Source organism: Stigmatopora argus, chromosome 24 (assembly GCF_051989625.1).
Source record: "Stigmatopora argus isolate UIUO_Sarg chromosome 24, RoL_Sarg_1.0, whole genome shotgun sequence".
Classification (NCBI taxonomy): Eukaryota; Metazoa; Chordata; class Actinopteri; order Syngnathiformes; family Syngnathidae; genus Stigmatopora; species Stigmatopora argus.
The window spans coordinates 2,590,240-2,708,745 of NC_135410.1; the positions used below are offsets into that span (position 1 = coordinate 2,590,240).

Sequence of the window (118,506 nt, forward strand, 5' to 3'; positions counted from 1 at the left end):
CAAATTCCGAGCAAGAAAAAATCCTAAAGCATTGTCCGACACGATGGTTGTCTCTGCAAAAAGTGGTTGAAAGAACATTGTCTCAGTACGAAGCACTCAAATGCTACTTCGCTAGCCATGCGGATGTTGAAAGGGCAGGTAAAGTGAAAAGCATCCATGATCGACTTCAAGACCCTGTTACTCTCCTCACACTCCACTTCCTCAGCTTCATCCTGCCTCAAATAAATCAATTCAATATTGTGTTCCAAACAGAGGCATGTATGATTGGAGATTTGCTACCAGAAATGGAAAGACTCTTAAAGAAACTCTTGGTTAAATTTGTGCAAATGGAACATGTCAAATCTGCTGATAGCCTGCTGGCAGTTGATTATACAAACAGATGCCTGCAGCATGAAGATAGCAGGCTTGCTGTTGGCTTGGGCACCAGGGCCCTCTTCCAAGACACCAATGAGGAGGATGAAATCAGGCAAAGCATCACACCAGCCATGCAAGCAACTTTTTTTTCCTCTGTTCGCTCCTTCTACGAGGCTGTTGTAACTAAAATGATACAAAAATTTCCATTTGAGAATACAGACACTCCTCAACTTACGAACGCAATTGGTTCCGAGCGATTGTTCATAAGTTGAATTTGTTTGTAAGTTGATTTAGTGCTATATTTTGTATTATAATTTATGTTTAAGGCCTATATAAGTATATTGAAGGTTTATATAAGTGCATTTGTATGTTTAAGGCTTGTATAAGTAACACGCATTGGTTTGTACTGAAAAAAAAAAATTAATAAAATGGAGAGAATATGTACAGTACTGTAGAGAGAGAGAGAGATTTATGTATTAGAAACTGGCCAAAAGAAGCGACCTAATGACGATTGCACAGTTTTCTTCTTTTTTTTCATCATAAATGATGCGGTAGCACTGTATGGCATCATTCAATTGATTTGCAAACTTTGTGCAACGTTCAATATTTGGGTCCTGCTGCTCGATCTTTCTGTTTATAAATGGTACTGACGGTCGAACGATTCAATGCCCGTGAAACGCTCACCACTCTCACGCGCATCAAGCTTCGTTATTATTGCCACTCGTTTCAAATGAAATGGCTTGCCTCTTCCTTGCAACTCCCTCAATAGAAGCCTTTAGCTTTTTACCAACCATATTCAATATTGGATGCATGGGATATTTAATGATACAAATGAAAAAGGTTCTTTGCACACTGGAGATACATTCACGCACTTCCGCATTGCAACGAAGAAGGTAGATGCTGGGTGAGCTGAGCTCTCACAGCGCCAGGCGTCGGTATTAGCGGCGGAAAGAAGTACTACTCCGAAAAAGACGCGAAATACAAAATTGGACTTGCGAACATTTTTGGACTTAAACGCAATTTGCAGACATGTTCGTATGTACCGTTGTTCGTAAGTTGAATGTTCGTAAGTAGGGGAGCGTCTGTACAATACTGAGTGACTTGGTGGTGTTGGACCCAAGAAAGAGAGAGATGTTGGATTACACAAGTATTGTTAAGCTTGCAAACAGGTTTACACCAGACTTTGATCAGGAACAATTAAAAGATGAATGGGAAGACTATCAACTAATACCTGATGATCTTCTCCCTCAGAAAAGTCAGGATGGACAACCAATTCGTCCAGAGACATTTTGGCCTCATGTGTTCAAAATGAAAACTGGTTTGGGGCTGGATCGCTTTCCACTGATGAGAAAGATGTATCTAATTTTACTCAGCCCTCCTCACAGTAATGCTGATAGCGAGCGGCTTTTCAGCCATGTGAGGAAAATTCATACAGAGTCCAGAAAGACAATGGGAACAGACACTCTTACTTCTTTATTACAGATGAAATTGAACTGTGACAACTGTTGCTCACAAGTGAGACCCTCATTAGAGCAGATAAAGTCTGCTAAATCATGCACATTGGCTTACAATAGGAAGCACTGAAGGCACAGTTTATTGCATTGTAAACTTTTTAAATTGAATAAAAGACTTTGTATGCAAATTACCTTTGTTATTTCTATTACACTGTCTGGTTACCGCGAGTAAACATGCGTCGTACGGTGTTTGTAAGATTTTTTGGGGGTTTGTAAGGGGAATCATAATCATTTATAAGGGCAGTTATCGGCAGAGGTTGACAGGTATGTGAATCAAATGACCAACTCATAAAAAAGCTCTCCAGAAGCTTCATACCGATCCCGATTATTTGATTCAGATGTGTTGGTGGAGGGAGACATGCAAAACAGACTGGATAGGGGCTCTCGAGGACCGGAGTTGGCCACCCGATTTTGAGGGTTTAAAAGCGCTACGAACACACGGAAGTCACCACTGTTCCGCCACGCTTCTGTTTTGAATGGAATTACCATAATGCTTGGACTAAGTTGGCAGACGATTTTGAGCGTCCGCTCATTTGACCACGAAACGCGAACGTCCGCTGGCTTGACCGAAGTCAAGTCTTTGGGTAGTACAATGTTTTAAAATTTCAGAAGTGGGACGATGCTTTGGTATCTCCCAGTTTTTTTAAACATACATCTACATGTACGTACCTTTTTTTAAATAAATGGACATTCGCTCTGAAGCCACCACGTTGCATTACGGCAATACACATAATTGAAACAAGGAAGGATATAAATGCGGGGCGGCTAGCTTGACTTCATTTTTGCATGTGGAGGGTGGCTTGGGCGAATAGTGGTCTAATATAGGTCTAATAGTGCAGCAGTATACACAAAATTATCAATACTGATTTTAGAGAATAAGTGTTCAGGTACCTGTCCCGTGATACCAGTGATGACAGCTATTTTCCTTTCCTTCTTGGTGTCTTCCGAGCTAATGCCTGCAGGTTCAGAACACTGAGACATTTTATTCCACGTGTAGATTATTCTCTCGAAACCGTCTGCCTTAAAGTGTTTGGATAGTTTATACGTGTTTCCCCAAATACTTCCCTAAGGCTCTGTTACTGAGAGTAACATTTCACGCTGTGGAGTCGAAATACTAGGAAGCAGGAAGAGACCAGAAAATGAACCAATAGGACAGGGGTAGGGAACCTATGGCTAGGGAGCCACATGTGGCTCTTTTGATGGTTGCATATGGCTCTGAGCTAAAATATGGAAACCGCTGGTGAGAGAGCCGAGTCCCGAATGCACCAATAGGAATGTCACATCGGCACGGTGGCATTGACTTTTTTTTTCCATTAGAGTCTTCTGCATCTATTCTCTCATTGATACCCATTGATATTCATTGATTAGCAACAGCGTAACAATGTTGCCAAAAGAATTCAAAGACTTTTGTACTTTAAAAGTAGTAAAATGACTAAAAAATAGCACATTTTCATGTATTTTGACTTTTAAATTGTGAGTATGGCTCTCAGGGAATAACATTTGAAAATAGTAATTGTTTATGGCTCTCTCTTTCAAAAAGGTTCCCAATCCCTGCAATAGGAGGACACGAGTAGAGAAGGTTTAGGAAAAAAATCAGGGCTTCTACAAACAGCGCTATTTCAGAAATAACTTGAAACTACACGAGGTTGAATATCAGTTTTTTTGTCGTTGTTTTTATTTATATTTTATTTTAGATTGAATTACTTCCACCTTGGGATTTTTAAAAATAGTTAAAAAAAATAGTGAAAAAAAACAACTGGGTCTATTTTGGCCCCTCGCCGCAAGTGTCACTGATTGACAGAGACTACTAATCCATTGCTGATTCTTCTCCTGGCCCTGCTAGTTGCCACAATACTCATCCTAGTGAAAGAGAACTGCTTCCTTTCCTGTCATGTTTTTATTCATTCATTCATTTTCTAAAGTACTTATCCCATACCTGTCAACCTGGGCCAATTCCTCCCCGTATTAATGATTGGAATTCCCCGTATATTTTATTTTAGATTGAATTACTTCCACCTTGGGATTTTTAAAAATAGTTAAAAAAAATAGTGGCGATTTCACTAATCTAGTGTTTCCCAACCACTGTGCTGCGGGAAATTGCAATGTCATACAATTTAATATTCAGAGAGAAAAATAAATATGAATATGACGAGACATCGCAGATTTTTTTCTGGAGAATTTTTTTTAAAAATTTATTTATTCATTCATTCATCTTCCATTCCACCCATCCTCGAAAGGGTTGCGGGGGTTGCTGGTGCCTAACCCAGCTAGACTGGTTGCCAGTCAGTCGTAGGGCACACACAGAGACAAACGACCATCTGCACTCCCAATCATACCGCCGCCTGCAGGAATCGAGCCCGCGTCTACCCGCAACAAAGTCAGGCGAGTGAACCTCTGCAGCACGATGCGGCTTATTTTCTTGCTCTTTAATTTTTTATTTTTTATATAATTTTTTAAAATTCATAAAAATTTGAAAATTAATGCTGAAACTCGCAAACGGAAGCAAATCCCCTGTCTTGTGCTTGCTATTAGGACTCAGCACTGAAGATTGTTTTTTTTTTTTAAAGTTCATAAAAATGTGAAAATCCACGCTGAAACTCGAAACCAGAAGGCACTCTTGCTATTAGGACTCAGCACTGAAGAATTAAAAAAAATAGAATTTTAATAGGGGTGACCCTACTTCGCGGATTTTCACTTTTCGCGGGGGGTCTGACCCCCCATTATCCGCGATAATCCAGGTATTACTGTATACAGTCTTGTTTAACTTAGAATTTGTTACAAAAGACAGGCTTTAATTTGTTACCATAAATCACACCTCATCAATTCGCCGGGCCAGGCTCTATTACCCGCGGGCCGGGTTGGGTCAGGCTGGATCTGGATCTGGCTGGACCTCTAATGCCCATGATTTATTTTATGACCAGTGCCCCCCTACTTTCTGTTGTGAACCCTGTAGAAGATGTTATTTTTTGTGTAGTCTCCAATGAACAGCTAGGCTGGCTTCTTCTATTTGCAAATTATTTTATTCTCTCAAGTGGACAGAAGAAGGTACAAACTTGACTCCAAGACAATAAAATGATACAAACTAAATCAAGTAAATTAGAAAATAAGGAATAATGTACAAATTAAAACAGACCGGGGTGGGTTCATCTCAGGAGTTTAAAAAAAATCTCTCCAGTCGGGCACCGAAGAAAAAAAGTAAAGTCTAAAAGAAAAGTTCCTCTCGTCCCTCACAAGACTCCATCCTTTATCCTGTTTCTTCCAATACACAACTTGGTTTTAGCAACTTAATGTTAACAAAAAGCTTGTCTGTGGCCAGCCTTCCCCAGACAAGGAGACTAGTTTGGGACCAAAGCTGTGATCCCCCTGCCTGTCTCGACAGTCAGGAACAAGGCCACCATTCCTTCCTTCGGCCATCTCTACCGAGATAATTGAATTAGCTATGTCCTGTCTCTAAACCAGGAGACAACTAAAAACCTACTTATTTAAAACAAGAATACATGTGATTATCTGTAATCCTTATAAAGCGTGATTTATTGATGGATGGGGGAATGGATGTGTTAAGATTCTCACACTACGTTTTTTCCAAACCGTGCATCGTAGAGAGTTGAATTTTTGTATGGTGGCAAGAAACGGCTGTCAGATCCTAATAGATGATTGAATTCCTTCACCTTCTCTAAGTGTGTAAACTCAAGCTTTGTTTTTGTTAAAGCTGAAAGCAGTTTTTATGTATGGATCGTTGTTTTTACATGATGTCCCTAAACGCACCGCGTGGCTGATTGGTCGGCGAGTTTCCAGGTGCGGGAAAACTGTCTTCTTTCCATGTTGACTATGCCTTGCGGTAGATATGTCCGTGGTCTCGTGTGGGCTTCATGTATAGCCTTGATTGGCCCTGATTTGTTTGCATTTCGAGGTATAGCTGTCTTTGGGCCTCCTGTGCTTTGTAAACAGGGCATGGATGCAGAGTTATGGGTGCAAGTTGATGGTCGTCGTTAACACAATTAACGATTGTAAATGTGCATTTAAAGTCTTGCTGCTGGTTGGTTTATTTGGGTAATTCGTGTTGGTGGTTATTGTTTCCAATGGCGTTGGGCTGACTGTGTGAGTGCTGCTGTCTTGGTTTTGGTAAGTAGTAAACTTCATTTTAACCTTAGCTCTCTCCAGAATATTCATGTTTTCCTCGTGCCCTGAGATTTGTTGGCCATCACTTTTCAGTATTCTCATGAAAGAGAATTCTATTTCTACATATTCCTCAAACTGATATTGTGTGCTACTTTGTTTTGGTATCCTACTGACGCTTTGGCTGGATTGAATTGAATTGCTGAATTGCTTCTCATATCATATTTGTACATTTTGCTTGATTGATTTGAAGTGCCGAACTTCTGGATCATACCTGTACATAATTGTATACAAATGTTCATTTCTCATCTAACCCATTTTTCAAAAGAGAATTTATTTTATAGCGCAACAACTGTCTTTTGGTTCTAAACAAGCAGGTGGGACCTCTGCTTATAAGAAATATTTCTCACCTCTCAACTATATAACAAGAAGCACCATCTATGGCTTTTCAGGATAATTGTGACTTGTTCAAATACAAATTATGCTGCTGTTACTGAATAAATTAGAATAGATTAGCCTTCATGGCTGCGCAGCGGATTAGTGGTTAGCGCGTCGGCTTCACAGTTCTTGGGTCCTGGGTTCAAATCCAGGTCGGTCCACCCATGTGGAGTTTGCAGGTTCTGCCTGGGCCTGAATTGGTTTTCTCCAGGTTAGAAAATCTAAATTGCCCCTAGGTATGAGTGTGAGCGTGAATGATTGTTTGTCTCCTCGTGGCCTGAGATTGTGTTAGAATTATTAGGTAATATTCTATATGTGTTGTAAGCATTTTTCAATAAGTAGTAAAGCTATAAATCAAGTCAAGGGATGGACTCTTTCCTGCGCAGTTCTCTTCTCAAGGGCAAGGGAAAAGAGACGGACACTTTTCCCAGCAGGACCAAATGAGACTGTTATGTCGGGGCTTCACCAGCAGATTTGAAAATACGGCTTTGTTGACATTCTAATACTGCTTTGTTGACATTATAATCCTGCTTGAATGCTTTGTTTTCCTTATAATGAAAATATTATGTACCATTGTTTTGGGGAGATGTCACACCATTTCATTTTGAGACTGTTGTTTTTCCAAACCAGAAGGTGTTATTGTACTGATTACATGAACATGTTTTTCGAATGTCGCGATTAAATACAATGATTCAGTTACTAGAATTTAGAATGCACTGGGGGCTAAGACGACGTCACAGCGCATTTTCCTTGCAAGTTGTAACCAGAAATGTTGAGAGATGTTTTTCCTTTTTTAATTAAATATTACTAATAATGATTTAAAAGGTTTGAATCATTATTCTAACAGATTGGTTGGCCATCAATTCAGGGTGTCCACTGCCTTGTGCCTGAAGTCAGTTGGGATAGGCTCCAGCACACCCTGCGACCCTAGTGAGGATACAGCGGTTCAGAAAACGGGGAAAAAAAGAATAACCTTCATTGTCAGATTATCATTAAGATATGTGATTGTGTTGCTCCCTTATGCATTTCACTGACCTAAAGCAGCTGCATCTTTGCTGCAACCAAACCTTTGGTCAATGCATAATCCATAACAGAGCTTTTGTTCAGTGTCACCAAGCATCCTCTAAAAATGGTGGGGGAGACATGTAAAATTAAAAGAGGCTTGATCTTATTTTAGATCAATGCCATTGCCAATTGCCAAGTGTGTTTGAAAATGAGTCATTCTAATTTCTGTAGGTAAGCCATTCCATAGTACTGAAGGACAACCAAAATACTGTGGACTTCTTGTTTTGCTTTTGGAGTCAACAAAGCACATGAAAAGGATATGTCACTCATGATGTCTCGCAAGGTACACTACTGGTTTGTGTGATATGTTGACAATATTTTTGGGTCATCCATGATGATGATCCTTTCAACACACAAAGAAAGCACATTCACAAAAAGCATAGAACACTACATAATGAAATGTTTTGCTGACATGCCAACAGGCATACATGTTTGTGTTGTTGTCATTAGTTCAAGGAATGTCCAACACTACATTTTAGAAAGCTTTATTTTGTGCTTTATTTCCACATAGTCTACATTTATTAAAATAATTACACAAAACAAGTATTTTAACATAAGTTAATTCAAAATTACAAAGCTTTTCAGTTCAAAATGGAACACCAAACAGATTTGATAAACATTCCATCCATAAGATAACAAGATGCACTGGTCATGAAAATAAGATATATATATATATATATATATATATATATATATATATATATATATATATATATATATATATATATATATATATATATATATATATATATATATATATATATATATATATGTCTGTCTGTCTGTCTGTCTGTCTGTCTGTCTGTCTGTCTGTCTGTCTGTCTGTCTGTCTGTCTGTCTGTCTGTCTGTCTGTCTGTCTGTCTGTCTGTCTGTCTGTCTGTCTGTCTGTCTGTCTGTCTGTCTGTCTGTCTGTCTGTCTGTCTGTCTGTCTGTCTGTCTGTCTGTCTGTCTGTCTGTCTGTCTGTCTGTCTGTCTGTCTGTCTGTCTGTCTGTCTGTCTGTCTGTCTGTCTGTCTGTCTGTCTGTCTGTCTGTCTGTCTGTCTGTCTGTCTGTCTGTCTGTCTGTCTGTCTGTCTGTCTGTCTGTCTGTCTGTCTGTCTGTCTGTCTGTCTGACAGACAGACAGACATACGTATATACATACATATTTCTCATTTTCATATATATATATATATAACCTCCTACAGATTGCGCGATCGAAACAAGACTGCAATGAATCTGCAACAAATGCGAGGCATAATCTGCCGAAATGCCGAGATGAGAGGAATCTTGCACTTCCAGTACAGACAGGTATTAAACAATTCAATATATGAACATTACAATAAACACCAGTCATAGGCTAAACATGAAATAAACATAGGTAGTATTGTGTTCTAAGGCACGGGTGGGCAAATATTCCACACAGGGCCGCAGTGGGTGCGGGTTTTATGTCGAACCCTTCCAGAGGACACATTTTCACAAATCTGGTGTCTACATGTGCAATCAGTGGATTGCAGCCAGGTACTTCTTGTTTCCGCAGAAACCTCATTGGTCAAACTTTCTGTGCTTGGTTGGTTGGAAAAAAAACCTGCACCCACAGTGGCACTTGAGGACCGGTTTGCCCACCCTTGTTCTAAGGCCTTCATGGAAGGTGAGCGTGCTACCTACTCCAGGCTCCTGAAGAAAAGTGTGATACTTTTGTGCTGAGTAACATGTACGTATATAGAGCTGATTAATCATTGGCATATTTAGTTTTTTTGTGCAAAATATATTCATTCATTCATTTTCTGAACCGCTTTACTCTCACTAGGGTTGCGGGGGGTGCTGGAACCTTTCCCAGCTGACTTCGGGCCAGAGGCGGGGGACACCCTGTATCGGTGGCCAGCCGATCGCAGGGCACGAAGAGACAGACAACCATTCACGCTCACACTCATACCTAGGGGGCAATTTAGAGTGTCCAATCAGCCTGCCATGCATGTTTTTTGAATGTGGGAGGAAACTGGAGTACCCGGAGAAAACCTACGCAGGCCCGGGTAGAACATGCATCCTCCAACCAGGTGGACCAACCTGGATTTGAAACCAGGACCCCAGAGCTCTGAGGCCGACGTGCTAACCACTCAAGTCGCCGGCCCGCCTTGCTAACCACTAAAGCCGCCAGGCAGCTTTGCAAAATTTATATTATATAGAAAACTGCAATAATGCATTCAACAATAACTATGTGTTATGTTTCCTCTTACAATACAAATGTTCCTAAGACTTGTCCATAAAGTGAAGGAAAGTGAATTCCACAAATATCAAAGATCAGAATTGTAGTACCATTCTATACGTTGTTTGCTTCACATTACTCAAAAACAAATCAAAAGTACCATGCATGCAAGAAACCGGAAGAATGAAAATCTTTTTGGCAGGGTACATTGTAGAGCATAAATTAACTCAGGCAGATTACATTCAAAGGTGGCAGGTGGGAGCAGGAACACATAAATTTGTGATGATAGATAGATGATTTTCACCTGTGCAAAACAACATAGGGTGTACATTTTTATAGTTTTAATTTGTTGGGCCAACACTAACTTGACTTACGTTGGCATGTCAAAAAAATTACACGTTCCAGTATCGCTTCAACTTCTGGCTACTAGAGGAAGATGAACTTGAGTCACGAACACAACACAGTGAACGGTGTAGGAAATGAAAGCATAAAGACAGCTTACCCATGAAACTGCACAATAATAACCCAATGATGAAACTGGAGCAACATTGTTGAAGGTCCCAGTTGTTTAAAAGATCTACTGATAATGAGCATTCTTCCCATTTTAGCAAAATAAGGACGAAAGAAAATTAGATGTGTTGGGCCTTTGTATGAAAGTTATAGAAACCTACAGTATATTCCTCATTTCATAATTTTATAGCTGACTGTTCATGGTGTCAATTTGATTTTAACTGCATAAAACATGATAATCTAAAAATAGCATTCTATTGACTTTTCTCATGAACAATTTATAGGTGTAAGTTAAAAAAAAGTGAGTGAGATGGGCCTGGGAGTCTTTTTGACTGGGATCATGAGTCATTCTACAAAAGTGGGAGATGATTTATCTTGTGACTCAACCCAGGATTGGGATAAAATGGGAGGTTGTCGCTAGATGTAAAATGCAACAGCAGTGAAAATCCACTCCCTATTCATGCTCTAACAGACACATTAGTAATTAATGTTTCAGACCATCTAAAACAGTTCACCACCAAAATGCCCTTTTTGATTTTGTCTCTTTCTTTATCTTTAAAATCATTAATTATATATGCATTAAATATGCTGGGGTTAGTCACCAAATACATGAGTGATGCTAAATATTCCTTCTTAGTGATTATATTCATCAAAAAAGTCAATTTTATTTGTACTTTATTATTACAATTGTCATTTCCCCTCGCCGTCAATAAATTCTATTACAGATCATCGATAAGAAAAGATAAACTATGCTAATGTGGGTATAGTAGGCAGGAAGACAACAATTCACAAGCCATAAAAATACAGCAGTATTGGTCCAGTGATGTCAAAAGGGATGTTGGAGGCTTTTTCTAAAAAAAAAAATAATAATAATAATAAAAGGAGCTGATATCTTGTTTGGTAAAAGGAAATGAGCTTAAAATAATTATGTCATTGCAAACAAAGAAATAGTTGCCAGCCATTGGTTTGGAGAGCAGAAAATTATCTCACCTGTCTAGCACTCTGGAGAGGGTGGCTGAGTAGAGTTAGACTTGTTTTTCTGCAAAAAAAGAGGATTCACTCACTCAGACTGTTGGAAAACACAATTGGGTTGAAAACTTTTTACTGTGACAACGAAATTTCCCGAATACGGGATGAATAAAGTTATCCAATCCAATCCAATCCAAAAGGTGCCTGAGCCATACAGTATGAGTATGTTTAAAATAGGATACATACGTACATTTGTACAGGGAAAACAGTTGACTAAACGAATCCATTAGAATCGGTTCACTAAAAAGATTTGTTCAAAAGAACCGTTCAAGAAAACAAAACAAAAATCCAGCGGGAAAAAAGTTTTGCCTCTTCCTCGCCTGAACAACTGGGTCTATTTTGGCCCCTCGCCGCAAGTGTCACTGATTGACAGAGACTACTAATCTATTGCTGATTCTTCTCCTGGCCCTGCTAGTTGCCACAATACTCATCCTAGTGAAAGAGAACTGCTTCCTTTCCTGTCATGTTTTTATTCATTCATTCATTTTCTAAAGTACTTATCCCATACCTGTCAACCTGGGCCAATTCCTCCCCGTATTAATGATTGGAATTCCCCGTATTAAGCAATAGAAAACCGTACAAATGCAACGCGGCACATATTTACTCACATCGGGTGCACGTAAAAGTGTTATTCGCGCCGCGTTGTCGTGACGCGACCGTGAATGTATTCGGACCCAAGCGCTATGACTCATAGCTGCTTAAACGAAACAGGAAATGATTTAATCATTTCCTGTTTCGTGTGAAAGGGGAATGCGTGTGCGCATATCATGCTTAAAGCATGATAATATTAGCAGTTGACGATGACGTTTTAGTCTGCTACCAGTGACCGAGACGATCCGGATTAGAGCCGAAATGCGTAAAACGAGATCCGTTTTACAAAAAACGTACTTAAAAAAATCCCGTACAAAAGTTGTTATACGGCGTACACAATTTGAAATGATCAAAAAACGTATAAAATACGGGAAAAACGTATAAGTTGAAGGAATATAAATAGTTAAGCTTAAAGATAGTTCATTAGATCTCCCTGCATTCCTGTGGTATGTTGAGTGTGTGCGGAGGTCACTGGACAGGATGTGGGGGTTGGAGTCAACTGTTTGGAGATGTGGGGGTTGGAATGGACTGTTTGCAGGAGCCAAGACAAGATAACAAAGAAGCAGTTGCTGGACAGGAAAAGTACAACTGGGCGGAACCGCGAGGAGCTTCAGCGTGAAATAAAGACCAATGGCCAGGAGGCCTTCGTTGTTGTGTCATTTGCATATTGTGGACTATAACTAAGTTCCTGGGCAACTCGGAGGAGAAGAACTACGACGACTGGTGGCAACAGAGACGCTGAAAAATGGACTGAGAGGAACCTGAACCACAGGCTTATGTCTTAGATTTGTGTGTTAGAAATAAATCCACCCGTGTGTGAAAATGTCGGCTTCCTGGTACCTTTCTATTGCAGAACGAGTGCGCAAATTGTTGGATGAGTGGCAGTCGGGTAAGGTTGCAAATTGGAGTCAGATTATTAACTTAACTTTAATATAATTATAGATTAAATTACCCCAACAATTCTGGTGATCCCCGACTGTGATGCAAGATTGAGTTAGCAGAGCCACAAGAATCTGGGATTCGGGTCTGGGACCCACGTTCACACCAGGTGACGACCTGATAAAGGAGCCACACGCGTCCGACCGTCTTTCCTCTTGGGTGCACAGTGAAACAAGGTAAGCAGATTCCTTTTCAAATTCTGCACATTGACAACGCTAAATTATAAGAGGAAGGAGGACCGGAACGTCTTAAAATGTAAGGGTGGACAGTAGGGTATAAAATCTGGGATTTACCTATGTAGAGTAGTCCATTAGTGGCTTAAAAGTGTAAGTGTGGATATTAGTAGGGTATAAAATCTGGGATTTACCTACTAAGAGTAGTTCCATTAGTAGGGTATAAAATCTGGGATTTACCTATGTAGAGTAGTCCATTAGTGGCTTAAAAAAATGATGGACAGTAGGGTATAAAATCTGGGATTTTACCTACTACAATAATGTGGAACTACTCGTGGTTCCGATACGGTTCGATATTAAGTTACATTTTAATGGAAAAATTAAAGCAATTTTAAAACAGGAGATGGACAGGAGAAAAAATTGCGCCATCTTGGGGAAAAAAGTAGTACACAATTTATAAAAAAGCAGTAGATACAAAGCAGTCCACAGGTCCAACAGGCTGCAGAACTGGAACAGTAGAGGGTGCTACCTCAGATCCCGTAATGCGGGTCCCCTGAGGACATACATTGCGCGGGGACAGGCCCAGACACATGTGGAGTAGCAAGGCCCAGGGGCTGTCAATGAATGATGCCGAGATGTTCCAGGTTGACAAACTCAGCCCTAGCAGCTTCTAGCCTATCCGAGTTGAGTCGTGGAGCCTTAGCATGGACGTGAGAACCCTCAGTCAGGAGGTTGGGTTTGACTCTATGCCTGGTTGTGGTGGCCGAGAAAGTGGGCTTCGTCAAACCGGGAAATTCTACACACAGCACTGAGCCACCTGGAACACCATTGGAATTACGTGAGGATGCTTTTCATTCACTATAGCTCAGCCTTCAACACTATAAAACCGGACATTCTGACTGACAAACTCTCCCACCTTGGACTATCCTCTTCCATCTGCTGCTGGATAAAGAACTTCTTAACCAACCGACCACAAACTGTTAGACTTGGTCCCCACCTCTCTTCCTCCATTACACTGAGCACTGGCTCCCCTCAAGGCTGTATACTAAGTCCTCTTCTGTACTCCCTGTACACATACGACTGTACACCAACCCACCAGTCTAACTCCATCATCAAATTTGCCGATGACACCACTGTGGTCAGACTCATCTCAGGAGGGGATGAGTCAGACTACAGAGATGAGGTCAACAATCTGTCTTCGTGGTGCTCGGTGAACAATCTCACACTAAACACCACGAAAACTAAAAAAATAATCCTGGACTTTTGCAAACACAGCACAGATCTGGCCCCACTCCTCATAAATGGAGTATGTTTAGACAGGGTCCAGTCCTTTAAATTCCTGGGGGTCCACGTCACAGATAAGCTCTCCTGGTGTACAAACACCACAGCAGTAGTGAATAAGGCCCAGCAACGACTCCATTTCCTCAGGGTACTCAGGAGGAACAACTTGGACACCAAGCTTCTGGTAACCTTCTATATTCAATTCAATTCAATTTTATTGGCGAAAGAAAAGCACAAGGCTAAGGGCCATGTAACGAAGATACAAGAAGTGTGTAAACAAAAACGCGGTGTTGTCACTGGTTCACGGCCAACACGAACCATAGAGAACTATAGAACCACTGGAGAGCATCCTGGCATACTGCATCACATTCTGGTATGCTGGAAGCACGGCAGCATACAAAAAGGCCATGCAGAAAGTGATTAACACTGCCCAGAAGATCGTCGGCTGCTCTCTGTCCTCACTGGAAGACATTGCCAGCCCTCGTTACCTCAGCAGAGCCAGGAACATCATCGGGGACCCATACCACCCTGGTCACAATCTGTTCCAGCTGCTGCCCTCCGGATGACGCTATAGCATACCTGTCAACCTCTGCCGATAACTGCCCTTATAAATGATTATTGATTCCTCTTACAAACCCCAAAAAACCTTACAAACACCATACGACTCGTACGGTGTTTGTAAGGTTTTTTGATTTTGGTTTTCAGAGGCGGGGGATACCCTGTATCGGTGGCCAGCCGATCACAGGGTGCAAGGAAACAGAAAATCATTCACACTCACTCATACCTAGGGGCAATTTAGAATATCCAATCAGCCTACCATCCATGTCTTTGGAATGTGGGAGGAAAGCGGAGTACCCGGAGAAAACCCACGCACGTCCGGTCAGAACATGCAAACGCCACACTGGTGACCCAACCTGGATTTGAACCCAGGACTCCTATTGTGAGGCCGGCGCGCTAGCCACTCATCCACCCCTTTACATATTTTAATTATATTTAGATATTAAACCATTGCAGTCTTCCTATGCCTGTCACTGTGATATTTAATCAATGCACTTCTTGATAATTGTACTTGTGTCCTTGTATTTTTGTATAGGCATGTAGTATGGTATGCATTAATAATAGGGGTGATCCTACTTCACGTTTTTTTTATTATCGCGGCCATGTCTGCGAAAAACGAGGGATTAGTGTACTGCTCAATGTAACCTCTCACTTCCCTTGGGAAAGACATACAAGTACAAGACAAGGCGATTCATGCCTCACGCCTCTCAGCATGCAACGCGCTAAGGCGTGTGCAATGCAAACCGTGAGTTTCAATGACCTTTGACGTAATGACTCGCTATTACTTGCCTCATTGCATTTAATGACACTAAACCATACAGCAGTGTCTCATCTATACATCGCATGACTTTATGTTTGTATAACTATAAATCTCCAACCAAATGATGACCCAAATCTAGTTCCTGCCATGTAATGCGTATGCATCATGATGTCAGATCAGGCTTACGATGCTAAGTCAACTAAACAGGCTGCAGTGTTGAAGAATTTCTGTCCAATCCAACAAGAGGAGACCTTTTCATCTGGTGTTTGACAAGTTTAATCAGTTGATTGCAGTCAGGTGCTGCTTGGTTTAGCAGAAACCTCTTTGGTAAACCTGTCTCTTCTGAATGAGTTGGAAACAAAACCAGCCCCCGAGGACTGGTTTGGAGACCCCAGAACTAAGTGATTCAAATTAACTCTTACCTTCAAGTGTAACTGAAAGTGCAAACTTTGGTCTGAGAGCCAGGGGTGTCTGAGAGACTCTGTAGCACTCATCCTCCAGTTTTTGCTCTTTACAAGTAAACGTGTGATGAAATCTTTGGCCTCTTCAGAAACATCAGTAAATTCCTCTTCCTCAAAGTTCCACTGACAGGCTAGAATATTGTTCAGTGTTTCATTGTCATCATCCCCAAGGAAAGGAGACAGGCCACTAAGTCTAAACAGAACAGGTGAGAAAGAAAGTGATGCATAATTAGGTAGTGCTATGTATATGTTCTCGCTGGCCTGTGGCCCTTTAGGGTTTGCTCGTGTGGATCAGGTGTCTTGTTTGTGTTGTCACTCAGATTGCGTGTGTGGTCACACTTGTGTTTTGCTTCCTTGTTTGCTTTTCAAAACAGATGTTCCTTTGTTCTGCAAGTTGCTGAAGACACCCTAAAGTTTTGCCTGGGGCTGATATCATGCAGTTGTTTTCGGGCCCCTGAAACATGCCCACTGATATTCAAATTAACGACCACTTTTGACTGCTGCAAAGAAGACAAGTGGGGGCCAGATATCAAAACGTGTGCCTCTCCCAATAAAGCCTTGGCTGACGTGTTTGAAACACCCTGAGTCTCAGTATGTTTCGGATGTCTTCGTCTGTCTTTCAAACCCTCCAGTACAGAACACGAGCATGCGATGTTGTAGGAACAAGGTCAAGAGACCACGCTAACAGTAGCCTGGTGGCGAGGAATTTCAAAAGAAAAGTCAAGTAGGCAAACTCACAGCATGTAAGTGATGACGCCAAGACTCCACATGTCTGTAGGGAATGAAACAAACTCATAATTGATGACTTCAGGGGCCAAAAATTCAGGCGTTCCAAAGTTGACCTTCAGCTTCTCTCGAGGTTTATATCTGTGGGATAAACATATTTAAACTTAGATAAAAAGTTGTGTGTATGTGTATTGGGGTGGGAAAGTGGGGATCAATTCACTCAAATAAGACTTTTACCTCCTGGCGAGACCAAAATCTATTATTTTTATCTTGTTTGTTGCCCTGCTGACACAAAGAATGTTCTCTGGCTGTAAAAGAATTAAACAGGAAATTAGAGACTTACTATATGGCGTCAAATATGAATATTATATCATGCATGAGCACATTCTTAGTATCTGATTGATGGTTAGACTTTATTTAAGCTCATCCATTTTTTTCAATGATGATGCAATAATTAAGAAATATTGCGCATGATATCACGTAGCATACTGATCACTCTCACCAAACCTTGTAAAGCCCTTTCATGATGTTATAACGGGCGGCTCGGTGGATGACTGGTTAGCGTGTCGGCCTCACAGTTCTGCGGCCCTGGGTTCAAATCCGTGTCGGTCCACCTGTGTGGAGTTTGCATCCCCGGTCCTGGATGGGTTTCCTCCGGGTACTCCGGTTTCCACCCACATTCCAAAGACATGCATGGCAGGCTGGTTGTACACTAAATTACCCTTAGGTATGAATGTGACCGTGAACGATTGTATCCTCGTGCCCTGGGTCGGCCACCGATTTAGGGTGTCCCCCCGCCTCTTGCCCAAAATGCCATGTTCTGTTGACATGTCTTTTCAGCAGCTGATTAAGCCAACGAGATGGGGCGAGATCAGCACACCTGCAGCTGATTGACACATCTGGTATTTAAGGACACCCGCCACAGCCGGCGGATTGTCGGAGTATTGCGTGCCTTGCCTTGCTTACCGCCCTGCTTGTCCAACACCTCGTTTTGACTTTTGTGTTTTCGTGCATTGAAAACTTTTTAGTCGCCGACTCCGTCGTGCTGTTTTGTTTGACCTTTTGATACTTGCGTTTTTGGTGTGCTCTTTTGTTTAATAAATTCTAGTTTTTGCGATTACCGACTCCTTAGTTCCTTCGTTGTTTTGAATCATCTTTAATCGGCTTGTCGATTCATAGCAGGAAAGTTAGCGAGGATAGGCTCCAGCACCCCCTGCAACCCCTGTGAGGATAAAGCGGTTCAAAAAATGAATGAATGAATGATGTTATTACATCCCCTTTTTCATTAATTCGTTCATTTTCTTAACCGCTTTATCTTCACTAGGGTCACGGGGTGTGCTGGAGCCTGTCCCAGCTGTCTTCGAGCCAAGAGCGGTGGACACCCTGAATCAGTGGACGGTCGATTGCAGGGCATGAGGAGATAGACAACCATTCACTCTCACACTCATACTTAGGGGCAATTTAGAGTGTCCAATCAGCCTACCATGCATTTTTTTTGGAATGTGGGAGGAAACTGGATTACCTGGAGAAAACCCACACAGGCCCGGGGAGAACATGCAAACTCCACACAGGTGGACCGACCTGGATTTGATCCCATGACCCTAGAGCTGTGAGGCCGCTTACCGCTGAACCCACTGGGCCGCGCTGTTATTATATCTCCTTCCTTCTTAAAGTGAGAAAAGACATGGCTTTATTGTGCAAAAATGTAAAATCTTTGCATTCATACACGCAAGATAGATTTGGCTACGTCTGAACGACAGGGACTCGGGTATCTTCCAGCCATATGTATTGTAAATTGCCACTACCGACTAGTATGAAAAGGATCCCAGTATTATGTTGCTTGCATGCATGCGACAATCAAGTATAGACAGACCATGCCCTTACACTTCTTGTGCATTAATATCTATATAGATAAATAGTTATATCGATCTTTTTTTCAGGCGTATAAAACCACAAATGTTTTTTTCATTTGTGCAAAAGAATAATTTGTTTTGTGAAAAATAAATTGTTTGGCTCCTTGAATCAACCCCTACTCAATTCGCCTCTTCCTCATTGAATTGTTCATTTCTTCTGCCGCCTCAAGAAATAATATTCATTCATTTCACTAATTAACATTCATTATTTGTATATGATTCACTGAGACACAGTAGTAATACTTAAATGAAAATGTGTGTCAGTGTTTGACAGAATTAATACAATAAGAGATATTTTTTAAATGAGGAATGAATCATTTCAAATTACCTTGAGGTCCAGGTGTAATATGTACATTCTGTGCATATATTGCAGTCCCTCACTAATTTGGCGAATAAACAGCACAGTGTCAAATTCGGTCAAGTTGCAGTTTTCATCAATGATGCGGTCAAACAGTTCACCCCCTTCAACACTATGGCAGATATGCAAAACAATCATACATACATACATTTTACCACGTGTGTAGAACAAGAAATTATTAATTTTACACATTCTTAAATGCTCTGCAACTTACTATTCCATGACAAGAATGATGTCATGACGGGACTCAAAGGCTGCATACAGTTGGATGAGGTTGCAGTGGTTGAGCTGGTTCATCACTTGGATCTCGTTCCTCACCACATCCTGGCAAACCAAAAACAAAGTACACACATCAACTAGTAAATATTGTAACAATGTTGGTATTTCACATTCAAGGTGTCTAAGGTATTTAGTAGTTGCAAAGAAAAGATATACCGTTTTTCTTTTCTTTCTTTCTTATTATTTAACAGTCCATGTGTTTAAATATACAATAACCCTTGTTAAAAGGATGCACTCTTAAAATCTCTCATAAAAATATTTGAAATGTATTTTCAATTGATTTTCATTATTATTGTTACTTATTGTTGCGTTAGCCACAATATACTGAACAGCCTGGATGGAAATGTGATCAGAGATCCTATCAGTGTTCCAGTAATGACAAAAAGCAAGCTGTTGCTTGTATGAAACTGTACTACTGTAACACATTCTTTTCATTTCTCAATGCCGTTGGAAGTACCCAGAACAGATCCATACACCAATTTCAAATGATTAACAAACATTGGTGATACTCCTAGCATATGTGTCATCTCATTTTCTGAACCGCTTAATCCTCATTAGGGTCGCAGAGGGGTGCAGGAGCCAATCCCAGCTGTCTCCAGGCCAGAGGCAGGGGACACCCTGAATCGGTGGTCAGCCGATCGCAGGGCACAAGGAGATGGACAACCATGCACACTCACACCCACCTCGGGGAAATTTAGAGTGTCCATTCAGCGTACCATGGATGTTTTTGGAATGTGGGAGGAAACCAGAGTACACGTAGGAAACCCACGCAGGGGAGAACAAGCAAACTCCACATAGGTGGATCGACCTGGATTTGAACCCAGGACCCCAGAGCTGTGAGGCCGACACGCTAACCACTTGCTCCCACCGGGCCGCCCGTAAAAATAAAATTATAAAACAGAATTTAAAACTACATTATCTGCAATAACTGCCCTAAAGTCTCAAAACATTACTAAATCTATTGGGAAATCTCTTATTTTACCACCTTTGTCATCCAATGTATGGTAAATGTGTTCAACATTACAGCGTCCCTAAAAGAATTGGACACAAAAAATGTTTTCTTGAGACTTCAATGAATGGTTAAAATATATTGTGTACTGTACCTTTTCTTTTTGACTTCTTGCCTTAATGATTTTTGCAGCCAATGTTAGGCCAGATGACTTCTCTATGCATTTGTGGACTTGGCCAAACCGTCCCCTGATGAAAGAAGACCATTTAATAGGGGCTCATTGGATGTTACCTGAATGACCAAGACACTTTCCTCCTAATTCCAAGACACATTTTGAAGTTGTAGTTTCAAGGGTGAATGTATTCCTCCAAGTATTAAAACAGACCTCAGTATAGTACACATTCAGCACATTTTTCATTCTTACTTTATAAATTACAGGCAGCTTGTTTAGAACCAAAAGACAATAATAACAATGTATACTATATATTATTGTATTTATTTTGGGAATTTGAGAAAGGTGGTTTTGTCTTAAATCTCCATTTTGAAAGGGAGAATTGAGCACTGGTCTGCAACATCACTGAATGACCAAGACTCCCTGAAGCACACAGGGACAATCAAAAACTATAGCTCATAAGGCATGCATCCATCAAGTCTTCCGTTTGAGCAATGGACTATAGAAGTCCAATTTATTTAATATGAAATAAAACTAAAATCATTATTAATTTTGAGACATGGCATATCTTACCCTCCTAGAACTTCATCTCTGTTGATGGAGTAGTAGGCAGTTATTTGATGAGGTTTGGGAGTCACTACGCGATGGTCAAAGGGTGCTGATGGAGGAGGACTGGAGTCTAAGGAAGAAAGAAATCATGCTGCTGATTGATAATCAAGCATGGGTTCATGACAATTCCATTCATCATATATATTTTTTTAACTGTTGTCAGTGATATAAAGTAAAATTACACTGTAGCTATTATCCCAAATGCCTTTTCACATTAGACCAAGCTAATAATAAAGGGTTATACAAGAACAAGTTAAGAATTCGCGGCTACTAATGTCGTTACATTTCGGAATATTCTTTGGTAAACACTACCACTCGTCATGAAGGGTGTTCTTTTTTCTTGCGCAAGGAAACCAAGGCTTTACTCATGTTCAGTAAAAGGCGACAATTATAGCACCCGTAAGAAGGACTGTACTACTTTGAGCTAGAATGTGGAGCGTTTAAGTTTGTTGGTGAACTACAGTTCCAACCAAACCACTTTCAGGTATAATTTTGGTCAAACAATGGTCAGATTGAAAAGCCCTAAAGCCCCAGTCCTAATGCGCTGAAAATTCTAAGAAAGCACATTCATCAAGGCATCCTCCATTATGTTAATGCCAATACATGTGTGTACTACTAAAATAGCACAATTTTCCTTTGCCAGTATGTGTAATAATGCTGTCCATTCATGGATTAATTGTTAGGTTTCTTTCTATTAGCTTTGATGGTTTACTGAATTGTCCTACTGGGATAAACTTTGCACTGGCTATTACAAAAATATATCTTGATCATATGCATTTTTGCTTTTGATACAAATGAGGAGATATTCCAAGTTCTGGTGCATCAACTGTTGCACACTATTTTGGCTACAATAACTTGCATGTTCAAAGAAATAGAAGTTGCGGGTAAAGATGTCACAATCTCATTAAATGATGTGATCTTCAGTTTTACTTTGTTTGATCCATAGTATGTTTGAACATGAAAACAAGAAAAGAGTTGACCTGCATTTGCTATAGTGTTGTAATGACACTTTATTTTATATTATGCTTCAAGAAATTTAGTGGATCACCACCTCCACAGCTGAGTGCTGGGCCTAAATTGACCATAAGACTTTAGTTTTGTAGTGATGCGTATTCTTGCATTGGAGTGCATAATTCACTTTCCATTAGCTAAAATCATAAGATGTTCATCAGATTTTTCTCCCTAATCAGATTTTGCTAACAAAGCTTTTTTAAAATTATTTTTATTTCAAATTGAGTGCTCTAGTTAGCTTCTTGACGAAGGTCGCTAAAAATTATGGGCCGAACAAAAATAATGTAAGCCTGCATGAGCGGAACCCCAAAGTAGTCATTGCTGATAGAAAGCAAAATCTGACAGAACCCCGCCATGGGGGAATGCAGGGGTGGTGTGATTAAATGTCTGCACCCTGGTCTAAAAAAGTCTTTCAGTCTGGCACGCCCTGGCGCCTTGTACCTCTTATTGCTCTGGTTTTGTTCCTTTTGCACGCTTGTTAAGGGTGTAAGGCAGGGGTGGGCAACCTAGGTATTCCACAAAGGGCCGCAGTCGGTGTGTGTTTTCATTCCAGCCCATAAAGAGGACACCTTTTCACCAATCTGGTGTTCTACAAGTACAATCAGTGGATTGCAGTCAGGTGCTTCTTGTTTTCTGCAGAAATCTCATTGGTCAAAGTGTCTGGGCTGGATTGGTTGGAACAAAAACCTGCACCCACAGCGGCCCTCGAAGACCGATTTGCCTACCCCTGGTGTCAGGTGTGGACAGGGGTATTGCATCATCTTACTGTGTGAGCATGAGCGATATGTAAAAGTGAATGTCTCAATTCTGTTGCTGTGAATATGACATTTAAACTTTTAAAATGAAAAGGTCCAAGCCCTCAGATGTTGCAAAAACTACAAAAAGGAGGTAGAGGAAAAAATCGAGCCTACGGTAGACCAGACATCAAAATAATGTTAGTTTTGTAGATAACTGTCAGGTCTGTAATACAACTTCAGGAACAGGCAGAGAAAGAGTGAGACCAATTTGAAGAAAATAGGTTTATTACCAGACTGCAGGATGGGGAGAGAGCTCAAACAGCGTGAACTGCTCACAGTCTGTTGTCCTTGCAACTCTCTCTCTGAATGAACAGTGGGTGAGTCTTTATATAGGAAAACAGGGTAAAGTTTCTATGACGGCGATGTAGGACAGAGTTTATGCTAACAAAAATTTGGGCTAATATAGTTAAACATTTGCAGGTTTTAGTTGTGCAAATAAGATGTTTTTATAGCTCACACAAACTGCCGCAGCCTATCTTACATTGTGCGATGAGAACAAACAATGGTAAAGCAATTTAGCCAACCTATCTTACACTGCGCGATGCGAACAAACAATTGCAAGCCGAGTTTGGCTACATGGCGCAATGTGAACAAACAATTGCAAACCGAGTTTGGCCACATGGCGCAATGCGAACAAACAATTGCAAACCGAGTTAGCCAACCTATCTTACATTGCGCGATGCGAACAAACAATTGCAAACCGAGTTAGCCAACCCAACCCACAATAACACGTAAACTGTTGACTCCCCCACTACTCATTCGTTTAATTCTGCTTAAGCAGAACAACCGGGTGGGGGTAAGCATGTTGATTTTGTAATTAAATAAGTACGCAATCAAATACCTTGAGATATATTTCATAACCACGTTAATTTATGAAAGAAAAGATTTGTGTTTTGGTGTGTATTTATGTAAATTTGCAAAAATATACAATATTTATAAAATTATATTGTCATTTTTGGCGGAGCTCCAACCTACACTTTGTAGGGCACTTGGTCACCCGGGAGCCCATCTTTAGGTGGCTCCAATACCCTCGCCATACATTGTGAATGGGCTTGTCAACAGCAGGCTGTGCATTTTTTGCACAATTGTGTAAAGACTAAATTTGTATCAAAGTTAAGTGTTATGATACTGTATCTATGAAGGAAAATGATATCAAGCCTCACCAATGAAGAATTCCTTTTCAGATAGGTGGTTGTTTGCCTCACCCCTATCTGTGTTCACAGCACCAGAGTCGGTATGCTGGCGTTTTTCCGGCTCCAACAAAACACCATCATCATTTTTATCTTTAGCATGTTCCACTCGACTCTTTTTAGGATCATCCTTCACTGGTTCCTCTTCTGTGACATGACGTTTGCTACAGGCGGGCACATCACTGACCTCATCAGAGCTACCATGACATGCCAAAATGCAATATTTATTTTGGTGAGAAAGATGTGATGATTGAGAAAACAAAACTTATATGAATACCTCTCAGTAGTCTTCTTGTTTTCAGAAGAAAAATTTACTTCCAAGTCATTTTTCTGCTCCTCTTTGTTTTCCTCATCACCTCTCTTCTCTGGGTTGAAATCTGAAGATTGTATCTCTATTTTTACCTCTTTCTCAGGATCAGAGTCTTCAAAGGCATCCTCGATCTGCTTGGCTGAACCATTCAGAATAGATGCAGATAAATCAAGAAGTTTCTCATTTTCTGTGTCCTCTGCTTTAATATTTTTTTGGTTTAGTTTCTCTATCTTCTCGGGCAGCAGAGAGTCTTAAGAAGGTGAAAACAAGATTTTGGTGTGTCATTTATAAAACTGGATAATAAATTTGAAGAATTGAATGTAACTGTTAATAACTTAAATATTCAGTCATTCATTTTCTGAGCCGCTTATCGTCAAAGGGTCGCGGGAGGAGCTGGAGCTTATCCCAGCCGACTTGGGCACCAGGTGTGGGACACTCTGAATCGGTGACTAGCCAGTTGCAGAGCACAATGAGACAGAAACATTTACGCTCATACTCATACCTAAAGGCACTTTTGAGTGTTCAACCAGTCTGCCATGCATGTTTAGTGTATATGGGAGGAAGTACCTGGAGAAAAGCCACACAAGCCCAAGGAGAACATGCAAACTCCACAGTGTGAAGACAGTCCAGGGATCAAAATAACCTGAATAGAATATCTAAAAAGTTAACCTACCTGAAGATTCCAGGGGCCGCTTCTTCTGAATGTTGAAACTCTTCAGGCTCTCTTTTCCTTTATCCTTATCATCCTTACCCTTTTGGAAAGCAAAACAACGATTATACATGAGAGACGTTTAAAACAAATGTTTTAGATCAAGTAGTTCAAATTTGTCAGATGAACAACACTAAAGTTTCCACTTTTAAGAAATGTCTGTCTCAAACAAACACAGCACACTTTATATGATGTCAATTAGTGTTTTTTCTTTAATCACTTTGTCCTAATCCATTACTGTTGAACGTTGCAGAGACTCATGTCGACGTTTAAGTTATCCAAGATGGCGGCGCGCATGGGTGCAGCGGCTCTTTGGTGTTTTGTTTTCTCAGTCTTATCGTTATTTACGAACATCTGCGAGGCAAACATTTTCTCCAGTCGCCAGGATTTAATTACTCTCGGTAGGAGATGCGATATATCCGTCACAACAGATTACCAACGAACCTACAATATCCCCGAGGACATCTCGACAGACATATAGAGATGAGGTCAATAAACTGTCTTTGAGGTGTTTGGTGAACAATCTCACACTAAACACGACGAAAACTAAAAAAATAATCCTGGACTTTCGCAAACGCAGCACAGATCTGGCCCTACTCCTCATAAATGGAGTATGCGTAGACAGGGTCCAGTCCTTCAAATTCCTGGGGGTCCACGTCACGGACAAGCTCTCCTGGTCTACCAACACCACGGCAGTGGTGAAGAGTGCCCAGAAACGACTCCATTTCCTGAGGGTACTCAGGAGGAACAACTTGGACACTAAGCGTCTGGTAACCTTCTATAGAGCCACTGTGGAGAGTATCCTGGCATATTTCATTACAGTGTGGTACGCTGGAAGCACGGCAGCAGACAGAAAAGACACGCAGAGAGTGATCAACACAGCCCAGAAGATCACCGGCTGCTCTCTGCCCTCACTGGATGAAATTGCCAGCCCTCGCTACCTCAGCAGAGCCGGGAACATTATCAGGGACCCATACCACCCTGGTCACAACCTGTTCCAGCTGCTGCCCTCTGGCAGATGCTACAGGTCTCACAAAGCATGGACAAATAGACTTAGGGACAGTTTTTATCCCACAGCCATAAGGACTCTAAACTTGCGTTAGCACGACACACAATCCCTTCTGTGCAATAACTTTGGGGTGTGCAATAACAATGTGCAATATCTTAGATTGTGCAATATTTTAGAATTAACCTTGCCAGGATGTGACTTTTTATATTTTTATATTACTTGTTTTTTTCACTGGGAAAACGCACTTTGTGGAGTAGCACCACCAATTTCGTTATACACAGCTGTGTATGATGACAATAAAGGCTTTTGATTTGATTTGATTTTGGTTTGATTTATCCAGACGTCGTTAGAACATGGTCTATATTGATAAAAATGTGAATTCGATGTGCCCTCAGTAAGTTGCCTTGGTCACATAGTATCATCAGATGGAAGAATAGAAATGTATCCTGCTAGCATGCGTGGTTCGGGATTAGAACCCACCAACAGGAAGAAGATGCATCAGTTCCTGGGGTTTTCTAACTTTTACCACAAGTTTGTCTTGTAATTTTAGCACTATTGCAGAAAAGGACTATGAGATGTGAAGTCCAATCTATTAAATTCAGTAAAGTGCCTCCTCAGCTAACAAGCCTGAGTTTAATCATTTACACCTGCAAGACAAGTGGGGAAACTACTTAACATTGCAAACTATGTGAGAATAAGGGTCAGGGACTATGCAAACTAAAAATAGTCTTTCAAGTGCATGCTGTTCAGAACACATGGTAAACTTTGAAAACAATATTGGCCACTTTATTTTAAGCCATTGGAAAGGCAACAATAACTCAAATAATCTCTTATTACAACCGAGGTGTGCAGAAGAGCATCTCTTAATCCACAGCGTGTCAAATCTTAAGGAAATTGACTACAGCAGCAGAAGACCATATCAGGTTACACTTATATCAAGTCAGACCAGTCTGACCATTATCTTCTGACCCCTGGTATCAAAAGGAAAATTTTACCCACAGAACTGTTGTTCGCAGCTTTTTTTCTTTTCTTTTTGCACCATTCTCTGTAAACCCTAGAGATGTTTGTGAGTGATAATTCAGGTATATCAGCAGTTTCTAAAATACTCAGACCAGTCCATCTGGCACTAACAGAAGTGCCAGATTTAAAATAGTTTAATTAATATTTCTTCCCCATTCTGTTGCTCAACTGGAACAGCAGCACACAGCCTTGATCATGTCTACATGCCTAACTGGTGTTCTCCAATTCTGGAATGACCAATTCAACGGTCAATGCACAATAGTCAGAGATTATGTGAAAAGGATCAAAACTCACCTTGCGTTTGGATTTACTCCCATGCTTTTTAAAATGCACCTTCTTAAACCTGGAGCTTTTCAACACCTCAACAATGAAGCTCATAGCCTGCTGGGTGCCCTCCACCAGTTTTTCCACTGCTTCCAACTTGCGGCCCTGAGTCTCCATCACCTCACAGACCCTCTCCACCACCCCCCAGAACTCCCTAGATGCAACTTCTGGGCCATTTTTATCTCCAGAGTCAATATCAGTGCAAACTTTCTTTCTAAAAAACGAACAATCTTGATCCATCTTTCTCACATTATGGGACAAACTATCCAATTGGGTCAGAACTGTGCGTTGCATGTTGAGCAAACACTCCATCTGAAAAAATAAGGAGTCCATGTGGCTTTTGATACAGTGTAGAGAAGCGTCATAAGAAGAAGTAACTTGGCACGCGTCTAATCCATTGAGGGATGTCTTTCTTCCATCAGATTTTGGACTGTGAAGAGGCCTGTGATCATACATTTTGGCTAAAGAATTGACCAAGCTGGAGTTCATGATTAGTTTACAGTTTACCTCTTATCAGCATGAAAACAAAATTCATTCAATAACAAAGTCCTGTCAGTCATTCAAGGAAAATATAATCATAAAAAAATAAAATAAAAGATGAAAAATTCATGAACAAATTTTAGCATAAAGTGGAAGATGAAAAATGAGCTCTCCCTAAACTCTACAGGTCTGAGCTACTTTTGAAAAACAGCAAATGGCTAGTCTCCGAGTCAGTCCCCTATGAACGAGTGGGTGGTCACTGATAATAGCCCAGGGTTTGAGTGCGCAGTCGGGGCTGATAGGCTCTGATGGGGAGTTGCTGGAGTGGATAGCTATCAGACATTTGAGATGCCTCAAACCAATTCCACAAAGGGCCAAGAGGGTGTAGGTTTTCCTCCCTACTGAAACAGCGCAGACAGTTAGGCCAATGAGGTCTGCTCACCTGAGTTACAGAACAGATTGGTGAAAAGGTGTCGGCTTGGTGGGTTGGAAAACATGGCATCCACTTGACCCTTTCTGGAATCATTTTGACACCTGTGCCTTAGTCTTTTGCTAGGTGTTAGAAAGTCTGGCATGCAGAATTGACACACAACTTGGGCTGTAGTAAAACAAATAAATACATTTGCAACCAACCAAAAACGTAATCGCAGTGTGGAAATCTATTTACTCCATGATCAAATCTTGTGAACAGAAACAAATGACAGAAATAGAAATAATTCGTAAACTAAATGCTTCCTATCTAGCATAGACATTCTCAACAAGTTATATGTGACTGATTATTGCCACAAATTTTGAATCACTGTTTTCTGTTTCAATGAAGAATGTTAACATAAAAAGTTGGACGACATGAAAGAAAGTTACAAACTTTAGCTATTCATTTTGCCTGTTATAAAATTTGATAATCTAATAGTGCAGTAGATATCTTGTTGTCTGTCTGTCTATGCTGTCTGTCAGGCTCTTTAACAAAAGAAATGGCTGAATGTTAAGACCAACCGTATGTATACATGTGCATCGATGTGTATGTATATATATATATATATATATATATATATATATATATATATATATATATATATATATTAGTGGTGTGCCGTCAGGCCCTTCAGGGCCTTCTCTGCTGGCCTAAGAAATATCTGAATCACAGACTGATGTTAATTATTTTATGTCCATGAATACTTATTAAATAATTCCAAATTGTCTGTTAGCTTCCTTTCATTGCTTTTCCCCCTGGTTGCACTGTTTTAATATTGAAGCATTTAACCAATCACATTTCAGCCATTATTTGTTGCCAGGGTCAGAAATCTGCCTCAAGGGCTTCACAATCAGTTCTGCAGGCTCTGCTGCATTAAACAAGCGTCCATAAGACTGTTGCTTTAACCAATCAGAATTCGATTTGGTGACACCAAGGCCTTCTCGCAGGCGAAGTGGCTAGTGATAGAGTGGACTAGCCAGAGCTACCAAACTGTATCTGGAGCGAGATGCACGAGTAAATATATTGTTGTGTTGATTTAATAGCAGTTTTGTCAACCCGCAATGGCTGAAGGAGGAGAAGAAATGGATTTGTTTGCAGATTTACTGTCAAAGCCATTTTCAAGACGGACTTTTCAAGAAAAAAAAGCTGGACATCATTAAGAAAGGTCAGACAACTCCAAAGCAAGCAAGCCTGTCACAACCGGGAACGAACATTTTCAGCACTAAATTGAATAAAACGTATGCCAAAAATACGACGACAGGACAGGCTCGACTTCGGATCAGAAATCTGCCTCAAAGCCTTCACAATCAGTTCTGCGGGCTCTGCTGCATTAAACAAGACTGTTGCTTTTAACCAATCAGATTTTGAGTTGGCAACCCCACAATACTTTTTCGCAGCCATTGGCATTTTGCTGGCTGGGATACGTCATTGCTTTCACCAACTATGATTGGCTAGTAGGTGGGCAAAAGCCATAGTGAGGCAGCCAGAGATTGCAAATTCCACCCACAATGGCCGACAGAGGCAAAAACAAATGGATTTGGTTGCAGATTTGCTCACAAAGCTATTTTCCAGACAGACTTTTTCAGAAAAAAATGGACATCATTAAGAAAGGGCGGTCAACTCCAAAGCTAGCAAGCCTGTTACAGCCGGGAAAATGGTGTGTGCGCCACTTTCAGTGCGCTAACTTAGCTGCACAAGCAAATATATTGTTGTGTTGATTTAAAGCCATTTTCAAGACGGACTATGCCGGAAATATGACAGGACAGGCTAGACTTTCATCATTAGCTTCGATAGCGATAGAAAAGAAGGAAGAAAGAAAGGAGGATGGATATTGTGTACAGTTAAAAAGGATTTAGGGTGAGTATAATATGGCTGTATTCCTAAATAATATTTCAATTGTGGGCCCGGTTCTGATATCTGAAAAGCTCCAGTGTTTGTATTTAATCACAAAATGCTGCTAGGAAGTGGATTTTACCCCAGTTTAATTTTTGGCGTTTCGCCATTGACGTCCATCGCTGTCTTTTCCCGGGAAGAATAACCCCCCTGGCCTGGTTGTAATGTCTCAAAAGCTCCAGTATTTGTATTCAATCAATAAATGCTGCTAGGAACTGGATTTTACCTCATTTTAGTGCATTTTTTTGCCGTTTCACGTATGGGCGTATATGGACGTATCGCCGTTCATCGCTGTCTTTTTACCGGGAAAATGATACTCCGGGCCCAGTTCTGATGTCTAAAAAGCTCCAGTATTTGTATTTAATCAATAAATGCTGTTTTCGGCTGGATTTTACCCCATTTTCGGGCAATGTTTGCCCGTACGCCATTGACGTTCATCGCTGTCTTTTCCCGGGAAAATCACCCCCCTGACGTGGTTTTAATGTCTGAAAAGCTCCAGTATTTGTATTTAATTATGAAATGCTGCTAGGAAGTGGATTTTACCCCATTTTTGTGCATTGATTTATTGATTGTTTTCTATGTGTCGCAGCTGTAGCTGCAGTCGAGGTTTTATAGCCATAAAATAGTTTTTGAGGGTTGGATTGATACGTTGAAGGCGCTACCAGAAAATGCACGGACCGCCACTGATATATATATATATATATATATATATATATATATATATATATATATATATATATACATACATATATATATATATATATATATATATATATATATATATATATATATAAATATATATATATATATATATATATATATATATATATATATATATGGCCTGTGGTCCGTACCATGTTCCCAGTTCAGTACAAGTTGTCAGCTGTTAGATTTAACACACTTGCTGTAGGTACCATGTTACTATTTGCCATGACAAATAAAAAGGACACTGCATGTGCTGACACAAGGGGTTCACATATTGCAGAAATACTACAAATGCTTCTTTACTTGGAGCAGACATTCTTCATCTACATTATGTTAGGTCAGAGAGAGACGCCTATACCTTTGATATTCACTAAGCATGGTGAGGAAAAATGGGTAAAATGCATCTTATAGACTTTGTTATATACTCAAAATGTATATTCTCACCAGCCCATATCCCTTTTTTGACTTTACTCACACTGATCATGTATCTTGTTTGTACTATCACTCAAGTCACGTATGTATTCACACAAGTGCTCTTTTGTCCTACACATTCCAGTCTTATCTTGGGACTCATAATTCGGGAAGGTAGGAGACATTTCAACTCTTGCCTGAAGGATCCTGCCATTATTCTCAAGGCCTGGGTGATAAGACAAGTTAATTTACAAGACAAACTAGCCGTAGGAGAAGAACTCCATATTTGGAAGTTCCTTCCAAACTGAAACACAACCACTGATATTCAAATTAACGCCCACTTTTGCCTACTGGAAAATGATTTACAAACAGTAGTTGGAAATCAAGAAGTTGTCGCTCTGTGACCCTGAGGTGTAGAGTTTGCACGTTCTCCCCGGGCCCGCGTGGGTTTCTTCCGGGTACTCCGGTTTCCTCCCACATTCCAAAAACATGCATGGTAGGCTGATTGGACACTCTAAAGGGCCCCTAGGTATGGGTGTGAGTGTGTATGGTTGTCCATACAAATCGTATTTTAATGTTTACATTTGTGGAGTTGGGGGGGGCTCATTTTTTTTCTTTTCGCGAACAAAGGTGTGAGATGGACATGGGTAATGGAAAGTAAGTCACACTTTGTCGTCATTCTGGCAACACTTCCTATTATTTAATCAGTGTAAAGCTATGTGGCGCCACTGACTGATGACAGTCTGCATCACCATAGTTCAATGGCTTTGATAACCATGCAACTTTTTCCACCACGGAAATGGGTGGACATGAAACAGATTCTTTAATGCTACTAAGTTTTGTACAAAGTTATTGTGTGTGTGTGTGTGTGTGTGTGTGTGTGTGTGGCAGGTTTGTGGGTATAATCAGACTCTGACTCTACTTGTGCATAAATTGCAGCCAGGTTCATCTATATATCAGTGGCGGGCCATCAGGGCCTTCAAGGCCTTCTCTGCTGGCCTAAGAAATATCTGAATCATATTAAATTTTGTCCATCAATACTTATTATTCCAAATGGTCTGTTAGCTTCCTTTCATTGCTTTTCCCCCTGGTTGCACTGCTTCCAGATGTGTGTTTTCATATTGAAGCATTTAACCAATCACATTTCAGCCATTATTTGTTGCCAGATCAGATCTGCCTCAAAGCCTTCACAATCAGTTCTTGCGGGCTCTGCTGCATTAAACTAGACTGTTGCTTTTAACCAATCAGATTTCGAGTTGGCAACCCCACAATGATTTTTCAAAGGCGTTAGCATTTTGCTGGCTGGGACATGTCATTGCTTTCACAAACTATGATTGGCTAGTAGGCGGGCCAAAGCAGTACCCGAGGCAGCCGAGATCGCAAACTCCACCCACTATGGCCGACAGAAGCAAAAAATAAATGGATTCTGTTTGCTCACAAAGCTATTTTCCAGACGGACTTTTCCAGAAAAAAATGGACATCATTAAGAAAGGGCGGTCAACTCCGAAGCTAGCAAGCCTGTTACAGCCGGGAAAATGGTGTGTGGGGCACTTTCAGCGCGCTAACTTAGCTCCACAACCAAATAGTATATTGTTGTGTTGATTTAATGCTATTTTCAAAACGGACTATTCCAGAAATATGACAGGACAGGCTCGACTTTCATCATTAGCTTCGATGGCGATAGGAAAGTAGGAAGAAAGAAAGGAGGATGGATATTGTGTAAAAAGGATTTTTGGTGAGTAAAATATGGCTAAATTCCTAAATAATATTTCAATTGTGGGCCAAGTTCTGATATCTGAAAAGCTCCAGTGTTTGTATTTAATCACAAAATGCTGCTAGGAAGTGGATTTTACCCCAGTTCAATTTTTGGCGTTTCTCCATTGACGTCCATCGCTGTCTTTTCCCGTGAAAAATCACCCCCTGGCCTGGTTGTAATGTCTCAAAAGCTCCAGTATTTGTATTCAATCAATAAATGATGCTAGGGAGTGGATTTTACCTAATTTTAGTGCATTTTTGTCATTTCACGTATGGACGTATCGACGTTCATCGCTGTCTTTTTACCGGGGAAATGATACTCCGGGCCCGGTTCTGATGTCTAAAAAGCTCCAGTATTTGTATTTAATCAATAAATGCTGTTTTTGGCTGGATTTTACCCCATTTTCGGGCAATGTTTGCCCGTACGCCATTGACGTTCATCACTGTCTTTTCCCGGGAAAATCCCCCCCTGGCCTGGTTTTAATGTCTGAAAAGCTCCAGTATTTGTATTTAATCATGAAATGCTGCTAGGAAGTGGATTTTACCCCATTTTTGTGCATTAATTTATTGATTATTTTTATGTGTCGCAGCTGTAGCTGCAGTAGAGGTTTTATAGCCATTAAATAGTTTTTGAGGGTTGAAGGCGCTACCAGAAAATGCACCGCCCGCCACTTATATATATATATATGATATATATATATATATATATATATATAATATATAATATTATATATATATATATATATATATATATATATATATATATATATATATAATATATAATATTATATATATATATATATATATATATATGTATATATGAAAAGCTCCAGTGTTTGTATTTAATCACTAAATGCTGCTAGGAAGTGGATTTTACCCCATTTTAGTGCAATTTTTGCCGTTTCGCCATTGACGTCCATCGCTGTCTTTTCCTGGGGAAATCCCCTCCCTGGCCCGGTTGTAATGTCTGAAAAGCTCCGGTATTTGTATTTAATCAATAAATGCTGCTAGGAAGTGGATTTTACCCAATTTTTGCCGTTTCGCGTATGGACGTATATGGACGTACATGGACGTGTCGCGTTCATCGCTGTCGTTTTCCCGGGGAAATGATACACTGGGCCTGGTTCTGATGTCTAAAAAGCTCCAGTATTTGTATTTAATAAATTAATGCTGTTTTCGGCTGGATTTTACCCCATTTTCAGGCAATATTTGCCCGTACGCCATTGACGTTCATCACTGTCTTTTCCCGGGAAAATCACCCCCCTGGCCTGGTTTTAATGTCTGAAAAGCTCCAGTATTTGTATTTAATCATTAAATGCTGCTAAGAAGTGGATTTTACCCCATTTTTGTGCATTGATTTATTGATTCTTTTTTGTGTGTCGCAGCTGTAGCTGCAGTCAAGGTTTTATAGCCATACAATAGTTTTTGAGGGTTGGCTTGATACGTTGAAGGCGCTACGAGAAAATGCACGGACCGCCACTGCTAAATACTGACCCAACAGTCACGTTTAGTTCTAACTGCCAGTACGCTCTCTTTAAGATTTTTTTAGTCACATTAGATCACATTTTATAGGTTTGAAATAATGTCAATGTGTTTTTTTTCCACAGGAAGGGAAAAGCAAAAACCCCTCAATTGTGCAACCAGCTTAAAAAAAAAGATAAAATCTGATGGTGAGCACATCTCAACTGCTGTGGAAAGCCATGATACTCGCAGAAATAGCAATTCCCCGAATTCTCCAAACAATCTACTATATGCGACTGTGACCCACAAGCACTTTGAGAGCAACACTCTCTCTCGTGAACCTACAGACATGACATTCTCCACCATTAAATTCACAGATGAATCAGCAGTGTACTGCAATGTTTAAATGCTAACGCACAAAACCAGTCTATCACAGTCACGTCTATTCATGTTGATATGTACCAGTGTGACATGCAAAGTTTGTAATGAAATAAAGTACTGTTTCTGATTTACTAAAGGAAATACATCCTCATTTTAGAATATGTATTTTAAATTAGGTGCTTAAAAGACCAGTGGGTAAGAGCACAGCCAAGAGGACGCAGATGCAAGAACAGAATCATTTGACAAATGAGTTTAATCTATATATCAAATCCTAAGAATGCCAGTACAGTCATACCTTGAGATACGAGCTTAATGCGTTCTGGGACAACAGTGGTGTGCCGTCAGGGCCTTCAAGGCCTTCTTTGCTGCCCTAAGAAATATCTGAACCACAGACTGATGTTAATTATATTTTGTCCATGAATACTTGTTAAATAATTCCAAATTGTCTGTTAGCTTCCTTTCATTGCTTTCCCCATGGTTGCACTGCTTCCAGATGTGTTTTTATATTGAAGCATTTAACCAATCACATTTCAGCCATTATTTGTTGCCAGGGTCAGAAATCTGCCTCAAGGCCTTCACAATCAGTTCTGCAGGCTCTGCTGCATTAAACAAGCGTCTGTAAGACTGTTGCTTTAACCAATCAGAATTCGATTTGGTGACACCAAGTCCTTCCAGCGGTACTCGGACGTTTGGTCGCCCGGACGTTTGGTCGCCGGACGTTTGGTCGCCGGACGTTTGACAACATGACAGAGAGTTTACTGTTGAAACCAGCTATCAAAATTATATTCATGAGAGAGAGAGTTTAATATCTAAATATCTGCTGTTGAAACTAGCTCTCAAAATTATATTCACCCGGGCGACCAAACGTACGGCGACCAAACGTCCGGGCGACCAAACGTCCGGACGACCAAACGTCCGGCGACCAAACGTCCGGCGACCAAAAGTCCGGTCACGCCTTACAGCAGGCGTAGAGATACGTCATTGCCTTCTCGCAGGCGTCGTTCTCGGCAGGATACGTCATCGCTTTCACCAACTATGATTGGCTAGTGATAGAGTAGGCGGGCCAAAGCCAGAGTGATCAGCCAGAGATCAAAACAATGGCCGACGGAGGAAAACAAATGGATTTGGTTGCAGATTCGCTGACAAAGCCATTTTCCAGACGGAATTTTCCAGAAAAAAACTGACATCATTAAGAAAGGGTGGTCAACTCCGAAGCTAGCAAGCCTGTTACAACCGGGAAAAGGGTTTGTCTGCCACTTTCAGTTCGCTAACTACGAGCGCTACCCCTGGCTCACGGGCTCCGAGGAACACTGCAAATTGTATTGCTGGGAGTGCTTGTTATTTGCCACCAATCGACATGGTGTTTGGACCAACACTGGATTTGCAAATTTGACTTGTTTAACTAAAGCAGCAACGAGACACCAAATCACTGCCGGACACTTAAAAGCAACGGTGCTCTCCAAAACTTTTGGGGAAACCCGAGTGGAGTTACAGTTCAGCGAGCAAGTGCGCACGGAAACGGAGCGCCACAACGAAAAGGTAAAGAAAAATAGGGAAATCTTAAAAAGTTTGATAGACTGTGTAAACTTTCATTTCGGGTACACGATGAAAGCGCTGCATCCCCAAACACAGGAAATCATGTGGAACTTCTTTCTCTCATTGCTGAGAGAAACACGGATATACATTACCACCTGTCCACTAATAAAGTGTTTGGTGGCACGTCGGGCAAAACACAAAAATATCTGATCACTGCAATTGCTGAAGTGATGGAGAAAGAGATCAGAAGGGAAATAAAAGTACTGTTTGTCTCTGTAATGGTGAATGAGTCTGTGTGGTGTCCTGATGGATATAAAGCACATCTGGATTATTTTGAATTTTGTTTTTTGCTTCACACATTTAATGGCATTTTTGAGCATTCAGACATGCTTTTTTTCAATACTAAAGAACAACAAACTGGATGTACAGTTTTGTCTTGCGAGAGTAAAGGAGTTTTGCGACACGGTTGAGCGTGAGAGGAGCCGATATGAGGAAATCTACGAGGCCACTGAACGAAATGCGGGTGCTCCAAGCGCGCGAAGAGGTCAAGCGCAAGATTCTTGTGCGCATTACCACCAACTCCACGACAGGATTCTGGACAATATTATTTGGCAGACGCGGACCAGATTTCAAGACCACGAAAGACTGATGTTTCTGTCCCTCCTCGACCCGCAGAAGTTTCGGGAATACCAGAAAACTTTCCCACATGCAGCCTTCTCCATCTAAACGCAGAGCCACGGTACACTTTTCGATCTGCCTCGGCTAAGAACAGAACTGATTGTAATGTATACCATGGATGATTTTACAGGAAAATCTCCCACTGATCTCCTTGACTTCCTTCAGCAGAAAAATCTGAGTGACAGCATGGGACGGCTGTACACATTAGTGGGTTTGACACTGACCATCCCCGTGTCCACTGCTTCTGTCGAACGGACATTTTCAGCCCGAAACAGAATCAAAACTTATGCCAGAAATACAACAGGACAGACTCAAAAGAACTTCTTGATGGACCTGAAACGCACCTGTAATCTGTACGACAGAGTAATTGAAATCTTCTTGAGGAAGGAAAGGAGGATGGATTTTGTGTATAAATAAAAAAAATTTTTGGCGAGTAAAATTTGTCTATTTTCCTAAAAAATATTTCATTTTTTTAGGTTATTATTGATTCTTTTTCATATCTGTCGCAGCTGTAGCTGCATTAAAGGTTTTATAGCAATAAAATACTTATTGAGGGTTGGATTGATTCACACACCACTACTGAAGGCCTAGGTGTGAAATGCACGGCCCGCCACTGATATATATATATATATATATATATATATATATATATATATATATATATATATATATATATATATATATATATATATATATATATACATATATATATATATATATATATACCTTTTCCACAATTATACCTATTTATATTGCGTTGTATTTTTTAAACCAGCAAGCAGCAGGGTTGCAGCATCAGCGTTTTATTTTAAAGGTTGCGAGTATAATTGATCGAAGCAGCACAAAACAGTCTTAAAATGCACATCACAGGCACAGTAATGTTTATGAAAATTTGATTGTTTTTTTTTACTTTAAGATATAATCTTTGTGGGAGATCAGCTGATACATTTTCTCACCTCTGTGCTGTTGGTTGTTGCAGACCTGCAGTCAGTCTAACTTGAAAACCAACTGTAAGTCTTCGGCCATCTTGGTGCAACAACACATTATGTTTAATACAGCACATCCTTATCTAAAGCCGTGTGCAGGGAAGCTTTGTCCCTGTTAATGCAGGTGACAAGGTCAGAGTTCATCCATTTCTTTTACCTTCGTGTCTGGCAGTAGAATCCTCCCCTTCTTTTTGATGGAAAATAATTTCAACAGCCGCCGCCATAGGAAAGTGGCCAACAGGCACACACTCCCTAGTATCCATAGATCTTGATCCCTTAGGAAGTTCTCCATTATAGGATGCTTCATTTTCCTGACCTTGTCCTCCTACATAGACTGTAAGACTCTCGATTGTCCGGCCTGAGCCTCAAGTGGCAGCCGACAAATGATTGACATGGGGATAGAAAGCAGGCCTCGATGAGGAACTACAGTTACTGGACTTTAACTGAGCATAAATTGCAATGGTCTTGCTCACAACAGACTTGAAAATGTACACAGGGTCTGCTTAAAGGTACCCACCCACCTATCTACCCATTCACCCTCAAGCCAGCTTCCTTGCTACCTCCCTCTACTGAGCCTAAAAGGAGAACGCGCTGTCTGTGAGACGGGAATGGGACAGGTGGTGTCAAGTTCAGGGTGTACGTGTGAATCAGATGCCTGCTATCTTTTAACTACAGACACAGCACTTTATACTTGCCTGCACGCCCCATAATATATTTACCAAGCAATACTTCTAAACTTTCTTTCCTAAGAAATTGAAAATTTAATGGACAATCTACATAGCACTGTCACCTGCCGCGTCAGCAAACTCCTGGAAAAACAAATTTCAATTATATATTGGATGTTTATAATGTACTGATCTGTTAGTTGAATATCTTTAGTCAAGAGAAGGCAATACTTTTTTTAGAGGTTTTAGGTTTGTCGAGTTTACACTCTTGTGGAGACTAACCTAAAGTCCTAGTCCTCCGTCAATCATGAAGCGATTGTCTTGAAACCTGGTCGGTAAGTAACATGGGCCATTATCTATCGATATACCAGTGTATATTTTTTGTATCAGGGCTGATTACTAATTATTTATAGAATTATTTGTTTGTTCTGATTAGCCAGTAGAGGGCAATGCTGTGTGCTACACTATCCAGAACGAACGTTACAATCTTAATATTCTCATGTTCTTTCCCTTTCTCTTTCCTTTCTACTTCCAGAGACCACACACGGATGGATGCCAACCAAATTACTGTCAAGGCACTGCATGAAGACACAAATGCAACAGCCTATCTACAAACATGAAAAAGACAAACAGCTGCATGAAAGTTTTCAAATTATTTGGCTGACTGTATGTTGATGTGGATTAAAACGTGATCAGACGAACCCAAACTGCCACAGGCATACGTAACACGAAGATTATGGGCAGTTTCATCATTAATTGTGTGATATAGTAGTTTGTAAATGGGTCTTATAATTAAAATCACGTTACTCACAACTGTTCAGCAGACACACCTTCAACTTTAAACCCCAGAAAAACAGTCTCCGTTGAAATTCAGGGTTCTCTTGACAGAATTGTCACCCACTATGACACAGCTAGTATAGGCCTATACAACGCCTCCAAGGTTCTTAGCCACCATTCAGCCTGTTTTTCCTACCCCTACATTTCATTTCATTGCAATGGCTGTTTTGCTGGACATTATTCCAATATAAATGAAAAAAAATAGCACAATGCACGAAGGCACAGAGGTTGATGTATAATCTGTAGGGGTTCTTAATTTTAGGTATAGCCTGAAATTACAGTGGATAAGGATGCTGCAATTGTGGAAAATCACCACTAATGGCATTTCGTTTTAAAAAACTCAAAGGTTTAGCAAAGCGACGTGAGCGAATCTGTCTTTTAGGGCATCACCAAAAGCCTAAGTGGGAGAAACCAAGATTTTTAATATACCGTATTTTCCCGACTATAAAGCGTGCATAAAAGTCATTTTTTTTCTCCAAAATAGACAGGGCGCCTTATAATGCAGAGCGCCCTGTGTGAGCGCCGAGCGGCGAGCGCTCCCGCTCGGCGCCGCCGCCGTGAGCGCTCCCGCTCGGCGCCACCGCCGCAAGCGCTCCCGCTCGGCGCCACCGCCGCGAGCGCCCCCGCTCGGCGCCGCCGCCAGGCTCCCGCTCGGCGGCACTCAGTGGCGCACGGCGGCGCTCGGCGGCGCCCGGCGGCGCTCGGCAGCGCCCGGCGGCGCTCGGCGGGAGCGCTCACGGCGGCGCCGCCGAGCGGGAGCGCTCGCGGCGGCGGCACCAAGCGGGAGCGCTCGCGGGGGCGGCGATCGTGGCCGAGCGCCGAGAGAGCTCCGGGGCCTGACTGAGCACTACCTGCAAAGACGCTCTTTATATAGAGAGAAGGCGGACGTTGGTGGGGCAGGGCTTGGGAGGGGGTGTGTGGGAGAAGACGCTAAAGCCACGTACCTACAAGGTTCCTATATATACTGCTAGGGTGGGCACAGTGATGCATGTGCTCAATTGTAAAATAAAATATGAATACTTCCACAAAGAGGCACGCGTACGAAGCACAGTTCAAGCTTCTAACCATCGATCATGCAGTGGATCATGGTAACAGAGCAGCGGTGAGGAAATTCAACATCAACGAATCCATGGTTGGTAAATGGAGAAAGCAGGAGAAGGAGCTTCGCAAAGTCAACAAGAGGAAGCTGAGTTTCCGTGGGAACAAGGCAAGGTGGCCCGACTTGGAAGATCATCTTGAGCGCTGGATTCTTGATCTAAGAACAGCTGGGAGAAACGTCTCCACAGTCACCATTCGACTGAAGGCAAAAGCGCTCGCGGAAGAATTGAAAATTGAACATTTCGAAGGAGGACCGTCGTGGTGCTTTTGTTTTATGAAACGGCACCATCTGGCGATCAGAGTGAGGACAACCGTGGCGCAGCAACTTCCGGCGGACTACATTGACAAGCTAGCCGTTTTCCGCACCTACTGCTCCAAGCTGATTGCCGACAAACTTATACAGCCAAACCACATAACCAACATGGACAAGGTGCCGCTGACTTTCGACATGCCGATGAACCACACTGTCGAGAGGAAGGGGACCAGCACGGTGGCGATACGAACAACGGGGCACGAGAAGTCGGCTTTTACTGTCGTTCTCGCTTGCCATGCTAATGGGCAGAAGCTACCACCAATGGTGATCTTCAAGCGAAAGACTCTGCCTAAAAAAAAGTTTCCAGCCGGCGTCATCGTGAAGGTGAATCCAAAGGGCTGGATGGATGAGGAGAAAATGAGAGACTGGCTACGTGACGTGTATGTCAAGCGACCAGATGGATTTTTTCACGGCTCGCCGTCTGTTTTGATTTGCGACTCCATGCGTGCTCATCTCGCAGCAACGGTTAAAAACCAGGTCATGAAAATGAACTCAGAGCTTGCCGTCATTCCCGGAGGCTTGACCAAAGAATTACAGCCGCTGGACATCAGCATCAACCGGGCTTTCAAATCAAAGTTACGAGCGGCGTGGGAGCAGTGGATGATCGCTGGCGAACACAGCTTCACGAAAAGTGGCAGGCAGCGCCGGGCTTCTTACGCTACGATTTGTCAATGGATCGTTGCCGCCTGGGCGAACGTGTCTGCTTGCACGGTTGTTCGAGCTTTTGCCAAAGCCGGCATAATTTCTAAGGAGCCACATGGAAATGACGGTGACTCTGAGAACAAAGAGAGGGGACCCGGCTTTTTGGAAGGCTCGTTTGGGCAATTGTTCAATTCGGACACAGAAGATGAGGAGTTTGAGGGATTTGAAGGTGATGATGACTTGAGTAAGTTGTAAAATGTACAAATAAAGCACTACCGAACTCAGTTTTGCTTCCGTTGCCTTTTTAAAGCGTGTTTTTAGCGTGTGGGTGTAGCGCGCAAGAACTATATTTCCCAGCAGTCACTGCGCACCGGAACCCGGAAATAAGATGCTTCCGGTAGTCAGCGCTATTGCGTTTCGATGTTCATCCATATATAATATATAATATATATGCGTCTAATGAAACGGTGCGTGCTTTGTGTGTCTAAAATACAGAAATAGCACTCGTTACTGACACTGCGGCGTAAAATACGATGCGCCGAATAGTCGTGAAAATACGGTAATCCACCAATTCAAGAACTAAATATTCCTCAGGTTTTACATGATTTGACCACTAATCTTCTAACATGTATTTAGAGATAATTTGTGAAAAAGCTTTGACCTAGGAAGCTGCCATAGCTGAGGGGCACAATTTTAGTGGATAAAGATTTTTAGGTTGCTAAACATAGCTCTAAGCCGCCTCGTGGTGTAATGGTTCACTCGCCACACTTTGCTGCGGGCAGCCGCGGGCTCAATTCCCACTGGTGGCGGAATGATTGGGGGCGTGGATGGTCGTTTGTCTCTCTGTGTGCCCTACGACTCACTGGCGACCAGTCTAGGGGGTGTAGTCCGCCTTTCATCCAAAGCCAGCTGGGTTAGGCTCTCCCGCAACCCTTTCGAGGCTGGGTGGTATGGAAGATGAATGAATGAATAAACATAGCTCTGGTATCAGAAATGTGCATAGTGTTAGTCTTCTTTTATTTGTTCTGAAAGATTTTTGGACAGAGCACAGACAAGACACAGATAAATTTCAGTGGTCACTTCTCAATGGTTTATTTGGCACCCACGTGTTATCTGACTCCAATTTTTAAATTCTCCCAGTGGGCGTTAACTTAAACGTTTGTTGAGGAAAAAGATTGTCAAGATATGACACCTTTCTTCCAACTAAAGGAACAAGATATTTAGACAGGTCAGAAAAAGCTTTTACAATATTTTGTTTCTCTTTGAACAACTTTTATGACTGCCAGAACACATGATTAATTGTTTATACTGCAAATACTAGAGTCCTGTAGTACTCACACAATACTGTGAAGAATCAGGACAAACACAATGATCAGATAGAAGCAATCACTTTGATCAGTAAGCATGAACAATCCTACATTCTGGTGGGAAATTATATTTCGAATATGACACAAACCTTTAAGTTAATTTTTATAGCAAATAATTCATAACAATAGTTCAGGTAAGACTATAGTAAAAAAAAAGTTCCTCCCATATCCCAAAACAAGTTTGGACTGATTATGCTTATGTATGTCAATAGCAGCTCTACTGGGCTGGACCAGTACGTATATAGTTCTCATCTCATTTTTTGCATCGCTTCATCCTCATTAGGGTCACTGGGGGTGCTGGAGCCTATCCCAGCTGGCTCCGGGCCAGAGGCACGGGACACCCTGAATTGGTGTCCAGCCGATCAAAGGGCACAAGGAGACAGACAAAATTGCACACTCACACCCAATTTAGAGTGTCCAATCCGCCTACCATTCATGTTTTTGGAATGTGGGAGGAAACCGGAGTACCCGGAGGAAACCCACATAGGCCCGGAGAACATGCAAACTCCACACAGGTGGACGTGACCTGGATTTGAACCCAGGATAAAAGACCTGTGAGGCAGACGTTTTGGGATTACATTTTTGGGGGAATATAAATAATACCAATTCAAACCTTTCTTTATTTTTTTGGGTTGCAAAAACATTCTGATTGAATATCGTGTTGTAACGCTTGTTGTAAAGCTTGTTTCAAATCAAATAACAAAGCAAAATTTTGTGTCACGCCTTTGGTGATGTTGTGGCGTAGAAGCATGGAGTGGACCCAAATGCAGGGAAGTATGCAATGGACGAGTTGAATGCGCAAACAAAACTTTAATAACTGAGGCAGGAGTCTTAGAAAATAACAACGACAAAATCAGTCCTGACGGAACAACATGAGGGAATTTGGAAACATGGAACGTGGAAACAATGGAGAGTAAATCAGACGATCCGACAAAGACAAAACAATCATGTGAGGTTTAAATAGACAGGACTGGAACTGAAAATGGGGTTTCACAATACAGTGGTACCTCGTCACACGACCGCTCGTCATACAAAATTCTCGTCTTACGACGGAAATTTCGATCGAATAATTCGCCCGTCATGCGATCAAAATTTCGTGATGCGACCAAGCTTTTTTGCATATCTTTCGTGTATAACAATATCTACGAGCACTGAACGATTAATTCAGACGAGTTTCTCCTCCTACGCATCTACCAGGAAACGCACAACGCGCATGCGCGGGCAAAAAGAGGGCTTTCTGGGTAATGAAGTATACTCGTGCACACAACGCCGATAGGCAATGGCACTCTTTCTCAGAATGAAACTTCATTACCCACAATCAATACGTGGGTAAGCTGAGCTGTTGCATTTCCTGTTATTTTTATTATCTAATACGAGGAGTATTATATTACTTCTCGTTCGCTGCTCCTAAGAACATCAGCGGCACTGGCTCGCAATTCCCTCTTTGTAATATTTCTGGTCGCAACTCTCGCATAGGCGCCGTTCAAAGCGGTTGCAACCAGAGCCATTTCAACGAGGGAGTTGCGAGCCGGTCTTTATGAGCAGCGGAGCGAGTTATTCTATTGTGAGGACATTTGTGTGAATCATTTTCGGAATATTTTGAAAAAACATGCATACATACTCATACATACCTATATATAAACGTATATATGCATACATACACATAGATGTACATGTATACATACGGTAGGTCTTAACACATTTTTTTGTTAAAGAGCCTGACAGCTGATGGGAGGAAGGATCTGCGGAGTGAGGGTTTAGGGAGCTATTGCAACTGGCTGCCGCTTTGAACGGCGCCTTTGGAATACAGTGGTACCTCGAGATACGAGCTTAATCCGTTCCGGGACTGAGCTCGTATGACAAGTTACTCGTAACTCGAGGTAAAGTTTCCCATTGAAATGAATGGGAAACAAATTAATTCGTTCCAACTCTCTGAAAAAAACACCAAAAACAGGATATTGGATTGAAAAAAAATGTTTTATTTCTTATAATTCGCCATATATTGACAAAGTAATAAATAACGAGTGGTTTAATAGAAATAAAGTGTTTAATCTAACTAAAATTGGGCGGATTTCGCCGAGGGGAAAGGGGCTTCGGTTTTTTTTTTCTTCCACACAACGCACTCGTAAACAGAACAAACACTCCACCCTCACGTTCGCTATCGATGGGCTGTTTGCTGTCGTACTATTCCCTTCAAAATATTCCGAAAATGATGCACACAAATGTCCTCACAATCGGCGATCGCACCGCTGCTCATGGGAGCTTCGGGGGCGCTGGCTAGCGGCTCCCTTTTAGCTTGTAGCATCTGTGTTCGCATCCCCTCGAACGGCGCCTATGATAGAGTTGCTACCGGGGATGCTTTTGCGAGCACGAGTATACTTCATTACCCAGAAAGCCCTCTTTTCACCGCGCATGCGCGTTGTGCGTTTCCTGGTCTGAATACCTCATCCGGTGCTCGTAAATATTGTTATACACGAAAGATATGCCAAAAAAAATGCCATGGCAACCTGGCTTGGTCGCATCACGAAACTTTGACCGCATCACGGGCGAATTATTCGATCGAAATTTCCCCCGTAAGACGAGCATTCCGTAAGACGAGCATTCCGTATGACGAACGGTCGTATGACGAGGTACCACTGTATTGGCATGAGAGTATGACTACTTTCATTCCCTCGAATTTCGTACATAATGTAGACCATACATTGCCGTAATAATCGAAAAACTGCGAAATAGGATCATAACTATTTATTCTATTATTTGTACATGTTGTCACACCCATACAATATAAAAAAATGTAGATGCTAAATGATATACAATTATATGCACATGTTAATACTGTAATGTTTATTTATTTATTTACTAATATTTATAAATAAAATGTATGTAGAATGAATGTATAAATACTGTGCTCAACTCGGACAATAGCTCTTCTCTGCTTAATCTCAATCTCTGAATTGAAGATGATGAAAATGATGATTTAGCATGCAGGTTATAGACAGCTGGGTGGCCGGGCAGCTGAGTGGTTAGTGCGCTGGTCTCACAGTGGGGGTCCTGGGTTCAAATCCAGGTCAGTCCCCCTTTGCATGTTGTTCCTGGGCCTGCATGGGTTTTCTCTGGGTTCTCCGGTTTCCTCCCACATGCCAAAAACCTGCATGGTAGGCTGATTGGACACTCTAAATTGCGTTCGGTACGAGTGTAAGCGTGCCCTGCGATCTGCTGGCCACCGATTCAGGGTGTCCCCTGCCTCTGGCTCGAAATCAGATGTGATAGGCTCCAGCACCCCCCGTGGACATAGTGAGGATAAGACAGTTCAGAAAATGAATGAATAAATTACAGTGGTACCTCAACATACGAGTGCCCCGACATATGAGTGCCCGACATACGAGCAATTTGAGATACGAGTAAAATTTTGAGCAAATATTTATCTTGAGATACGAGACAAATTTTGATATACGAGCAGACAGCGGACGCAAGAGGCTGCTCATAAGAACATCATGGGCACTGTCTCTGTTCCCGCAACTCCCTCATGTAATGTCTCTGTGGTCGCAACTCCCTCTTGCAATGTCTCTGCGAGCACTGGATGGAGCGTTGCATTTTTTCAGTGTTTTTTTCCCGTTAGTCAGTGCGAATGGCGTATATACTGCTTCTTGTTGGCAAATGATCTTGCGTTATCCTATTGTGAGGACATCTGTGTGCATCGTTTTGGGAATATTTTAAAGGGAATACAAAAGCAAACAATCAATAGGTTGCATGTGTAAGTCAGGGGGGAGGCGGGGCAAATAGAGCCAACCTGGCCGGGAAAGGTATCAAAATTTAAAACAAAATTAGAATTAAGTTTAGTGTAAAGTTAGATTAAACTTATTTTTGAGTGTGTCTGCATCGTTATCCAAGTCCATTTAAATTTGTTTGTATTATCTTACGAGCGCGTTGCCGTGCAGTCAGGGTGAAGGCGGGGCAAATAAAGCCAAGCTGGGAGAAGATGGGTATCAAAATTTAAAACAAAATTAGAATTAAGTTTGGTGTAAGGTTAGATTAAATTTATTTTTGAGTGTCTGCATCGTAATCCAAGTTCATCTAAATTTGTTTATGTTATATTACGAGCGCATTGCCATGCAAAAAGTCCCCCCCTCTCTCCCCCCTCTCTCCCCCCTCTCTCTGTCCGTCTCTCTCTCTCCCCCCTGCGAAATAATTTTAGTACTATTAAACACATTTTAGTAATATTAAACCACTAGTTATTTGTTACTTTGTTAATAGATGGCGAATTGGAACAAATAAAAATGTTTTTCCAATCCAATATCCTGTTTTGGGTGTTTTTTCAGAGGGTTGGAACGAATAAATTTGTTTTTAGTTCATTTCTATGGGAAACGTTCGTTTGAGGTACGAGAATATCGACATACGAGCTCAATCCCGGAACGCATTAAGCTCGTATCTCGAGGTACCACTGTATTGAGAGTTTTATTCCAAGTCAGGCTCCTAGCCGTCCTATAAACTCAGAGGGCTCTATTTTCAGATTAGGGTGAGGGCGTCTGCCATAAGGTCATTTTTGACATTTTTTTATATATATTTTTTATTTGGATACTTGTTCTATACTAAGTCGCCAATGTTAAAGCTGAGAAGTGGAGGACAATAGTACTGTTACTAATGTGCTCATAGTATGAAGTAGCTATGATATTTATTATTTTGCTTGTCTTCCTTCCTTTCAAGAGCGTTTCAAAACAGGTGATGCGTGTTCTCTGCAGAATGCACTGCAGGGAAAATAAACATTTATAATCATGAATGCTCATGATCTATTTGTAATCAACCTACGCATTTTGATAGTAGGCTAATATAGATAGCTAAATAGAGCATGTGTTGCCTGCATTATAAGGGTTTTAATTTTTTTGCGGCTCCAGAAATATTTGTTTTTTTCATCCAAGGTGGCTCTTTCAACATTTTGGGTTGCCGACCCCTGCTTTAATATATGATAAATAAAAATGTTTGTGTGATTTAACAAGTGAAGAATATGCAATTGGGCGGCCCGGCGGCTGACTGGTTAGCGTGTCGGCCTCACAATGGGGGAGCTGGGTTCAAATCCAGGTCGGTCCACCTGTTTGGAGTTTGCATGTTCTCTGGTCCTGTGTGGGTTTTGTTTGGGTACTCCGGTTTCCTCCCACATTCCAAAGACATGCATGATAGGCTGATTGGACACTCTAAATTGCCCCAAGGTGTGAGTGTGAGTGTGAATGGTTGTTTGTCTCCTTGTGCCCTGCGATTGGCTGGCCACCAATTCAGCGTGTCCCCCATCTCTGGCCCGAAGTCAGCTGGGATAGGCTTCAGCACCCCCCGTGACCCTAGTGAGGATAAAGCGGTTCAGAAAATGAGATGAGATGAGAAAATGCAATTGATTCCTCAAGTGGAATTTTGTAGTACTGCGAGGTTGTGATGTGCCAACAGGTGTTGGGTGCTGTCAGAGATTGCTGTGGCCTTGGATATCACCTGCTGATGTATAGTCCAGGTCACAGTTCCCTTGTTGTTACAAGACACTTCCCTTCCATGCAACTAAAAATAATTCAGAAAATTTGTTGGTTGCTTACCTCAAGTTCAATGTGTTTAAGTTCCCAGAAGCAGCGCATGGTCCCCACCTTCTCCAGGTGTCTATAGAAGGCCAGGCGACCAAAACGAAGGCTGTTGCTGCGGTTGCGGATAGCCTTAAGCCCTTCCATTTTCTCCACAATGGGGGACATGGGAATAGGTGGCGGTACTGCTGATTCGAGACTTTTTCCATTCTTCATTCCTGGCCCGGTACAAGGAAACCTTTTGTCTGACCTGCAATTACAACAAACCATCTAACAATCTAGATTTCAAAACATCGTGTCACATTCTGCTGCTTGTTTGTTATTTTTCACTGAGGTTTGTGACTTCCTTTTCTTTTTTAAATGTTTTTTGATCTTAATAAATACATATTGAGCCGCCTCGTGGTGTAGACTGTAGAGGATCACTCAACTGATTTCGGTGCGGGCAGGCGTGGGCTCGATTCCTGCCGGTGGTGGTATGATTGTGAGTGCATATGGCCGTTTGTCTCTCTGTGTGCCCTACGACTGACTGGTGACCAGTCTAGAATGTAGTCTGCCTTTCACCTGAAGTCAGCTGGGTTAGAGTCTAACAACCCCCACAACCCTGTCGAGAATGCACGGTATGGGAGATGAATGAATATTAACATGTCTCCTTGGTTTGAATCATCTGCTTCAGGGTCCAAACTTCTGACTCTGTGGACCGTAACTGTTAGGTTTATCCAATTGTAGGTTTATCCTTAGGTATTTCCAATTCAGCTGTCAATAAAAAAGGCATCTGTAGTCACATCATCATTTAATTCTTGCAAGAAGAGAATACATCCCGCCGCTCGGCCGATCAAGATTATTCTAACGAGTGGCATTATGTCCTGCCCATTTAAGGCCTCAAATCAAAACAATTACAAGGTTATCGACTCGATCCAATTGCGTAAGCAAGAAACAAAACAATTCTATAATCAAGCAAACCTAGCGTCAAACTAGCGTCACAAATTAAAACAATATGCTTGATAGCCATCCGCTGAACCAACAACAATTTAAGCGTCCTTCACAGATCTTCATTGCGAACTTGCATCTGGGGAAAGGGTTGAGGCGTATCTTCCAGTAATCAGTCCTCGGAGCAAGGACTCAGTGTATTGTTTTATGTCTTTGCGAACTTGTATCTCTCGCTGGACCCAGCTGTCCTGGAGAGCGACCTTGGCGTAAGCGTTTGTCTTCACATATTAATTCAACTCTAACATAAAAGCGATCAACACATATATATATATATATTGTTTAATATAGTTACCTATTTAGGATGAGGCTTTATATTCATTGCAAACACATTTATAATAATGATTACTCCAACATTCCCCCCTATATTATAAATTTGCACATGATCCCCTTAATAAAACTTCCTTTCAGCTTTATTCCATTAATTCCAAATGAACATATAGTAACATCCCAGAATAAACCCAACATTCCCCCCTTTTATTATATGTTCGTTATTTATTTTATGGCAAATCCAAGAAGAGAGGGATATCTCCGTTGGCTGTTTTAATTTTACCCGCTTAGGCCCTACTCGTTCGGCAGGTCTGAAAGCAGAAAAACAAAATCATTTCATTTCAAATCATTTTTCATCCTCGGAATTACCATGCTCTTGAAATTCACTGCTTCCCTCAGTACGTCTCATCAACAGAGGATATAATTCATGCAATTTAGAATTTGTAGGGGCAATCGCAGTGGTCATAAGTCGGCTTATCAAAGATCTTAAGCAGGGAATAATACAACACCCACATATGTCAAAATCGTAGCAAAAAGGGCTACGGAAAATGCGACAGATTGGGCCAAATCCAAAGGGCTTATGCCACCAGCTCCAGGCGGATTCTCTGACTCCAGAATGCTTCTTCATATTGCGGTTGAGGGTCTGCAGGCCACTAATGGCTTGGGTGAGGGACCCACCGGGTGACGTGTTGTTCGGTATGAAGGTGCAACATTGATCTCCAAACATTGCACACACGCCCCCTTGCTCCGCAAGCAGCATATCAACTGCTATGCGATCCTGGAACGCCATAAGACTGGTGGCTGCCAATTGTTCCTTTATCGCCACAAATCCCTGTTCAGTATAGTTTCCAAGTTTTTGGACATTGTAATGCAGGTAATGTATCCGATCAACATTTTTGTTTGGAGTAATTAAAAGAAAAATATACTCCCAACCTGCTGCGATCTGATTAGCCAACTTATACTCATCTGGTACGCCCCGTGGATGCCAATCGCATCAATGTATGTCGGATCACCCTCTCTCCATGCCGATCGACGCCGTCGCGAGGGGCCCGCCATAATACCGGATTTCTGTGCAGCCAATTGTATCTCCTCTACTGTAGATGGAAAAACAGACACTGGTAATAGCAGTGAGACCAAGGCACAAAGTCCTGCTGCATTTTGGCAGGCGTCGTATAATTTGTTTTGGCCGCACCACCACCATAGGTCAGAACGTGGTACCAGGGTGTAGTCGGTTTTAGGACGTGGGCACACCACGTCTCATTTATCGCCTCCAGCTTCAGACCATGCCCTGTAAGGTTTTAAGCAGGTAAAATGATTTAAAAGCGACATGTGTTGAAAAGTTAGGCTTGTCCTTTGCTGCTCTTGTAACTGGGTAGACATTATTCCATTTCTCACAATTGGGGCTTACATTTTTATTTGTCATTATCTCCATTACACAATCAGGAGTAATTTGCGCGGGCACTACTCGTAAGAGAGGGCGGGGCCCCATACATGTTATGCAGGTTTGATTTAAAGTAATAGCTGCATTTTCCATCAACAATAACCATTTTTTTTCTTACCGCCTCCCGTTTGGGAACTCCCTGTTGCGGAAATGAATTCTCTGGTCATCTCAGATTTTAATTTTACTATGGCGGATCCGGGTGTTTCCATCTCTGACGATTTTCTCACCGTCTCATAGACATGGTCATTGTTGTTGAGACACAATTGTAGAATTTTGTAAAAAGAGTCTTCTCCACCTGCCCATGGACTTAGGAAAAACGTCAGACAAGGATCCACAAGTTAATTTGTCAGTCTGAATAATGATTTGTAATGCCCCCACCGTATGGTTTCATTTTATCGAAGGCCTGATGGTTTTTTCGCACGGGTGTGTCATCCAAGCTTGCCAATCTAGACCAGTTTCTGCAACAAGGTTTCCCCAATCTGTTTAAATCCATATGTATCCTTTGAAATGGATATGTAGCTTTTGTAGCTTGACATGAGGGGGAATCGCCCGTGTTTTGGCCATATATCTGCATATAGATTGAATATATATAACCTCCCCCTTTTTTGAGGCATGAAATTTACCATGACTCAAAATGGTAGCCCTCCTAGATAAGTCTTTTGTTTTTGTTTAGTCCCCCAGGTTCCCAAAATTTCGCATTGCAGAAATCAAAAAAATTTCATTAGGCGAAATTCTTTTCTTTTTGTTTCTGTCCTACTCTGCCACCGCCGTCCTTGAAAGGCTTATCAGCGATTTCAGAAATATTCCACCTTGATATTAGAATATTGATATATCTTGGTGGCCAGCCAATTAAAACACAAAAGACAGACACTCATCCACGCTCGCACTCATAATCAAGGAATTTAGAGTGCTCCCCCAATCATCCATAATTTTGGTTTGTTGGAGTAAAACTGGAGTACCCAGAGAAAACCTACGAATTCTTGAGGACACCAGGAATACTCCACACTCCGGAAGGTCTGGATCCACTCCGCATTAGTAGATCCTCGAACCGCAAGATTGATGCCTGAAGAAACTAGATAATTAATGTATTAGATCCACATGCCACATATCTAAAAATAGAAATTTGTTCAATTGCCACCGCCCCTTACCCCAGTCAGTCAGCATGTAGACTGCCAAGCGAGTGGCTGTGATTAACTATCTATTCGCCAATAATGCAATAACGGAAAAGTTGTGACACATTGAAACACACACACCCCCTTTTAGTATTTTAACCGTTTGTAAAAACTTTATCTCAATGTTATGGATTAAGTTACACCCCCTTTCAATGTTATCGAATTTTGCCCATTCTAGTCAACCCATCTACTTAAAGCATTTCTCCAAGGTTGATATTTTATAATTTGGAGATGTTATTTTTAAAACAGACATTATTTCATCACTTGTTTCACACCATGAAAGGACCCACCTGAATTTGTTGTAGATATTCCCCTTTATCTAAGCTTGTTATTGCCAATCGTTATCACCGTAACATTCAGGTGTATTAACCCCATAATTGCAATGCAGTAAGTTTTGGCTAAATTCTTAATTTGTATGCCCCTAAAGCAATAGGCAGTAAAGTCCCAATAGTCATCAATATGACCTATACCAAAGCATATGCCCCCTTCAGGTCAAACAGGGAACGTCTTTTGTGCACTTAAAGACGCTCCATGCTTCTTCTAGGGAAACCATGCCTATCCTAAATCAATTATCTTATCTACCCCAGCCAGGTTCAATTTACCTAATAATTTGGACGAATGCCACGAAATTTCTCATGCCATTTCTGCATTGTTAAATTCATGTCTGATCTCTTTAACAACCAAATAACTCTTAGTACCTAAAACATAATTTGTAAATCACCCCATACTATGTTTACTTAAGATAAGAGCTATTTCTTATAGCTTTCTGTTACCACAAGGAAAATCTACAATAATTAAATTAGAGAAATCAACCTTTTACTAGGCATTTCCTGATTACAATTTTCAATGCTTAATAAAGGACCCTCAAATTGTCACCAATATGCCATAATATTGTAAAAAAAAAAATCCATTCATTTTTCTTTAACCAGCCAATCACCTATATTGAAGTATTTTGAACAATCCAACCATTCAAAAACTGTAATAATATCGTTTTATCCTCCAAAACTAGCTCTCTTCAATCAAGAGCCCTTTGAACTTCACAAAAAATAAAATAATAATAATCATAATAGCATTATTCCCAATTCCAAAGCTTTTACCAAATCATTTTTTTTAAACAGATTTGCTATCTTATTAAATCCCAAAAATAAATGCGAAGGTCATTGCGGAAACCCTGCTGCTTTTATTATGAAGTGTTTAACGGAAGCGCGCTCTTAGCCGCTAACTGTGACCTTCACGTATGCTGCGAAGCAGCTTATCTTTTGTTGACATTCCTAAGTGCTCTCTTTTTCTTTTTGAGCACAATGCTTCGCCTCCTGTGCACAATTATAACGCTTTTTAGAGAAGACTAAATTAATTACACTCCCGATATCCAACTATATCACAATATTTTGCCAAGACCCCATAATCACAATATGCTGCAAGCATAACTATATCATAGCAAAAACCCATTTCTGCCCTCAAGTTTGCTTCAGCACCCCAAGGCCAATTATTGTTCTCCACGGAAGGGGTGCCCCAAAAATTTTAGTCGCTTGTGCGGTCCGCGCGCATACTATACTGTATTATAATGTCTAACACCGTCAAATCAGCCGCACCAAAACAGAGCGCTTCCCCCGCAATCGACGCATTATTTGGCAAGTTTAGAGTATGACAAAAACGCAGTTTTGGCAACCCCGCTAAACATTTAATTGGCTGTTTTGTATTTCTGTTAACCAAAATATTCCCGCTAGCAGACGGGAATGAAACCAGGATAAGCCACAATAAGCCATTTCATTCCAGTACATTGACAGTACATTTAGATACTATTAAAAAGTATGTCTAGCACTTGGAAATAACCATTTAAATTGCTGTTTTACAACTTTCAGCATCATACAAAAAATTCCAATTGAATTCATTCACAAAGAATGTGATCTCTGGTTTAAAATTAGCTCCACCTCCTCATGTTCAAAATCCTCATTAAAATCATTTTGAGCAGGCCTGTCTTTGTTTTTAGAGACCTTTTTGTCCAGGCAATCACGCGATATATGCCCCAATTCTCCGCGCTATCTTTTATTTTTATTTTACACAACGGACCCGTTTTATCACTCTTCTTTCTGTGGAACAAGTCGCCTCGCTTGTATCTCCCTTCACATATTATATAGATTACTTCTATGCTTAGTGCGTATTTTATCCCGCAGGTTTTAATATTTCATGCATATTTAAGCTGGCCAGCAAACCCATATTTGTTTATCCATAAATTTAGGTGTTTAACCCTTGTAGCGCTTTGATTTTCAACAAATTTCAAAATCCCCATTCTTTGATATTTGAGCTGCCCATTTTGAAGGGAGCTCGCGTGCACTCAGTTATCAGTTAGCAAATTTCTTTTCCGCGGAAGGACACACGTAACACACGCAACACGTAACACACGCAACACAAATGTATACCCTAGCCTGATATACTGTCAGAGTTATATTTGTACCTTTCCGGACCGCGGCACAGGACACCCCGAACTGCCCCTAGTTTTATAGACTCATGCTCTGTCTCTTTACCTGGCAGCGACTAGTATACCCAGGGTTTTTACGCAGTCCCCTGGACGCGAGTCGCATTTAAAAAATGGACCTCACGTGCAATGCCCCTTCGCGCATTTGGAACCCGTCAACAAACGCAGACATTCACGTGGACTTACCAGATATGACCCCAGATGTCTCTTTCAGAGGGTTAGTCGTCGAAACCGTCGAGAACCCAGGCGCTCCTTCGAGTTATCCAGCCCGGAAAAGGGTATTTAAGCGCCGTGCCGGGTTTTCCAGATATCGAACGGAAGCGACCTGGATTCTGCTTCGGTATCTTGACCACAGGCTCGAAGGACCAAATGTTAGGTTTATCCAATTGTAGGTTTATCCTTAGGTATTTCCAATTCAGCTGTCAATAAAAAAGGCATCTGTAGTCACATCATCATTTAATTCTTGCAAGAAGAGAATACATCCCGCCGCTCGGCCGATCAAGATTATTCTAACGAGTGGCATTATGTCCTGCCCATTTAAGGCCTCAAATCAAAACAATTACAAGGTTATCGACTCGATCCAATTGCGTAAGCAAGAAACAAAACAATTCCATAATCAAGCAAACCTAGCGTCAAACTAGCGTCACAAATTAAAACAATATGCTTGATAGCCATCCGGTGAACCAACAACAATTTAAGCGTCCTTCACAGATCTTCATTGCGAACTTGCATCTGGGGAAAGGGTTGAGGCGTATCTTCCAGTAATCAGTCCTCGGAGCAAGGACTCAGTGTATTGTTTTATGTCTTTGCAAACTTGTATCTCTCGCTGGACCCAGCTGTCCTGGAGAGCGACCTTGGCGTAAGCGTTTGTCTTCACATATTAATTCAACTCTAACGTAAAAGCGATCAACACATATATATATATATTGTTTAATATAGTTACACATTTAGGATGAGGCTTTATATTCATTGCAAACACATTTATAATAATGATTACTCCAACAGTAACAAGTCTCCCATGAAGGACCATAGAAGTGATACTTTTAAGTGTTCTCTGAAAATGAATATGTTCCTGCAAGTTTCAAAATTACAAAATATTTGTTTATTTTAAAATTATTTTTTATGATTTAAGATGCTTTTTTTTATTTTTCATTCATTTTCTGAACTGCTTATCCTCACAAGAGGGCACAGGGATTGCTGTAGCCTATCCCACCTAACTTCGGGCAGTAGACGGGGGACACCTTGGACTGGTTGCAAACAAAGCGCAAGGCCGTTTTTGGTTACGATTTGGTTAAAAAAAGATAACACAAAAGTCTCTTTTTGTATCCATATGTAATAAATTGCTATTTTCCAAAGTAATGTAATTCATTCAGCCATTGTAGCTCTACAATTAATTAATTGCATAGTCCTTAATTAATCAGATCATTTTTTACCAAGAACTTTTTGCACAGCCTTCATTGATTGTTGTGCAGTGTGTGATGCCGTGTCATTCTCTTGAATCGAGGTTTCTTGAACGTTGTGGGGTTATCTCAAGAATAAATTGTACACAACTCAACCAGGAACTGTGGATGAGTTAATAGAAATAATTCAGGATTAAACTCATAGTATCCCAGTTGAGATATTGCAGTAATCCATCTACAAGATGTAATTTAAAACAGAGAAATCTCATCATTGTCTCTTAAATGGCATGTTTTGAAAGTAAAAATAATGGAATATAGTACACAAACAATTAATATTAAAATTATTTTGTCAAGTACAACAACTGATGAGTTACCATAGTCCATTTTGCAACTGTGTAAATTTGCATTCCTGTACTCAGTGCCACCATGTCAAAGGATTACTCTAAAATCCATATCTGAGTATTCCACACTATGCTTGCCAAATGCTTTGATCCATTCCACCAGTTGGGAGCGGCATCACATTATAAAAGGGATGACTGATGAGATTAAGAAATTCAGCCTGACGCCTGTTTGAGACAGCTGTTTATTTTGCTCTACCTTTTGAGCCCCCAGGGGGGTCATGTAAGATTACTGAGTATATTTTTAGCCCCAGAATGTACATGTCCTGGCTGCGCCATAGAATTAGACAGTCTGAAGTTCAACACAGTGCGTGACTGTCTGATGCAGCCAGGATTCTCCTCCATCCCCAGGGGATTTCTTGGGGTAGGATTTCAGCACTAAAACCACAAGGGTGACCTAGAGTGGACAGCTGGTATTGCTCCTAACAGCCACTCTTTAACTCCAATGATTTACAACCATAATTCTAAAAAAGTAAAGCCACAGTGTTAGTAAACACCAACATCCAACTTTGTTTGTAACATGTCCCCTCTATGAATACTGTAACGTAACTAATATCACAGCATTTGTTTTAATTTTATGGTTTTTATTAATGATGTTATCGTAAATTTGTCAAGTATTGCATTATTTCCTTCTTTTGCATTTGAAAAAGGTATTTTTATTTCTCAATACAAGAGTTATGTACTTTGGTGTTGTTGTTGCAGTGGCGGGCGGTGCATTTTCTGGTAGCGCCTTCAACGTATCAATCCAACCCTCAAAAACTATTTTATGGCTATAAAACCGCTACTGCAGCTACAGCTGCGACACAAAAGATAATCAATAAATTAATGCACAAAAATGGGGTAAAATCCACTTCCTAGCAGCATTTCATGATTAAATACAAATACTGGAGCTTTTTCAGACAGCGATGAACGTCAATGGCGTACGGGCAAACATTGCCCGAAAATGGGGTCAAATCCAGCCAAAAACAGCATTTATTGATTAAATACAAATACTGGAGCTTTTTAGACATCAGAACCGGGCCCGGAGTATCATTTCCCCGGTAAAAAGACAGCGATGAACGTCGATACGTCCATACGTGAAATGACAAAAAATGCACTAAAATGAGGTCAAATCCACTTCCTAGCATAATTTATTGATTGAATACAAATACTGAAGCTTTTGAGACATTACAACCAGGCCAGGGGGGTGATTTTTCCCGGGAAAAGACAGCGATGGACGTCAATGGTGAAACGCCAAAAATTAAACTGGGGTAAAATCCACTTCCTAGCAGCATTTTGTGATTAAATACAAACACTGGAGCTTTTCAGATATCAGAACTTGGCTCACAATTGAAATATTATTTAGGAATATGGCCATATTTTACTCACCAAAAATCCTTTTTACACAATATCCATCCTCCTTTCTTTCTTCCTTCTTTCCTATCGCCATCAAAGCTAATGATGAAAGTCGAGCCTGTCCTGTCATATTTCTGGCATAGTCCGTTTTGAAAATGGCTTTAAATCAAAACAACAATATACTATTTGCTTGTGGAGCTAAGTTAGCACACTGAAAGTGCCGCACACACCATATTCCCGGCTGTAACAGGCTTGCTAGCTTCGGAGTTGACCGCCCTTTCTTAATGATGTCCTTTTTCTTTTCTGGAAAAGTCCGTCTGGAAAATAGCTTTGTGAGAGAAATCTGCAACAGAATTCATTTGTTTTTGCCACTGTCGGCCATGTGGGTGGAGTTTGCGATCTCTGGCTGCTTTGGCCCGCCTACTAACCAATCATAGTTTGTGAAAGCAATGACATGTCCCAGCCAGCAAAATGCTAACGCCTATGAAAAATCATTGTGGGGTTGCCAACTCGAAATCTGATTGGTTAAAAGCAACAGTCTAGTTTAATGCAGCAGAGCCCGCAAGAACTGATTGTGAAGGCTTTGAGGCAGATCTGATCTGGCAACAAATAATGGCTGAAATGTGATTGGTTAAATGCTTCAATATGAAAACACACATCTGGAAGCAGTGCAACCAGGGGGAAAAGCAATGAAAGGAAGCTAACAGACCATTTGGAATAATAAGTATTGATGGACAAAATATAATATGATTCAGATATTTCTTAGGCCAGCAGAGAAGGCCTTGAAGGCCCTGACGGCCCGCCACTGTGTTGTTGTTAGGTCACCACAGGCACCTGACGATTACCCTCAGCAGCGCGAGAGCTGCCACTGGAACGCAGATTAGTTCATCCAGGGGGTAGCCGGAGGTGTGGGGCAGTGCGAATATATCCGGCTGGATGAAAAACGTAGGGCGCCACGTTCCTGGGTGGCAGCTCTGGGTGGTTTTGTTGGATTCGCAGGCCGCGACGGGCGGCCTCTCGGGAGACACCTCATGAAGGTTCCAACTGTTGTCTCCCTGTACTGTGGTTGAAATTACCAAACACGATATTAAATATTCGAATAGGAAGAAGGGCTTGAATGAAGAGGATAATAAGGATTCACTTTAAGGTGGCAGTTGCACATCTTAAGCTACAGATCAATACAGTAAAATTTAAATAGGAATGCTCTTAAAAAAATGAAACAAAATCTCAGTTTGTCACAGACATGGATGAGGTTAGGGTTAGCAACAAATTTATGAAAGGCATCATCTACTGTCAACAATATAATTGAAAATATTTTAAGATGATGGTAAAAATCAATGTAGAAACCAACATTTAAAATTGGTGACCTTCGATTCCTAAGGCATCAATGCATAAAAAATAAACATCCTTGTTTGCATGATATTCCCACATGGTCCATTTACTGTGATCCTTCATCACTTCACGGCTTCAACATTCGTGGATTCTGTACATCCCATTTTTTTTATCCAAAGCATAAAAAAGTTCATCAAAATGTCAAAATTCACACTGAAATTTGCAAGTGGAAGACAAGATAAAAAATGACGGAAGTCAGAGGCCCGCTTCTTCTTCGGTGGTGAATTGGGTGGCACACAGCGCTGAAGAAGAAGCCACATTTCCCCGTAGAAGATGAATGATATTAAAAGGCCGACATCGTGCCTTCTCCTGTTTTGTTGCGAGTGAATTTCCCATCGCGGACATCACTTGTTGAGAAACACTTTGCCGATCTTATGTTAGCTTTATTTTGTAGTTGAAAATGCCTCCTAAGTCTCTTGGCATCCAATGACCGCAGGAAAAAACAAAACATGATCACATTCATTCATTTTCTGAACCGCTTTATCCTCACTCACTAGGATCACTTGGGGTGCTGGAGTCTATCGCAACTGACTTTGGGCCAGGGGCGGTCGCCATGTCCACTGTGCGCCGAATCCCGCCCAATCACAATTCCAGCACCAAATGGGTGGAGCACGAAAGGTGTTATCATACCTCATCGCTGATATTCTCAAGCCAGCCAGATCTAGACCTCATTGCTGGATCATCTCTATCAGAACGAAGTGATGCCCATGAGCATCTTACTTTTGCTGCACTAGAAGTCAGCGACACCAACTGACCTTCGGGTCTTCCCCTCAGGGGTCGCCACAGCAAAACGCCTCAGAAATAGATTTGGCAGGGATGGAAAGAAAGGCGATTAGCAACACAGGCAGTGAGTAAAACATAAGTCATCTGAAAGCCAAGAGAAGGAAATACGATGAACCATATTGAGATGTGGGAAAAAAACGGTATGTTTGTTTTGTCAAAATGGGCGACCAGGTTACCTGTCATTTCCCCGCCCCTGATGTATTGCCTACCTCATGTGACCTAGGTGTTTCTGATTGTCTCACGTCAACCCATGTCTGTCAGTTCTTGTCGGATCGTTGCTGGTGTGTCGCTTGTGTTCACGTGTGCTCCCCCATGGGCAGTACTCCTTGTCTCCCCGCGTCTTCCCCATCAAGGTTTGGTTTTGTTCGCTTGGTTTCTAAGTCTTTGTTATTTTTAAAGTTTCTCTTAGTTCACCTTCACTCTCCATCTCTGCCTGTTTCCATGCTTTTGGGTTCAACCACGCTCCATACACCGCATATATAACAGAATGATCTGACCAGTTATCGACCATGCAGGTCATCCACCTACCGCCAGCTCTCCATCTCACCATGCTTTCCTCGCTAGGCTTTCCCTCGGGAAACATACGGCTCTATCTCCATCGCCCTCCGTCGATCCATGCTTCTATCTTGTCTCAGATTCAGACTTTTCTGAATGTGAGGACGATCCAGGTCTAATTGACCTGCTGGACTCGGACCCAGAATATGACTTCCTGGCCCCATATTGTTCATAAGAGTTTGACCGGGTAGGTGGTTGACCGGGTAGGCGGTTGACCGGGTAGGCGGTTGACCGGGTAGACGGTTGACCGGGTAGGCGGTGGCGACGCCAGTGACGCCGTGCCGGAAGAGGCCAGGACTGCGGCCTTGACAGCGGAGGCCAGAGCTGCGGCCATGTCGGCAGAGGCCCGGATGTGGCCGTGACGGCAGAGGCCAGGACTGCAGCCATGATGGTAGAGGGCATGACTGTGGCCATGACGGTCAGGACGGCAGTGATGGTGGAAGCCAGGCCTGCGGTCATGTCGGCCTAGACAGCAGTGACGGGGGAGGCCAGGACTGCGTCATGACAGCCAGGACATGAGAGAGGCAGACGTCGGAGAGGCGGAAGCCGGCAACATGGAGGACAGTGATGTATGCAAGGCAGCCTGTGAACTATCGTACTTCCAGGGCGAGACGGATGCCAGCGATGTGGAGGAGAGCGACGCAGGCACACAGGAGGCCTGTTCAGAGTGGGGCGACCTGCGATACTGCCGGCGCTCCTGCAGCGACCGTTAAGGAGACTGTTCAGAGTGAGGCGACCTGCGACATTGCCATCGCTCCTCCAGAAACCATTCAGAGGTGATCTGTGACATCACCGTCGCTCCTCCAGAAACAGTTCAGCGTGAGGTGACCTGCGGAATCACCGACGCTCCTGCAGAGTCTGTTCAGAGCAAGGCCACCTACGACATTGCCGTCGCTCCTCCAAAGATCGTTCAGGGTGAGTTCACCTTCAACATCACTGTCGCCCCTCTCCAGAACGTTCAGGGTGAGGTGCCCGCTTCCTCGTGGGCCGGCCCGGATTACCGCCGCTTTCTCATGGGCCAACCCGAATGAACGCTGAACCAGCCAGACAACCGTTTCCTTGTGGGCCATTCAGGACATCCACCAGATTGACTACGTTTTCGGGGAGCGTTTTGTTTTGTTTTTGTTTTATAGGACATCTGGAATCCGTCCCTTAGTAGGGATGTTACGTCGCACATTGGGTTGGTCTGGTTTTGATGTTTTTTTTGCTGTGTTACTTGGCCATGTGATTGCCCATTGCATTCATCTGCCGTTTCCCCGTCCCTAGTGTATCTCCTGCTTGCTACCTCTCATGAGACCCAAGTGTTTCTGATTGTCTCGTCAACCCATGTCAATCCATTTAAAACCTGTGTATTTGTCAGACCTTGTCGGATCGTCGCTGGTGTGTCGCTTGTGTTCACATGTGCTCTCCCATGTCCAGTGCTCCTCGTCTCCCCGCGTCTTCTCCATCAAGGTTTGGTTTTGTTCGCTTACCATATTTTCTCGTATATTAGCCGCCTCCGCGTATAAGCCGTACCCTTAAAATTGCCTTAAAATTGTTGAAAATTTCAATTTCTCTTGTATAAGATACCCCTTGATTCACAATTTTCACCTTCATACTTATGGTTTTAATAGGGAGTACAAATGTGTTATGTTAAAGGGAAAAATCTTAAGAAAAATCCTCGCACGTGGTATTTCTGAGATACTGTGTGAATCGAACGGATTGTCTGCTGGATTGCACATTCCGAAAAGGTGTTACCTACATGTAAAAAATTAAAAAAGGAAGTCCTGTGAGCAGTATAACCAGGAACTATGTCCGTAGCGGTCTAGTTTTCACTAAGTCTCTGGGTGCAATAATAGCATGAGATACACATTACGCCGGTATCAAGACCTTTGATCAGCCTTAACAACTATTGGGATGTGCTGACATGGTAAACACTACGAACACGTATCAAGGCTACTCACGTCTGGTCAGTCAGAGCACAGTTAACTACGGGACAATGGCGGGGCCCTGAGCGAGCAATGGCAGGGACAGGTTTTATGCAAGATACGTTTTTCTTGTATTTCATTTATAGACGTCTAAATAAATCTTGTTTAGCATTTATCTTGTTTATCTTTTCTCTATTTTGAAATAAAAGGGCCGTATCGGCCGCATTGTCTTGCAGTGTCGTGCATGTCAAGTCTATTTTGTACGCATATAAGTGTACCCCTTGATTCAGTCATCATTTTTTTTAGCGAAAAATACAGCATATATGCGAGAAAATACGGTAGTTTCTAAGTCATTATTTTTTAGAACCTTTCCCATATAGTATGAAACCAAATAATTTAGGACGTTTTTTCAGTGAAAATATGCTGAATATTTGCAACATCTCATCTCATCACTTTTGCTTATATAGTGTAAACAAAACAATGTCATGAACAAACTAAGCTAACAAAAAGAATTGATAAACGTCGAGTCGCTTTTGTTACTGACAAAAATGTTACTAGTTATTTCCTAATTGTTGTTCAATACTCTTTCTTTAATTTTAACAAGGATACAATCTTATGCAGAGGTGTACTTGGAATTTTAAAGAAAATGATATCTTTACAGTTATAGCATAGAGTTGGAGCCGCAAAACGTTCAATTCTTTCTGTCGCTGTCCCTGAAGGGGTGTGCCAATTTAGGTTTTCCATTGATATTTTTGTGTATTGTGTTCATCCGATGTTTGGTGTTAATGTGTATTTTTTTCATTTTCTTTCTATATATTTTATAATGCAAACCGTGTAGTACAATTTTGAGCTTAGAAATGACGTCAGGACATAAAAGAGTGGTCATCTGACCAACGGAGAGGGCTGTTGGGAAGGATGCACTTTGTTCAGACTGTAACAATTGAAAGATGATGCGTGCAACAATTTGGTTAAGGCTTAGCATCTCCTAATTCAAGCCAGAAAGCGCACACAGTAAGAAAATTGTAGTTGTTGTCTATTTGTTTATAAGAGATATTTGTTTTAATTATTTTGTTGTAAATAACAATATTGTAATGGAATATTTATGTTGTTTCAGTTTTTCACTGTGTTTTCGTTGTTTGATGCTTGGAGCAAATAAAAACATCATTCCCGTCATATATCAATCGTGTGTTTTAATTTTGACCTGTTTTTGATCGTAAAATTTTCACAGTGTTGCATGCAAACAGAATAGTTAAGCAAATGGCAGAGGGAAAATTAGACACAAATGTCCTAGAAGGAGTAATTACAGCTGTTACGACTCCCCCTGGTGGTAAGATGTACCAGGGAGTCGCAACTACCACTGCAGAAAAACCCGGCCAATGAGGAGACAGACACACAAGGCAATTAACATTAAATGACAATTTTTTAACACCAAAGTCAACAGAAAACCGGGACTACGAGACAGCATAGGGGAAGCAAAAGATACTAAAGTGGCACCCTTAAATGAAAAAGGTTTTAAAAAAAACACCCCCCCAGACAGGTGTTCAAATGAACACCCCAAAATACAGGAAATAAGGCCTAAGGGTGCCACTGTGAGAATTGATGGAATAAAAGTCGAGACACAGAAATAAACTACATGTACAAGTGCAAAACTATATGTATACCCCGGGGTGTCTAAACTTATCTAAAGTCCCCCTCTGCAGCCCTAAATAATTAACTTTATCAAAACATAAGTACCCAATATAACAATGAATACTCTACTATACTGATATGTAGATACTATGTTGATACTAATACTGAATGTACTCACAAATAAGGTGAAGCTAGGGCAAACAAAACTTACTTAACTTTAGACAATGGTGTCTTCTAAAGCAAGTAAGGACTCCACTGCCTTAGCACCTGCATGCCAGACAGTCGAGCCCAGAACTGCAAAATAGGAGGGTTTAACTAAGGCCAGGATGTGGACCGTGATTGGAGGAGGGATGAGTGGGAAGTCGTCACAGCTGTGTTGGCCTGGGCAGGGCTAAAATTAAAAGGTTAATTGACCACCAGAACGGCAGCACCATGAACAATGGCCAAGTGATCCTCTGCCACAGGTGTGGAGCCACAGTTCCAGGCAACTGCAGAACAAAACCAAATATAAAATAATATAACCTACAACATAATGTATACCCAGGCTGACAGCCGTAACAACAGCTCTGGAAAAAGAGGAGACAATGACAAATTTAGATGTTGTACGTGATGAAACAGAAAGATTGGAAATTTAAGAGCATAGCTGCAATTAATGCAGATCTTCAATCCTTCGGTGTATATGAGCCAAGATTAAGGCAAGAATATGAGAGCTTGTGCACCATGACCACACCATCTCCAGACATTAGAAGAGAATGGATAGCTGCTCTTCAGTGACAACAGAAGTACTAATACTTTTAAAAATCTGCTATGCAGAAAAGGATAAAGAGTTTTACCCTAAGACAGTGAAAGAATCACTCTTGAAATTGCTGGAAAGAAAGGCTGCCAGGGTGATAAATGGTTCGACGGTGTCAAGACTAGCAAGGTGAAGTCTGCAAGGTAGCCATCTGTCACAAAAGAAGGCAGAGGTGGCAGCACGATTGGCTTCGAAACGTGCTGAAATTGCTTGGGAAAAGGAAATATCCGAACAAAGGAAAAAGATTAAAAATTATGGAAGAGGGATATGGAGGCCATAGAGGCTAAATGCAAGGTATATGCTGAGGAGGAATCAAAGTTAAATACTAAAAAAGGAGAAAGATTGCCTCCACGTCAGTTTCCGACACAGCATGACAACGCTCCACCTGGACAGGTGCCCCAAGATGTGTCAAGCTCACTTAGTGTTGAAAGCAAAGTAGCCCTAACTTCCAATGAAACTTTGTTGGATGAAACCTTAAAACAGTCCCTGGTAATGACTAGACCACCAGCACCAGAGCCATTCCGTGTCTCAGTGAAGGAGTTTCCGCCCATCACACCTACCTCTGTGATATAGGGACTGGAGACGGATTTTCTTGAGACAAACCCAACGGAAAAGATAATACAACAGAAAGACTTGCAGGTTTTATGCATGAAAAATGACAAGATAAGGCACAATGAAGAAGAACATCTGAAGATGCCGCGACCATTTAGGGTACGTCTTCAATTGCCAAACAATAGGCAATTTGCCACCATGTTCCTGAAACAGTTAAAAGGAAATACAGACGCTCCCCTACTTACGAACATTCAACTTACGAACAACGGTACATACGAACATGTCTGCAAATTCATTCATTCATCATAGGCGCCGTTCAAAGCAGCTGCTAGTTGCAGTGGCTCCCTAAACCCTCACTCGTATTCTGTGTTTTTAGGGCTTTTTTAGAGCTTTTTTATCCTTTATTTTTACATTTTATTGTCTCTTAAGATTTTACTTGTTACTTTCCTTTATATATTATATTCCAAACTTTAATGTTTTAAAACTTTACTTTCAAGACTCTACTCCGAGACTCAAGTTGTGCGAGAGGCAGTCTTTGAGCTATTAGTTTAGTTTATCTTTTGGGAATTCTGGACATTATATTTTGACCCACTCAGCCATGCCTCCGCTGTCTTACACAAAGGATCAGCTGTTAGCGCTACGCAACACCTGGATTCCCCTGGACCTGGACCTGGACCTCCCCGCGGAGTTAAAGAGGAAGAGAAGAGGATGCAGAGCTGGACGAAAATGTCAGGAGAGAAAGCGACGCTTCAGACCCAGCATTCCATCTATTATTATGGGGAACGTAAGATCTCTCCCCAATAAGATGGAAGAGCTAACGGCGCTGACCAAACAACAACGACAATATCGGAATATCTGCATTATGTGCTTCACGGAGACCTGGCTGAATGAACTAATTCCGGACTCTCTCGTCTCCTTGGACGGTTTTCAGCTGGTGAGGGCGGACAGAGATGCTGAGGAGAGCGGTAGGAAGAAAGGGGGGGACTAGCTGTTTTTATTAATAGTAGATGGTGCAGCCCCGGGCACATTACTGTGAAGGAGCGACTCTGCACTCGAGATATCGAGCTAGTAGCTGTTAGCATCAGGCCGTTTTACATCCCCCGGGAGTTCTCGCACGTTATCATAATAACTGCGTATATACGTCCCTCGGCCGATGCGACAGTCGCCCGCGAGCTGCTTCACGCCACTGTGTCCCGGCTGCAAACGTCACACCCCCAGTCTCTCTTTCTTATCTCTGGTGACTTTAACCATGCTCCCTTGGCTTCTACTCTCCCCACCTTCACTCAGTTTGTGAAGTGCCACACCAGGGAACAAAAAACTCTGGACCTGCTGTATGCCAACACAAAGGAGGCATACAGCTCAGTCCCCCTGCCCCCACTGGGCCGCTCAGACCACAACCTGGTCCATCTGATCCCCACCTACATCCCTATGGTGAGGAAAATAAAACCTACCACGAGGATCATACAAAGATGGACCGAGGAGACCAGCATGGTACTGAGGGACTGTTTTGAGACCACTGACTGGGAGGTGCTGTGCAATTCACATTGTAATGACATTGACAGCTTGACCCACTGCATCACAGATTATATTAACTTCTGTGTTGAGAAAATTGTACCCTCCAAGAAGGTCCGTTGTTTCTCCAACAATAAGCCGTGGGTCACCAGGGATCTAAGGGCCCTCCTGAACAAGAAGAAGAGGGCTTTTAGGTCTGGGGAGAAAGAGAGCCTGAAAATGGTCCAGAAGGAGCTGAAGAGAGAGATAAGGAAGGGTAAGACCATCTACAGGAGGAAGCTGGAGAACCAACTCCAGAGAGGCAACACCAAAGAGGTCTGGAGGAGCTTGAGGACTATTTCGGGCCATGGAGGCAACAGCGAGAGAGACCCGGAGTCTGGCGGCAGGGAGTGGGCCAATGAACTGAATCAGTTCTTTAACAGATTCAGTCCTGCCCCCACTCCCCTGACCCCCCAGACCAGAAGCAACGCTCCCCCCTCGTTCTCCTCCTCTTCCTCCCCCTCTTCCACCGGTCTCTGCATTACTGTCGATCAGGTGATAAAACAGCTCAAGAAGATCGAGGCAAGGAAGGCTACCGGTCCAGACGGCCTCAGCTCCAGACTACTGAGAGAGTGTGCGGATCAGCTTGGTATAGTGATTCTGCATATTTTCAACCTCAGCCTCAGTCTGCAGAAGGTCCCCACCTTGTGGAAAACTTCCTGCATGGTCCCAGTTCCTAAGACTGCGTACCCCAGGGAGCCAAACCACTTCAGGCCGGTAGCATTAACCTCTCACCTGATCAAGACATTGGAGAGAATCATCCTAAATCACCTCAGCCCCCTGATGAATGCAGAGCTGGACCCTCTGCAGTTCGCCTATCGTCCAGGCATTGGTGTGGAAGATGCTACCACCTACCTGATGCACAGGTCTCTTTCACACCTGGAGAACGCGGGAAGCACGCTGAGAATGATGTTTTTTGACCTCTCCAGTGCCTTCAACACCATTCAGCCGGTTCTACTGAGAGGGAAACTGGAAGAGGCTGGAGTAAGGAACCACCTAGCCGCATGGATCATCGACTTCCTCACTGACAGACCACAATATGTGAGACTCCAGGACTGTACGTCTGATGTGGTAGCTTGCAGCACGGGGGCCCCACAAGGCACAGTGCTCTCTCCACTCCTCTTCTCCCTCTACACATCGGACTTTAAACATAATACAGACACCTGCCACCTCCAGAAGTTCTCTGACGACACCGCTATTGTTGGACGAGTGACGGACGGGAACGACCTGGAGTACAGGGGAGTCATCACAGCCTTTGTTGACTGGTGTAGGCAAAACCACCTCTACATCAACACCAGTAAGACAAAGGAAATGGTCATCGATTTTCGGAGGAATCCTCAACAGACCACTCAGGTGAACATCCAGGGTACAGACATTGAAATCGTGGAGAATTTTAAGTACCTGGGTGTTCACCTCAACAACAAACTAGACTGGTCCACAAACACAGATGCCCTGTACAAAAGGGGCCAGAGCCGCCTCTACCTACTGAGGAGTCTACGGTCCTTTGGAGTGTGCAGGACACTGCTGAGGACTTTCTACGACACTGTGGTGGCCTCTGCAGTGTTTTATGCAGTGCTTTGTTGGGGATGCGGGAGCACGGAGAGGGACAGGAACAGGCTGAATAAGCTGGTCAGGAGGGCCAGCTCTGTTCTGGGCTGTCCTTTGGACTCTGTGGAGGAAGTGGGAGAGCGGAGGATGCTGACCAGGATGATGTCCATCATGGACAGCACCTCCCACCCCCTGCATGAGTCTGTGGAGTCCCTCCGAAGCTCCTTTAGCAATAGACTGCGGCACCCTCATTGCAGGAAGGAGCGCTTCTGCAGATCCTTCCTCCCATCAGCTGTCAGGCTCTTTAACAAAAAAATGGCTGTGTGTTAAGACCTACCGTATGCATGCATGTACATTTATGTGTATGTATGTATGTATATATGTCCTAAGCAACACGCTTATTTAATTATATATTTATTCATGTATTTATTTCTTGACCTACTTATTACCTATCTATTACCTATCTATTTATGTCTAAAATGCCTTTCCTATTCCTGCATCCTCACCCTCTTGCCACTGGAACAACGAAATTTCCCGAATACGGGATGAATAAAGTTATCCAATCCAATCCAATCCAAAATTGCGTTTAAGTCCAAAAATGTTCGCAAGTCCAATTTTGTATTTCGCGTCTTTTTCGGAGTAGTACTTCTTTCCGCCGCTAATACCGACGCCTGGCGCTGTGAGAGCTCAGCTCACCCAGCATCTACCTTCTTCGTTGCAATGCGGAAGTGCGTGAATGTATCTCCAGTGTGCAAAGAACCTTTTTCATTTGTATCATTAAATATCTCATGCATCCAATATTGAATATGGTTGGTAAAAAGCTAAAGGCTTCTATTGAGGGAGTTGCAAGGAAGAGGCAAGCCATTTCATTTGAAACGAGTGGCAATAATAACGAAGCTTGATGCGCGTCAGAAAGTGGTGAGCGTTGCACATTCAGTACCATTTATAAACAGAAAGATCGAGCAGCAGGACCCAAATATTGAACGTTGCACAAAGTTTGCAAATCAATTGAATGATGCCATACAGTGCTACTGCATCATTTATGATGAAAAAAAGAAGAAAACTGTGCAATCGTCATTAGGTCGCTTCTTTTGGCCAGTTTCTAATACATAAATCTATCTCTCTCTCTACAGTACTGTACATATTCTCTCCATTTTATTAAATGTTTTTTTTTCAGTACAAACCAATGCGTGTTACTTATACAAGCCTTAAACATACAAATGCACTTATATAAACCTTCAATATACTTATATAGGCCTTAAACATAAATTATAATACAAAATATAGCACTAAATCAACTTACAAACAAATTCAACTTATGAACAATCGCTCGGAACCAATTGCGTTCGTAAGTTGAGGAGTGTCTGTATGAAGAGTAATCCTAAATACAAAGAGGATTACCTGAAGTTCATGGAACGTGTGTTTTAAGATGAGGATGCAGAAGCAAGCGCAGAACTGAGAGAAGGCAGCACATGGTACATTCCACACCTCGGTCTGTATCACCCCAAGAAGCTTGCAAAAATTACGGTTGTATTTGAATCCCCCGCCAGATTTGGAGGCACCTCCCTGAATGACCATCTGCTCACAGGCGAAGACGAAACAAGCACTCTTACTGGGGTTCTGTGTAAATTTTGTCAACACATGATTGCAATCAATTGCGATGTGAAAAAGATGTTTCATCATTTCCACGCGGCCCAGAGGATCGTGATTACATGCAATTCCTTTGGTGGAACAATAGAAATACAGAGGTCGTCTTTTCTCTTTGCAAATAAAGGATGTTGTTTTGAGAACTGACCGAGAAGCTTCACTATGTCTGTCCTGTTTGTGTCTGTCTATAATTTCACAAAATCCTTCAGAACAAAATTTCCATATTTATTCGTTTTATAACGCGCAAAATTTTGTACCAAAAAACTGAAGCAAAGTTCGGGAGCGCGTTATACACGAATCCCGGTGAAACACTGCCCTCATTCGGTGAAATAGTACCCTCAGTGGCCATTATGTGTAATGGGAGACGTAGAACCTGTCTTTGTCCGCTAGATAGCGACAATCTACCTTCTTTTACAAAAGCCAGCCCTCTCCAAATATCCTTGGGAAGTTTATAGGATAATTTTGGGTTGTAAAAAAAAAAGGTGCTACAGGGAAACGAGTCTGCCCAGAGAGTGCTATCCTTGTTCAAGAAAAATGGAATCAATTGTTTTGTGAATCTGATGATGAACAATCAGACTTTGACATTTTTTTAAATATTATAATGATGAATTCGGCTTTTAGGATTTACAATTGTAAATTCCATTCGAAAATTGTGTTCATATTGGTAGTAATTTGTTTTACCAGGTTTCCATACCATATGTTGTGAATAAATGTTTTGTCATGGCGACATGTGTTCAGCATTTGCCAGTTACCAGCAGTGTTCCCTCTAAGCTGCGCGCGTGCGCAATTGCGCACTACTCTCGTCTTCTCTGCGCAGCAGCAATCATATGGCGCGCAGTAAAAATATATATATATATATATATATATATATATATATATATATATATATATATATATATATATATATATATATATATATATATATATATATATATATATATATATATATATATATATATATATTTTTTATTATTATTTTTTTTTATTTTTATTTTTTTACCCCTTTCCCCACGATTTAAGCGGCGGCCAGTGGCAGTAGCTCTGTCCACTTATGTTTTTCGTGTTTAACAGCATGTTTTACATGAAAAATTAGAGGGAACATTGACATGCACCTGCTTGTGGCAGGTGTGATACTGGTGTGCCCATAGCGAGCAATGATGATGTCGTGACCGGATGATTCGCCTAAAGACGTTTCGCCGACGGACGTTTGACAGACGGACAGGTCGCCGAATGGACGTTCCGCCGAACGTTCATTCGGCGACCTGCCCGTCTGTCAAACGTCCGTCGGCGAAACGTCTTTAGGCGAATCATCCGAGTACCGATGTCGCTCACACTGGTACTCGGTGCGCTCAGGGAGGTTGACTTTCTGCTCAGACCAACGAAAAATTAGAGGGAACATTGGTTACCAGTACTGGTGCAATCCTTGGTGTGAGCTGAGAAAAACTAAAAGAAAAAAACATTTATACCAATTTTTAGTCACAAATTATGGGTGCGCGTTTTACATGAGTGCGCATTATATTCAAATAAATATGATAAGAACACCAAAATGAGTCATACAAAGAAGTTATGGGAGAAGGTAATTGAGGCAGGATAAGAGTATTTGTGAGCAGTAGTATGGGTTTATGCTGAGGAAAAGTACAATAGACGCAAGGTTTTTATTGAGGCTAGCTATGGAAAACTACAGGGAAGATCATAAGAAACTGCACTGTGTCTTGTAGATCTAGAGAAAGGCTGTCACAGAGTACCTAGAGAGGTACAGGACACAACCTAGAAGATACGTACATGTAATGTACATACATACGTACATGGGTGTAGTGAGGGAGGACATGAAAGTGGCTGGTATACGGGGGAAAGTGATGCACAGGACAGGTTGAAATGGAAAAAAGTTGATTCGGTGTGGCGCCCCCTACATTACAAGTCAAGTAAGATGGGTTGAGAACATCATTTTCTGATCCGCTTATCATCACATGGGCCACCGGGCCGCCAGCGAGAACATCATATTTAGTGGAGTTTCAATTGTTAATTAGGTGTTTATACAAACAAAGAACCAAAATTCGTTGTTTCATGACTCCTTTTGACAAACAACAGCTATAAAAACAAGCTCCAGTTTTAATTAGGGTATTTTGACCAAAACATTTCAACAATCTTTCCCCATACGTTAACTGTTACTAAAATAGCCAACAGTTCTTGAAAGCCCAAATGATTCAAGAAGTATGAGTGATCCCAGGTCAATTACCTCAAAGAGCGTTATTTTTGGTATACTGTGGCACATGAGGTCACATGGGTCACACTAATCCCAGAAAAGAATACCCAGTGAGTATTCTGTTTTGGAAGCGCTTCCAAAAGGTTTGTTGTCAGGCAGACAAGCATTTAAGTTCATGTGTGAGTGCATTTTCTCATAGCATGTTATTTTAACAAGCAATTACATAAGGCCATTGTATTGTTGAGGATCTATTTAATGCTTTTGTCTATCAGTGTGCGAATTCATTGAATGTTGTGTTGTGTTTAAATTTTTGTAATTCCCATCCATCTATAAAGCATCTGTGGGAGATTCCTTTCCATCCCCTCAATCATAACCCTCTGTAACTGATATGAAGAGCTGCAAGTGTACTGTGAAGACTCGGGGCAGTGATTTTATTTAGAGCAGGAGTGTCATTTTTATCACTTTGTCCTACAATATGACTGCGAAAACATAAATGGATGATTGCTTACTATTATTATCAATAAACAACAAATTGAAACGTACTGTGTTTTGAAGTTTAAAATTAACAATTATTTAATTTATTTTAATAATAATAATAATCGGACATAGGCCCTGTCGTCATTATCACAACACAAAAGCCTACTGTGTAACAAAAAAATGCATTGACTTTATTGTCCAGGAAGGCTCCCGCTTGGTTCATCCCATTCTATAAGAAGTTCGTTTAGCCCTGGGTGTATTAACTTCCTCTTGATTTAAGGATGGATTCTGTGTTATATGATAAACTAATATGTTATTGCTATCGCTGACAGCCATTAGCCCTGATTATTTCAGATGCTATTTTTGTTGTGACAGGCTGCTGCATAGGAATGAAGATTATTTGGTTACTAAGTATATTTTAAATCAAAAACTGTGTAAAATCTCTCAATGTCAATATTTCATAATCAGATAAATCTCCGTCCCTGTGTCACGTCTTTTGTAGAGTCCAACAGGTTTCTTCCAGGATGGTCCTGTACTTGGCTCCTTTCATCTTCCCATCAATGTTAACCATTTTTTCTGTCTCTACCGACGAAAAGCAAGGCTAAACCATGAGGCTGTCACCACCATGTTTGACAGTGGGGATGAGCTGTGTTGCTTTTCTGCCAAAGATATCCTTTTGCATTCTGACCAAAAAGTTCGATTTTGGTTTCATCTGACCAGAGCACCTTCTTCCACATGTTTGGTGTATCTGCCAGGTGGCTTGTGGCAAACTTTAAATGAGAGTTTTTGTGGATATCTTTGAGCAATTGATTTCTTGAGTTTGATTTATTTAATAAAGGACAGCACATTAATGACTGTATTCATAATCATGTTAATGAACATTCATTCATTAATTCATCTTCCATACCACCCATCCTCAAAAGGATTGCTGGGGTTGCTGGAGCCTAACCCAGCTGTTATTGGGCAAAAGGCAGATTACACTCTAGACTGGTCCCCAGTTACACATAGGAAACACAGAGAGACAAACGACCATCCACACTCCCAATCATACCACCACCAGCGGGAATCGAGCCCGTGCCTGCGGGGAGAGTGAACCTCTACACCACGAGGCGGCCCATTAATGAACCTATATGTGTAAATATAGAAGATTGTAGCCGAGCGCTAATTTCCACCTTTGGTGCAGGTTAAAAGCAAACGATGACGCATACATACACACATTCGAACACACGCACACACACATACACACACACGTAGCGCAGTTTTATACAGTATTGTGATAGCAGTTTTGTCCATCTAACAGCCAGGCTTTGGCGAAGATTTTCAGAGAAGGGAGTTCACATATGATAATTGGTATTGAGTTCCAGGTATGTGAGGCACAGACATATAAGGTACTTTGGCTGAATGTGCTCTTTTTGAAGGGAACTACACAGTCTTCCTGCCACTCTTGTATAAACGCCAGATTTGTGCATTGTACCACTGATTGTTGTCTCTCAGACTCTCCCAGCTTAGTTGTAGATCTCTGAAGTTCATCGAGAGTGATCTCTGATAGGTCTTCCCTTTGTTCGACATGAAAGTTTAGAGTGACGGCTGGTAGATTTGGAATGGTCTACCATTGATACTCCTTCCATTTCAATACAATTGCTTGCAGTTCTCCACAACAGTATTTTGGACCCGCTTGGTGTGTTCAATAATCTTCAAGATGCTCTCTGAGACTATTACAGGTGCATTTATAGGGAGATATGATTACACACAGGTCGATTCTATTCATCATCATCAGTTAACATTGGATCATTCAGAGATCCTAACTGAACTTCTGGAGTGAGTTTTATGTACTAAAAGTAAAGGGGCCAAATAATATTGCACACCCCACTTTTCAGTATTTTGTTAAAAAAGTTTAAAATATCCAATAAATTTTGTTCCACTTCACGATTCTGTCTCACTTGCTGTTGATTCTTGACAAAAAATATATCTTTTTTTTTAAAGCCTGAAATGTGGCAAAAGGTTGAAAAGTTGAATACTGTATTTGGATTTCCTTTTCATACACCATGAAAATGACTGTAAACATTCTTTTAAGGTTCCATAAATTCAAATTAAAATGAATAAATTGTTGGATTGGGCAAAAGTAAAAACTGTTGTTAACAACCCTGATAAAAATAATGAGTACATGAGATAAGTCTTTTTATCTCCTTGTTTTTCATTTTTTCAAATAAGCTCACCAAGTTTTTAGTGCATTGTGGGATCCAGAAAATGTGCATATCAGATACATTTTGGTATTGGTCCTTCGTAAATAGGAAAACCGATGGACTTATATAGGGGTAGGGGTGAGCCAGAAAACAGTGATGACAGTGAGCTAGAGCATTGTGACGACTCAGAACTCACTTGTTCTCATCTTGTGCCCTTATTTTCAACGCTAATTTTCAAACAGATTTCATGTACCGTATTTTCCGCCCTATAAAGCACAACTAAAAGACTTAAATTTTCTCCAAAGCCTTATAATCCACCTTGTATGCACCTTATATATGGATCAATATCGGTTAAATGTTGTATGAAATTTTGCTTTAGCACAGCTATTTGAACACAACTCCTAACCACTACTACTATTATTATTACTACAGCTACAGCCACTGGATGTATAACAAGCTCCCTACTAAAGTAATCACTCAAATTTCGCAGATAATGTGGAACAGGCATGGCCGTGAATGAAAAAAAATGCAAAGTAGGATCACCCCTATTATTACTGCCATACTACATGTATTCGTGCCTATACAAAAATACAAGTACTACACAAGTGCAATTATCAAGAAGTGTATTTATTAAATGTTAGAGTTATAAGCATATGAAAAGACTGTAATGTATTAATCTCTAAATAGAATTTTGAAATTAAAAAAATGTAAATACTTTAAGTACTGTACTCACAGTGAAAAAAAAGTTCCTATCCACTTGATTTTTTAAAAAAAAAGGTTATTGCGAGCTTTACTCCAAGTCCTCTTTGTAAGAGTCGAGACGCATTGGATGATTGATGGAATCTTTAGGAGGTGCCAAAAGGGCAGCAGGAGGAGCTTTTGCGAGAGGTTTTCGGCGCACAAGGAAGAGGGTGATGGGGAGTTGTGACTGATGTTTCTTTTTTTGTACAAATATGCGTTTGTACAAGGGCATGACACTCTCAAGACGATTGCCAAATTGAATGTTGTCATCGATCTCTTGGACCGTTTGTTGCAAACTACGTGCAATATTGAAGATCTCCTGCAGCTTAAGACCACGTTCTTCATCCTCATCCTTGTCGTTGTCCACTGCCTCTTTTTCCTCACTCCACGATGGCACCATTTCGACAAGGTCCTCATCAGTTGGAGGGGTTCAGCAGTGTGTTGACTTCCTCCCCTGTCATGTCTGAAAAACTAGGTTGGCTACCTACCGAGCCAGCTTCACTAGCTTTTCTATGGCGTGAATCTCTCTAGCTCTGGCTACTACTACTACTACTACTACTACTACTACTACTACAACTACTAATACTACTACTACTACTACTACTACTACTACTACTACAACTACTAATACTACTACTATTACTACTAATACTATTACTACTACTACTACTTCTACTACTACTACTACCACTACTACTAATACAATTACTACTAATACTATTACTACTACTACTACAGCTCCATCTAGTGGATCTATAACACAACCCACTCCTACCACTACTAGATCTCCATCTAGTGGATCTATAACACAACCCCTTACTACTACAGCTCCATCTAGTGGATGTATAACAAAACCACCTACTACTACTAGTACAGCTCCATCTAGTGAATCTATGACACGACCCCGTACTACTACTACAGATACATCTAGTGAATCTAGAAGACCCCCATTACTTCTACAGCTTCATCTAGTCGATGTATAACAAAAAACCCTACTACTAGAAATTTTATGATAGGCCATTCGTTGAAGTTGCGACTTATACTCGTGTCTCTTATAGTGTGGAAAATTTAGTATTTAAAAGAATAACATCAAAATTACCTTATAGTTCCTTTACATAACTACAATATTTTTAATTGACTAGTTGTGTAAAAGGGGCGGCCTGGCGGCTGGGTGGTGAACGTGTTGTCCTCACAATTCTAGGGTTGTGAGTTCGATCCCAGATGGTCCTCACTGTGTGGAGTTTGCACATTCTTCAAAGGGTTTTCTCTGGGTACTCCGGTTATACCCCAAAGACATACAGAGTAGACTAGTTGAACATTCTAAATTGCCCCTAGGTATGAGTGTGAGCGTGAATTTTTGTCCATCTGCTTGTGCCCTGCAATTGGCTGGGCACTGATTCAGGGTGTCCCCCGCCTGCGGCTCGTTGTTATTTAGGATAGGCTCCAGCACCCCCTCCCACCTTCATTGGGATAATCGGTTCAGACAAAGAATGAAATAATAAAAGTGTAAAAATAATGGATGGCAAATAATATTAGGAGTATGCAAGACAAGAAAAAAGCATGTCTAATCTCAGATGGGTTGCATTTGTGGCCCTTTTGAGAGGACAGTCTTCACTTGAGTGTTTAATCCCAGGGGCATCTCATGTCCTTGTTTTGAAGTTGCATGGAAACAGCTATCAAAGCCTATAAACCATGGGAACGTGGGTGAGGTGTTTGAGTATGTGTGTACAGAGAGAATAGAACAAAGGATCATCATTCAACTTGGTGGTGCCACTTAGTGAACAGCTACATACCACCAGAGGAAAAGTTCTAATGCAAAAAACCATTCAGTGCAATAAATTCCTCAGATACCTATTTAATTGGTATAAAATTAAACATGCTTCCTGGTTGATATCCTGATACCAAGTTATTGACCGAATGTCTTAACTTACCATTAGTTGCCTAATTAGAAGGCCAGTTATGAATCCAAATTCAGATCAGCATGTCATCTCTATTGCACTCAGCAATATTGAAGCCAAGCAGCCAAGCCATGGCTGTTTCCAATTTGTTGCTTAAGCCAAATTGTTGAATATAATCTTTATTTTTATCACTGTGTAACGTATGCATACTAGTACACACTAATTTCTGCCTCAAATGACATTTTCACTGGTCGCAGCCGGCCGGCTCAGTCTTTCACAAGGTCGCAACTTTGCAAGATGGTGTAACTGTAGAAGTTCCACTCAGTGTGGTTTTCCATGTCGTCAAGAACAAAGCCAAGATCTTATTTTAGTGCACAGAAGTTAAATTTATCTATCGAGTACGCCGCTTTTAGGTGGTATTAAATGATAAATTTTGTTTATGATTTGTATATTTAATTCTTTGTTTCAACCCAGCCAACATTTTATTTGTTCCCTGAACAATATTTATTCATAGATGCAGACCAAATATTGTAAACCAACTAAGCAAGAAAAATCTAGTAATCAGTTGAGGTAAGATTAAGAAAAAAAAAAAACAATTAAGAAAAAACTTGTGACAAATGGCTTGACATGTTACGCCTTGCAGTGCATGTAACTGATCCCTTGTCTGTAATGTTGTTAGAATTCAAAACATGGTAATTATTACAGATTAAGTTTGTGTTGAAATTCAGTATACAATCCATGAAATGTTATTGCATCTAGGACCGTGGTAAAATAAACCATAATTGTAATTCATCACATATGCTTAATAACGTGCCATAAATTAAAAAAAACTCACCCTTGATAGCTGGAAACATCGGCAATCACCAGAATCTTCTTCTCATTTCCTCCCATGTTTCTCATGGGTGTGATGGTGGCTCTCTTCCCAGATTTCTTGTCGAGTTTTTCAAAATATTGTAAGGGTTGTTGATATTCTTGCTTCCCAAATAGACTGTGTTGTGTTTTGTTGAGATTTTGTGCGAATGTGCTCATCTGTACATATGGGGTGTGTTTGCAGGGTCTTGTATCTGCGTCTGTCCGATCAGACAAGAAAGCACAATCCTAAAGTCATAGTTGTTTGTGATATTCTGCCGTGGGAGCCACAGATGTCCGGGGATAGGAACCCAGGGCGTGATTGGACAGGGCTAGCAGAGAATAGGGGGGTTGGGTTGTGTTTGTGTATGGTGGATGAGAGGACGAAGGACAGGTGAGGGGAGCGACGGGGGAGGGATTCGGGGATCACACACAGGCAGGGAGGAGAGGAAGTGTTCCAGGGAGTGTGGCTTATTGTAAAGTGAGGAATTCCATGGCGCCAGTGCAAGAGGAGGAATGATAGACTAAGAATGGTAATGTGATCTCTCACTATTTCGCGGCTTCAGCATTTGCAGCTTCAGCACATCGCATTTTTATACTAAGTATGTATAACAAAAAATTTCATAAAAATGTCAAAATTAAATTCTAACAAGCTCACAAGCCAAAGATACTTCCCTGTCTTCCGCTTGCCACTAAGAAAATGGCGGAAGATAGTGGACTGTCAACTCATCACCAAGAAGAAAAAAATGGTGGGCAGCTGGCGGTGGCCATCATTTTTATATTTTAATAGAGCTTTCTGAGTGGCTGTGAGCCTCTGTGAGGGGGGATTTTTTTATCATCATCTTCCTTGTGCGCTGAAAACCTCTCGCAGAAGAAAAATCACAATTAACTATTAAGGATTGTATTTATTGTCAAAGTTCATCTTTTTATTTAAAGTCACGAACCCTAGTGAGGATACATTGTGTCGATGGATGGATAGATATTAAAGATTTGCTTGTGAGCAATAAAGGATGGACATCATTTTTAGTCCTATCAGCTGCTCAGACAAGAAGAACGGGAATCTGAGTGTTTTCATATCAGTGGTAACAAACATACAGCCCACGGGCCGGAAGCGCTTCCCTAGTGGGGCTGATCTGGCCTGTGGGGCTGTTCTCCTGGATACCTAATATAAAAAACGCAATAAACTGAAGCCACAAAGTGGTGAAGGATGATTTTTTTAATTTTTTTTTTATCATAGCACCGTTCAAAGCGGCTGCTTGTTGCAATAGCTCCCTAAACCCTCCCTTTATTCTGTGTTTTTACAGCTTTTTTACAGCTTTTTTATCCTTTATTTTTACGTTTTATTGTCTCTTAAGATTTTACTTGTTACTTTACTTTATATATTATATTCCATGCTTTCATGTTTTAAAACTTTACTTTCAAGACTCTACTCCAAGACTCAAGTTGTGCAAGAGGCAGTCTTTGATCTATTAGTTTAGTTTACCTTTGCAAATTCTGGACATTACATTTTTGACCCACTCAGCCATGCCGCCGCTGTTTTACACAAAGGATCAGCTGTTAGCGCTACGCAATACCTGGATTCCCCTGGACCTGGACCTTGACCTCCCCGCGGAGTTAAAGAGGAAGAGAAGAGGATGCAGAGCTGGACGAAAATGTCAGGAGAGAAAGCGACGCTTCAGACCCAGCATTCCATCTATTATTATGGGGAACGTAAGATCTCTCCCCAATAAGATGGAAGAGCTAACGGCGCTTACCAAACTACAATGACAATATTGGAAAATCTGCATAATGTGCTTCATGGAGACATGGCTGTATGAACTAACACCAGAATCTCTCGTCTCCTTGGATGGCTTTCAGCTGGTGAGGGCGGACAGAGATGCTGAGGAGAGCTATAGGAAGAAAGGTGGGGGAATAGCTGTTTTTAATAATAGTAGATGGTGCAGCCCCGGGCATATTACTGTGAAGGATTACCTTTGCACTCGAGATATCGAGCTAGTAGCTGTTAGCATCGGGCCATTTTACATCCACCGGGAGTTCTCGCATGTTATCGTAATAACTGCGTATATAGCTCCTTCGGCTGATGCGGCAGTCGCACGCGAGCTGCTTCACGCTACTGGGTCACGGCTGCAGACGTCACACCCCCAGTCTCTCCTTCTTATATCTGGTGATTTTAACCATGCTCCCTTGGCTTCTACTCTCCCCACCTTCACTCAGTATGTGAAGTGCCACACCAGGGAACAAAAAACTCTGGACCTGCTGTATGCCAACACAAAGGAGGCATACAGCTCAGTCCCCCTGCCCCCACTGGGCCGCTCAGACCACAACCTGGTCCATCTGATCCCCACCTACATCCCTATGGTGAGGAAAATAAAACCTACCACGAGGATCATACAAAGATGGACCGAGGACACCAGCAAGGTACTGAGGGACTGTTTTGAGACCACTGACTGGGAGGTGCTGTGCAATTCAAATGGGAAAGACATTGACAGCTTGACCCACTGCATCACAGATTATATTAACTTCTGTGTTGAGAAAATTGTACCCTCCAAGAAGGTCCGTTGTTTCTCCTACAGTAAGCCGTGGGTCACCAGGGATCTAAGGGCCCTCCTGAAAAAGAAGAAGAGGGCTTTTAGGTCTGGGAAGAAAGAGAGTCTGAAAATGGTCCAGAAGGAGCTGAAGAGAGAGATAAGGAAGGGAAAGACCATCTACAGGAGGAAGCTAGAGAACCAAATCCAGAGAGACAACACCAAAGAGGTCTGGAGGAGCTTGAGGACCGTTTCGGGCCATGGAGGCAACAGTGAGAGAGACCCGGAGTCCGGAGACAGGGAGTGGGCCAATGAACTGAATCAGTTTTTTAACAGATTCAGTCCTGCCACCACTCCCCTGACCCCCTAAACCAGAAGCAACTCTCCCCCCTCGTTCTCCTCCTCCTCTTCCTCCCCCTCTTCCACCGGTCTCTGCATTACTGTCGCTCAGGTGATAAAACACTAAAGAAGATCCTGATGGCCTCAGCTCCAGACTACTGAGAGACTGTGCAGATCAGCTTGGCAAAGTGATTCTGCTCTGTTCTGGGCTGTCCTTTGGACTCTGTGGAAGTGGGAGAGCGGAGGATGCTGACCAGGATGATGTCCATCATGAACAGCACCTCCCACCCCCTGCATGAGTCTGTGGAGTCCCTCCAAAGCTCTTTTAGCAATAGACCGCGGCATCCTCATTGCAGGAAGGAGCGCTTCCGCAGATCCTTCCTCCCATCAGCTGTCAGGCTCTTTAACAAAAAATGGCTGAGTGTTAAGACCTACCGTATGCATGCATGTACATCTATGTGTATGTATGTATATATGTGCTTATATATATATGTATGTGTATGTACACGTATGTGTATATGTATGTATATATATATATATATATATATATATATATATATATATATTTCAGCAACAGACTTATTTATTTATATATTTATTCATGTATTTATTTATTAACTTACTTATTCCCTATCTATTTATGTCTAAAATGTTTTGCACCAAAATTCTGAGTCGCCAATTGTGATGGAAAAACAGATACTGGTAAGAGCAGTGAAACAAAAGCATAGTCCTCATAATTTATTTGCACCACACCACCGCCATTGGTCAAAATGTGGCGCAGCTTGTCTTGGAACATGGGTACAACATGTCTCAGGCCCCAGATTCAGACCCTGCCCTATAAGGTTCAAAACAGATCAAATTAGCAAAGGCAATATTAGTGGAAAAATTGGCTTGTCGTTTACTGCTTTCATAACCGGATAGACGCCGTTTCATTTTTTTTTCCAGACAGGACACAAGTTTTGTTTTGTCATCACCTCCATTATACAATCAGCTGTTGTTTGCGCAGGTATCACCATTAAGAGAGGTCGGGGCCCCATATAGGTTATACAGGTGGTTGCTGCGCTTTCCATTAACAGCAACCAATAATTGTCACCTTGGGAAATCCCTGTAACAAAAAAAATCATCTGTGGTCATTTTAGATTTAAATTTCGCAATAGTGCGGCCCAGCGCCTGAGTGGTTAGCGCGTCGGCCTTACAATGATGGACATTGGTTCAAATCCAGGTCGGCCCACCTGTGCTGCGTTTTCATGTTCTGCATGGGTTTTCTCTGGGTACTCCAGCTGGACACTAGATCAGCGGTCAGCAACCTTTTTCTGACCGCGGACCGGTAAAACTCTCTATTTTCTCGCGGACTGGCTAATGGGAAGGTCGACAACTTAACACAAAATTGTGCGGGGGTGGGGTCGGTTAACGAAAGAGGTCCACTGATAGGTTTATTAATAGATATACTTTAATAAAAGGAGAGACATCGGAGACAATCCAGCGATAACTTGCAAGTGAGAATCGGTCCTGGCTCGTCCTTGTCACGGAGCATTCTGAAGAAAGGCATCCTCTTCTGTCCATTTAGTCGCACATAATCAAAACACTTAAGGTTATCTTATTCAAACAATTGCATAAGCTAACCGAATAACACAATTAAGGTCAAAAACCAACTGCAACAACAATTGCCTATCAGGTCGGAAACCAAAAACAACTGCGTGAGAATTTGCACAAGTAAGCATAACAATTTCCATAAAAGGTGAAATGAGCGACACTATTTTAAAAACAATATGCGAGTATTTTCGGAAGTTGATTCGATTATCGCCATCTGCCGGAATCAAAGTCAAAGCAATTTAAGAGTCCTTCACAAATCTTCATTGCGAACTCAGATCAACAGTCCTCGGCCCGGGACTGGATGATCTGTCAGGTCAATAGTCCTCAAAACAATTAAATGTCCTCCGGGCCAGCTGCTGGGGAAAGTGTCCTTGGTAACCGATATACTGAGCTTTCGTCTACATATAATGATTGATATTCCACACATACATATAATGATTAATATTCCACACATACATATAATGATTAATATTCCACACATACATATAATGATTAATATTCCACACATACATATAATGATTAATATTCCACACATACATATAATGATTAATATTCCACACATACATATAATGATTAATATTCCACACATACATATAATGATTAATATTCCACACATACATATATTAATATGCACATATGTAATAATATCCCAGAATAACCCCAACATCCACGATGGCAAAAGAAAAAAACAAGTCCCAAGCATAATAGCAATTATTTATCTATAATCCTTATAAAGCGTGATTTATGGATGGGTGTGTGGGTGTGTGTGTGGGCACCTGGAAACTTGCTGGCGGAAATTCTGCCAAACATTATGTTTGTTAATGACGTGGAAAGGTGTTCTACCTTACAACTACATTGGGTCAGCGCGGCCAGCACCATTGTGTCTCGCCGAGTCTTCCCGTCACGACAGGGAAAAAAAGTGTTTTGGGGAGCATAGAATTGATAAAGCGTGATTTATGAATGGGTGGATATTTTATGTTAACATTCTCACACTACGTTTGTCCAAACCGTGCATCACAGAGAGTTGACATTTTTTATGGTGGCCAGAAACGGCTGTCGGATCCTAATAGATGAGTGATTTCTTTAACTTCCCTAAGTAGGTAAACTCAAGCTTTGAGCATTTGCAAGGATTATTGATTAGTATGCCTGACCAGAAATATGTTAACTTGCTGCTCTCATGTGGTAGTCTGAAGCATTAAACTCTGCAGATTTGAAAATTTTTCAAAAGAGATTTTTTTTTATAGCGCAACAACTGGCTTTTGGTTCTAAACAAGCAGGTGGGACTGGCTTCTCATCGTCCGGGGGGCGTCCGCGCCAGCCCGTGAAGAGACGAGGGAGTGGCCGGTCCGGCGGGCGTCCGCGGCAGCCGGTGACGAAGCTGGGAGTGGCCGGTCCGGGGGGCGGCCGCGCCGGCCTGAAACGAGGCGAGGAAGTGGTCGGTCTGGCGGGCATCCGCACCGGCCGGTGACAAGGCGTCGGGGTAGCCGATCCGGCGAGGCCGATCCGGCGAGGCCGATCCGGCGGAATTCTGTGCCGGCCTGAGAAGAGGTGTAGGAGAGGCCTATCCAGCGGGCGTCCACGTTGGCATTTGGAGAGGAGTGGGAGTAGCCGGTCAGGCGGGCCTCCCCGCTTTTAAGTGCTGGCCAAGCCCCATGCCCTTAACAGACACCAGAATCTTAGAACGGTCGTCGGGCACCTTACCCTGACTGCTCGGGGGGCCCCCAACCCCCTCGGCCGGGATGGCCGGAGAGTCGCTCTCGCCGCCGCCAACCCCCTCGGCCGGGATGGCCGTAGAGTCGCTCTCGCCGCCGCCGACTCCCTCGTCCAGGGGCGCCGGAGAGTCACTCTCGCAGCCGCCGACCCCCTCGTCCAGGGGCCCCGGCGCGTCGTTGCCGCTTCCGGGCGGGCAAGAGCTGGGCGGGCAAGAGCTCGGCAGGTGGGAATCGGGCACCCAGGAACTGGGCAGGCTGAAACCGGGCTGGCCGAAACCGGACAGGGAGAAACCGGACAGGGTGAAACTAGGCGGGCTGGAACTAGGCAGGCTGGAACTAGGCAGGCTGGAACTTGGCAGGCTGGAACTTGGCAGGCTGGAACTTGGCCGGCTGGAACTTGGCCGGCTGGAACTTGGCAGGCTGGAACTTGGTAGGCTGGAACTTGGCAGGCTGGAACTCTTGTTACAGACAAATTGTTGAAAATGTTTTTTCTTTTCTTTAATTTTAACAAAGATACAATCTTATGCAGAGTTGTACTTGGAATTATAAAACAAAATTAAACTATTTACAGTTGTGGGAAAGAGTTAGGGGGAAAAACTTTCATTCTTCCTGGTGAGGGGCTTCGCAACAGAAATTAAATGAGAAACCCTGTTCTAGAGTGAGGTGGGCAAAGAACAACTGTAACATTGCAGCCAGGAGACAATGATTCAAATTTAACCAAAAACAATGCTGTTATTGTTACTGACATGCCTCTCAAGGGCCAATTTTGTCAAAAGGCAATGTGGAAAGGGATTCTCTTTATAGTGATATGGCCTCCATTTTCAGCCATTCAGTGAAATTAATCACTTGATTATTGTGTGGTTATTGTGTGGTTATAAATGGACATGATAATATGAATAATCCAATAGAGTTTGTGATATGACAGCATGTTGCAATCACTTACCAATGCTCACATGAATACAGTTTAGGTCAAAGTAAACAATTGTGCCCTCAATTTAGTCGACTGTGGAAAGTTGCTGCTGCAGGACATACGTGATCACGGACATGCCTCTCAATGTCATGTCATTCTGTATACATCTGCGCAGCTGTGACCTTAAATAGGGATAATCCTGGAATTTGTCATAGTGATTGAGATTCCAGGTAAGATAAAGTGCTGCCCCTGAAAATCTGTGTCATGTTTATATTGCAAGCAATGCCCACAACAAAACCTCCAAACTATTAGTGTGACAGGGAGTTTGCACCTAAAAAAAGCCTCAGATAGGAGCCTCACAACACATGGGGCAGAGCTTGAAAGTTCTCCCAAACACAAATGCAAAGAAAATCATTGTTATTAGTGAAGATTTTCTAACTTATTTGAATTTCATACATTAATCAAGGTTGCCAGATGAAAAAAGCCTGTCTCCAGCCTAATCAACAGCCCAAATTACAACCTACTGCTCAAAATAAGATGTTTCCTTGATAAAACACTATGTATAACTTGTATTATAACAAGAAAAAAAGAGTCCATGGAAAATGAACGTATGTGATTATTTTAGGATTTAAAAAAAACTAATTAAAATTGACATAAAAGTACATTGATATCAATGTATTTCTGAAACCTCTTTCAGCACTGACGTGAACAGTAATTTTCTGAGCCGCTTATCCTCACAAGTGTGGAGTAGAGTGCTGGAGCCGATCCCAGCTTACTATGGGCACCAGGCGGGGGACATCCTGAGTCAGTTGCCAGCCAATCGCAGGGCACAAAGAGAGGGACAAAAATTCACGCTCACACTCATACCTAGAGGCAATTTAGAGTGTCCAACCAGCTCACCATGCGTCATTAATTCATTCATTTTCTGAACCGCTTTATCCTCACCAAGGTCGCGGGCGTTTCTGGAGCCTATCCCAGCCGACTTCGGGCCAGAGCAGGGGTACACCCTGAATGGCTGTCCAGCCAATCGCAGGGCACAAGGAGACGGACAACCATTCACTCTCACACTCAAACCTAGGGACAATTTAGAATGTCCAACCAGCCTACCATGCTTGTTTTTGGAATGTTGGAGGAAACCAGAGTACCCAGAGAAAATCAAAGCAGGCCCGGGGAGAATATGCAAACACCACACAGTACCTATACCTAGTGACAATTTTGAGTGTTCAATTCAACCCTCAACCCCAGGAATGTGAGGTCGACGTGCTAACTACTTGGCTAAAGTAAACATTTTTTTGGTTTTATGTTTGATCAACATATGGCCTTTATTATAACATTTTTTCAGTTTTTAGTGCAAACCTGCTTAAATGCAGAACTTTAAAAATGAAAAAAAACATCTTAAAGGATTACAGCACTGAATAATGGACTTTTTTAGTTTGAGCATTCCAGGTAAACCAACCACCACAGGGCAAAAAGACAGTAATAACTTATTAGAGTAAGGTTGAACACTTGTTTTTGTCTGCATTGTAAAATATGAGATCCACCATCCCCATCCACCTTCAGAGTTTATACCATGGCAACCTCAGCTCATTATGCCACAGTGTCTGATAGCTCAGTCAGGAGCCATGAATTGGAGTTGCCTTCCTCAAGCGGGCTCTGCAGTTTTGCCCCTGCCAACCTCCGTGTGACCCCTTTCAAACCACTGCGTATGGCTGAGTTTAAGTGGGTCCTACTTGCCATTACCTCTGCTAAATGTGCCGGTGAATGGCATGCGCTTTCAGTCAGCCCGTCTTGCATGTTGTGGCACCTGGGAAACTCTAGGGCACTCTCTGGCCTAACATCGCTTATGTGCCCAAAGTGTAGACTGGCTCGCATCTTAATCATCCTTTATGCCTTGCCCGGTATTGCCCCTCAACTGGTGAGGGCAGGGATAGATCGGAGCTGTTGTGCCTAGCCAGAGTCCTACGGTAGACTCATAGACTCGCCTGCAGGTTTTTGCAGGTCTTCCTTACTGTTCGTCTGCTGCTGGTCTTGCAGTAGAGGCTCTGCTCTCTAAGCAGCACCTCTCCCGCTAGATCGTGGACACATTCTTTCAGTTTTACCTGGTGGATGGGCGTCCCCCAACCTCAGGCGTGTGCGGTCGATTGGTCGCCGGTCTTTTGGTCACCGGTCTTTTGGTCGCGGTCTTTAGGTCGCCCGGAAGTTTGGTCGTCGTCTTTTGGGTCGCCGGTCTTTTTTGTCGCCGGTCTTTGGGTCGTCTTTTGGTCGCCTGATCGGCTACTGCAATCTACTGTCAATTTATTAAATAGCAGATGGTGTTTTTATTGAAGCAGTCCAATGAACCTTCATTCTCTCTGGGAGAACTTACAATGTTGAAATACTTTAGATTAGATGGTCATTTTTATCAAACAAATAAAAGTATTAGTATACTTTTAGTTAGACAGTATTTAGATCGTTTCAACAGTATTTAGACTCTAAATACTGTTGAAACGATTTAAATACTGTTGAAACGATCTAAATACTTTTGAAATGATCTAAATATCTAATATCAAAATATCAATAAGAGCACTCATTTAACACATCGGCTGCTGCCATTGACTGTCATAGGCGTCCAATGAACCTTCATTCTTTCTGGGAGAAATAAGAGCACTCATTTAACACATCAGCTGCTGCCATCGACTGTCATTTTAGCTCCAGTATTTGTGTTTCATCACTAAGTGCTGATTTTACCGCATTTTACTGCATTTTTGGCACTTTTGCGAATGGTCGCATATCGTCGCATTTGGTCGCGCCGACTTTTATCGCTGTCTTTCCCCCGGGAAAATCACCCCCAGAGCCCGGTAGTCATGTCTGATAAGCTCCGGTATTTGTATTTCATCAATAAGTGCGTATTTTACCTCGTTTTAGTGAAATGTAGGCCCTTTCGCAAATGGTCGTCGCATTTGGTCGCGCCGAGGTTTATAGCTGTCTTTCCTCCGGGAAAATCACCCCCAATTAATGTCTGAAAAGCTCCAGAATTTGTATTTAATCATTAAATGCTGTTTTAAAAACTATTATTCCGCTTTTGGAACACTTTTCTGGGCATTCTTAACCATTTTTCTACCTTAAGAGAGATTCTCCCTGTTGGAATAATGATTAATACCCTTAAATCATTATTAGTAATATTTAATTAAAATAGGAAAACATCTTTCAACATAACTGCTTACAACTTGCAAGGAAAATCGCTCCCAACGTGGCTTCGTTCGCAAGAGGATTCTAACGGGCGGCATACTCTTCGGTCCATTTAGCGGCACATAACCAAAACATTCAAAGGTAATCTGATTTAAACAATTGCATAAGCAAAAACAACTGTCTCAACTGTTTTGAACAATTGTATAAGCTTAACCGAATAACATCATGAAGGTTATAAAACAACTGTCACAACAATCTGTTTTTATCGGAACACCTGCGTAAGAATTTGCACAATAAGCAAAACAGCGGCATTAGAATTTGCACCAGTAAGCATAATAATTTCTTTATAAGGTAAACAGAGCAACAGTATATTTGAAGAATAATGCGAGTATTCTCGGAAGTTTGATTCGATTTATCGCCATCTGTAGGATTCCGAGACAAAGCAGTTTAAGAGTCCTTGTAGATCATCCGTCTGGCCTGGAACTTGTTGTCCTGTTCAGTCCATAGTTATGAAAACAATTGACTGGCCCTGAACAGGAAGACTGGGGGAAAGTGCACTCAGTCCAAACAGTATGGCACTATTTAAATTATAGCTTCATTACCTATTAATTCCAAATGAACATATAGTAACATCCCAGAATGAACCCAACACTCCCATTCATTCTCCCAGAGAGAATGAAAGTTCATTGGACGCCTATGTCAGTCAATGGCAGCAGCCGATGTGTTAAATGAGTGCTCTTATTGATGTGTTAAATGAGTGCTCTTATTGATGTTTTGATATTAGATATTTAGACCGTTTCAACAGTATTTAGATCGTTTCAACAGTATTTAGATCGTTTCAACAGTATTTAGATCGTTTCAAAAGTATTTAGATCGTTTCAACAGTATTTAGATCGTTTCAACAGTATTTAGAGTCTAAATCAGGGGTCGGGAATTTTTTTGAAAGAGAGAGCCATAAACAATTCCTATTTTCAAATGTTATTCCTTGAGAGCTATACTCAAGATTTAAAAGTCAAAATACATGAAAATGTGCCAATTTTTTAGTCATTTGACCACTTTTAAAGTACAAAAAGTCTTTGAATTATTTTGACAACATTGTTATGCTGTTGCTAATCAATGAATATCAATGAGAGAATAGATGCAGAAGACTAATAAAAAAACAAGTCAATGCCACTGCCGCCGTGACGTTCCTATTGGTGCGTTCGGGACTCTGCTCTCTCACCACCGGTTTCCATATTTTAGCTCAGAGCCATATGCAACCATCAAAAGAGCCACATGTGGCTCCCGAGCCATAGGTTCCCTACCCCTACCAAAAGACCGGCGACCAATCGACCGCGTACCACCTCAGGAGTTCATTGCCACTCTACCAGGAGTGTTGCTGTATCCTGGGCTTCCCTGAGGGGCATGTCCCTGGAGGACCTTTGTGTCGCTGCCTCCTGGATATTGGCTGGCACATTTTTCAGCTTCTACTCTCTTAATATCACCTCTCCTTACCCACTGGGCGTGGTCTTCGAGTTTGCGGAGGCTCTCCCTTGAGGTTTGTGTCTGGTAATCTTCGTGGCATCCCCTGGTATTGGTCATTCAGTGCTTACAGGACCATCTCAGGTGGGATGAAATAGAACGTTAGTTGCATATATTACTATGTAAGGTTCTATAAATCCTGGATCTGTAACTACGGTTGCAATGGAACTTCCAGGGATCAACGTGGGGTCGCAGGTGACTTTGTTGGTATTGGTACTTACACTGGGCATGCGTCAAGGGGTCAAACTCTTGCGTTCATCCAGGATTCATAGAACCATAGTTACATACGGAATTTTCGTTGTCTCCAGCTAAGAAGGGCACGTATAAATAAGACTGACTCGTTCATGCTCACATTCATAACCAATGTGCCGTTTTTTAGGACATTGTCACGTATTCAGATTTATACTTTTACTAGTCTATAACCCTGTTCACTTTACTCACACTGATCATGCATCTTGTTTTGTGTTATAACTCAAATTATGTAGTTATTCACAATAATACAGTTCTATTGCAAAGATTAGTTAGCCATGGTAAACAACTCCATATTTGGAAGTTACTTCTAAACTGAAACATGCCGACTAATATTCAAAGTAACGCCCACTTTTGCCTTCCAGAAATAACAGTATGTACTGGAGTCAGATGTCGAATCATGAGCTGCTTTCATTAAAGCCTTTGCTGATTCACCCTGAGACTCTTAGTTTTCTTTGTTTACTTCATTTATCTTCAAATCTCTCAGAACAGAAAACAAGCACATGGCGTTGTAAATACAAGGTCAAGAGCCAACGCCAATAAAATGGAAAGAACCACAGTACCCCCCTTAAAACCTTGCAAGAAGAGGCAAAACATCTTAGGTTCATATAGAAAGGCTGAGCCTGATATTGAACCTACAAACTCTAAATTGTAAGGTGGATGTGGTAGCTAGTTTTTCACCGTGCTGCCAAAACATTCTTGGTAGATTATACAGAATGCGTAACCTTAAAGCTTACAAAATCTCATCAAAAAAAATACTGTATTCATTGCATTTTTATTTACTTTTATTTTTGAGTTGTGTCTACTGAGGAGACGAAAACCTTCCAAGAAAAAGGATGGACTTGGACTTATTGTGCCTGATATAAAAGAGGAAGGGATGGTCTGCTGTGAAATGTTCCTCCCTCAGCATACAGAAAGCAATCATGCAAGCGGAGGCTCCAGCAGCCTCAGTGCCCTCCTCATTGACCTCTACAAAGGCCTTGTGTGCTACGGTTGACAGAGAAAGTCCTCCCACTCTGTTCATCCCAGAAAGGTCAGCCTTTGCTTCACAAAACACGTCTGTCATGCCAAGTTTAGCCAAAGGTTCGCTCAGCTCGTAATCCTCTTCCAGTTTAAACTTCGGCAGATGAACAATGACTTCGGAGTAGATATCCATGTTTTCTTTGTTGGTCCACTCTTCTAGTTTTGCATGTGTAAGCTCGTTCTCCAGCTATAAGACAATAATATTTAGTACTTTAGCTTGAGTACAGATTTTCACTCAGAGAAGATAAAATCAATATAAAGAAGAATTTTAGGAAGGCTGATTTTCTATCGCTCAATTTAATAAAATAATGACACAAGCAGACAGCAGTGAGGACAGCCAAAAACTTACTGCAGCCCTTTTCTAGTAGTAATAGAAGAAATGTATAAAACTTTTACCCTCATTCCAATGATTTGACCTGTGCTTAGAATACAACCAATTTGCAATTATTGTGGGTGAACCATGCTAAAAAAAAAATTTAAAATAAAAATCCCATATTCGTTGTGTATTTGTGCTAATCTTGTAGTAGGAAGACCAGCACCATAACTCAACAAATCCAGCATACTAAGTGCTAACCAGCAGGTGTTTATTAAATAATCAAATTGAAGTCATATATTGATTGGTTAAACACAAATGGGGGTGAGGGGGTTTATATGCCACCTTATCTTGGAGTGGGTGCCATAAGTTTCATGAGGCATCTCTGGTGTTAACCTCCTCAGACCCAAACTCTTGCAAGGGATGCATTTTTATTTTCTCTTTGATATTTAGGCTAATTGGGACCTGATGAGTGTAAAAGCAAGGAATTATCTTTTTACATGATGTAGTTTCTGAGAAAAATTATGTCCACATCATAAGTGGACGCCAGGCCCTTGTAGTCCAAAATGTAACATTGTAGTCTTGTGCACTGTTCCCTCTAAGCTGCGCGCGTGCGCAATTGCGCACTACTCTCGTCTTCTCTGCGCAGCAGCAATCATATGGCGCGCAGTAAAAAAAAAAAAAAAAATATATATATATATATATATATATATATATATATATATATATATATATATATATATATATTTTTTTATTATTATTTTTTATTTTTTATTTTTTTTTTTTACCCCTTTCCCCATGATGGCGCCGTTTAAGCGGCGGCCAGTGGCAGTAGCTCTGTCCACTTATGTTTTTCGTGTTTAACAGCATGTTTTACATGAAAAATTAGAGGGAACATTGACATGCACCTGCTTGTGGCAGGTGTGATACTGGTGTGCCCATAGCGAGCAATGATGATGTCGTGACCGGATGATTCGCCTAAAGACGTTTCGCCGACGGACGTTTGACAGACGGACAGGTCGCCGAATGGACGTTCCGCCGAACGTTCATTCGGCGACCTGCCCGTCTGTCAAACGTCCGTCGGCGAAACGTCTTTAGGCGAATCATCCGAGTACCGATGTCGCTCACACTGGTACTCGGTGCGCTCAGGGAGGTTGACTTTCTGCTCAGACCAACGAAAAATTAGAGGGAACATTGGTTACCAGTACTGGTGCAATCCTTGGTGTGAGCTGAGAAAAACTAAAAGAAAAAAACATTTATACCAATTTTTAGTCACAAATTATGGGTGCGCGTTTTACATGAGTGCGCATTATATTCAAATAAATATGATAAGAACACCAAAATGAGTCATACAAAGAAGTTATGGGAGAAGGTAATTGAGGCAGGATAAGAGTCCCTCTAAGCTGCGCGCGTGCGCAATTGCGCACTACTCTCGTCTTCTCTGCGCAGCAGCAATCCTATGGCGCGCAGTAAAAAAAAAACGGATTTTTTTTTTTTTTTTTTTTTTAATTTTTTTTTTTAATTTATTTTATTTTTTATTTTTACCCCTTTCTTCATGATGGCGCCGTTTAAGCGGCAGCCAGTGGCAGTAGCTCTGTTCGCCTAAAGACGTTTCGCCGACGGACGTTTGACAGACGGACAGGTCTCCGAATGAACGTTCGTTCAAACAGCGTTTAATGATTAAATACAAATACTAGTATTTGTATTTAATCATTAAACCCTGTTTTCAGCTGGATTTGACCGAATTTGAGAGCATTTTGAGCCGTTTGGCGAATGGACGTATATGGACATTTTTTTGCCTCCATCGCGATATCATCACGACATTTTACCGAGGAATTCACTTCCCTGGGCTCGGTTCTAATGTCCAAAGAGCTCCAGTATTTGTATTTAATCATTAAATGATGTTTTAGGATGGATTTGACCCGATTGCTGTCATTTTACGGCTCGGTTCTGCTACATCTGCCCGCCCAAGAGTGCTTATTCCCGGGCTGCCATTGATGGTAGACTAACATTGATTTTTACTATAATTTGGACAACACCGGCGGCGGGCCGGATTAAAAATCCTAACGGGCCGTATATGGCCCGCGGGCCGAGGTTGAAAAACTTGTACACACACGATCCGGGGGCGGGGCGAGCGCGCGAATCCCGTTTCGGCGAAACCTCCGTTCGGCCGAATGAACGTTCGGCGGAACGTCCATTCGGCGACCTGCCCGTCTGTCAAACGTCCGTCGGCGAAACGTCTTTAGGCGAATCATCCGAGTACCGATGATGTCGCTCACACTGGTACTCAGTGCGCTCAGGGAGGTTGACTTTCTGCTCAGACCAACGAAAAATTAGAGGGAACATTGGTCTTGTGACAACCAAAAATGTGGTCCGTCTCCTTGTGCCCTGCGATCGGCTGGCCACCGATCCCGCCTCTGGTCCGGAGACAGCTGGGATTGGCTCTAACACCCCCTGCAACCCTAATGAGGATAAAGCGGTTCAGAAAATGAGATGAGATGCTCCATCAGTGGGACTTGCTCCCACAGAGGGATGTTTTTCACTAAATGTTTGGCAATTTTTCCTTAGCCCTTTCCTTGTAGAAGTGTACAATTTTGTCTCTGGTGTCTTTGGGCAGCCTTTTGCTCTTGGTCATGTTACTAAATCCTACTGATTGTATGGGGTGGATATGTTTCTTTATGCAGCTGAGGTCCTCAAAGATGTGCATATGATTCAGCATAATACATGGGCTGGTGGTGGACTTTTAAAGGCAGACTAACAGGTCTTTGAGGGTCAGCTGATAGACAGATGTTCAAATACTTATTTGCATCTGTATCACACAAATAAATTGTTAAAATTCATACATTGTGATTTCTGGATTTTTCTTTTAGATTATCTCTCACAGTGGACATACATCTAAGATGAAAATTTCAGACCGCTGCATGATTTCATTGTGGGTGAGCTTGCAATATCGCAGGGGGTTGATTTTCTTATTGAACTGACTGTACAGGGCGGCCCGATGGATGAGTAGTTAGCATGTCAGCATCACAGTTCTGTGGTCGAGGGTTCGATCCCAGGTCAGCTTTATTGTGTGGAGTTTGCATGTTCTCGCAGAACTTGTGTGGGTTTTCCCCAGGTACTCTGGTTTCCTTCCACATTCCAAAAACAGGCATGGTAGGCTGGTTGAACACTCTGAATTGCTCCTAGGTATGGTTGTGAGCGTGAATGGTTATCCGTCTCCTTGTGCCCTGAAATTGGCTGGCCACCGATTTAAGGTGTCCCCTTCCTGGTGATCGTAGTAAGCTGGGATAGGCAATCCAGCCCCCCCGCTAACCTTTTGAGGATAAACGGTTCGGAAAATGAATGAATGAATATATGTACGTATATACGGTGATCCTTCCTCTTTTATTTTTAAATCAAGTGGAGATGTACTATTTTCACTGTGTATAATTCTTAAAGACCTGGATTTGGAACCAGGACTTTCAGGTCGACGTGCCAAGGACTTATCCGCCGGGCTGCCGGTCTGAAAAATTATTTTAATGAATTTGAAAAAAAATAACTGTTGAGATTTTCAAACTGAAAAGTATTGAGGGTGTTACTGTTACTCTATATACCTTCAGCAGTGGGTCAGTGCCATCAGTTGACTCCTCTGGAAGCAGGATGATCATGCTGAGCTCATCATCTATGTACGGCAGCTCAAGAACTTGCAGACCCAACTCAGGGATGTAGTTGTAAGGGAGTTTATTCATCAGGTACATCATGTTTACTGTCATTGTCACATCCTAATAAAAATCAAACAAACAAAAAACTTAAATTGAATTACATGTTACAGTGGGACAATTTTGAATTGCATGATCCCCAAATTCTCCTTAGTGGTTGTTTGTTCGTATGCAAGTGGCTATCAACCAGTCTAGTGTGTAAAATTAAGATGGGATTGGCTCGAGCTTACTAGGGAACCTAAAAGTTCTCCATCATATTAAATAAATCATAATTTCACTCTAAAATTAGTATATAACTACACTGTCACTAGCAGGTATACAATAGTTTATCCAATAAAGAGTTTAGGCCATTGTAAAATTACGCTCAATTTGAAGATATAATTCAAGCAATTGTTTTATGTAGCAGGGACTGTTTGTGGTTCTTGCACCATTGTTTGGAAACCACTCAACAAAAATGGGCACAAACAGGGGTTGTCATTGATAATAAAAGAACAGCATTCAAAACCAAGTCATTCCAGATAAATAAATTCTACTCTCTTGTGGTCAATGGCAGACAATTAATTAAATACTTTAATATTTGAAAATAAAACAACAACAACTTTAGAGTTTTATTCATCCATTTTTCACATTGCTTCTTGATCAGGATCTATCTGCTGGAGGGTGTTGGAGCTGACTACAGGTGACTACAGGTGAAAAGCTGACTGTACCCTTGACCAGTAGCCCCCAACAATTTCTCACCGCGGACCAGTACAGCTCATCCTACTTTCTCACGGACTGGTATATGTGGAGGGTGACTACTTAAGACAGAAGTGTGGAGAGGGGGATATATGTTCCATGGACGACATCCTCAATGGTAAAACAAGTCCAAAGCATAATCGCAATTATATATTACTATAACTAATTTTCTCATTTCAATTTAGGAGGGCGAGATTGAAAACGTTAATATTAGTTTCTCAGACAGACCGGCACCAGGTGGCTCATGGACCGGTGGTTGAGGGCCGCTGCCTTAGACTGGTTGCCAGTCAGTTGTAGGGGGACACATAGAAAAAGAAAAGTTGCACTCACAATCACACCGCCACTGAGAGGGAACGTTAGAGCGTTATTGAGGATCCATAAACAATTGTATATATTTTTTAAATAATCACTTAACTTCACTCACTCACTTCACTCCACTAACTTCAGTCCACTCTCTCCACTCCGTTCACTACACTCACTTCACTCCAGTAACTAAACTCAACTCATCTCACTCCACTCCACACATTCCACTCCACTCCACCCACTCCACTCCACACATTTCACTCCACACATTCCACTCCACTCCACCCACTCCACTCCACCCACTCCACCCACTCCACCCACTCCACCCACTCCACCCACTCCACCCACTCCACCCACTCCACCCACTCCACCCACTCCACCCACTCCACTCACTCCACTCCACTCAACTCCACTTACTCCACTCTAATCATTCCACGCCACTCACTCCACTCATACCACTCAGTCAACTCCATTGACTCCACTCCACTAACTGCACTCCACTCACTCCACTCCACTCTACTCACCCCACTCCACTCCACTCTCTCCACTCTATTCACTCCATTCCACTCCACTCACACTACTCAGTCAACTCCATTGACTTCACTCCAGTAACTCAACTCAACCCACTCCACTCTACTCCACTCCACTTCACTCCACTCCACTCCACTCCACTCCACTCCACTCCACTCACTCCACTCAATTCACTTATTTCACTCACTCCCCTCCACTCACTTCCACCACTGACTCCACTTCACTCACTCCAATCCACACACTCCATTCCATTCACTCCACTAGACTCACACCACTCCACTCACTCCAATCCATGCGCTCCACTCACTCCACTCCAGTCACTCCACTCACTCCACCGCATGAGGATGTTCGAACTTGTTGATTGAGGCTGGCTTTTCTATGAAGCCAGCCAGCAGCATCCCCACACATCCCATCCATGTGAAGCTTGGCATTTTCAGTTCAGCTCTTCCAAAAAACTTGTCGCTGCCTGTTGCAGCCTGGGCTGGTCGCAGGGCAGATTTTGCTCCCCGCCGGATCGCCGGCCAACACCACAGGCATGGGCCGCCCAATCGCCAGCTGACAGGCAGGGAAATTGAACTTCCACTTCGCTCCTCCGCACCGTCCAACCCTCAATTAGCTCTCCTAGGAGCTCTATTTCCAGATAAGTGCAATGACGTCACCCCACTGCCCGGACTTAAATGGAATCTAAACTTCCACGTTGCTCCGCCTCGACGTCACGCCATCCTCGCCAGCCAAAGTGCTCTATTTTCGGACAAGGCCGATGGTGTCCGCCATAATGTTGCTCGAGGCTCGCTTTCCTAAAAAAAATCCCCCTTCACTGATGCTCTCACCGTCCATTTCGCTGAGCAAGTTTTATTTTCAAATAAGAGCCACGGTGTAAGGTCGCACAGTGCTTGCATTTCTGATTATTTTTTAAATCCACAATCACAGGGGCTCTGGGACGCTCAGAAAGCTCTATTTTTGGATAAAAATGACGGCCACCGCCCGACCACCCGCTGCCCGCCATTTTTTTCCTCAGTCCTGAGTTGAGAGACAGTCCTCTGTCTTCTGCCATTTTTCTAGTGGCAAGTGGAAGACAGGGAAGTGGCTTCTGCTTGCGAATTTGTGTGGATTTTCAAATTTTTATGAACTCTTTTTTTTCTGAAAAAAATCTGCGGTGTAGGGTAGGCACGAAAGTTGAAGCCGCGAACTGAAGAAGGATCACAGTATCTGGAGAAACCTCATGCAAGCCCGGGGATAACATGTAAACCCCAGCACCCCTTGAAACCTCTGTGAGGATAACTGGTACAGAAGATTAATTAATGACTTAATATATATTGTAGTAGTCTTCGGCGATAAACCGATAGCGGTAATTATCGAAAAATATTTTTGTAAACACCAATAGTAAATACGTTAAAACAAAGTCAATAAATGTATGATGTAATTACACCACCCAAACACCTAAAAGAATTGGACCGCTAATGCGACGTGAATGCTATTTACCGACCAATGTTCAGGAAATGAAGATGTGAGGAACAACAAATCATTTAGCATGAATAAAATGATTGAATTCTAATTTACTGCACCACATCTTATGATCTCTCACAGCACTCTAATTGGGTCAAAGATCTCTAGTCCATTCATTCATTTTCTGAACTGCTCCTCACAAAAGTCACAGGGGTGTGTTGGAGCCTATTCCAGCTAACGGGGAACACCCCGAAATGGTGGCCACCAGGGCACAAGGAGACAAAGGACAACCTTTCACACTCATTTCTAATGGCAATTTAGAGTGTTCACCCAGCCCTCACTGTAATTTTGTAGGATGGGGTAGGGAACCAGAGTACCCGGAGATTTAGAGTATTCACCCAGCCCTCCCTGTAATTTTTTAGGATGGGGTAGGGAACCAGAGTACCCGGAAAAAAAACCACAAAAGCCCATATAACCTCCACAAAATGAGGACCAACCTGCGATCGAACCTACGATCCCAGAACTGTGAGGCCCACACACTAGCCAGTCGCCAACTGGACCACCCCCATTTCAATCAATGTAAGTTCGTTTTTACCTTGTTGACTTTAAACTGTGTTTTTTTGGTCTTTGCAGGATCAAAGCGATGCTTCCAATTGCCTTTGAAATAGATGGCATTGACCAGAGCCAATCTTGTAGTCGTGCTGACTGTTCCTGGCTTCAGAAGATCTTTGATCTTACCTAAACACACAACAATAAAGAAATACCGTATTTATTCGCGCATAACGCACACCCATTTATAACGTGCACCCATAATTTGTGACGAAAAATTGGTATTACATTTTTTTTCCACTTTTTGGAATTGCACCAGTACTTGTAACTGGCAAATGCTGAACACATGTCTCCATGACAAAACATTTATTCACAACATATGGTACGGAAACCTGGTAAAACAAACTAACAGTATGAACACAATTCTCAAATGGAATTTGCAATTTAAATCCTTAAAGTCTAATTCATCATTATAATATTTACATTTTTTCAAAGTCTGATTCATCATCATCAGATTCACCAAACAATTGATTCCATTCTTCTTGAGTTATTTTTTGTGTGAGCACTGGCCAATGTCGGCGGGGCGAGCCGCTAAGCCTATCCGTGGATAGCGCTCCCTGGGTGGACTCGAGTGAGCGGCTGCCTTGCTAACGTTTCTCTGGAGCAACTTTTTTTATTTTACCCTCCCGTATAAACCTGCTGAAGGCTATTTGGAGAGGGTTGGCTTTTGGTAGAACGGGCTCTCGCGCGCCATCTGTCGGACAAAGACAGGTTTTATGTCTCCCATTAGAATGGTTGCGTAGGGGACTTTTTCACCGCCGGAGGGCTTTTTTTCACCGGGATTTGGTCATAATTGCGAAGACCTCATGTAGAACGCGGACCTGAACTTTTCTACTTTTTAGGTATAACATTTTGCATATTTTACTCGAATTAACAGGGTAAGTGAATCGGCGGAGAAGTATTAATTTTTCACGTCTTACTCTCGGTCTGCTGCTCCACCCAATTGTTAATCTCAACTCGGCAAGTGTCTGGAGACCCAATGAAGTCAACATTCTTCAAATCTGCAGAATAGTACTTTTGCATGTCAGCAAGAAATTTCTGCAAACAAATAATAGACACAATAAATAACATAAATAAATAACAAATTTAAAGAATAACTTTTCAAGTTTGTTAACACCCACAACACATCTGAAAACTCACAGAAAGGAAATGGGAAGTCATTTCTCCATAAAGACGATTAGCCAATTTCAGGATGTATGAAGCAGAGGGTGAATTGATGTCTTCATTGAGGCTTTGGAAGTCTCCATGAACATAATCACCAGATGTGAATGACAGGGCCTAAGGAAAGAGTTTACACATTATGCTGGGTTTTGAATCGGTTTTTTTTTTTTTAAATCATTCATTTTCTGAACGCAGGGGATGCTGGAGCCTATCCCAGCTGACTTTGGGCCGGAGGCAGGGGACACCCTGAATCAGTGGTCAGCCGATCGCAGGACACGAGGAGACGGTCAGCCATTCACTCTCACACTCATACCTAGGAGCAATTTAGAGTGCCCAAAAAGCCTACCATGTATGTTTTTGGAATATGCAAGGAAACCGGAGTACCCAGAGAAAACCCACGCAGGCCCAGGGAGAACATGCAAACTCCACACAGGTGGATTGACCTGGATTTGAACCCAAGACCCCAGAGCTGTGAGACTGACGTGCTAACCACTCAAGCCGCAAGGCCGGTTGGTGTTTTGAATCAAGAAGAAAAATGATAATGTACTTGATTGCGTTGGCCTTGCTATTATTAGCAATGTGAGAAACTAAAGATAAGCCGCCTCGTGATGTAGAAGTTCACTCGCCTGACTTTGGTGCAGGCAAGCGTGGGCTTGATTCCTGCTGGTGGTAGTATGATTGTGTGCGCAAATGGTCGTTTGTCTCTCCATGTGCCCTACGGCTGATTGGCGACCAGTCTAGGGTGTTGTTACAACCATGGGCATTGGGCCTCGAAGCAGGCAAACAAACACAAGCTTGATGTGGCGTCTTTCTGTTTATTTTAAGTGTTTGAGAGAAGGTACTAGGGGAGCATGGGTTTACCACCCGTTCAACTTCAAAGGGACCGATGAAGCTGGGGGGAAAGCTTCCGGGATTTGGACCTTAGGGGGATGTCTCGGGCGGATAACCAGACCTTCTGGCCAACGACATAGGTTGGTGCCGGGGTGTGGCGTCGATTTGCCTGTCTCTGAGTGCGCGTGGAAGAGTGTTGTAGTGCAGCGTGGGCTTGGTCCCAGACACGTGTACATTTGGCAAGGTGTGCCTGGACGGACGGCCCAGCAATCTCAGCCTCCAGAGAACAAGGAAGGTTGGTATCCAAGTGAACATTGGAACGGGAACAGATTGGAAGAGGCATTAGGGTGCAAATTCTGGGCATATTCAATCCAAGCAGCTGGTCGCTCCAGGTGGTTGGGCATGGGTGGTGCATCCGCAGATTAGTACACTCACATTGTCCGTTTGTTTGTGTGTGATATCTAGAGAAGAGGCTCACAGTAATGTCCAGCACTGAGCAGAAAGCGGACCAGACATGGTAGGGGAATTCGGGAACCCGGTCTGACAATGTAGGTATACAAGGTAGGTATTCCGTGCAGACGGAACACATACTGCACAAGTATGTTCTCAGCCTCATGGGCTGAAGGCAGCTTGTGGAGTGTGGCAAAATGTGCGGCCTTGGACAATCGGTCAACTAAGTTAGAATGACTGTGCTGCCCCTGGGACGTAGGGAGGTCTGTGACAAAGTCAACAGCAATGTGGGACCACGGACGGTAGGAATCGTCAGTGGAGGGAGTAGACTAGAATTGTTTTTGGTGGAGGACTTGCTGCGGGGACACACATGGCAGGCAGATAAAAAATTAGTGTGAATCCTCCCTCATTGTCGGCCACCAGAAGTGTTGGCCCAAAACCGCCAGTGTGCGGGTGACTCGTAGGTGGCAGGTCAGGCGTGAGGTGTGGGCCCACTCCAGTACCCTGGAACGAACTGAGGTTGGGAAATAAAGGTACTTTTGTGTACCTTGTCTGGGGTCAGGCCACACAGGTCATCTTGGCCACCCAGGAACTCGGCCTCCAGGTCAGTCCTCATAGTTGCCACTAAACAGGAGGGGGTAGGATGGTCATGGGCTTCTCAGAGTCCGTGGGTTTGAAAATGCGGGATAGTGCATTGAGTTTCCTGTTTCTAGAACCCAGGACATAAGACACGGTAAAATTTAATCTACAGAAAAACATGGCCCACCTGGCTTGACAAGGGTTCAGCCTCTGGACTGACTTGATATATCCTAAATTCAATTCATGGTCCCCAATGTCGTAATTGCGTTCTGCCGGAGTCAACCTAGAGGGAAAAAAGGCACAGGGGTGCACCTTCCCATCCCTGGTTTGCGCTTAGAGAGGACAGCGCCGAAGCCTACCTCTGAGGCGTCAACCTCCACAATAAACTATAGTTTAGGGTCTGGGTGAGCGAGGGTAAGCAGAAGTAAAACGGGACTCGAGGTCACCGAAAGAGGCTTCTGCTGCTTCTGACCAATGTATCGGGGACTTTGTGGATGTGAGTGTTGTGAGAGGGCGGCAATACGGCTATAGTCCCTGATAAACTGCCTATAGAAGTTAGCAAACCCCAAAAAGTGCTGTAACTCTTTCCTTCCCCCAGGCCTGGGCCACTGAGCCACAGCCACCACCTTCGTAGGGCCCATCAGCAGCTCCCTGTCGGCTACAACGGACCGAAGAAAGGTGGTCTGCGGAACATGAAACTCGCACTTCTCGACTTCCGTGTAAAGGTGGTTCTCCGGGAGGCGGTGCAACACCTGTCGCACATGCTGCTTGTTCTCCGTAAGAGTGCGTGAAAGAATTAAAATGTCCTTGAGCTATACGAACACACACTGGTCCAACATATCTCAAAGGACATCATTTATGAGGGCCTGGAACACCACTGGTGCATTGCAAAGATCAAAAAGCATCACCAGTTACTCAAAATGGCCCAGAGGGGTGGTGAAGCTTTCTTCCATTCATCTTCCTCCCAAATGCAAACAAGATGGTAGGCACTACGAGTTCCAACTTGGTAAAAATGCGGGCACTATGAAGCGTAGAAAAAGCCGAGTCAATGGGAGGCAAGGGATACCTGTTCTTGATGGTGATTACATTAAGGCCCCAGTATTTGACGCAGGGGCATAGCGAGCCATCCTTCTTTCCGACGAAGAAGAACCCTGCCCCAACTGTGAAGGAGGATGACCGAATGAGGCCTGTGGCTAGGGCGTCAGAGATTTAACCCTCACGGGCCTCCCACTCAGGCGTCAGAGATTTAACCCTCAAGGGCCTCCCGCTCAGGCTTGGAGGTATTGTAGAGACACCCCTTGAGGAGAGTGGCCCCTGGCAAGAGGTCAATGGCACCATCTTGGGGGCGATGTGGAGGGAGGTCCTTTGCATGATCCTTGTTAAAATCCAATGCAATGTGTCCATGTGGTCTTGCCTTGGGGGGATCTTTTGGGCACATGGGCTGACTGGAGACACCTGTTGTGGCAGGCTGGACTCCAGGCTGTTGTCTTGGGACCTGACCAGTCAATGACTGGACTGTGTTCCCTTGGCCAAGGAAGACCCAGAACAATGGTAGCCTCCAGGTAGTACAAAACATAAAAACATGCACCTCTTTGTTGTTGCCGGATAAACTGAGGGAAACTGGGTTCTTCCGCAGCTCCACTCTGCCTGTTCAGTGTGGTTGTCCTCAAAAGGTCTACCCAATGAGCGAGTCCCGATGCCTAGTTGGGAAACCACGGAGCAGTCGATAAAGCGCTCATCCCCTCCGCAGTCTACCAGTGTGGTGGCCTCATTCTTGTCCCTCCCAGGAGAAAGAGGCCGGCAGCAGAAGACGGTGGGAGAATTTTCCAGTGGCGAGGCTCACCAACACCTCCCTCCCTCTCTATTGGTGAGACCTTGCTTTTACTGGAAGAACTGGGCACGTTCGTACAAGATGATCCTTCTCCCCGCAGTAAAAGCATGAAGCCGAGCGGAAACGATGGGGACATTCCTCCTCCAAGACCCTGGTGCGACCAAGTTGAATTGGCTCTGATGTCACCACAAGAGGCGGGGTTACCGCAGTCAGAAGAGACGTCAAAATTGGTCGCTGAAGCTCGCGTGTGGGGCACACTTGCGAGCTTTCTCGTCGCTGTCTTTGGCATTCTCGGAGTCGGGAGACGATTCTTATGGTCAAATTGACGAGCGCATCGAGGGAGGGAGGCGGGCTCATCATGCCAAGCAAACTCGTCCTGCAGGGACTCACTTAGGCACCCAAGAAATACTTCCTGGATGGCAATGTTGTTGAACCCACTGCCTCCATGCCGCGTACTGGGTGGTCGAACACCTTCCGCATCTCCTCTGTGAAGGAGGCATACGAGGAGCAAATATTCGAGCCTCTCTCCCATTCGGCGCTAGCCCACGACAGGGCTTCACGACTAAGACAGCCGATGAGATAGGCAATCTTGGCTCGGTCCATGCTATATGTGAGGCTCTGTTGCTCAAACACCAGGCTTCATTGAACAAGGAAGTGGAAATGGAGTAACCGCGAGAAGTTACTCAACAACAAACTGATTAAGACGATCCAGCGACATGATAAAGCTCTAGGTGGCATAAATAGGTCCTTGACGGTTGGTGAGTCCCACCTGGCATTGCTTGACCTATCTGGTGCTGGACCTGTGATTGGTTGGCAGGCGCAACCACCCACCTGTCTGGCTCTGGTCCTTACAGGTGTAGTCTGCCTTTCACCCGAAGTCGGCTGGGTTAGGCTCCAGCAACCTCCTCAAACCTTTTGAGAATAAGCGGTATGGAAGATAAATGAATGAATGAATCTCACCTCATTTTCTGAACCGCTTTATCCTCATTAGGGTCGCGGGGGTGCTGGAGCCTATCTCAGCTGACTCCGGGCCAGAGGCGGGGGACACCCTGACTCGGTGGCCAGCCAATCGCAGGGCACAAGGAGACGGACAACCATGCACACTCACACCCATACCTAGGGGCAATTTAGAGTGTCCAATCAGCCTACCATGCATGTTTTTGGAATGTGGGAGGAAACCGTAGTACCTGGAGGAAACCCACGCAGGTCCGAGGAGAACATGCAAACTCCACACAGGTGGACATGACCTGGATTTGAACCCAGGACCCCAAAGCTGTGAGACCGACACACTAACCACTCGCCCCACCGGGCCGCCTGAATGAATGAATGAAAAAACTAAAGATAAAAAAATTGATTTTATGAGAATAAATGTATTGAGAATTATTTTTCAAATAAATTAACACACACCATTTGGACAGAACTGCTTAAAAATATTTGACATTAAAAAAAAATACATCGGGATTATTTTGTTAGTATTTCTATTTACGGTATATACATAATATTTTCAGGGACATGACATTTTTCAAAATTGAAAAAGAAATGCAGTTTTACTTGTGCCATTTGTGTGGCAGTATCTCCTCTGGCTCCTAGGTAGACCATAGCTAAGGCTGAGCTGATGCTCAAAGGGGACACGAAGATATTTCCACTTGGGTTTGAGTGGCTCAGGGTGTGTAGTAGCTCCAGTGCAAAAGTTGTATTTGAGATGCTGAGGGCGGCCATTCTTGGGAGGGATGTATTTTTCTGCAATGGACAATAATATTTCAAACCTGCATGTGATCCCATTTAAACACGTTTGTATGTACATAATATAGCTTGTTGACATTCATACATTCATTCATCTTGTGAACCGTTTTATCCTCATTAGGGTTGTGGGTGGTGCTGGAGCCAATCCCAGCTGACTCCTGGCCAGAGGCAGCGGACATCCTGAATCTGTGGCCAGCTAATTGCAGGGCACAAGGAGACGGACAACCATTCACTCTCACATTCATACCTAGGGGCAATTTAGAGTGTCCATTCAGCCTACCATGCATGTTTTTGGAATGTGGGAGGAAACCGGAGTACCCGGAGAAAACCCACGCAGTCCTGAGGAGAACATGCAAACTCCACACAGGTGGATTGACCTGGATTTGAACCGAGGACCCCAGAGCTGTGAGGCCGACACGCTAACCACTCAAGCCGCCGGGCTGCCTACTTTAGACAGTTTTTATTTTCATGAGGTTAACTGTGAAATAATCTTGAAAAGTAATCAAATAATGTTTCAATCTATGACATCACCTTCAATCCATGTCATGCCCATGTCATAGATACCTTTCATCCACATCACAACCATCGGTTTCAAAACCATGCATCTTTGTAATAGGGTATGTCCTTTGTTTATATGTTTATATGTAGCCTTTAACATCATCAGTATCACCACCATCATCGGTGTCACTGTCGCGCTGCATCTTTGTAACAGGGAATTTGTATGTCCCTTGTCATAGAGAATTTGTATGTCATGAAATCTTGCCCTAAGTAAAATATCGGCTGTGGAAGTAGAGTCGTCGGACCCAACACCTCCGTACTCTCCTTCTGCGGAAGCTTCAAAATCTCGCTCATCTGTCTCGGTGTGCTTTACTTGTGTTTAATCTTGTGAATGTTCATAGTGGATCGGACATTAACAGCATATAGTATTTAATCAGTCAAAGATTGACTGACCCCAATAATCTCTTTTACATGTACTGTTGGCAATCACATATACAATCAAGTAAATAAGGAAATCAGATTCAATATTACTAATAAATTCTACACTGCTCTGATTTTTTAGTACAGATAATCTATCATGTTACCTGTTTGTTGACCTGTGCGAAACCACGGCAGCTTTTTTCATATGAATAATGCACAAAAAATTTGCAATCAAATCTCGAACAATTGCCAAAGGCGATCCAATGTCTCCAGAGGTGAGCTTGTGCATTAAATTCACGCTGTTGCCGTGCCTCATTTATTGCATTGGAAACGTAAGCGTGTGGGTGGAACGCGTGACTGGGTGATAAGTCAGTGAGCAACAATACAAGCATTATACTAAAAAGGAACAAAGTCAACAGTGAGGTGAAATAACAAGCTGTTCATTACACGAGAAACAGTATGGTTTTGTCGGCCCATCAGCACCTCTATCTAAAACACACACAGGAACGGTTATCCGTGAATGATTAAAAATACCCTCATCAAATTTCTTAGGTCATATTTTAGTTGTATTTTGATTAAATAGTTCTTCCCTACATTTAGACAGATGTGGCAAATGTTCTTGCAGTCTGTAAATTTAGAGAATTAAAAGAGAGGATGGGTTTAAAAAAAAACAGGCTGAAATTTACCTAAAGGGAATGACAACACCTACATCATATAATGTGTATACAGCAGAAACAACATGTTTTATAAATTACAAAAAGCAATCAAATCTCAATTAGTTAGGCACAAAATTTAGTGATAGAACCAGATGGAAATACAATAATTATCAGCATTGTATTTTTAATACAATAATTAATTACTAGAATAAAATAAATATATGCTTAATTTAACCTTAGGGTCCTGAGCATTTTTGGCTGTTTTTAAAATTTTGTTTCTATATATGTTTAACATGATCTGTTATGTTGCATGTGGTGTTTTTTCCTCAGTCTGTCTAGACCACAAATGGATGATTTGCTCTTTCAAGGTAGTCCGCCATTCCTCCAAGGTGAAGCATATCACGGTCCCCATTGCCGTGGTTGCGTTCAGCCGGGGTCTGCATTGAGAGAGGACGGCCCCAACGCCCACCTCCGCCGACCCCTTCCGAAGCGTCAACCACAATAAACTGTAGTTTAGGGTCCGGGTGGGTGAGAATGGGAGCAGAGGTAAAACGCGATCCTGTGGGCACACGAGCTAACTGGAGACACCTGGTGTGGCAGGCTGGACTTCAGGCTGTCACCTTGGGACCTGACCAGTCAATGACTGGATCGTGTTCCCTTAGCCAAGGAAGACCCAGAACTATGGGAGCCTCCAGGCAGTACAAAACATAAAAATATGCCACCTCTTGGTGGTTGCCGGATAAACGGCATGGAATGGAATTGGATACTACCGTATTTTCACGACTATTCGGCGCATCGTATTTTTGGGCGCAGTCAGTAACGAGTGCTATTTCTGTATTTTAGACACACAAAGCACGCACCGTTTTTTTAGACGCATATATATTATATATTATATATGGATGAACATCGAAACGCAATAGCGCTGGCTACCGGAAGTAGCCTATTTTTGGGTTCCGGTGCGCAGTGACTGCTGGGAAATATAGTTCTTGCACGGTACACCCACACGCTAAAAACACGTTTTTAAAAAGGCAACGGAAGCAAAACTGAGTTCGGTTGTACTTTATTTAGACATTTTACAACTTACTCACTTCGTCCTCAGCTCCACTCTGCCTCAGTGCCGCCCGTTCCGTGCGGTTGTACTTAAAGCAGGGGTCGGCAATAAATAATTGGTAGGAAATTATTGTAGTATATTGCCAAAAATATTATTTTTTATCATATTTTCAATTGGGCTTTCACGATGTAAATATATTTATGCTGAAAAAATATTAATTATTGGTCGCCGAACCCAAATTATTTCCAAGAATTTTCCTCGGCCATTTTCCGTAGCGTGCGAGAAATTCGCAAATGCATGCGTGCAAAAACACGCCTGCACGCATATTGCTCGCATTTCTCCATGCATTCAAGGTCAAATGCTATGTGCGCTGTGCATAGTGCACGAACGTCCGCACACTCCAGTATTGCATGTGCATGCGTAATCCGCATTATCACTTTAAGGCTAATTATTGGTCAGGACACTTAGAGCTAGTTGATTGGCTCATGCATTTCCCCCCGTTGAGCGCACGGTTTGAGCTGCGCACCACTAAGTACGAACATTATTCCGTACTCAACATTGACTCAACAAGAAGAACGAAGCGCTGGTGAGATCGCAAGTTCGTCGTGTCTCCTATCGTATCATCCTTTGGAAGGTTCCCCATAGTTTTCAATTTTTCATATAAATCTACAACTGCGAACCCCAAAAATGCAATTTTCTTCTTGATTTTAGATGGGAAATTTGGGGTTGTTGCAAATAAATAATTTCTCTTTTTATTAATAGAAACATACATTTTATTAATATTTCATAAGAATTGTATGCTTTTTTTTTTTTTACAGGTTTAGTGAGTAATATTAAAGGCCGTGGAACGAATAATGCTATTTCAAAGTAAAATATACTTAATGGTGACAACAATATCAACCATTTTTCTTGAAAAATCTAATGTTTATGTTTTTGCCAACATTACTGTAGCCTTTTTTAATCATGTACTTCTACTTGAAATGAGAAAAGTTGTGATAATAATAAACTGTCATAAATAGCTTGCATTTGAGAAGCATTTTCTTAAAGTGAAGTCCTCTACAGCCATTTCTTGTTTTTAAAAGGTGGACTTGATGTGATTTATGGTGGGCTGTTCCAATTTAGCTCACTCATCGTGCTTACAACATCGCCTGCCAACCAGGAATTACATATCTGATTTATGCAACCTTTGGAACTCACACGCCCATTACACAACCTGCATAATATAAGCTTTGGCTAACAAAGTCATAGGGGAAGGTTGCAATGCTACTGTGCCAAATAAAGATAAAATAACGGATACAGGAAATGTATTGATGTTTTGGAAGATTTCATAACTTTGCAATATTTTGTATATATAGAAGCATTCGTAAGTAGATGTACCACCGTATTATACTGTGGAACACTCACAACATTTCCCAAATCCCAAATCCTGTCCACCTTGATATTCGATTAAATTTAAAATTTAAATTTAAATTACATCTTGTACCCATTTTTGTCATTAATTCAATTTTCCGTACCACAAGAATCCCGGGGGGTGCCGGAAACCCATCCCAGCCAACTCTGGGCAGCAGGCGGGGGACACCCCGAGCTGGCGGCCAGCCAATCAGAGGGCACAAAGGAGATTGGATACTTTATTGGATGGACAACCACCCACGCTCACTACCTCACCCAGGGGTAATCCACAGTTTATTTAGTTTTAAACTAAATCAAACCTTTTGACCCCAATCACTTATTTCATCGCAAAGTAAATAACTGTTTTCCCATCTATCGTTTTCTTCACAAAACCAGGACCCTTTTCGTTATTGCAGATGCCAACATCTGATACAGTCAAGTATTGCATTTGGAATTGCCAATCGTTCTCACAAAATATGGATTTCTTTGGTCTCACACCGCACCATCCATCATTGTCAAATGTTACATACTACAGCATTTTGCTTTTTTCCAAACTCCATTTACATGAAAAGCCTGTAAGTCTTTAACCCAAGTTCTCTTAACAATATCTCCCTACTTGATTGCTCTCAAAGTAGTGGAAAGCAATCTCAGTTGATGTTAACCACCCAATGCTTATCCAAAATCAGTCAATTTCTATTAAAAGGCCAACAACATTCTTGTATTAGCCTAATTATTTAAATTTATTGTCTCACGTTTCTGCTTTATCGTGTTCACGTCTGACACCAGTAAAACTACATGCCTTGTGCAAAATTGTGATGCTATTCACAAATGTCACTCGCTGAGATGTTCTGCATCATGTCCATTCTAATCAGACACAGTCAAGGAGGTTAATAACATGTCTGCACAGCGACATTACCAGATCTCCTCGTGCCACCGATTCTCCTGACTTCCACTGAAGAGTCAATGTTTACGTAAGATAGGAGTCATACTGTGTAGTTATAGCTGACAATAAGTAAACCAGAGAAACAAGGAAGCATCTAAACCTTGAGCAAACACATTGTGAAGTCAACTAACAGGAAGGTGCGCCTGCCCCCCTCCAGACCTGCAGGGGCAGAGAAATCTCAATCAGACAAAACTTTCCACACTTCCTGTCAGAGGCCAGGGGTGGCCATATTGCATACAGCCTGTATGTGAGATTGTGTGGAATAATCAAAGAAAGCCTAACAGATAGGAGTAAATAACCAAAAGAGCAAAGTAACTTACAAGACAACCAACTGAAAAACCCAAAGACACCCTTCAGTTCCCCAGTCATACGCAACTGATAGGAAATGGAATTGGATACTACCGTATTTTCACGACTATTCGGCGCATCGTATTTTACGGCGCAGTGTCAGTAACGAGTGCTATTTCTGTATTTTAGACACACAAAGCACGCACCGTTTTTTTAGACGCATATATATTATATATTATATATGGATGAACATCGAAACGCAATAGCGCTGGCTACCGGAAGTAGCCTATTTCCGGGTTCTGGTGCGCAGTGACTGCTGGGAAATATAGTTCTTGCACGGTACACCCACACGCTAAAAATACGTTTTTAAAAAGGCAACGGAAGCAAAACTGAGTTCGGTTGTACTTTATTTAGACATTTTACAACTTACTCACGTCATCATCACCCACAAATCCATCAAAGTCCTCATTTTCTGTGTTCGAATTAAACAATTGCCCAAATGAGTCTTCCAAAACGCTGGGTCCCGCGGTTGTAGTTCTTAAGCCTCCGGGAATGACGGCAAGCTCCGAGTTTTATTTATATTTATATATTTATATATTTATATATTTATATATTTATATATATATATATATATATATATATATATATATATATATATATATATATATATATATATATATATATATAAATAACTCGGAGCTTGCCGTCATTCCCGGAGGCTTAAGAACTACAACCGCGGGACCCAGCGTTTTGGAAGACTCATTTGGGCAATTGTTTAATTGTATATATATATATATATATATATATATATATATACATATATATATATATATATATATACATATATATATATATCAACGTCAACACAGCATTCAAAGCTAGACTGTGAACTATGTATATATATATATATATATATATATATATATATATATATATCTATATATATATATATATGTATATGTATATATATATATATATATATATATATATATATACATATACATATATATATATATGTATATATATATATATATATATATATATATATATACATAGTTCACAGTCTAGCTTTGAATGCTGTGTTGACGCCAAAATTTAGCGGCAGGATTTCTTTTCTTTTGTAAATACAGCCGAAATGACGGCGAGCACTAAATTAGTGTGGTCGCCGTCATACTAACTGTATTGAAGAACTGGGTGTATTAAGAACTCTATATCCCAGCAGTCACTGCGCAGTACTTTATCTACGGGAAAATAGTAGAGTTGGGTTGCTTGGCATAGTTAGTTGTAAATATATATATATATATATATATATATATATATATATATATATATATATATATATATATATATATATATAAATATATATATATAAATATATATATATAAATATATATATTTAATTTTAAATCCTTAAAGTCTAATTCATCATAACATTTAAAATTGTTCAAAGTCTGATTCATCATCATCAGATTCGCCAAACAATTAATTCCATTCTTCTTGAGTTATTTTTTGAAAGTATGAGCACCGGCCAATAGAACAGGCTCTTGCGCCCCATCTAGCGGACAAAGACAAGTCTCTGGGGTGATGCCCTCTGGCAGACGCTATAGGTCCCACAAAGCACGGACAAATAGGCTTAAGGACAGTTTTTTCCCCACATCCATCAGGAATCTAAACTCGCGCTAACATAACACACATTCCCCTCTGCGGTATATGAACAGATGTTTGGTTGGTGATCTGCCTCCTACTAGCTGACTGAGGAAAGGTAAGTGGAAGACAGTGAAAGGTAAGCGCGAGGTAAGCGACCTGTATCCTCAACAGCGGAATGACAAATTACAAGTCCGTAACTTACACTTATTAGGTCTTTTGCCGATTAAACGTAGCTTATGGAGAAGCACCATCAATTTCGTCACACGCAGTTTCTGCGTGTGATGACAAGTAGGCTTTTGTGTTGTGATAATGACGACAGGGCCTATGTCCGATTATTATTATTATTATTATTTGGTCATAAAAACGAAGACCTCGTGTATTTAGCGCAACCGAACTTTGCTTCAGTTTTTTGGTACAACATTTTGCGCGTTATACTCGAATAAATACGGTAATCTAATTGATCAGCTCAATGCCAAAGACAGTGGCGTGAAAGCTTGCACGTGGATCCCACATGCAAGCTACAGCAGCAATTGTACCCCCACGGAGCACAAGCAACACATGCGACATGTGCTGCAACGTCTTTTGGAGAACCGCCTCTATGTGAAGGCAGAGAAATGCCAGTTCCACATTGCATAAACCACCTTCCTTGGGTTCGTCGTGGTCGACGGGAAGATCCGGATGGACCTTATGAAGGTGGCGGCTGTTGCTCAGGGGCCTAAGCCTGAAAGTAGGAAGGAGTTGCAGCGCTTTTTGGGGTTCGCAAATTTCTATAGAAGGTTTATCAGGGACTATGGCCGCCCCCTCTCTCAGCACTCAACTAAGTCCCTGTTTCATTGATCAGAGGCAACAGAAGCGTCTTTCAGGGATGTTAAGGTTCGTTTCACGCCACTCCCGTGCTCACACACCTGGACCCTAAACTAAAGCTCATTGTGGAGGTGCATACCTCGTCGCGGCCGTCCTCCCAACGAAGACCAAGGGATGGGAAGGTGCACCCCTGCTCCTTCTTTTCCCATAGGCTGACTCCAGCCGAACGCCATTACGGCATTGGGGACCGTGAATTTCTGGCTGTGAAGCTTGCCCTCGAGAAGTGGTGGCATCATCTGGAAGGGGCCAATCACCCATTTGTGGTCTGGACCAGTGTTCCCTCTAAGCTGCGCGCGTGCGCAATTGCGCACTACTCTCGTCTTCTCTGCGCAGCAGCAATCATATGGCGCGCAGTAAAATATATATATATATATATATATATATATATATATATATATATATATTTTTTTTTTTTTTTTTTTTTTTTTTTTTACCCCTTTCCCCATGATGGCGCCGTTTAAGCGGCGGCCAGTGGCAGTAGCTCTGTCCACTTATGTTTTTCGTGTTTTACAGCATGTTTTACATGAAAAATTAGAGGGAACATTGACATGCACCTGCTTGTGGCAGGTGTGATACTGGTGTGCCCATAGCGAGCAATGATGATGTCGTGACCGGATGATTCGCCTAAAGACGTTTCGCCGACGGACGTTTGACAGACGGACAGGTCGCCGAATGGACGTTCCGCCGAACGTTCATTCGGCGACCTGCCCGTTTGTCAAACGTCCGTCGGCGAAACGTCTTTAGGCGAATCATCCGAGTACCGATGTCGCTCACACTGGTACTCGGTGCGCTCAGGGAGGTTGACTTTCTGCTCAGACCAACGAAAAATTAGAGGGAACATTGGTCTGGACTGACCATAAGGTAAAGTATATCAATTCAGCTCGGAGACTGAACACTCGTCAAGCCATGTGGGCCATGTTTTTCAGTAGGTTTGATTTTACGTTGTACTACGTCCCAGGGTCCAGGAACGGGAAGCCTGACACACTATCACGCATTTTTCAATAATAATAATAATAATAATCGGACATAGGCCCTGTCGTCATTAGCAACAACACAAAAAGCGTACTTGTCATCACACGCAGAAAGCGTCTGCCAGAGGGCAGCAGCTGGAACAGATTGTGACCAGGGTGGTAAGGGTCCCCTATGATGTTCTTGGCTCTGCTGAGGTAACGAGGGCTGGCAATGTCTTCCAGTGAGGGCAGAGAGCAGCCGACAATCCTCTGGGCAGTGTTAATCACTTTCTGCATGGCCTTTTTGTCTGCCGCCGCGCTTCCAGCGTACCACACTGCGATGCAGTACGCCAGGATGCTCTCTACAGTGGTTCTATAGAAGGTTATCAGAAGCTTGGTGCCCAAGTTGTTCTTCCTAAGTACCCTGAGGAAATGGAGTCGTTTCTGAGCCTTCTTCACCACTGCCGTGATGTTTGTAGACCATGAGAGCTTATCCGTGACGTGGACCCCCAGGAATTTAAAGGACTGGACCCTGTCTACACATACTCCATTTATGAGGAGTGGGGCCAGATCTGTGCCGTGTTTGCGAAAGTCCAGGATTATTTCTTTAGTTTTCGTGGTGTTCAGTATGAGATTGTTCACCGAGCACCACAAAGACAATTTGTTGACCTCATCTCTGTAAGCCGACTCATCCCCTCCTGAGATGAGTCCGACCACAGTGGTGTCGTCAGCGAATTTGATGATGGCGTTAGACTGGTGGGTGGGTGTACAGTCGTATGTGTACAGGGAGTACAGAAGAGGAATCCTCTGATTTTGATTCTGTGGATGGGCCCTCAACCACCTTGCCACCCTTCTGTGTAGTGGCAGCTCTGAGGACTGACCTTGAGGCCAAGGTCCTGGGGGCCCAGGATATGGAACCTGACCTCATAGAAGGTACACAAAGGAACCTTTATGTCCCAATCTTGGCTCATTCCAGGGTGCTTGAATGGGCCCACATCTCTTGCCTGACCTGCCACCCAGGAGTTACCCGCACACTGGCAGTGTTGCGCCAACGCTTTTGGTGGCCAACAATGAGGGAGGATGCACGCTCCTTCGTATCTGCCTGCCACGCGTGTGCCCGCTGCAAGTCCTCCACCAAGCCAAACTCCAGTCTACTCTATCCACTGGAAATTACTAGTCGTCCTTGGTCCCACATTGCTCTTGATTTCGTCATAGGCCTACGAACGTCACAGGGCAACACCGTTACCCTAACCATAGTTGACCGTTTTTCTAAGGCCTACACTTTGTCGCCCTCTGCAAGCTACCTTCAGCCCAGGAGATGGCCGATTTATTTGTGCAGCATGTGTTCCGTCTACATGGAATTTCTGTCGACATCGTCTCCGACCAGGGTACCCAATTCACCTCTCATGTGTGGTCCGCCTTCTGTTCAGCTCTTAACATTTCAGTCAGCTTCTCCTCTGGCTATCATCCACAGACTAATGGTCAGTGTGAACGCACCAACCAGCAGCTGGAAGGAGCACTTCGCTGCATCACCCATGCCCAACGTACCATTTGGAGCGACCAGCTGCCCTGGTTTGAGTTCGCTGGCAACTCACATCCTAATTCCTCTTCCAACCTGTTCCCATTTGAGTGTTCCCTTGGTTATCAACCTCCCCTATTTTCTTCTCTGGAGGTAGATATTGCCGTGCAGTCCGTCCAAGCACACCTGGCCAGATGTGCTCGTATCTGGGAACAAGCCCGGGCTGCACTACAACGCTCCTCCTCTCGTAGCCAGAGACAGGCCAATCACTGTCGCATTCTCGCACCTGCCTACGTCGTCAGCCAGAAGGTCTGGCTGTCATCCCGAGATCTTCCCCTTAGGACTGAATCCAGGAAGCTGTCCCCTCGCTTCATCGGTCCGTATGAGATCGAACGTGTGATAAACCCATGTGCTGTGTGCCTAGAAGTACCAGCTTTCATTCGTGTCACAGCCCTGCATCTTTGTCATAGAGACTTTGTATGTCACACAATCTTGTCCTAATAAAACTGTTGATGCACAAAGGGGAGTCAGAGATTGGAGAGCGGAAACAGTCGTGGATTGACCGGAGTCTTACGCAGAGTAACTCTGTCTGTTCTCTCTCCGTGCTCCCCATCTGCAGAAGCGTCAAAATCTCACTCATCTGTCTTGGTGTGCTTACTTGTGTTCGACCTTGTTGAATGTTCATCGTGGACCGGACCGTGACAACTTCTCAATCTCCAACTACTGTTTATAAATCCTTTTCCAGCAGGCAAAACTGGGAGTTAATTTGAACATCAGTGGGTGGGTTTTAGTTTGAAAGGAACTTCCATAGTATGGATTTTTACTACGGCTAGCTAGTCTGTTAATTAACTTGATGGAACACTTTGGCCTTGAAAATACTGGCAGGATCTTTCAGGCTAGAGTTGAAATATCTCCTGCTTCCTGGACAACCAAGGCTTAACAGAGAAAGATTTATGAGTCCCAAGATAAGTGTGGAAAGCGTAGAACAAAGGAACACCTGTGTGAAGACATACGAGACTTGAATGATAATACAAACAGGATGCATGATTAGTGTGAGTAATGTCAAACGGGTTATAGGCTGTTTTTTTGTTGTTTCGAGCTGCAACACTTAGTTGTCCAATGAAGAGCACTTGAGTTTGTGTTGTGTTTGAGTTGGAGCAGATTGACAGAATGACAGATTGGGTGAAATTCCCTCCAAACAGAGTGGGTTGTATTTACTGTTTGATTGGTTTGGAGGCGTTGTGATCTGGCATCCCTGAGATGCAGCACGCCACTGGCTCATAATCTCTATACTCCAACGATTTAAAACGTCTATATTTATTTCTCTGACGGGCCGGTAGAGTGGCTCGTAGGTGGTTCGGGGCCAATAATTGATGAGTGTTCAACGGCCCAGCGGATGAGTGGTTAGCACTTCGGCCTCACAGTTCTGGGTTCAAATCCAGGTCGGTCCACCTGTGTGGAGTTTGCATGTTCTCCCCAGGCCTGCACGGGTTTCCTCCGGGTACTCTGGTTTCCTTCCACATTCCAAACACAGGCATGGTAGGCTGGTTGGACACTCTAAATTGCCTGAAGGTATGAGTGTGAGCATGAATGGTTATCTGTCTCCTCGTGCCCTGTGATCGTCTGGCCACAGATTCAGCCCAAAAATCAGCTGGCATAGGCTCCAGCACCCCCCATGACCCTGGTAAGGATAGAGCGGTTCCGAAAACGAATGAATGTTCAACCAGCTCTCCAAGCATCTTTTGGGGAAATGGAAGGAAACTGGAGTAGCTGGACCCACACCAGCCCCTGGAGAACCTGCAAACTCCACACATTGAGTATCCCAGAACTACTAGGCTGACGCTTTAACAACTCGCCTTCCGCCTGGGTCGCACCATCTCCACAACAAGGAGTGTAATTTGACATTTGCGCTTTTATAATCATTTATTTTCTAAACCGCTTATCCCCAGAAAGGTAGCGGGGGGTGCTGCAGCCTATCCCAGCTGACCGGGCACCAGGCGGGTGACACCCTGATTCGGTGGCCAGTCAATCGCAGTGCACAACAAGCTTGACAACCATTCACGCTCACACTCATACCCAGGGGCAATTTTGAATGTTTAACCAGCCTACCCTGCATTTTTTTGGAATGTGGGAGGAAACCGAAGAACCTGGAGAAAACCCACGCAAGACGGGAGAACATACAAACTCCACACAGTGAGGACCCACTTGGTATCACGTTGCCGTTTGGCGTCTGAGTCATTCGC

At 42.4% G+C, this 118,506-nt stretch overlaps 4 protein-coding genes and 1 long non-coding RNA gene across 13 annotated transcripts in view; 2 read left to right on the top strand and 3 right to left on the bottom strand.

Annotated features, from left to right (window-relative positions):
* The window catches only part of LOC144069405 (protein FAM200B-like), a 1,134-nt gene extending 508 nt beyond the window's left edge, over positions 1–626 (top strand). Inside the window, 1 exon segment of the mRNA XM_077594799.1 lies at positions 1–626. This exon segment is cut by the window's left edge and continues 508 nt beyond it. Within this exon segment, the coding sequence (XP_077450925.1) occupies positions 1–626 (626 nt within the window).
* The window catches only part of gmds (GDP-mannose 4,6-dehydratase), a 159,072-nt gene extending 156,046 nt beyond the window's left edge, over positions 1–3,026 (bottom strand). Inside the window, exon 1 of one of the 2 annotated variants that reach the window (XM_077594608.1) lies at positions 2,760–3,016. In XM_077594608.1, coding sequence (XP_077450734.1) covers positions 2,760–2,849 — 90 coding nt within the window. In that variant the 5' untranslated portion in view covers positions 2,850–3,016. Of the gene's footprint in view, positions 1–2,759 lie in introns of both variants that reach the window. The other variant, XM_077594609.1, reaches the window with a different exon arrangement.
* Positions 3,027–11,171: 8,145 nt separating this feature from the next.
* On the bottom strand, positions 11,172–79,155 carry mylk4b (myosin light chain kinase family, member 4b). 5 transcript variants are annotated; one of them, XM_077594597.1, is made up of 13 exons: positions 78,755–79,155; positions 48,603–48,834; positions 24,961–25,039; positions 24,255–24,537; positions 23,951–24,141; positions 20,944–21,049; positions 20,353–20,446; positions 19,185–19,294; positions 18,941–19,082; positions 16,937–17,007; positions 16,712–16,840; positions 15,935–16,166; positions 11,172–11,220 (listed from the first exon to the last, which is right to left on the bottom strand). In XM_077594597.1, exons 1-13 carry the CDS (start codon positions 78,946–78,948, stop codon positions 11,176–11,178), a joined length of 1,908 nt encoding a protein of 635 aa, XP_077450723.1. In that variant the 5' UTR covers positions 78,949–79,155; the 3' UTR covers positions 11,172–11,175. The 5 variants fall into 5 exon arrangements, with proteins under 5 accessions (XP_077450723.1, XP_077450722.1, XP_077450725.1 ...); XM_077594596.1 differs by having other exon boundaries at positions 23,951–24,174; XM_077594599.1 differs by having other exon boundaries at positions 23,951–24,174; positions 24,255–24,426; positions 78,755–79,153.
* A 69-nt stretch (positions 79,156–79,224) lies between these two features.
* Positions 79,225–109,688, top strand: LOC144069327 (uncharacterized). Its single transcript, XR_013298444.1, has 3 exons — positions 79,225–79,301; positions 95,721–95,852; positions 96,463–109,688. It is a non-coding gene; the product is annotated as an uncharacterized LOC144069327 (long non-coding RNA).
* serpinb1 (serpin peptidase inhibitor, clade B (ovalbumin), member 1) lies at positions 91,553–107,363 on the bottom strand. Of its 4 annotated transcripts, XM_077594606.1 has the most exons (8): positions 107,121–107,304; positions 105,847–106,035; positions 100,584–100,721; positions 100,364–100,481; positions 99,430–99,572; positions 95,715–95,882; positions 95,562–95,623; positions 91,819–91,995 (listed from the first exon to the last, which is right to left on the bottom strand). In XM_077594606.1, the coding sequence occupies exons 2-8, from the start codon at positions 106,012–106,014 to the stop codon at positions 91,965–91,967; spliced, it is 828 nt and encodes a 275-aa protein (XP_077450732.1). In that variant the 5' UTR covers positions 106,015–106,035; positions 107,121–107,304; the 3' UTR covers positions 91,819–91,964. The 4 variants fall into 4 exon arrangements, with proteins under 4 accessions (XP_077450729.1, XP_077450730.1, XP_077450731.1 ...); XM_077594603.1 differs by lacking the exon at positions 95,562–95,623 and having other exon boundaries at positions 91,553–91,995; positions 107,121–107,300; XM_077594604.1 differs by lacking the exons at positions 95,562–95,623; positions 107,121–107,304 and adding an exon at positions 106,319–106,608 and having other exon boundaries at positions 91,553–91,995.
* Positions 109,689–118,506: the final 8,818 nt, after the last annotated feature.

Excerpts from the sequence above, each read along its gene's own strand:
- mylk4b (XM_077594601.1), bottom strand. The coding sequence starts at position 27,838 with ATGAACTCCAGCTTGGTCAATTCTTTAGCCAAAATGTATGATCACAGG. Across the intron at positions 24,175-24,254 it reads AACAAGAAGACTACTGAGAG|CTCTGATGAGGTCAGTGATG; the intron begins GTATTCATATAA and ends ATGTCATGGTAG. Across the intron at positions 16,167-16,711 it reads GGCGTCATCACTTACATGCT|ACTTAGTGGCCTGTCTCCTT; the intron begins GTGAGTTTGCCT and ends TGTTCTGTTTAG.
- serpinb1 (XM_077594604.1), bottom strand. The coding sequence starts at position 106,390 with ATGTTCTCCTCAGGACTGCGTGGGTTTTCTCCGGGTACTCCGGTTTCC. Across the intron at positions 106,036-106,318 it reads ACATTCCAAAAACATGCATG|AAAAATACATCCCTCCCAAG; the intron begins GTAGGCTGAATG and ends TGTCCATTGCAG. Across the intron at positions 100,722-105,846 it reads CTGCCACACAAATGGCACAA|GCCCTGTCATTCACATCTGG; the intron begins GTAAAACTGCAT and ends CTCTTTCCTTAG.